Source organism: Daphnia carinata, chromosome 2, assembly GCF_022539665.2.
Source record: "Daphnia carinata strain CSIRO-1 chromosome 2, CSIRO_AGI_Dcar_HiC_V3, whole genome shotgun sequence".
NCBI classification, from domain to species: domain Eukaryota; kingdom Metazoa; phylum Arthropoda; class Branchiopoda; order Diplostraca; family Daphniidae; genus Daphnia; species Daphnia carinata.
The window spans coordinates 2,158,598-2,271,607 of NC_081332.1; the positions used below are offsets into that span (position 1 = coordinate 2,158,598).

Consider the following 113,010-nt stretch of genomic DNA (forward strand, 5'->3'; position numbering starts at 1 on the left):
CCTTGGGGCAGTTGGGAACTCTCTGGCTATTACGAAGAGGAGAAGAAGAGGCCAAGCCAAAGATATCTCTCTTTAAAGCCCTGCGGCTGGAGACCTGCGAGAGTGCGAGTACGGACGAACCGAGGTGAAACTCGCGAGGAATAAGGGGGGAGCGCCCAATGATGAAGACGACACTTTCTTTTATACTAGAAAAAAAAAAAAATAATAAAACAAATTTTAAATGAATATTTAAAAAAATAAAAAAAAATAAAAAATAGAACTGGCAATAGCGTACCGTGACACGTGGAAATATTGAAGAACACAACACAATAGCTTTAGAAATACGTGGGAATTCTAACGGTAGGATTCAATTGAAAATAATTTGCATATTATTCAGTATACTTAATAAATGAAATATTTTGTTGATTCATTCTGAAAGCCGGATGGAACGCGAAACGAACAAGAACTGGGCTGAGAATATCCATCGCCAAAAGTTCCTTTTTTTTTGGCTGGTTTGGGGTGATGGGGAATGAATAACATTTAAACCCCCCCCCCCCCCCCAAAAAAAAAAAAAAAAAAGGAGAGGGAAAGAGAGAAGAGAAGAAAAGTACAGAAAAAAAAAGGGGGCGGCGTTATGAAATGGTGAGGGCCGTTCGAAGAGTCCAAAAGTCCGTTGTTCAACTCGGCTAGAAAACCAGTTGCAGTCGGAGCACCGTCCTCGCCAGTCACGCCTGCTTTTCGTATCCTCTTCCCTTCTCACACCAACGGCCTGCCCGCGCATTGTTCAAACATTGTTTTTATCGTCCTGCAAAAAAAAAAAAAATTATAAATTTCCAGATAGTTTTATTCATCAAAAGACCCTGGTTAAGTGCTGTGGACATTGGAAAGAAAACCAAAAGTGAAACGATAACGACATTCCAACCTCTTGTTCATTTCGTTTTTGTATTTTGTGTGTTTTTTTTTGTTTGTTTTTTTTTTTTGTTTTTTCTTGTTTCGATCAAAACACAAATTGAAAATTGGAGTTCATTAGTGACATGGTGTTTGTTTGGACTTGACGCATCGCCGATAGATTTAGATACATCCCATCCGGTCTGAAAGCATCCAACAACAACGATGGCCGAAGGTAAATCATTTCCTATTTTTAGTTTCTTTATTCTCGAGGTTTTTAAATTGACGTCCTAGTTTTGTGATGTGTTGCACAATATTTTGAAAGACATCGATTCGCGAACTGCGTTCCAGTTCGTCTAGTTAGTGTCATTTCGCGCACAGATGGTCGGTATGGCTGGAACGTCATAGAACTCGCACATTCAACATTCTGTGAAAATAATAAGATACGCATCCGGTCAGTGGCATCCACAATTCGGACACAAAACACACGTGACATCGAACCATGGCAACACCCTTTTTCATTTCGAATAGACACAAAAAGATGAGTGTGTGTGTGTGTGTGTGTGTGTGTCCACTTGACGTGGAAACTCACGCCCCATCGTCAAAGGCACGCCACCGACAATTCCACATCCGACTTCGTTTCACGTAATTTCATTTTTTTTTTTTTTTCACAAATAAAACAATAAAAAAAAAATGTTTGATTTAATGATCAACAAAATACAATTATTTTATTTTATTTTATTTTTTGGAGTGAGAGAGAAAGAGAGAGAGAGACCACCCTTTTCGAATTGAGTTCGGCAAATGAGGAAGGTCTCGTTTGGCAACGACCACCAACATCATAACGTATAGAGACAGACTACATTTCTAATTGAAAAATAGAGGGAAAAACAAAACCCAAAAAAAAACAAAAAAACAAAATAAAAGCTTTTGCTCCCTTTTTTTTTTATTTATTAGAAATTGATTGTTATTTTAATGCTGCATCGTTTTAATGATCACGGGCCGCACGGTGCACGGGAACGTCCAGTACAGAAATGCTGAACATCTGGCGCTCGTCTTTTTGGCTGAGACTTGCACGGGTGGCCCTTTTTGTATTTTTTATTTTTATTATTATTATTATTTTTTTTTTTTTTTTTTTGCCTCTAACGGGCTGTCCATGTGCTCGATCCAAAAATCAGTCGAGTGCATATTTATTTGTATTTTTTTTTTTTTTTTACCATATAGAACAGAGGAAAAGAGAGTGACGCAATCCACGTTCACTTGATTCCACATGTTCACGCGTTGTTTTCGCTCATTTCGAGGCATCTGCCGTGGGCGAACGATATCGGCTGTAGAACGCCGATTGAGGTCGTCTCTATATACCCTCCACCACGCATGTAATTCTCTTTATTTTTATTTTTTTTTTTTATTGGATCACGGTTTCTTGGAGACGGCATTCGAAAATTAGTGAACACGAACGAGGAAATAACAATAATGTCCCCACTCCCCCGTAAAAAAAAAAAAATATGGCGTGTCCGAAAAAAAAAAAAAAAGGGACCACAAGAAATCTATCGACTTTGCTGGAATATTGGGCGTTTCAAAAAATAATAATAAAAATCGAGATGTACTCACGCGAGCATCATAATAAAAAAAAAAAAAATCGTTACGACACTTTGATTGTACGCGGACGTTCTTTCTTCCGCTTTAAAAAAAAAAAAAAGGGGAAGGAAGGAGAATCGGATGTGTCACTGATCCCTTTTTCTTTTCCGAATGATAAAGCAAAAAAAAAAAAAAAAAAAAAAAAAATAGTCAAGTCATCGGCAATGAGCTCATCTTTATTGTGTCTTGTAAAAAAAAAAAAAAAAAAAAAAAAAAACGTGCGGGACTCAATGACTTTTGCGTTCCAGTCCAGGCTGCCCCGTTCTTTTTTTTTTTTTTTTCTTCCCAGGGACTGTGTGCCATTCTTACATTATTAAATATTTCGAGATGTTCTCTTCCTCATCCCGCATGCGAAAAAAAAAAAAAAATTCTTTTGGAGGTTTGCACATTTTTTTTTTTTTTTTTTTTTTTTTTTTCAATTTCTTCAGGTCGGTCTTCTTTTGTTTCTGGTTTTTTTTTTTTTTTTTGGGCTGATGGTAACTGGGAAAGTAATAAGCGACGCCGGGTTGGCACGGCGACGGGGTGAACATCCTGAGTAGACCTTCGCCGTCGCTCTTTGCGCCTCCAGGTATAGACGATGATATTACCAAAAAAAAAAATAATAATAAATAAATGGTCTAGTCGTGTACACTTCATTTTTTTTTTTTTTTTTTTTTTTGCCTCACCTCTCCATTTCTTTTATTTATTTTCTCCAATATTTACGAATTTCCTGTGTGTTCGTGAATCTTTCTCCACCCCCCTTGTTTTTTTTTGGGTTTTTTTTTTTTCTTTTTTTATTTTACCATTTTTCGTTATTTTCTTCTGCTTTTTCAAGGACGCAAATGAACTGTCACATCCGGTGCAATCACTGCCGGTCTTTTCGGCGACATCCTTCTCTAATGCGCAAAGGCCATCCATTTTTCTTTCTTTTTTTTTTTTTTTTTTTTCTAATCATTTCTTTTCTATCCGAAAATTCCCGTTAGGGACATTTTACGTCACGCATACGTATGTTATCGATATGCAAAAACGTTTTTCTGGTCCCCCCCCCCCCCCCCCCAAAAAAAAAAAAACAATTGCCGTTTCTCTCCGTTCCTAACTAAAAAAAAAAAAAGAAAAAAAAAAGGCCCCCTCTGGTCAAATAGATTCATTTTTTTGTTTTTCTCTTGCATTTTTAATTCATTCCGAACGATCGTTTTTGTTTTGTTTTGTTTTGTCTAGTCACAACGTAAAAGAACGAAACATTAAGAATTTAAACAAGAAAAAAAAGCGGGGTGGGGCAAATCAGCGCGTGATGCTGTAAACGCAGATCATTTTCGGAATGTTCTCTCTGTGTGTCTCTTTTGTATTAAAAAAAAAAGATTTCGAATTTTTCTAGGTCGTAAGTTTCTTTCGCGCGTCCCACCTTTTTTTTTTTTTTTTCTTCTTCTTCGGTTGCGTGAATTGATGCCGTGAGGAAATCGGGCGAGAAATTTTTCGTTAGAAAAAAAAAAAAAGAAAGAAAGAAAGAATACGGTCCCGTTGGGTTGGTACGGCGAGGTACGGCCGCGAGTCCGGCTGCCGCCATCTTTGCGGTTGCGTGAGCGGCGGACGATTCGGACCTTTTCTCTCTTTTTTTTTTTTTTTTTTAAAAAAGAGCCTTTCTTTTTTATATCAACAACTCCGGTTGTTATTCAACAGCCAACAACAGCAACTGAGAAAAAAAAAAAAAAATAAAATAATGGCCGTCATTCCGCGCACTGGTTATTTTTTATTTTTTTCTGCAAAGATTTTTCTATTTTATTTTGATAAGAAAAAAAAAAAAATAATAATAATAATAAATAAATAAAATTTTTGACTTGTCCTTGTTTACCTCGAGGCAGCGGCGCCCGTAATGGCGTGGTGAACGCTCGAGGGGGCGGACGGAACACGTCAAGTTATTGAAATCTGTTGGATGACCGCTGTCATTTGTTTCATTTTTTTTTTTTTTTGTATTTTTTTTTTTTTTTTATGGACTCCATTTCACACGCCAACCGGTTCCTCTTTTGTTTTTTTTTGTTTTTTCCTTGGTCAACATCACCAAGAACCCCCCCCCCCCCCCCAAAAAAAAAAATAAAATAAAAAAAAATATCACTTTTTGAATGGAGATGATGGGCCCAATTTATTCAACAAAAAAAACCCATCGCCATTTCCAAACGAATAAAAAAAAAAAAAAAAAAAAAAAAAAAAACGGTTCATTGTCCTCGGCTGATCGACCTGTTTCAACGGTGCACCATTTGCACCGGCCATCGTGTGCAGCAATTGAAACTCACGCGTCACATTTACATTTTTTTTTTTTTAGACGCTAGCTCTGCACAGTGCAATGTCAAGGTTTTTTCTTCGCCTTCTAGTATAGTTTTGTTTCTTCTTTTTTAGCTTCGGCTCCCGACCGTGTCGTTTTTGTCTTTCGACAACATTTCGTCTTTCACAACGTCCATCGAGCGTTTGAAAAAAAAATCTTCGGGGGTTTGATTTTTTTTTTTTTTGTGTCTGTTTTTCATCGTCGAAATGAAACAAACAAACAAACAAAAAAAAACTTCTTCTGCGAACTCGAAAATTGCATTGATAATCAAAAACATTTAACCAAGTTTTTCGTTCATTAAAAAGGGTTCCCCTCTTGTGTTGTGTGCCATTGTTCTCTTGAAGAACTTGAGAGCAAGGCCGCGTGATTCACCCCGTGCAATACATATATATACAGCGTCCCTTTGTCTTATTTTGTGCCGTTGCGTCTCTTTGGTACATGCAACGAACGATTGTTACAACAGATGATGCAATTTTTCTTCAATGTCTCCCTTTTGAATTGCGTTCAATGTCGATCGTCTTTAACAGTGTCAGCTGTTAAAAAGCTGGTAAAAAAGGAACGACCTAAAAGCCCAAAGAGAGCAAACAAACACAACTCGTAGATGTAAATGAGATTTGGATTCGATTCAAAAATTAAAAAAAAAAAAAACAACAGAAAGCCCCAACTCGTTTTTTCTCTTTGCATCTCTTCGTTTCTCCAACATGAAAAAAAAAACAAAAACAAAATGTTGGCATGTTTGGTTGGTGATTTTGGGTCCTTTCCTTATTCAGGTCGGGTTGCCGGGGCGTTTTTTTTTTTTTTTTTTTTTCTTCTTCTTCTTCTTTCTATCTGGGGTAGAGGTGGTAAGGTAGCTCATACGAAAGAGAACAAAGGGGGGTCTGCTTTCTCCAAACTTTCTCCACATCCTACCCCAAGTCGTTTTAAGATTTTTGAATGGTGTGTGTGTGTGTGAGAGAGAGAGAGAGAGAGAGAGAGAGAGAAGCACTTGATTTTTGGGGGTTTTTTTTCTTGCTTACCACATGAAAAATTGGATCGTTTCAAATGATGATCGCCAAAAACAAAACAAAAAAAGTGGCATCCTATTTTTTATTTTTTTTTTTAAAGCCATAAATGTTAATTAGGCCGTTTACAGACGAAGGTGAAATCGTGTTTTTTTTTTAAGGGGGGGGGGGGGGGCAGTTTGGTGCCAAGTGGAACTTTAAAAAAAAAAAAATGGCGTCTACTAGACGTGTGTGTGGATAGCCTGCAGCCATAAGAACACACATAGCTATTTTAGCGATATATTTATTTTATTTTATTTTATTTTTTTATTTTTTCCGCTTCGTGATGCCCTCGATGCCACCGGCGTTCGATGCCAAGGTTGACGTCAGATGCCGAATCTGGCAAGGTCGTGACGTGGCCATCCCGTATGATTTTCACTTGGCTTTTTTTTTTTTTTTTTTTTTTTTTCGTTCGTTCGTTCGTTACACGCGAACGCCAAACGCAAATCAGCAAAAAAAAAAATAAATAAAAATAAGAAATAAAAATAAAATAAAATGCTGTGTCGGTGATTTGCATTTGCTCACCAACGTACCTCACGTCATCGAAAAATGCGCACCGACGCCTTTGATCGCAAACGTCAACATCTCGAACAAACGGATACGCGCGCATCTCGTTTGCATACGATATGTTGACACGACAGTGCGGGGATGGAATCAAACAATGACGAACAATGTAAACTATGATGCGTCGTATTATTATTTATTTATTTTATTTTATTTTTTTTTTTTGGGGGGGGGGGGGGGGTTTCATTTTGCCTTGGGTTTATGGCTGTTTTTCTTTCTTGAGACTCCCGAGGGGGGGAGAAGCTCGAAGTGCTTTTTGCGTGTGTTATATTATTATTATTTGTACTTGTGTTTATTCACCCGGCAGCGGCCCTGACGAATAGTTATGTCCTTGGCCAGCACACGAAATATTCTCACAGCCAAAAGAGAATTTTTGAATTTCATTTTCGCGTTGTACGGATGTCGTGTGAAAAGAAAACCTGTTTCCGAAAACGAGCTCCCTAATTCTTTTCGTCGCTGAATTTTTGCGTCTTCAAAATTGAAATCGAGTGAAAAAACAAAAAAACAAAAAAATAAAAATAATAATAATAAAAGAAAAATAGCCGTTTTCTCCTGTCACGTTGCGTGTACGTTCGCGATAAGCAAGTCAGCACGTATGCAAAAAAAGAGTATCATTACGAAACATCACGATGCACTTAAAAGATTGGCATCGGAAGGGGCTCTTCTTAAGCAACGTCCTTCAACTCTTTTATTTCCCAATATACATTTATTTTAAAAATAAAATTATGACATATTCTTAGAGATTCGAGATAAGACCTGTTGCACATCCGCTCGTTCACACGTTGGCCTCACGCCAACGTTTTTTGAAAAAAAAAACAAAAAACAAAAAACAAAAAAACCAGAACAGAATGAAATTTAAATTTTGGAGAGTTAACTCGTTTCATCCCACGTCGTGTCCTCATATAAACTAGTTAAAAATATTCATCCTTTCATTTGAATAAATTAATCACATACTTTTTTGGGGACGTGTAGGACAAATCTTTCGCATGTGCCACTGGGCGAGATGGCCGCTGCTGGCCGGCGGCAATCAATTGCGACCACTTCAGCGTTCCGTTTACCTTCTTGTCGTTTGGACCTGTCTCTGTTATGGCCTTTTCCAAATCTCCAGCCGCGGGTCGGCAGATCCCACGTCGAGCGGCGCCGGCGCCGGATATGCCGGAGCCGGACCTGTCAATTCCCGCCTCCTTCTGCAGAAGGTCACAGAGACGCCGTTGACCTCGACGGCCGCCTCCAGCGGCGTGGCCGTCGGCACGGCCACTCAACCCGCCACCAGCACCGACCCGGCCGGTGTCAAAATCGATCGGACGAAGCCGGCCGACGACGAGTCCATGGCGCCCTTCATCCAGCAACGTGTTCCCAACGTGCCTTTCGAGTTCTGGCTGCGGGAAAAGGCAAAAATCTATGGCAAAAACCACACTTGTGCCTTCTATCCCAGCGTCTTTGATATCAAATTCAACAACAAGTGAGTTTCACTTCTAAATGCAATCAATCAACCCGTTTTTCTTATTCATTTCGAAATTCAAAAAATTTGCAGTTATTGGCAAATGTTCCGGTCATCAAACGGTACCTTCTACTTGTACGGAGCTTATCACGACAACCGGGCGGCCGTCCAGAAACCGACCATTCGCATTCTCGGAATGATCGACCGGATAGAGCCGACAGTCAAAACGCATTGTCTCCTATGGTACGACGCGGCCAAGGATCCCATCGTCATGCCCGTCGTCGAGTACAAGTATGTCTGGAATCAGAAATGGGGGAACTACAAACAAGGACTTCTCCAGCCCTACCTGATGGCCTGCCATCTGCCGACGGCGGCCGTCCTGGCCAACAAGGGACTGCCGATCGATCGGGTGCCCATCTCCGTCTCGCTGACGGAGAAAGGCTGCGAGCCGCCCACCAACAATTTGCGGGTCAACAACAACGTGCCGGCCAAGAAGGGCCGCTTCGCCGTTTGCGTCAAAGGTCTCGACTTTTTGCGCGAAGACTTGAGCGTCCGTCTCGTTGAATGGATCGAGCTGTTGGGCTTGCTCGGAGCGGACAAAATCTTCCTCTACGAACTTGAAGTTCATCCCAACATCTCCAAAGTACTGCGATACTACCAGGAAACGGGCAAAGTGGAACTGACGCCCATCACGTTGCCTGGCGAGCAGCCCAACATCCCGGGATTGCGTCACATGTATCTCAAGTCGAAGATCACGAGCAAACGCCAAAACGAGGTGATACCGTACAACGATTGCTTGTACCGCAACCTCTACAGCTATGACTACATCGCTCTAATGGATACGGACGAGGTCATTTTGCCCAAGAACGTGCAGACTTGGAACGAACTGATCGACATTATAGTGCCGAAATCGCTAACCGTTGCCAACTACACCCGAGCTTCTTACAATTTCCGCAATGTTTACTTTTGGGACGACGCGGAGCACTCGCACCGATGGGAGGCCAACATCCCGCGCCACATGCACATGCTCCAACACGTCTACCGTAGTTACAATTACACGAAACCCAACCAGTACGTCAAGTGCTTCCACAACGTTCAGAAAATCCTGACGCTGCACAATCACTTCCCACTGGCCTGTTTGGGTGGTGGTTGTACTTCGTACCCGGTCGAGCCAGAAACGGCTCACCTGCAACACTACCGTGCCGATTGCGTCAGCACGCTGAAGAAGAGCTGCGACACCGAGTACAAGCAGCATCTGGTCAAAGATACTATCATATGGCGATACAAGGAAGATCTGATTCCTCGAGTCACTCAAGTGCTCAAGTCTCTCGATTTCTTCGAACACAAGGACGAAGCGAATCAACTGTAGAGCCATAGAGTTTAAAAAAACAAAACTGGTTGTTTGTTTTGGTTTCATCGTTCAAGGACCAGACACACCCATCACATTTTATTTTTTATTATTTTTTTTTTTTTTTTTTAATAACATTAAAAGGGAAAAAAAAAAAAATGAGAGTTTTGTTTGGTCGGTTTGTGTAAACAATGTATTGTAAGTCATACGCTCAAGACGCAACAAACTTTTGATTTTCGAATGGCAGATAAAGAGAGAGAGAGAGGATGAAAGGAGGGGGGCTTATGCATAATTTATGCATAGTCAGTCAAAAAAAAAAAATAAATTTAGTTTTAGGGAAAGCTCAATGTTTCTTCGGCGCCGTCGCTTCACTCGCGACATCACGTCTCAGCATGACCAGTCGACTGAATCCTATTGTATAAATCAACATTTGTCAAACAATAGGATAATATATAGATAAATGTCGAGACATTTCACATTTTTTTTTTTTTAATGAGGGAGGTTGAAGAGAGAAGAAATGAAAACAAAAAAAAAAAACATGGCCGACGCTGAAATCGGCCGCGATCTACGTCCACGTCAGTCGTTTAATTTTTTTAATTGAAACGAGCTATTTACGCACAGTGCACAATTTTGTTTGTTAAACTCATCATTTTTTTTTTCTTGTATGTGTGTTTTTCTTTTCTTTTAATTGTTATACTCAGTAATGAATCTGTTTTTTTGTTTTTTTTTTTAAATTTCATTCGGCATGAGTGGCATCTATGGATTCGAAAGAAAAATAGATGGAAAGCTTGTGCATAACATTGTGCTTGTGGGTTTTTTTGAGCACCACGTTCGGAGATGACGCACAACTCTCCGGTAAAGACAATGTGCGATGTGATGATTTATCTTGCGAATAAGCAAAAAAAAAAAAAAAAAAAAATTAGCTTTCTGTTTTTTTTTCCCATTTTTCATTTTTTCCCAAAGGAAAGACAAGAACTGTAATCTCGAATAAATCCATTTGACATGGCCGCGTCCATTGCCAAACCATCATTTCAATTCGTATGCAAAAGTGCTTGTGTTATTTCACCCCGTTTTTTTTTTTCTATTTCATCATTTTTTTGTTTTGTTTTGTGTAAAACACTCGTGAGACACATTTCTGTGAAATGCACACGCCACACCCCCCCCCCCCCAAAAAAAAAATCGCAGTTCGCTTTTTGTTCACTGTTTTTTGCTGTAAATGGTGTACGATTCATTATATAATTTTGTTTTTCTTCCTTCAAAACCTTTTTTTTTTAACGTATATCCTTAAAGCCTTAGCCACCATCCGTAATTTGTCGGCAAAATCAATTTATTTTTCTTTCAAATACGTGTCAATACCGTCCTATATGAGATACGCAGCCTGTTGCGTATCATTGTGCTAGTGTTTTTTTTCTGTGAATTAAAAAAGATTACAAAATAAGAAAACGTTTCTCTTTTTAATTCTTTATCTCGTTTAACACGTATAGATGGTATCTTGCCTTCTTTTGGGAGCGCCCTGCACGGCAGGTTTTCACCTCCATGATGATTTCAAAACCAAACTTTCTCCTCGACTTTGGCACTTCTGTTTAACTTTATCGGCCATCTTTGCGTACGATCGCTGGACGTGTTCTCGCGCCATCGAACTGTCGTCGTCTGCTGTAAACAAGTGTTCACGATTTCTAAAAGCAGCCAGATGTCTGAGAAAGACAACGACTTCTTAGTTGCAATTGGTCATTGGACGATTTAGTTTCGCTTGTAAACTCTAACCGCATTGCAAACAGAATTTTTTCATTACCAATAAATAGTTTTTCTCTGTTCGTTGAGAACGATTACGACGACACTGTGACGAGTGCAAACTCGTTTCCATAAGAAGGGCAATGTTCCGCGTAGTGGACGAATCTTGCGACAGGAATCACAAACCGCGACATGGTTCCTAATAAAGCGTGCAATGCCATCCGTTCTGGTAGGCTAGCTGGTATAGTGGTATTTCCAGTTCCTATTCGGATGTTACGCATCAGTTTCGTTGACGACCTTGCCTTTGATTCAAATCGACAGGAATCAGGCATTTGAAACAAAGGTAAGGATAAGGATTCTCGATCTGGAAGCTTCCGGATTTGACAATTTTGAAAACAAGGTCTTCATAGCCTTGAAGCGTCCAGGGAGAAATCACCAACAAGTTCTTCTTCATTCCCAGTGAAAGAGATTGTGGTAAACAACAACGTAATAAAAAATTAAACCTGTATGATTGGATTTTATGACCTTTCAAAGCAGCTTTCGCCAAGAGTCGACAGTTTTTTAATACCTGTTTGAGCAGTTTTCTTTCTGAATTTAAAAAAATTTTATTTAATCAAACACAAAAAGACACTTGGATTTTCAAACGTAACACAATGTATAGAAAGAGAGGCGTATGGCTATCGCACCTGATGCAGCAACAATAACTGGGAAAAATAGTTTCAACATTCTTGTCCACCACCACCATAGGTAAACGAAAACAGCAAATATTATAATGTGCAATAAATGGACAGTATTAACTTCCAGATATGGAATAGCGAGCAACTTTTGAGAAGCTAGTCTCAAATTTTAGCAGTCTGAGCATGCACGTTCTTGGGTGGAGTATAGCTGTAGAGGAACACTGAACCCATTACTAGTAATGTACCAAGGGAAAACTGTAGGGTCAAATGAAAATCGAATAGGTAAATGGACAGCACGCATGACAATATGATTGCCAATGAAGTCGCAAATCCTTTCAGGATGTTGTCTGCAATGAAGAAAATCGTTTTATGCAATGAGGAAGTTGTGAGTATGAGACAATTAGCCATACATACCTGCGTATTTAACGACCATAGCTACCAACAGTCCTCCCGTTGCTTGAAGGGTCACGAGGTACCAAATGAAAGCGTCATACCCGAAAAAGAATCCTTGCGAACTAATGGTGCTCCAGTCGTAAAGCAAACAGGTGAACAAGCCGAATGGAAGAGACAGAAAGCTTAGCTGGATATTTCGCATCCATACTGAAACATTGGATCCCTATAGCATGGAGAAGGAAACAAAATTATTATGTATCGTAGTAGTATGACTATCTGCAATTCTTTCATGGTGCTCACTTTAAGAATTTTTTCAAAATAGATGCCGGCAAACCCAGACAATACACAGGCGGACAACGCGGCACCGAAGCCAATCCATCGGTGCTGCTCAGGACCAGATGGGACTGTTTTATCGGATTTTTCCGGCTCGGTCTGGGCTAATTGAACCTTCGAAATAATTGGTATTAATATACGTTCGTATTTTTGTTAGCCTTCGAATTGAATTTTTAAAAATGTGACTTTTTCCATACCATAGCAACACCAACAAGCAACACCACCAATGCTATCCACTGAGTAGTTATCAACTGCCGTTTCAATATAGCCACTGTGAAGAGGGCAGCAGTGAGAATCTTCAATTGATATGTGACCTAAGGAGAAAAAAAAAGTGAGATGGTTTAGATGATTTGTTTTCTACAGGTTGCCTTCTCCCATGGTACCTGATATGTGGCTGCATCGAGATGGGATGCGGCAACATATAGTAGATTGTTTTGCACAACATAGACCATTGAAGGTACACAAACTTTCAATGTATCAAGAGGTTGTTTGATTATCTGAATGTTTATAGCTTCTTTGAGTTTTATAAGTGAATTTCCTTCCTCATGGTATACAAGCCAAAGGCATGATAATAGCTTCACAAACTCTGACATCAAGACAGCTAGATTGAAAACAAATAGGATTATAGGTAATTATAATTCTTGTTGATTAGAGGTCAAACCTAAAAAGCAACCTGTGGATTAAAACATTACCTGTAGAGGAGAGAAACATATCTCCCACCCTTGTCCTGGCATACCGCATGCTCAACCCAAGTGCTGCATTTTGTACAGTCAGGGTAACAAGGCTAATGTATTTCATGTTTTCTGCATCTGTAGAAACATCTTAAATACAGACCATCTCATTGCATGAATTTTTCAAATAAGGTACTTTACTTTTTAGCTCCATCGCTGTTGTAGTCTATTACGTGCCTCAAAGGAACGGTTACGCTCTACAGTTAAATTCAAACAACTAAAACAAAGACTTTAAGAAAGGTTCCTTTTATTGCTTCATATCCACAAAAAAGGTGACGTATACAAATTTACAGAAACTTCACATTTGTAATGAGCTCGTTGCACTTGCAGACGTCCTTTACTGTGCTCTGTGCCAAGTATATTTTTTTGTGGGGGAAGGCCAGAAAAGACCGCGGGGAGAATAATAACCGATTACCCGAAAAATGGCCAACCAGTTACTATCCGGGTAGGTACTTTTGAAGCGGTTCGGTTCGAATTGGTTAGCGTTTTTCTATCGCACTGGTTTGACCAACAAAGACCCGGAAGCCGACCCAAAGGCGCATAAGCAGGAAAATAGTGAACCTGAATTTGAATCCTGTCGGGTAAGTAGGGGCATATACGTACAGTACGAGGAAAGTACGATCTGATCATAACTTCTCTTCAATTCAAAGACATTTTTTTTCAATACATGAAGTTTTTTATTACTTTAGGAAATTAAAAATGTATTTGCATAAAATCTAGCAATAAAGATAATCCGCAAAAATAGAATATAAAATATGGCAATCCGTTTTACCCCTCCCCCCACACAAAAAATATAGGTTTTTCTGTTTGACTGCTTCCGCCATCTAGCGGTCAAATTTCTAGTTAGTTCTCTACATACACTCACCGAATATTTCTGCTGCATCGCGCTATCATTAAAAATACATTATTCCGATTCGAAATTTATAGCTGATCACGAAAATAGGGTATATTTTTATGTTAGGCTTCTACTTTTTTAATTAACCGTAAAAAACAGAAGGCCGGGCTTATTTTGTCGGGCTTAAAATTTTTTTCTATTAAAAAATAATATCATTAATCTAGATAACTATAAATGATTCTGATTCAAATTCAACAAAGAACACGAAAATGAAATTTGTTTTTACGTAGAGTTTATGGTTTTTTAATAATCAAAGAAGTTTGCTGTGTCACGCTAGCGCTGTAGCGTACTGGCGCGTTAGTAATGGTTTCGATTCGCCAATAAACTGACTTTATATTTTATATTACTCCAAAACTATATGCTCTACGTAAAAACAAATTCCATTTTCGTGTGCCTTGGTTACTTTAAATGAGAATCATGTATAGTTATCGAGATTTAATGATATTATTTTTTAATAGGAAAGATTTTTAAGTCCGAAAGATAAAGTCGGGCTTATTTTTTAACCCATCTTTTACCGTTCTATACGTTTTATTCAAAAACCATGCCATACTTGTATGGCAATCCGTTTTACATAAAAAAAAAAAAAATGTCGGAAAAAGAAAAAAAAATCGCACTTTTTTCTTTTTTTCCGACACGTAGCCATCTACCGCTCAAACTCGTTATTACTGGCGTAGGCAATTTCAGTCCATTGGATGCCATTCGCAGTTAGTTAAGTAGCGTGGATGGAGAATAACGCGTGGCTGGAGGAACAATTGAAAAATGGATAAGATAATACAACAAAAGGATGGTAAGTATAAACATTATTATATTGGTTTTCAATTATTAATTATTGTTTATTAGATCAAATTATGAAGCTGCAGGCCCAATTATTGGAACAACACAAAATATTAGATAACAGCAAAGCTAAGGATGGTAAGGCCTAATATGTAATGATTCTATTTATTTGCTTTTATTCATTTGTGTTTTGTAGCTCAAATTTTGAGTCTACAAGCTCAGCTAGGGGAAAAGAACCAATTGGAACGGAACAGTTTCCAAACAGTGAAGGAGGTTTTTCCAAACTCATCCCTAACTGAACATGAGGATGAATTGGCATTAGGGGAACACAGTCAGGTACCTAAACTTTTCAAATAAGAATTCAAAATAAGTATAGAATTTTAAAAAACAATTATTTATTGTTTAGTTATTCAGTCCACCACCTGACAGTGTGTTAAATTTAAATTCTGTTAGTGCTGCACTAAAAGAATTGTTAGTAATAAGTCCATGCAGCGAAGGAACTGAAGAATTGTAGGACCGTATTTGGGCTGAAAATGGGTGTCGTATGGAAACCCAGAAATAGCACGAGTTCAACATAAAACATGAATTAGGTACTTTTCGGTTTTTTTGTCTATCGAAAAAGTATTTTTAATGCTATTATTTTGCATTCACAGAATTTTAGTGGGGGATCAAGTCAAGTCTGGAAGTGTTACAGGATGGAAGAGTGAGCCTACAGTTGAAAAACACTGAAAGTGCATTACCATTAAGGTATGAGCTGCTTCTCTTGCTAAAGAACAACTTGTCCTTTAGGCTCAGAGTGTTGGTGAAGCTGGGTACTTAAATGGCCCTAAAGATGTTTCACTTCACTGGCATTGCAGCGATGAACATCATATGTGGACTCTTTAGGTATGAAAGGAATTTTCTTGAAAAATTTTTGAATTTATGATGAAGCTTTTCTCCTCGTTTTTGCCAACCATGTCTAATCTACAAAAAAAAAATTTATCCAATAGGAAAGGATTTTCAGCATACTGGGAACACAACTATCAACAATGCAACATTCTAGGGGTGCTATTTTATCATTCAAGAGCCTTATACAATGATTTTCATCTACAATTTGTATGGCCTTTCCCAAGCTTCTGTCAGAAGTTGAACCTATGAGTCATGTAAGTCACATGAGCAACAATTGAGATGCTTAATGGTGTTGTTTTTCTTTTCTCAGTGTAGGTTAATAGTAACATTGGATCTGAAAAAATTCTTGGTTGGGGCATGACACTGAATAAATTGTAATGATTGGATGGATGACATGATATTTCTATACTTCATTCGGATTCCCGAGACGGTATTTTATATTTAAAAAATTGAAGTGCATATCTGGGCTCCCTTCCTTTCCGTAGCCCCGTTTCCCCTTGACTCGTAATAAGCCCGTAGGGGGTCATGCCCCTACTGTACGGTATATATAAAAACAACATATACCGAGGTTTGGAGGGCTCTGGCCGGAAAGGGGACGTGGGGGTCCGCTTAGTCCGATGATGTGTTCACGGAGGGCGACGTGGCTACCCACAAATCCGAACTAAAGGTTAATCGCTCCAGTAAAAATGTTCCAAATCTTCAGCTCTTCTTCCGGCTTCTCTTAGCCAATCACCGGGTAATCTCCCCGGTGGGTCAACAAGGCAGTGTCTCCCCCTGCCTGGGTTGACGGCAACTTTTGAAAGGGCTATTGTGCCTTTTTAAAGTTGCAAAAATAATTGTAATGTGCAGAGAATTGTCAATAAAATTTTTTTTATAAAATATTTTTTGCAAAATTCGTTTCTCTCATTGTCTGTGTTAGCTGTGTTCACACATTACATTTATCAACTTTTTTTTTGTTATGCTTTATTTGTTTTTGTCACCTTTGATAGTAAGCATTGTTTCCATTGGTTTATCGTTTATCTGTAGGCATTCTATTATTATCCAGGGATCGAACCCTGGATGTTCGGCATACCGCGCCGATGCTCTACCAATGAGCCATGAATCATTTGATATCATTGGCTTTTTTCTAGTCACTTGTGGACTTGCATTTACACTTAGAATAAAACTGAAATACAATTCTGCAATATACTCTTCTACTCTTACTCTACTTCATTTTTACACATCTACTGAGGTTTGAACCCAGGGTAACAGGTATCGCAGCTAAAGGGTCTACCACAGAGCTATGAACCTCATGAAAGCAAAAGAAAGATAAACATATAGTTGTGAAAGACTGCATAAACATCCTAGACGATAACATATGATATGCGATAATAAAATATTTAGATATATCTCGTGGCTCAATGTTAGAGCATCGGCGTTGCACGCTGAATGTCTGGGGATCGGTTCCCATACGAGTAAAACAAAATACAAAATTACTTCAAAAAATATCCAGATATTACACGTTGTTCCTTGAATCTAAGTTGAAAATTCAAAGAATGTAATAAATAATAATTGAATACTTACAGATAAACGATAAACCAATGGAAACAATGCTTGCCATCAAAGGTGACAAAAACAAATAAAGCAAAACAAAAAAAAAGTTGATAAATGTAATGTGTGAACACAGCTAACACAGACAATGAAAGAAACGAATTTTGCAAAAAATATTTTATAAAAAAAATTTTATTGACAATTCTCTGCACATTACAATTATTTTTGCAACTTTAAAAAGGCACAATAGCCCTTTCAAAAGTTGCCGTCAACCCAGGCAGGGGGAGACACTGCCTTGTTGACCCACCGGGGAGATTACCCGGTGATTGGCTAAGTGAAGCCGGAAGAAGAGCCGAAGATATGGAACATTTTTACTGGAGCGATTAACCTTTAGTTCGGATTTGTGGGTAGCCACGTCGCCCTCCGTGAACACATCATCGGACTAAGCGGACCCCCACGTCCCCTTTCCGGCCAGAGCCCTCCAAACCTCGGTATATGTTATTTTTATATATACCGTACAGTAGGGGCATGACCCCCTACGGGCTTATTACGAGTCAAGGGGAAACGGGGCTACGGAAAGGAAGGGAGCCCAGATATGCACTTCAATTTATGAAAAATTTAATACCGTTTTTAAATGAGAATCTGAATGAAGTATGGAAATTCTATGTAGTGTATCCAAACATAATAATTTATTCAGGACCTTGCCCCAAACAAGAAACCTTTTCAGATCAAAATTTATTGTTCATCTATAATAAGACAGTAAAACACCATTAGGTATAAAAACTCTTAATTCATATATATAGTTCATACCTTACAAGATTCATGAGTTGATTGCAAGCATATTCCTCTGTCAGAAGCTTCGGAAGAGACAATTACAATTTTCGTTTACGCTCACCATGGATGCTGGTAGACTAGACATTTAAAGTTAAGACACTTTGCCCAATTCCAACAGTTTTGATTCTTACTTGTAAGTTGTTATTGCACGAGAATGCAGCGACGAAATCCGCGGTCTTTTTGCTGTTGACAAAAAGGATAGTCTTGGCACCACCGAGATCTTGTAAAACTTCGATCAGCTTAGCTCTCTTATCTCTTTTCGAGCACTGAAAAAACAGCTGTTCAACACCCGGATTGGTGCCACCGACAATGCCTGTTGTGACGAATATGTAGTCTTCCATGTGCGTCGCAGCCAGCGCTTGCATTTCATCTGGGAATGTAGCCGAAAACATACAAACACGACGGATTCCCTACAGAGAAACAAATAGTATTACATCAGTCAAATCTCATACTCAAAAGCCATCGAGGACATACTTTCGGATGCATAGTTGGATGATTGACAATTTTTTCAACATTGGGACCGAAACCCATATCAAGCATTCGATCAGCTTCGTCCAAAATTTAAAACCTGACTCCCGAGAAGTCAAATACTTCACGATCGAGAAAATCATTGAATCGCCCCGCGGTCGCGACAAAAATATTGCACCCAGCTTGAAGATTTGACCGCTGATGGCTCGTGAGAGTTCCTCCATATATAATTACAGACTTTAAAACCGAACTGTAGGAGAATTTACACGCCTCGAGGTGAATTTGAATGGCCAATTCACGAGTGGGTGCGACAATTACAACATCTGGCTTTTGCCCCATGGCATGAGACGCACCAACAACACCTTGTTCTAACAATATGTTCATAACCGGTACCAAGTACGCCGCCTGCATGAAAAAATGTAAAATTTTAGATGACTTAATCAACGAATATCACGAAGGGTTTGTTGAGTATCTTAGATGCAATTGGACCTTTTAGTAGTCGCAATCACCGGCGTGCCCACTCAAAATTACTTTTACTTCAACTTACCCAGTTCATACCGACCCATTCGAATCAAGTCAGTACGAGGGCATCAAGGTTTCAAAATTACACAGCGTTAATTAGTTGGATAACCGTTTTCCGGAGCCCGTGACCGCACAAGCAATTAACCTCTTTTGGCAAGAATAACTACAACTGAAGCTTTCTGAACAGGTGTTGGTTTTATGTAGCCAGAATTCTTAATGTTTTGAAGTAGTAGTTGGTGCAGGCCGGCTTCTTCGAATGATGTAATGTATTGAAGTACATCTTTTCCTGTAGCCTACAGCAAACACAATAGATATTTTTTTTTAAATACAGTTTCGAGAAATGGCTTACATGGAGGATGACTTTATCAAAATTGTTAAAGCGTTCCCACATAGACAATGCCCTTAAACAGTTCCTTTTCATGGCATGTCACAGCTTCTGGAATGTATTGCTCATGTGGCTTTCCATCTTCCGTCAATTCACTGAAGAGATTTGGGCAGCCTTTCGAGGTGTGGTCAGCTTCATTACACTAGGAGTAAAACAATGAACACTGGAACATAAAATATTTTTGTGAAAATATAATTGATGTTTACATCGTAACAGTTGCTGCCACCAATGCTTCCTCCTTGAGGAAAATCACTTGCTTTATTGCCCTCTTCTTCGTTAAAAATGAGCACTAAAAATGATGTTTTTTTTTGTTTTTTGTTTATCTCATGGCAGGTACGACTTCCACCACCACCGCGACCCTATTGTGGACAATCCTTCGAGAAATGTCCCCCTTCCCCATACTATAAAAAGCACCAAGAAGTTAAGTTCGAACACATGTTTCGATATTTTCATCTTACTTTGCGACGTCAATGGACCACTACCGCCGCCTCCACCAGCTTGTGGACACTCTGGCAAAATGTCCTTCACACTGTTAAACAAAACCATAGTTTAAAGTAATCACACTAGGAATACAAGAAAACACTTACCTTGTGACCCTGGACAGAAAAAATGTAGAACAGAATGAAACAAATAAGATTATATAGAGAGGTCAAGAAGTAAAATCTAGCGAGGACGGACTATCTAGCGAGTAAAGGTAGACAGCAGACTACACGCGTTAAGCCAATCTAAAAATATGCCTGAAAAAAAAAACTGTCCGATGAGCCACGGTTTAAGGCGCCTCTTGTGGACGCAAAAGTCATTACGAGAAATTTTATCCGCCACAAACTAAATGTTTTTAAACATTTAAAGTACTTATCCAAATGAAAATTTAACTTAAGAAAATTAATATGTTTGAGTAATATAAATACGTTATTGTGTATTATTTTCACATCACAACAACCAATAATGACTTTATATTACTCAAACATATTATTTATACCTAAAACAAGCAATTATTCTCATTGCTATTAGAATTACATTCATTATAATTGCTGCAGCACAAAATGGAAAGTTAATAGTTAATAGTAATAATAATGAAGTTAAGTAAGTAGAATATAACAAAATAATTATTGTATAGTTATATTTTGATGAAATAAAGTTACTAATTTAAAAAATAATATATTTATATGGCTAGAATTCGTAAAGTTGTATTTAGAAAATTAAGTAGGAATCTGGCCGATAGATGGCCATAGCTGTAAAAAAGAAAAAAAAGGCCGAAATTTTTTTTTTTTTTGGGTAAAACGGATTGCCATATTTTTTATGATATTATAGCCATTGTATTTCAAAGTTGTTTGTTTACTCGAACTCGAATCTACATACACCGGCACACGTACTAGAAATGACAAGCTTACTTCGCAAATGTAATACGTTATGCAACCAACTGTTAAAGTAATTAATGTAGATTTTTTTATTGTGTATATCTTTCTTTCAACAAGGCTTTGAACATGTAGGGGTTGCACATCTAATGTCTCAGTTATGCCACGGAGATGGCTTAATGATATGGAGAAATCCACCATGACTGTTGTGAATGAAGACACAAGTGTGGGACTCCTGATCAATTCCTATAGCCGGGTAAGATTTTTATAAGTAACAACAAGAAAAACTTTCCGTTAATGCACTCCATCATGAATTTCTCATTTGTTCAAACAGGCAGGCTTCCGACTTAGCAATGGAATGATGGCAATTGGGTATTGATTTATTTTTTTCATCCTGTGTTTATAAAAAAGCAAGTTTATTATATATTTAGCTGATAAAATGGTTTTGTTTACAGTTATGATTGTGCTACTGAATTGAGATGTCATTAGATTGTTCCTCTACTAAGGTGTAACTAAAAAAAAATAATTGTACATTTTTTTTTCCGTTTATTCCAACGCATAAACGTGGCGCGAATTAGGCCAATAGCAATATTTCCAAAATCGGTTCTGAGCTGGAATGTCAACACTGCCGAAGACATCAACGAGGATTCGCTATCGCTATTTTACACGTTGGAGCCAAAAATTGGTAAGATAAATACTTTCACGTTCTCATCACCAAGTTTAGGAATGCATTCTTCCTCCCCTGAAATATAGATATACTTGTGATTGGGGTAGGCAATCCTGGTCAACAAGTAAGCCCCAAAATAATTCAATACATGAAAGAAAAACACATCAGCCTGGAAATTTCTCCAACTGAAACAGCGTGCGCAACCTACAACTTCCTCAATGCTGAAGGACGATGTGTCGCCGGTGCCCTCATTCCTCCAACACAATACCGAATAAATGAGGACGATATCGCTTCAACCAAGAGGAGAAACCGAGAACTGATGAAAGTAAAGGACTATGAAATCGTCTAATAGCTTAAAACCTTTGTAGAACAATTACCAGATATACATAAATCGACAAAATTTTCGATTTTCTCAATTCAGCCTCTCGACAAACTGAAAATAATAATGTAGCCGTTAGACACATGGTTTATTGCAAGAAAGCCCTTTAATTACAATCGGACATATTATTATTTTAGAAACAATTCTAGCAGGGAAGGCTAATTTATTCACAGTACAAGGTAAATGTCATGAACATGCTGTCGCGAGAAAATTTTGTTGCAAAAGGCTCTATAGGGAAAATATTCTGTACAGTAAAACAATTTAGCTAGTCGAATTTTAAGGAAGTTAAAAGGCCGCTTTTATAATTACATAACTGTTATTGATCGGTATTGAAGGCCACCTGTCACGTGAATGATTGCGAAGGCATATTAAAATTAGGTGTACGGCCGACTGAATTGCCCAAAGTTATTGCTTCATCACAGATAATGCTGTTTCTTTCGCGCATACGAAGTTGCTTCCGACGGGTTCACCATCGTTGCTCCATCTGCAAGGGTAAAAGCAAAAAAAACAAAATATTTTTAGAAAATGGCCCACTGAATTCTGTTCCAATCGACTTCTGTTACTCACCTGGTTGCTTTGCAAAGCTAGATTCACGTTCCACTTTCGACTGTGAAGCCGCGACGGCGGGCACTTCTCCTCCGCCATCTTTCCCGTCACTCAGTTGAGCAAGCTTAGTCTTAAAACTGGCAGCTGTAGCATGAAACTTCCCTAATGCTTTGCTCAACGCTTTGTTTGCTGCGGTGGTGGGTGAGGAAGAACCGCCAGTGGACGTCCCTCTAGCCGACGAATTTTCAGCGGCCGCCATCACGGCGGCCACGGCGTCAACATCAATACCCGGAAGGGCAGCTGACGAAAAGGTCCGCGTCGGAATTGGTGGACCTTTGGGGAATGCAACCATTGTAGGAAGCTGTGATGCACTGGTAACTTGTCGCTTTGATCGAGGAGGTGCTACGGGTTGGGGCACCTTGGCTTGGGTGACTTGCTTCACCGGTGGAGGTGCCTTGTATTCTGGCGGCATTCTCCGTTGCACTTGCGGCGATACTTTGATCAAACTGACCGCGCTGGTTGAAGCGATTGCAGTTACCTCCTTCGACACGGACGGCATCTTGACATAAAATTTGGTTGGATACGGAGGAGGTGGCCGAAACGCCGGAGCTTTCGGCTCAGCCTTGGTAACGGGCAGCGAGGCTACCGGCTGTGGCTCTGTTTTTGGAGAAATTTTTGTGATCGATATATTAGACGTAGCGGGCTGTTGGGCCGCATCAGTTGCACTCGGCGAAGACCTACATGGTCCTACTACTGCACTAAAAGAAGACGTGATGGGCGGTGAAGGGGCCGACGGAGTAATTTTGATTGGAATGGGTGAAATTAGGCCAGGCGATGGGGTATTCAAAATGGAAGAAGGCGCGGGAACGAAGAATTGCGAAGCACTCGGGCTGGTAGGCGAAGGGACATCTTTTCGGGGCACAGGTAATTGCGGGTTAAGGCGCAAAGGATTGAGCATGGATGGCGAAGAAGGGCTGACTCTTTGAAGGGTAGGCGGTATGGACAAAGTAGGCAGAACGAAAGCCTCCGACTTGGCGGTTTCCTCTTTGCTTCGGTTTGCACGTTCCACCAGCTCCTGTAATTCGCTCAATACACGATCGGGATGTAAACGCGGGCTCGATGGATTCTCTACGTGAGTCAGAAAGTTGTACGTTGGCATCGGTATGACAACTGGAGACGGTTGTCTCGCTTCGCCATCGGAATGCGCGTTCTGCAACTCGTTGAGTAACAGCCGAATTTCATCCGATTTTTGAACGAAAACAGAATCTTTCGTCTCCAGACCAGCGGCAGTGTCCGTGTTTTCAACAGCTGTTTCAGACGCAGGGACAACGGTGGCGGACTTCTTCGAACTCAGCCAGATAGCTTCGTATTCGTGAATCTTTCTACCGGATCGACTCTTCGCTGCTTCTTCATCAGCAAATGGCATGGCCTTGTCAAAGCTTTCCAAAACAGCGTAATTCTCTTCACCAGTTTCCCTTCTAAAAAAGCGAGTGTTAACATTTTAATCGTCTGTGACTTCAAATTTTGTCCTTCAAAACTTACGACAAAGACGATGCGGATGATTCCTGGTGATCCGGATGTTGCACGACGGCGTTTTTGAAACTATGCCTCCTCTCCTTCAACGGTTGGTTCTTGTGTTTCTTCACGTGGGGCGTAGATCTTTGATGTTTCTCTTCAACCGACGGCAACACATCGCTTCCATCGCCATGCATGAGATACACCTGGCAGTCATGCAGCAGCTGACGTGTATCGCTGTCCAGTTTCGTCGTATTTGCTACTTCCTATTATAATAATAATTAGTTTAAAAATTACGTGAAATATTTTGAACGCGTTAACCTGGTTGCGTATGAGAACGTTGACGTAAGTCGGCGTTATCTTGTTTTCGATAACGCCGCGATCGAGCGAGCCGCACGTCGTTGGCGATCCAGAGAACGATGTGGGTTTCGCAAAACGTTGCTCTTTCCCTCGATCCAAACTGCTCGTGGCCAAAGGTAACGACGGTTCATAATTGATGCATCGGTCCGGAGTCGGTTTTCGGACATGTTTTGCCGTGCTTTCCGCTACCGATTGATAGAGTTTATCTTTGGAAGATATGTACGTGACAGATGGTGTCTTGCTGAGGACTACACCACAAGTCGCAGGAACGATAACCTCCCGGGCCGTGGCTGACTCTAGAGGTTGGGCCAACGTAGGTATCTCGCACTCGTTCGAATCCGATCGAATATCAAAGCCTCTGTACACTTTCATCGATTTGCTTCGTTTCACAGGAAGGGAGGGCTTTTCGTCCGTACTCTTTTCCGCATTTGGCGCAGAGAGAAGTTGAGATTCTTTATCGGTTGTCAACGGCGAAAACCCATTGACGCCATCCAATTCCGTGCCGAGAGCCACCGTCAGTTTCTTAGAAGAGTAATATTCACTCCCTTCTTTTTTCGTCTTCTCTGTCGATGGAAGTGGGTTATCATCTTCGAGAGTGCGATAGAATTTAGGACCTTCTCGAAGACGAAATGAACTGGCTTTACGGGTGCCTGCAATGTTGGCTTTCTTTTCCGTGCGCGGCTCGGAGTGGGATTTCTCGAAGAATGCACGGATCTTTAATATGCTAGACTTCCGCGTCAGACCAGACTTGGGCGAAGCTTTCGGTTTTAAGACTTCTTCTTCCTCTTTTAAACTATCATTGGTAGGGTCCGTGTCGGACGATTTTAGCAGGGTACGTTCGAGGCTTGTAAGAGGACTCGATTCCTTTGAGCTGCTTTCACTGCTGCCAACACAAACTGTTTTCTTTGCGTCACCGGTAATCGAAACGGGTGATCCTTGTCTCGATGAAGTTCCCCCAGACTTTCTCTTTTTGTCTGGCAATGGCGGGGCCGAGTTGATTGCCGTCAGGTTAGACTGATATTGCAAAACAGGCCAAGGAATTTGATCGATGGGCTCTTCATGACACACATCATCTTCTTCGTTGACTTCCGAAACCACAAGTGCCATGAATTAAGTGACTGTTTAACTTCTATGGCCTGATGAAATGTTATTTACCAGTTGGATTCACTTTCACGAAAATGGTTTCGTAGCTGGGGTCAATGCGAATTTCTTGCGGTGGGCAAATCAATGGGTGGCCATTGACGTCCAAGTTTTCGTACGGATGCGCATCAATCATTTTGAGTTGCTCAATAAAAAGTTCTCGCAGAGCTCGATGCACCAGAATATACTGATCTTTGGTTTGAACCATTGCTACACGTTGACGACGCATATCGGAAATCAACTCGAATAGGCTGAAGTTTTCCATCAATTTCTATATGGAACATTAACAAGAAAAACGCATAAATAAATCTTATAATCCTCATAAGTTAACTAATCATGCGTACCCCAGCGCGAAGCAGGCCCCAGACGTAATCGATTGCACAGATGGTACCGGTTCGCCCGCATCCCGCCGAACAATGGATCAATAACGGAAGAGTCTCCGAGGCTTGGCAATCACGAATCAACCGTACCATGTCAAGCAACGGTCGGACTAAAGCCGGAACACCATGATCTGGCCACGCCCAATAATGGAACTGCACAACGGTTCTCGTAACTGCAAGGAGTAAAACGTTAGCATTCCGATAAACTTGAACAAAAAAAATCAATAAATATTACTTGTTTCTCCGGTCGCATTAGCATAAATAAGTTCCATCGTCCTAAGATTAAAATCGTTGCACATACGTCTTGATTTCAAAAGCTTGACAGTGTATGGCCCATACGATCTAGTTTCTTGATCACTATCTGCCCAATAACACTCACATTTGTGTTTTCCCGATTCTTCTTCATTGCAAGCCATAATTATCACCTATTTAAAATATTACGAGATAAATGGGATGTTAAATTGACAGGTAGTTATTCAAAATTGGAATTAGGTATTTACCTGAACATCACACTCAACTACCATTCTCCAGAAATCTGTGACAGTATGAACCAAAGGACCTTGGCTAGCTATATAAGCCTGGGAACCACTAGCCCCTCGTATGTAGTTAGCGTTGACATAATCACTCCCTGGGATTCCAGCTATTTCACTTAGAATAACTCTTGTACAATCAACTAGAATAATGTAAATGGGATTAGTTTAAAAGAAAGAATGGAAAAATACATGAATACCAATCATTTCAATCAATTTTTTAAAACTTATTTTTCAGTTATATGGTATAATTTTTTTTATAGCAACAGAAATGTTCTTACATGGTAATATATCTTTGTATCTGTTTTTTCGTCTGTTAACCTCTTTTTCACCTTCTTTGCAAGAGTACATTGGTAGCCCTTTAAGACTTTCACTCAAGAGCTTGAGCTCCTGAAATTCTTTATCATACTGATCATCTCCTCCATTTTTTCTCTTCTCCAATGTTTCAACATGATTAAGAAAATTCTGTAGCACTGTCCTCAGTGGCGCTCGCTCACCATTTCCACTCGCTTTCATTATCGATCTAAAAAATATGGACATAATTTTAGTCTTGAATAGCCACAGCAATCAGTTTATGTTTGTTTACCTGGCAGGGATTCCGCGTCAACAGGTGAACAACTGATGAATCACAACCCATGGATCGTGTACTGGCAATGCAATAGGTCAGTAACAGCTGGAAATTTCATCAATAACAAACTGTTAAGAACGGTGTTTAGTAAATTAAATATTTCATCAACTACCTACAACTACGTTTCTTTTAACTATTAATCAGCCGCCATAGTTATGTCTAAGTGTCACTTGCTACTAAAAGGCCTGTTTCATTGTATGGAATCAGGTGAGAACTAAGAACATTAGGCTGCTCCCAGAGAGACATCTAGCGAAAAGTTTTTCTTTTCGTGAATTAAACCCTATAGAGACCACTAATAAAAAAAAAAACCGAAAATCATCTTGGTTGTCAAACAAATAGAGGTATAGGACCATTTATACAGGAATTTCAAGGATTGCCTAAAATAGTAGTGTACTACTGGATCAATTTCGTTATCGTGACATACTATGTAACACCAACTTACATATACACTAAATACTATACTATATACATTAAAAACATGAGTATTATTGCCTTTTTATGAATACTAAAAAAATATAATCTAATCATTTCTACCATTCCGTCTATATATCGAGCTTTTAAAAAATTACCTTGAAATAGAAAATAGTGGACAGATAGATGGCCCAAGTTGTATTGCTCAAAGCGAACTGCCCCAGTGTCTCCCTTCACAAGTATTTGAGAGCAACAGATAACTGGTAAGGCCTTAACAAATGTAGTAGACCTTGTATGGTAATAGTCATGGACCAAGAATACTGTAGACGGCAGGTGAGCAGCGTACTTGGAATCTAAAATTTGCTGTTATGTTTTGTTTTGTCGTTAATTTTTATCATTGCATGCGTAATCGAGCATCACATCGTAAAGCGCCTCGACTAATTAAAAATAGCTGGGATTATCCCTGGGAAATAGGCGTGGCTACTGCGAAACTTTTGTTGTCTTCGTTGGTTAGCCACTCAGTGGCGGTTTAATGTCTTAGAAAGCTTTCCATTTTACCTTCCCAAAAGCTTGCTCACAAAAACAAATAAAAATGTGTCGTCTGAACTACGAGTCTTAATGACAGCTATTTTCGTAGTTTGACAATTTTAGCCAACATCACGAACACTTGATAAACAAGCTGGGCTGGGCTGCATTTGCAATGTGATTTGTAACTATAACTGGAATATGGAAGAAAAAGTGAGTTTGCTGGTGGCTCCGGCTATGTTTAGGTTTTTGAAATGGGTCACTCGGTTGTGGTTTGGCTTTTTATGTGACTAATCAAATCAAAAAAAAAAAATGATTCCATTTTTTTTTTAAAAGGATTATACGCTATTAAATTTTTCGGAAAGACAAAACATTGAGTAAACGAAATTATTTTTTTTTATTTTTTTTCTATTCGGATAAAATCGATTCAAATTTTAAAAAAAGTGAACAGGCTATATAAAACCTTTGTTTGGTTATAATAAAATGACATAGACCCTCTGTGGTAAACAATGCATTGCCCATACGATGTAGATATGTGTACATGTGTCTTCGTCCTTGATCGGGAATTGCCCAAGACAATCACGAATGAATATAAAAACAACGTGCCTTTAAACTGAAGCATTTCTCAGCACTTATGACGTCACACTCGCCAATCACCGTAGAAGGAAATCTCGAGCTTTTTTTTTTTTTTTTTTTTTTTTTGAAAAGCTCAGCTTTAAAAATTTAAACCCTTCACATGATTTTTAATTCCCGAAATTATTGATGGAATTAAGTATCTCCGACGCTTTCGTTTGTAAGAATGCCATTCATTTTCTTCGAAGAAATTCAATTTCCTTCCTTGATCTAGCGTTTTTTTTTGTTTGTTTATCTTTGTAGTCGATCTTTGGTTGTTCAGTAACGCATGTGAACCCATGCTCCGGATTCATCTCTCCGAAAATATCTAGGTCGGTTATCTTGAAAGACCGTAACTGCAGGGAATGGATGATCGCGCATATACTTTAAAGCGGCCCTGATCTTGCTTGCAAAATGAGGCAATTCCACCTCAGGTGCGGTAGACAATTGTGAAACGATGAAATCGTCAGTCTGAAATTGATCAAAAAGAAGCCACCCCACAAACAAAAATGAATCAATTTCACCTGTACAACATAACATCATTGATTACGCGTACCTGTTCCAACCACAGGTTTACACCACGCAGCGGCTGGTAGTGATAAGGCCCGACACGCATCACGCCCAGAGTACAGTCGTACATATCCATCAGCTAAAATAATAATTAGGTACATTGTAAAAAAAATATTGCATGTTTTGGATTTAATAATAAAAAAATGATTGGTGGTGTAAGCGTTACATGAGAGGAACCCGTTAATTGCCTAGCCGATCGCAATGCCATGTCCGGTCCTTTGTCGGGAAAGGTGGCGTGAAATATCTCGCCCGTCTTGACATTGAAGCCTAAATATTCAAAGAGAAAATAAAACAAATTCATTATTACAATTTTTTTTTTAAGGATCAGATCGTTAGATGGACGTACCAACTCCGTAGATGATTGGCCAAGCTAATCCACCGCGGATGGTCGTGTTCATTTCACCGATGCACGCGAAAACTAAATCGATTTCGACGGGCTCTTTGTGAAACGCATCTTTGAAAATAGAACAAAACAAAATCAAATGAGATGAACTGATTGAAAACATCGACATCAGAACTTACGCAAGAGATTAATGACAAGACGTTCAGAATATCCTCTAGGATCCATATAACCACCAACAAGGTGAAGCTCTATTCTGCCGTTTGCGTAACCCAATGAGACCTCTTGTATTCGTGATATTAACGGCGTGATGCCGCTCTCTTGGTCAGCACCGTCGACGTGAGCCATGCACGTCGCTCCCGAACCTGTCGTCAAGAAATTCAGAAGTCATTTGGGAAGCGTTCTAATTGATTCGAATAATTTGAAAGTCAGTGCGAACCGGTGTGACGTAAAATGACGACGATGCACGTGCTGCAATCATCCGTTCCCAAGATTGAAACATTTTCTGCTTACAAAAACAAAAGGGATTGATTAAAATCGATTGTGAATCAAGATCGAAATGATTTGTTGAAATTCTGTGAAATCCATCCATGAAATATTATAGGAAGAAAAGAAAGAGGGAGTGGATGCTTTCAGGAATGACTTCCGGACTGGCGGGATGGGTAACACGTGTTTTTTCCTTACTATCTTGCGGAAGAGTGACGGCAAACTCTCGCTGATGGAGATAGAGCAGGCCGATGGGCGAAACCACTTTGGGCGGCAGAGAGGCCACGTGAGCTGCAGCTTCCTTGAGATGCGGCGCCGCGTGGAACAAGTTCCTCGAGTCAATGGAAGCCTCGTCGAGGACTACTCCACCCAATACAAGCACCATTTCCTAAACGAAGCGAACATATAGTCTTTTGTTTTTCAGTCCATCCTTCCAAAATGTACTACACTAATTTCTACATGGGTTCGGCAACTTAATAAGATTCATTCAACAATTTTCGCTGACCACAAGGCGAAATGAAGGAAAATTACGTAGCCGATGATCGATTTGTTTAACACGTCGAATGGCTCTATTCGAATAACTGGTGATAATCAGCTATAGATAAGATGTTGGATGTTTTAACACCAGCAACAACAGGTCCCCGGGTTGGGTTGAAGAATCGATAGCACATAAGAAAGGGCTGACAAGCGAAGCTGTTTTTCCCTACGAAATATGATCACTTTGACCACGTTTTGAAGGGTTGTTCTTATCTAGTCCGTATATATTTACGTATTCCTCACATTTCCCCCCTTTTTCTCTGTCTTCTGTTTGCCTCTTTTCTCTGGCCACAAGTTCTCTGAAATCGCTACGACTGTCCCCCCTCTTTCCCAATTTCATTTCTGACCAGCCGTTTAAATATCCTATGCAAAACACGTATCTGTCTTGTGTCTCTATTTCCTAACACTCCTTTAAAAAAAGGGGGGGGGGGGGGATTGTGTCCAGAAGAAAAAAAAAAAGAGGAAGTTCTTTTTTAACATCGCCATCTGTCCAATGTTTGGAACTCAACCATTGCCATCGAATATCGGAAACGTTTCGTGTTATCAGTTTGTGTTTCTGTTTACACGATTCGAATGTGCGCGCGCTGCATAAAAAAAAAAGAAAAAGAACGTAAGCAAAACACATGCGAAGAGTTCAAAAGGAAGTTGAGATTGCCACGAGCGATGTTAAAAGAAATCAGATGAATAAAAAAAAAGAAACTGGTGCATCATTTACGATCGTTCGGCGTGCCGCACGATGGGGTGTTTTTTTTTTTTTCATCGAGAAAGTTCCGTCTGTCGTTCTATTGCCTCTTTTGATTGGAATTTGATCTTATTAAAAACAGCTAAAAAAAAAATCATTTGATAAGAGCTTTAATAAGCAACGATCGTCATCCTCTCCATGTTTTAAAAACAGCCCGATGATGTCGAAAGGGACATGTCGCCTCAATTTTAACGATCAGAGATATAACCAAAAAATAACGACTATGGCTATTTCCTTTTCTTATCCATTCGCTATAAGGAAAAAAGCAGAAATGAACGGGCTTCATACAAAGCGAATGCCGTTCTCGGTCTACATTTTTTAAGTTGAAACAACAAAAACAAAATTTTTTTTAGACATGGCACGCGACAGGTAAGTTTGCTACTGTAAACAATCACGAATTCATGTACGCTTCATTGTTATGATGGAAAATCATAGAGCCACATGCTTGAAAAATGAAAACAATTCATGAAGCAAACAAAAAGGTGTTCTTACTTTAATCACAGATAATTAAGTGAGCGTCAATCCGTTGTTTCCTAGCGTGTCTTCAGGTCTTCCTCATCGCTCGGCGTTTAAAAAATATTTGTTTTCAAAAAGAAATGGCAGAGCAAAAAAATAAATAGCAGGGTCCTCTCTTATGTGTCACTGGCAAAAAAAAATATGAAAGTGTAAATAATCCTGCGCGCTGCGTGATGATGCTTCGACGTCGAGGATGGACCCACGACTACATCCGAGGTACGAAACGAGCAAATCTCATAAGCCACTTGAATTCAGCCGCTAGGGCAATAGTCATCGTCAAGTCTAAAACATCGCCATGCACATAGCCTTCCCCAAAAAATAAGAAATAAAAAATAAAAACAAATCAGACAATATCGTTGTGTTTAAAGAGCCACTTTTGAGTTGTCTTGTCGCACAGTTTGGGCTTCTTCTTCTTCCTCTTGGCCAGCAGGAAAAAGACCGAGGAGACGCTGCGAGCAAGTCAGAAGAAGAAGGCGTTGAAACTGGCGATGAGATGGGTGGGGACTAAAAAGGGCAGTCGGAGCTAAGAAGAAAAATCACGTTGGGAGGCAAAATCAGCGCTTTTTTACACTCTACACGGTATACCCCCAAAAGAAAAGGGGGGGGGGGAGGATATATAGATAGCCCTCAGAAGAGTAGTAATAAACACGGCTATTAAGACGATGCGAACGATTTCCAACAGAGCACGGTTATAATTGTTCTCTTCACGAATTCGAACTGTGTCGGACACTTTCTTCATCTTTTTTTGGGGCCTAATGTGTCCGTGACCTCACCCTCATTAAACAAATCAACATGTGAAATGGGGGAACGATGAAAAAACAAAACAAGGCGATCGTGTTTCGTGATCCAAGCGCCGCTCAACGCTGTATACGAAACATTAGGCGTTATGCTGATTAGCGTTCAGCGATCTCATTAGTTAATCACGTTGCCGTCGGTGTGGTGTTCAAGGAAAACTCGATGGAGTTATGAGTATAGCATCGAAATCAAAAGCATTTTTATTTTTCTTTGAAATCGCATTGTTCAGTAGAATTTCGAAGAATGTTCCAGCAGCTCTTTGAATCCATTTGTCACAGAGGGAGATCATTTTTGGCATTTGAAAAGAGCTGCCACGTTTTTGATATTCCATTTGTCAAACACGTGAAAAGGATGTAGACTAAAGAACTATTCACTTTTGACATTCTAAAGAAACTGATAACCTCAGAGACTGGAACGCGCGCGGCTACAGGTCGCCCTAAAACATTTGTTGCTTTTTATGCTACGTTCTCAATCAATTCTCCGTTTTTTTACCCGATGGCCTTTTTCGTTGATGTATTTAGTCCCCCATTGTCGTTTATCAACGCTCAAAAACACGGATCTCGGTTTCGAGACCACACAGCGTTTCGTTCTGCATCTCGCTCTCTTTTTCTTAAAACCCCGATAGTTATGCAATAAAACTGGGCTTTATTGATCTCCGGCACGGCTCGTTTTGTTTTGTTTGCGCAAAGCCATAAATCTTTGTGCGGAGATGATGGCAAATCAGGCCAACTTTATTGTTTTTTCATTTTTATTTTTTATTTTTTTCAAGGAATAAGTAATTATCAATAGGTAAATGAGCCGAATATGTTTTGAAAAGAAAAAGAGCCCATCTATTGAGCCGATTCTATTCTTTAAAACCTTCATTCATTTTTTCTTCTCTTGTACACAATGGGATTTTTCGAATAGCCATACACAAGACGATTGTTTGTGTTTTTTTTTTTTTTTTTGCCTATAATACACAAAGCCTTTTTTCTTTTTTTCTCTGTTCTTCGGAACCTCGGTCTGTACGTCTATCTATGCGTTTATTTTACTCTCCGTGTCGGGTCTTTTCCGCGTCCGAAGAGAACGGTGGGAAAGTGCCTAAAGGTTTTTACCTTGTGGTTACGGGTTCATTTTATGGTTCAGCCCTAAAGGAGATTAGCCATAAAGTCAAACAAGCACTCTGATCATCTTCCTCTTTTTTTGTTTTTCTTTCCTTTTTGCTGCTCTTTATCCTCCTGCCTGATGATGCCTACACGTAGCTGGAGAAAATAAAATTTAAAAAAATAAACTTTTGGCGGTTCTTTTCAAATGGAACAATCAAAGATGATCCAATCACACGCGACAGCCCGTTTCAAAAAGATTACGTAGTATCATTGTAGCGCTATTCAATTCAAGATAATCAAAGAAATGATTTTTGAAGCTTATAATAATGCGAAATTCAATTGGGATGCCTATTTTTCTTGTGAAAAACAATTGCGGCCGTGATGCTATTCCAAGCCTTGATGTGAAACTGCACGGGCGGGCACGGAAGAGTCAGAAGGAGCTACGAGGTCGTAACACTGGTAGCTCTTCTCTTCGCCTTGAGGAACGTGTGAGAAGTAGTGGCTTAAAGCAGCAAAAGACGGAACAGCAATTTTTTTTTTTTGTTCACCTACCAACAGCCTCACGATCCTCACCTTGTTGTTCTCCGGGCCTCCTCGTAAGGAGACCGTGCGGCAGAAGAAAAAAAAAAAAAAGGGCGATCGTACTTTGATTACTGTCGAGGAGAGGAGTGCAGCAGGAAGCCAATTATAGCGCAGCTGCTGCGGTCTTCGTGGGCATGGCCTCGAGCTCATGGTTTTAACTCTCAAAAGCCTGCATGCTCCATAAGTATAATTCGGGTTTAGTTTTATATAACATGCAAGTGTGTGTATATACTGCACGTTGGTTGACAGTTCTTCAGGTTCCTTTTCACAAAGAAAAAAGAAAATGTTAGATTAGCTCGAAGGGGCATTGCGCGATGGAAGGGAATTATGTTTTCTTGAAAATGAGTGTGGCCGGTATTCTTCTATCCCCGTCTGTGAATTGAGTGGAAGTAGCCAGTTGTCAAGACAGGTCGTGACATTTCAGGAGAACGTTGGACTTTCAACAATGATGTAGACGCAAAGTCACGCACGATGGAGGAAATGGATCGAAATTAATGGACTACAATGTCACGCGGATATGCCGCACAAATGGGACGAACGCCCCTCATCCTCAATAAATGAGCAGCTTCAGTCTGCCTCAAGCCATCTTAATAATATCCAATTGAACGTGATTTTTAATAAGCAGACCATCAGTACTAAATCCGTTTTGATAAAATAATCAAATTATTTGAGAATTATACGATGTGCAATCAGACTTAAATTTAAAGAAATGCGTTCGAGTGCTGCTACAAAGCAACCGGGATAATGGATGGTGGTCCAATCATGGAGACACGCGGGAGTGTGCTTCCTTATTTATTTATTTTTTTTTTTTTGTGAACCAAACTTGCCTAGCGTGCGATGGCTGTGGAAGTCCGGGCTCAAAGTTCTCTCAGCAAAGGTCGTTACGTGGTTAGAGAGGCCACAGCCACGTCGGAAAGTTGCGACGCATTTCCGCCAAGTTCAACGTTCTCCAAGCCACTGAACCACATTTCACGACGATTATTTGATATTAAAAAGAAAAAAAAAAAACATTTTTTATTTCACAGCATTTGCGTTAACGTTCTTTCTCTCTTTTTATTTTAAGTTCTTCTTCTCTTTGCTTTCCAATCACGAAATGCATTCAAAATGTTTGATGCGTTAAAAATCCATCTTCATTTTTCACATGAACGTACGAAAGATCGGGAAAATTCTGAATGTCCACGAATTGGAGCTGTTACAGCTACATTTAAAACCATTTCACATGATAGGATGTTGCATAGCTATTTTAGATGTTCACGTTGCGACAGACTGCTGTTTCCGTTATCAAGGTAACTGACGCTGCTGTTGCAAAATTAGAATTGATGCCATTTCAACACCCCGAGCTTTGGTCTGTAAGAATAAATTCAAGATTTTTCTTTAAATAATGCTATTGCATTTAAAGATGCAGTTGCTAGAGTAGAATAGCATTAAAAGCCTTGGGCAAGAGTGCCATCCATATACACAGTGGAGATGATGGTGGAGATAATATAGTAGTGTAGTACATTTTGTTCTTAAAGAGAGGAGGAATGGGCCCGTAATTGCAGGAAACGAGTGATTACGAGCTTTATACCCAGAAACTGGAACTCCCACCTCATCTTCGTACCACTTCTTTTTTTAAATGAAAAAAAAAAAAGATGGAAATAAAATTTGCCTTCACGTGATCTTAAAAGTAAAAGTCAAACTAGTAGTCTGCCGTCTTGGTTAATAATTAAGTAGAAATTTGTTTTTAATTCAGTCTAAACTTAACTTACACAGGGTTACCAAAATTAAATTAGACAGAGATGGGGCACTTGAATAATCTTTCGATTTGTAAATAAGATGGAGCTGTTTTGTGCGGATAAATTCTGTCCAGGACAGAACGCGCACGTTGGAAACATTAAATTTTGCGGACAGTCTTGCTATTGATCGCTCAAACTGCTCGGTGTGTGTAATCCGTGAAATTGAAATCAATAACCTTTTTTTTACAACATAAATTTGAATTTTCAAAACATTCGTTTGAAGGAGAATAGCATAGAATTTGTTAAAGTTGATATATGCTTCTGCATCGCTTTGTAAAAGTCATAAGTGATACACACATGTAAGGTTAGTGTGATGAATTGTGACAGAGTAACGAAATGCGGCCGTAGCAACAAGTTGTGTATCGTATATCTCTACGTTTAAAGATCAGCTCCGATTAGTTGTATCGCGGATCGTGCCACTTCACCCCAAAAAAGTCAATCGGGGAAGAAGTAACCACATTATCGTCGATGCAGGGTAGGAATCGGGCTCTCTCTTTAACAACTGCGTGAAAATATTTGCTTGTATATATTTTTGTTATCCTTGTATCTCACAAGGAAAAATAAAAATTTCTCCTACGAATAATAGGAAAGAAACAATTGTAAGGTTTGGGTCAGGAATCGGGGTAAAATCGGGTTAGGATAATGGATCAATTACATTTTGCAATGAAATTTGGTAGCAGTACGTCGGTTTACCATTCGCTTGTCTATAAAAGTGTTAAATTAGGCTAAAAATAGATGTCTCATTCCCCAGAAAACCCCATTCCGAACGGGAAAAAGCTCCCCGATTACGTGGGGCCAAATCTCTAGTTCGCTATGCGCGTCATACGCGCTGCGCACGTTACCCTTTTCTCCCATCTGGCAACGTTGAACGTTTGTTATTGCTTGCCACCGCGGATTGAAGCCGAAGGAAACCGAAACGAAACGCCAGTTGGCTAGTAGTGGATAAAAAAGTGATGGAATAATGGCGGCTCCCATCAGTCCCATGTTAAAGTGGAAAAAAATTGCGAATCCGGCTGGTCCGAACCCTCGGCCACGTCATGGACACCGTGCGATTTCAATAAAAGACTTAATGATTGTTTTTGGTGGTGGCAACGAAGGAATTGTGGATGAATTACACGTCTACAACACCAGTAAGTACAATCTACCCACTATCCTCCCGCCATTTCGGCTTCCCGCCAATCACAGTCGTTTGTTTTTTCTAGTTCCTTTTTAAGATATTAAACACGTCGTTTTAACTAATTATATTCATGCATTTCCCGAAAGAAATATGTTGATGAAGATATTATAGAGTGAACAGTTTGCGATAATAACATATCAATGACAATCGTAGCTATTGTTATGGAAACTCTGTGTCCAAGATGGCGGCCTCCTTGAACTTTTGCCTAATTCACATATTTATTCATAAAAAAATATTTTGGAGATTTTTAGAGCTCTTGCTTTTTATCAGGTTTTTAAAAGCTTTTCCCCCCAATCATGCCGTATTTTTTCTCTTGAGGAAATGTTAGCATTAAAATGCAAAATTGGTTCAGCTTCGTGTACCGGCGTCAGACGCCACTGCTTTGACAGTTGATGTTTACAGCTATTTAGGCCCAACCCGCCATATTGGTTCGGGTTTTCGCTGGTTCTGTTTAGCTCTACCCATATGTGGTCAAGAGCGTACTATTGTGCGCAACATTCAAAATGATTCCATTTCTGATATTGAAAGTTTTTTCGTTTCGAAGCCTTTTTATGTTGACCATTATCAGAATCAAAGGATTTCTAGTTAGAAAATGGTGATTGTATTGATTGAATTATCAGATCCGTATAGTTTTGAACTGACATAATTTTTCTTCTCCTAGCATCCAACCAATGGTTTGTCCCTCCAGTAAAGGGTGATATTCCACCAGGATGTGCAGCTTATGGTTTTGTAGTGGATGGTACGAGGATTCTTGTATTTGGTGGCATGGTTGAGTATGGCAAGTACTCAAATGAGTTGTATGAGCTCCAGGCAAGTCGGTGGGAATGGCGACGTCTGAAAGCAAGAGCTCCTGATAATGCAGCAGCTCCCTGTCCACGTCTGGGTCACAGTTTTACTATTCATGGGAATCGAGTCTTCCTTTTTGGTGGACTAGCCAATGACAGTGAAGATCCCAAGAATAACATCCCTAGGTACTTGAATGACCTCTACATTCTTCACATCACTCCTACTGGGCAAAAGGAGTTTTGGGAATTGCCGGTCACTTTTGGTGAGCCCCCCTCGCCACGGGAATCTCACACTGCCGTCACGTTCAATCGCGATGGGACAAGTCCTAAACTTATTATCTACGGAGGAATGAGTGGTTGTCGACTGGGAGATTTACACATACTAGATGTCAATACCATGTCGTGGACTAAACCTTTGGTGAATGGAGCACCTCCCCTTCCAAGATCTTTACACAGCGCCACATTAATTGGTAAATACATTAATATCAAGCGTTGCACATTTGTGCATTCACATTTCCAATGTTTGTCTTCAAATAAATAGGTCATCAGATGTACATATTTGGAGGCTGGGTGCCATTGGTTATGGATGATATGAAAATGCCCACACACGAAAAAGAATGGAAATGCACCAACACTTTGGCTTGTCTCGACTTAAATTCAATGACCTGGGAGCCTTTAACTATGGAAGTGTACGATGAGTCGGTTCCCCGAGCACGAGCTGGGCATTGTGCTGTTGGCATTCATACGCGTCTCTATGTATGGTCGGGTCGTGATGGATACAGAAAAGCCTGGAATAACCAAGTGTGCTGTAAAGACCTTTGGTTCCTGGAGACGGAAAAACCACCAGCACCTGGCCGCGTCCAGCTTGTTCGTGCTTCCACGAATAGTTTGGAAGTCTGCTGGGGCGTGGTGCCTACTGCAGAAGCCTATCTTCTTCAAATCCAGAAATATGAAGTCCCACCTGCCGGAGCTACTCCTGCTTCCGGAGCTGACGCTGCCTCCCCAGCTCCAGCTCCTACTCCCACCACGCCGTCTACACCTACCACTCCTTCTACACCAGTTCGCGCTCCCGGATCACTACACCCATCCAGCATCAGACAAGCCACTCCTCAAGGAACACCAGTAGGTGTTGGTAGAGGAGCCAATATTGTTAGAGTTCGAGCCCCCGTTGGCGGCCAAACGATTCGTGTCCTTGGACCTGCTGGGCAAACGCAAATCATCCGCGCCGGAGCCAGCCCCAACCAGCCAGGAATGTCTGGCATCCAAGCCTTAGCAGCTGCCGCCGCCCAAACTCAACGATTACCTACACCTACAAGCTCGGCAACAGGCGTTCGAATGGTACAGCCAACTTTGCTTACTTCTCAAGGCGTTCGTGTTACTCCTGTACCGGGCACTGTAAGTGGTGCACAAACGGTTCGATTAAGCAGCGGCGCCACCATACTCAAAGCTGGCACCACCCTTCAAGGGTTACAGGTAAAAGAACAGCCGGCGTTTTAAAAATTTAAATACTTTGAAAAAAAATGTTTACCGTGAACTTTGGTTTTTCAGACTATTCAGACGGCAGGTGGCAAGCAAATCATATTGCAAAAATCTGGCGCGGCGGGTGTTGGAGGCCAGCCACAGATCGTTACCCTGGTGAAAACAAGCCAAGGCATGACTGTTGCAACTGTTCCGAAAGGCATGAGCCTTGTTCAGGCAAAGCCGGGCACAACGGGTGGCGTGACCACAGTACAAGGTTCACCCAAAGGTATACCACAGGGTGCTACCATTGTGAAATTGGTTGGCCAAGGTCAGGCGGGCGCTAAAGGAACTGCCACCTTGCTCCAAGCCGGGCAGCAGGTACCTGCAGGAGCCCTGATGACTGTTGGAGGAAAGCAGCAGATGGTTACAACACAAAATATCGGGGGTAAACAAACAATTGTCATTACCCGGCCAGGCGGACAAGGCACAGCTCTTAAGCAGCAAGGTATTCATCATTGGAGTTTCAAATGAGTTGTGTTATGTTACTAAACTTTTTTTGGAATTCAGGGGGACAACAAGTAATCGTTGTATCGTCAGCCGGTGGAATGCGGACCGTTCAAGCCGCTGCTACCGTTCAAGCCGGCGGTCAAGCGGGAACGCAAACAGTTAATGTCTTACCTACTACCGGACAAGTCACCACCGGACCTGGGGGTGTCAAGATGATAGTCGTATCTCAGGGCGTAGTCACCTCATCGACTTCATCTTCCAGTACGAGCACAGCTGGAATTGGCGGGACGAAAACTATTTCTATACCCGCTGGAGCCCTCCAGAAGACGATGACGCTTGCGAGGGCAGGAGGACCTCAGGGTCAAGTAATTACTCTGCCCGGTGGCCAAACTTTGGTGGGATCTGGTCAGCAGACGATCACCCTGGGAGGAAAGCCGGTTACGGTTCAAGTGTCAACGGCTCCCGGTGGACAAAAAACAGTCACTTTAGTCACCAGCCAAGGAACAGGTATTGGTTATTTTGGAAATTCAATTTATTTTATGGGGGTAATTCTGAACTCAAATTTGAATGCGTTACTTAGGTGCCATTCCCGCCAACGTTGCCAAATTACTTTCAGCGGGAGGAGGCCAATCGAAAGTCGTCTTGGTACCTCAGAGCACGGTGACCACCACCGCTGCTATCAGTAACCAACCCGAAACTGTTTCTAGCACTCAGTCGACCCCTTCGGCTACGTTGAGCTTATCAGACGGGCCAGCCACAACTGATGCCGCATTGGCAGCTCTCGCCGCTGAAGCTGGTTTAATAGATCCGCCACTGACCGAAGAAACCGACGCTGCCACAGCCGTGGCCGCCAATGACGCTGCGGCCATACCTGTCAGCATCGAAAATGAAGACGCCTTACAACTTCTTGCTGGAATGAGTGCCGAGATGGTCGATTCTGCTAACCCCACCGTAGATGCAGCTGCGGCCACAGCGGTAGCCCAGACAGAAACACCTTTGACTGGTAACAGTGTTTCGGATAGTACCGACGTTCCCATTGCGCCAACAACCAGTGCCGTGGATGTCACTCCCGATTCTCTAATGGAACCGAACGCCGAGAGTTCCATTCTTGGCGAGAAGGCTCCCTCTGAAAATGATGAGGCAATGTTAGCCAACGCTGCTATTCGTCCGGCAGAAACAGATGCCGCGGTTTCGAATGTCGCGGAGCCTGAGACGAACACAACAAATGAACCGGCCAACGAGCCCGTGGACGAGCCTGCAGCCGTTCCTTGCGAGCCGGAGCCCCCTTTGCCTAAGGAAGAAAAGGCCGAACTACCTGCAGCTGCGGAGATTAAAGATGAAACTAAAGCGGAAGCCGCGATTGCTAGCCAACCAGAAGCGGTCGAAGCGGAGTCCCCAAAACCAATCGCCGTGCCAGACTCGCCAGTGAAAGTAGCCAAACCGGTCGTAGAAGCGGATTCTACGAGTGTTGCCACGCCCAAGAAATTGGACGCTGATCAACTAGCTATGGATACGGAACCATCAGACCCACTATCCACATTGGCCTCAGCAGCCGTCATCAAAGCGGAAGCTATTGTTGTCAAATCAGAGGCTCCGTCTAACGGGATCAAGCAAGAAGAACCCAAGATCGACTTGAAAAAGATCGACGGCATTTGGTTTGATGTTGGCCTCGTCAAGGGCACGACGTCCACCGTTCAACATTTCCTATTGCCGTCGAGCGGCGGAGGGCTCGAAGACCGGATAGATCATGAGACAGTAACTCTCCAGCCTGACGCGGAGTTGGCCATGAAAAAGCTCGAACTTCAACCGGGCACAGCGTACAAATTCCGAGTAGCCGGCGTGAACTCGTGCGGAAGAGGGTCGTGGAGTGAAGTTTCGGCTTTCAAGACTTGCCTTCCTGGATTCCCAGGGGCGCCGTCGGCAATAAAAATTTCCAAATCACCTGAAGGTGCACATCTTTCATGGGAGCCTCCTCAGAGTACCGCCGGAGAAATAACAGAATATTCAGTCTACTTAGCGGTTAAAGGAACTTCAGCTCAGGTTTGTCGTTATTTTCCATTTTGCTGACACCATTACTTAATTTGATTTTTTGATTTCACTGTTAACAGTCTGTAAGCGGACCATCCCAATTGGCGTTTGTTCGCGTGTACTGTGGGCCCTCCTCGCAATGTACTGTGCCCAACGCGTCGTTGTCGTCAGCGCACATTGACACGACGACGAAACCCGCCATCATTTTCCGCATTGCGGCGCGGAATGAAAAAGGATACGGACCGGCGACGCAAGTTAGATGGTTACAAGGTACGTCAAGGTCAATTGTATTTTGTCCTTTTTAGCATTGTCTTATGTTTTTGTGCTTCTAAAAAAAAAATTTTAGATTCGAGTACTGCCCCAACTCCAGCCAAAGGTGCAGTAAAGCGGGGATCCGAGACTTCCAAATCAGCTACGGCAGCCGCTGCCAAGCGATCACGAGCCGACGATTAGAAGAAGAACCTTAAAATGGTTTTTAAATTTTTTTAAAGAAAGAGAACGACAGCATCAACATATTAAAGGAGTACTGTTACCTGGCGTCATCCACATTTACATTCATACATCAGTGTACGTTTGAAAAGGTTGAAGTGCAGATTGTTGCTTTTGCGTGTTATTACCCCTCCGTCGGAAATGATTCGGTTTTTACGCCTACACACCCCATCTATTCATCATTAATTTGATAATTGTCATTTGTCATTACAAAAAGAAGCGGCGTCATCCTCCCACCCCCCCACCCTACCATTAATTGTCGTACGGATTGTGAAAAGTTATGGCTGTTTTTGTTTCTAAGAGCTTCGTGCAGGCAATCACCTGTTCGTCTTCTTAGAATCTAACAGCTTTTGTCCTACGGTTTCCCTTCAACAAATTTTCATCGGTTATCATGAAAATATTATTTTGTAACCTTTCGAAGTTTTCTTTTTTACTCGGAACAGTTATTCGCTAAAGTCGACAGTTGAGGAAAAAAGCCGTTTAATTTCGCCGGTTCTCGATTCTCATTCAAGGCCTACAGCACACTATCCTTATATCCATCTCGTCGCATTGCAGTAACGTGAGCCCTCATCTGTCTATTCGAATACACTAAACATTTCTAGAAAAAGGTGACTCATGTCATTGCCATCTGTCACCATGCTACTATCGCACTATTCTTTATCATTTGATCATCACTGTGCGTTCTTGTATGACATCTGGACATTTGGGACTGAATCTTTTTCTAAAATAAAAGCATGTTTGACATCGGAACAAGAGAACGTTTTTATGGAATCCAAAACGCGCATAAAAATTGACAGCAAGAAAATAAAAAAAAAACGGCTAAGTGCGGAAAGCCGTTTGACGACCCGCTTTTTCAATGGACAAGTCTTGTTCCATAGGTAATCGCTGGCCGTTTCTTAGTCTTCATTTTATTAGTTAATCAGCAGCAAAATATTGATCGCTTGTATGAAGATGTCCATTTTTGTCGATTTTAACAAAAATGACAAGCCTATAGCCTTCCCATTTTTTCATTTTTGGCAAAATTTTTAATATAGTTTAATATACATGATTTCGATTCAACATTGAACGAGAATCACGAAAATCAATTTTGTTTTTAGATTGGGCTTATAGTTCTTGAAATAAATGAGAAAAATGAATCACACATTTTTGCGTAATTGCTTCTTTTTTATGTTTATTTCAAAAACAGTTAGTTTGACATAAAAATAAATGCCTTTTTTTAAATCAGCGTTAAATTTTACATTATAATAAGTGGTTTTCATCAAATTCCAGAGGATGTCCATTTTTGCCGATTTTTACAAAAATGAGAAGGCTATAGCCTTCTCACTTTTTCAATTTTCGTCAAATTCTAGATTTACTTAAAAATACGTTATTTCGATTCGAAATTGATCGCTGATCACGAAAATTGGGTACATTTTTATACTGGGCTTATAGTTTTTGAATTAACCATAAAAAATTAAAAGGAGGGATTATTTTGTAGGGCTTATTTTGAGGGTTAAAAAATTTTACCTATTAAAAAATAATATCATTAAATCTAGATAAATATGTATGATTCTGATTCAAAATTTAACAAGGAACACGAAAATGAAATTTGTTTTTACTTAGATTTCATAGCTTTTGAATAATCAAAGAAGTTTGATGTGTCATCCTAGCGCTGTAGCGTACTGGCGCGCTAGCAATGGTTTCGATTCGCATCTAATTTCATATTTTAGATTGCTCAAAAACTATAGACTCTACATAAAAACAACTTCATTTTCGTGTTTCTTTTTAGATTTTGAATCTAAATCATGTATAGTTATCTAGTTTTGATTATATTATTTTTTAATAGGACAAAATGTTAAGCCCGACAAAATAAGTCCGGCCTTGTGTTTTTTTTTGTTTAATTCAAAAACTAAAAGACCAATTAAAAAATAAACTTTATAATCGTGATTACCATTCTATTCTGCATTGAAATCATGTATTTTAAGCGAAATTTGAAATTTGGCCAAAAATGAAAAAGTGAGAAGGCTATAGCCTTCTTACTTTTTCAATTTTCGTCAAATTCTCGGGCTTAAAATTTTTTTTCTGTTAAAAAATAATATCATAATATCTAAATAACTATTATTATGAAATTTGTTTTTCAAATTCTCAAAGAAGTTGATGTGATTTACTTAAATATACATTATTTCAATTCGTAATTGATCGCTGATCACGAAAATTCGGTATATTTTTATATTGGGCTTATAGTTTTTGAATTAACCGTAAAAAACTAAAAGTCGGGCTTATTTTGTCGGGCTTAAAATTTTTTCCTATTAAAAAATAATATCACAAAATCTAAATAATTATATATTATTCTGATTCAAAATTTAACAAGGAACACGAAAATGAAATTTTTTTTTACGCAGAGCTTATAGTTTCTGAATAATCAAAGAAATTTGATGTGTCATCCTAGCGCTGTAGCGTACTGGCGCGCTAGCAATGGTTTCGATTCGTATCTAATTTCATATTTTAGATTGCTCAAAAACTATAGACTCTACATAAAAATAACTTCCATTTTCGTGTTTCTTTTTAAATTTTGAATCTAAATCATAAATAGTTATCTAGATTTGATTATATTATTTTTTAATAGGACAAAATGTTAAGCCCGACAAAATATGTCCGGCCTTGTGTTTTTTTTGTTTAATTCAAAAACTAAAAGGCCAATTAAAAAATAAACTTTATATTCGTGATTAGCATTCCATTCTGCATTGAAATCATGTATTTTAAGCGAAATTTGAAATTTGGTCAAAAATGGAAAAGTGAGAAGGCTATAGCCTTCTTACTTTTTCAATTTTCGTCAAATTCTAGATTTACTTAAAAATACATTATTTCAATTCGAAATTGATCACTGATCACGAAAATCATTGTTTGCTTTGATATTGGGCATATAGTTTTGAAAATAAATGAAATAAATGAATGCTTTCGTGTAAAATCTGACTGAAAAATAAGCCCGACGATAAAATAAACCCGACTTTTCAGGATTGAAGGACGTTACGAGGAGCAGGACCTTCTAACAAAAATCTTGAAATTCCGACATGCTCAAATTTTACGTATGACCTACGTATAGCCCTCCCAGTTTTGTTGAATCCGCAAAAAAACCCGACGTCTATTGGAATTCGACAAATGTCACCCGATATTACCAACTCTTGACACACCGATGAAAAAATATATATGTGATCCTTTATTAATAATGGAAAGGCTGCATAGACGAGAAGACTCCAAATTGTATACTTTCCCGAAGCGTAGCCACTTCTTTAAATAAAATACATAATGTGAGTAGTAGAGCGTACCAACCCGATCGTGTATAGAAACTGATGCATAGAATAAATATGATCTGAATGTATATCAAATTAAAAGAACACTGAGGAAAACAATGTCCACTAGGACGAAATCCATCAGACATTTTAATGTGGTGAGTGTATGTTGGTACGCAGATTCATACAAAGGAAGAAAAAAAAAAAAAAAAATACTAACTCGCCGGAGACGAGATATATATTGTAATATATATTCGACAAAAAAGGGCAATGAAAAATAGTGAAGGGATCGTGAATAAGTGATAGAGAGCAAGGCACCTACTACGCTGGTAGGAAATTTTTGATGAAAAAAAAGTTGATAGGGAGTTAAGGGTTGCACAACAACCTACACGATTCCATAATGGGAAAATGTTTTTCAAAATTTTAGCCACCGTCCTTTTTTGGAAGAGTATACCAAGAGCTCTTACATAGTGAAATCACGAAATATTTCGTAAGGAGGATGGACTAAAGCACAGACTAAGCGGTTAAACAATCATCGGGCCAAAAACAACTGGGAAATTTCACATGAGAATGAAAATTTCATTGACAAAAAAAAACAAACAAAAATACGTAAGGTTTGATGAGAGGAATAAACGTGTTCGTGAAAACTAACAATTGGCAATATGAAGGTAAAACCTCAAGATATCAAAAAATCTGAATTACGCTAAGCTAAATCAATTTCGACTTCGTAAACATTTTTCAAGGGGATAAGAAAAATTAGCATCTATGTGAAAGATGAGAGAATTATGCGGGACGCGGGACAAACAGTTAGAGAAAACAATAAGAGGTTTGCAAAAAAGGAAAAAAAAAAAAAAAAAAAAAAAGAATGCGGATATGTAGAAATAAAGAGGTTTCGAATTTATTGATATCATACTCTCGTGGAAGAATGGGATTGCTTAAAAGGCTTGTCAAAAAGGCTTTCATGACTTTCTTATGTTGTTGTCTCCACTTTCATTTCCTTACGGGCGACAGAAATAACCTTCATGTATAATTGTATATACGGAGATATAGATGTGATAGTGGTTGGGTAGTTGCCAATCAATTTCCCAAACAGAGTGCAAAAAGAAACTGTAAGACGATTATAGCCCTGCCAAAAAATTCAATGGGTCCCCCGAAAAATAGCGTTAACTCATACTCGTCGCAACTAGGATTATTTACACAACCCGACCGTTTAACTGGCGCCGCGCTTACATTGGAAAACCAACAACAACAATTTTGAAATGGATTAGGGAATCACACATACTTACACTCACATTCATAAGGACAGTCATGGAGGGGATATTGGAATGAAATCTGTAAAAAAAAAAATCAAATAATATTAAACGTATAGTGAGATCAAGAAATGCTTTCCATTTCTTCTTCCGGTCGCGATATATCCGATTCGTTACACGACTTCAAATGATTCGTGAACGCTAAACCGAGGTCTCCACGTTATCTGCAGCATTTTTGTGAAAGTTCTCTTGACCTAAACATGAACAAAAAAACAAAAAACAAAAAAAACATTTAAGTCTCTGACATTGTCATTTGCACGCGTAATTATGCAAATAACTGACTTGCAAGATAAATTGCCAAGTCGGCATCTCCGGCTCGTTCTGCCAAATTACGCGGAGTGTGCCTTTCCTTGTCGACCAATGACATACTAGCTCCGGCTGCGACTAACATGCAGCTGATGGCACGCTGCTTTGCCAAAGCAGCCTTATGTAACGCTGTTTGGCCCCTAATATAAAACCGACAAATAAAGAAAAACAAAACAAACACGAACGTAAAGGCTTCCCTTCTTCAAATTTTAATAAGAGTAGAATAAATAAGTAAAAGAAGAAAAATCCTTTACTTCTCGTTGTCGACCATGTCCAGGAGGGCACTCGGAGACGAAGCGAGTAAATATTTAATAACATCGCGATGTCCATGTCGGGCCGCCCAGTGCAAAGCAGTTTGTCCCTGAGCGTCGATGGAGAGCAGCGAGTAGCCTGATGCGTGAAGATCCTTCAGCTGCAAATCGAGAGTTTCAAGCAAACATTACTTCGGGGCGTTTCAATCAAAATGGACATTTGCCGCTACAAGGCATCATTCTACCATTCTCAACCGTAGAAGTAAATCACTAAAAGTATCACCTTTTTCAAGTCTCCATCCTTGGCCGCCTTCACGATGCTGCTCGATGATTTTTCTAGCAATGGGCTAAATAACAAAAACGGGATATTGTCTTTCTTAAATTTTTTTTTGTTTTTGTTTTTGTTACAAATGACCAATGGAGCTTTTTTCAGGTTTAGCTAAAAGTTTAAGAAAGAAAGGGTTGTGCGACAGGATGAAAATAGTTAGTACCTCTTACGTGGACAAAAGATCGGTAACTTATCGCCGTAAACGCTGCATGCACCAACGACGTAGCAGAACAAGAGTGAATAGAAGTTAGATCAAAAACAAAACACCGTGAAAAGGAGAAGGCAGCCTGAACGCAGTGAAACATGCACCAAAACACACAATCATGGGAAATCTGCTGCAACATGTTTCGTTTTCCTCGCTAGGTTCTTTCTTTACTAATCAACACAATTGAAAACATGCAAAGCTAAGAACTAAGTGAGCTAATCTACCAAACAGAGCGTAGCCCTTCTGCCTTCATTTTCAACAATGTTACGCAGTGAAACGTTCTTTTCTTTTCCACAGGATCGAGTTCACAGCTATTGATTATCTCAATTGGTTTTCTTTTTTTTTGTCCCACTAAACGATTTCTTTTTACAAGGAAAAGAATTCTTTTTAAATTGGAATGCTGGGAAAGCCGTCTGCGCCAAACAAGAAAGAAGAACGGATCTATACAGATTGAAGCCAGGCATAAAAAACAAAACAAATAGGTTAGGTAACAAAAAAAAAAAAAAAGTGCAATATCGGTTTCTTTTCCCCGTGCATTTAGAATAGTTCTGAAAAAAAAAAGAAGAAAAAGTGAGAAGGAAGGAAAAAAAAAAAAAAAAAAAAAAAAAAGGTGTGCAGTATATCGAAAATGGTATGTGCATTTGATAGGGAAACAAGAAATGATGTACAGGGTTTGGCAATCCAAAAAACAAAAAAAAAACTGGTTCAAACTAAAGGAGTGATAGCGTCCAGCTCAAAATTTTAATAGAACTGCCAGCCAGTGTTTCGCTTTTCTTTTTTTTTTGCTTCAAGCAAAATGTCAGCAAAAAATAAACAAAAATAATAATAATAATAAATGAACGCCATAGCACCATGCAAAGAAATTGAGTTTAGAAAAGGAAAGAAAACTAGTTGCAAAATTACTCGAACCAAGGTATAAATAATCCGAACCTTTTGACATTGATGGGCACAAGAAAATTGTCGTGCACAACAACATTCTCCGGCGGCTGGGGCGAAACGTCTTCAGCTTTCTCCGTGATATTCTTTCTCTCCATCTTATCCGAGTGACGCAATTCCTGCTGTAGTTGACTGTTGGCCAAGTTAACCATGTCCTCGAGTCCCGCTTCGTCTAACAAGTTGCTGGCGCCGTTCGGTCCGCTCTCCAACCTGTTCAATCGATTCGATTTAAATCTCTCGAAATTCAACCAGCACTCGTTCGTTTTGAAGCTCAATCCTCATACCCAAGACTTTCCGTGTCTGCAGCCGAGACTGGATCTAAAATGTACAAACAATCGGTTGATATGTCCGTGATGTAATGCAAATGTTCCTGCCCGGAATCGACTCGAAAAACGCGTTCCGCCGTACAACCTGTCATGATGAAACAATTACATTTAAAAAATCCACGCATAATTAAAACTGAGTTATAAGAAAGCACAAAGACGTACAGTCAATGAAACACCAATCGGGACATAGTTTGTCCACATCGCCGCCATTGGTTGGTGGCGATCCACCACCGTGAGGTCCGACGGGACTGCTGCTCGTGCCCACTGCTTGCTGCTCAAGAAGGTTATTAACCAGCTTGCGAACGTGTTCCAGGACGGCATCATGCGAGACAGATATGGTTCCCAAAGGCGTGGCTATTTTTGGGTACACATCAAACGAAATAGAACAATGGTTCATATTAAACATCGTAGGGTTTGCAATCGCACGCGATCTAACCTGATGCTTGCAGATTTTCTTTATCGTAATGATGGGCCTCGTAGTCTGCCATGCTGATACGCTTGACTTGCATCTTGAGCTGTTCGACGACGGGAGCCCTGCAGATCGGGACAAAAAAAGGTGGTGATTACATCGCGCATTTTAGTTTGTCGATTTGAAATCAGTTAAAGGACACGTACGGATTCGGTTCGAAGCCGGCCCTCCTTTTGGCCAACACTGGCGCTTGATTTAGAAGCTGCAATCCAATGATCGATGGGTTCAAACGACACGCTTCGCCATCGACTTGCACCGGGATCGTTCTGCGTGTAACAATTCGGGCCGTCCGACATTGGGCCAAACACGTTCCATGGCCACCGGCTTGTAACAAAGGCTATAGATTTTCAAAAAAAATTCATTAAAAAAAAAACAATCATTTAATACATTGAAAAGGGGCCGGTTTGTTTGTTACGCCTACCAATTGATATGTTTTTAATCCTACGACTTCGATGAGTCCATCGTCAGTAGCTGCTTCTTGACCGTGGGCCCGGTTCCAGGGGTGCGTGCCGCCGCCGTAGCTCGGGATGTTTAGAAATAGAACGGCGTGAACCTTCTGCTCCCTCAGCTTGGCCGTGATGTCCTTGCCGTCGCATTCGAGCGTCACAAATTCGGACAAATCCTTCCACTTGCGCTGCAGCAAATCTTTGCCACCGGCCTGGCCGTAGAACATTTTATTGCGCAATCGCGAGTTGAACTTCTGAGGATGAGCCTCTGCGATTCCAAAAAAAAAAAACAAAAAAAAACAGAGAGAAAGCGATTCTTATATTTCATTCTTATTCTTCTTGTTTTCTTTTAAAAGAATATCAATAATCCATAGAAATCTAATTTCGTTTGGACGAGCTTACCGCGAGCTTCGTGGAAATCCAGCGCAATTTGCGCATCGACGCCGAACGAGAAATAGTTATTAACAACGCTCAGCGGCAACGTGTCTCTGCTCGGATGATGATTGCCCGAATCATCTGCACTCGGTGGAGCGTCAGGATTCTTTTCCACTTGTAATTCCCAGCGGTCTAGCATCACTGGCTCGGCTTCACCCATCGATGTTAATATCTTGGAAATCGGCTCGTCCGTATAGCCCTAATGTAAAAAACAAAAAAACAAAAAAATAAAATAAAATATATTTCATCATTAGCGCAACATAAAAGAGCTTTTGAATTCAAATGAAAGTTAAAAAAAAAAAACAAAAAAAAAAACAAACAAATATTTGATCAAAATGTTAAACATCCTCCATGCGGTGTTTCTCTCCAGGATTTTCCAGATTGAATCCAAATCTATTTCCGAACAAATAATTTCGATTTGATTCTGAACAACTGGCCGATCTCGAGCATTCCCCCTTTGTTTTTTTCTTTCAATTTCGTAGTTTCACGATTACACGCAAACTAGGCTACCCAATGCAATTGTCGAAGCTGGTCCGCATTCCTTAAATTCTCAGATATTTTACATGAGAACCCCTTTGAAAAAGGGAGCGATTCATATTCATAAAAGCTTATCTGTGTTCAGGTGTAACGCGTGACTGGCTCATGAAGGGCATTTTTCTAACTCGTGTACTTTTTTTTATTAAAAAGAGGAATGGAATTTCAAAAATGTCCAAGTGGCCAAGACGACGCGTAAAAATTTTAATTTTTATCTATTTCCCTGAGATTGTGTGATTAGCATAAAAAAAAAAAAAAAAGCACCGGTCTCAATGCATTGGCTTGCTGCTCTGTAAATATAATGGTCCATGCGTACACATCTACTCGATGAAAATCAATTCGATTACCTAATGATTTTATAATCTCGTGAAAAACAAATGAAAATGCGTACGTACCCCTCCCCATCCAAGAGCTCTGGCCAAGTCGTTTCCCGTGCCCAGCGGTAAGACGCCGACAGGAGGTGCGGGACTGATATCAATCTGGTCGAGGATTGACAGGACCCATCCAGCAGTACCATCTCCACCGCAAGCCAATACCCGAAGATTGGGTACTTTCCGGAACATCTCCAATCTGAAGGAGCAAACAACGTTGAGGAGGGGAAATATAAAACAAACAAACATTGCGTCTGCTTCTATTTGCAAACGAATCAATGAATAATTCAAATATAAAACTCAATGACCGGGATTTGCGTTCGTCATCGAACCAACAAATCCGTGCATACATTTAACTCGTCGATCCCGAAATCCAGTTGCCATTGTTCGTGATAAAAGACGGGGAGAATTCACATCGAAAATGCGACCCAACAACTCGAAACCCAAATCAAACATCAACAAATAAAAATGCCATTTGGACGAGAAAAAAACAAACAAAACAAAACAAAACAATTTCAATGAGCGCCACAAATGGGACGCGTGCAAGAACCGCAGCTTTTTGATTGATTTTACGTGTTTCATGTTCTCAAAAAAAAAAAAAAAGGGTTTAAAAATGCACATACCCAGCACGCGGTCCGCCTTGCGTAAGATCAAATACTTGTCGGGGATTCAAGAGCCATTGGAATTTTTGCATTAGTTTGGCGCCTTGGTTGCCGCCGGATTTCGGGTTGATAAAGACGATGATAGGACGGCTACCGGCCATTGGTATTGGTTTAACTACAAATGATCGGAATCCGCCACTTCCCGTGTAGCTTTCCTTCTCCACTTGTTCCGGTTTCTCGACACCTCCGACCCTCTTACTGCGTCGCGATGACCCCCGATCTTTCTTGCTACGCGGCGACTTGCGCAGGCTCGATTTGAAATTTTCACGCGCCGGCAATTTCACGATCCAAGATGGTGGCACGATCACTGTCTGATGGGCTGTGTTCATTGACAATTGACAAAAAAAAAGAAAGAAAGAAAAGGATGAATTCAAAACAATAAAAGGTTGCAATTCATTTGATTCAAATGGTCTTTTCATAATAAGCGTAGGCGGAGTTGAAGGCGCTGCGCGCCCACCTATAACGCACTGATTTTAAACAAACGTCTAAAAATGAAGGCATTGAATAATGAACCGGTTAAAACAGACATGTTCGATGTGACTCGATTATTATTATTATTATTATTTTTTCAATAATGCAAAACATCTATTGTTAGAGCACAGCGACACACGTTATCGATCCACAACATAATATATGTGTACATAGCCGCTATCTGTTTGAGAATTCTTCTGCTGACGTTTGTTAAAGTGAAAAGCGCGCAAGGAAAACTATTACGTGGTGGGGGGGAGATCTCTTTTAGGCTGTGCGGGTTACGGCTTAACCCGTAAGCTCGCGTAAGCTTTTCCTGTCGCCACTTTGAAGCGGGAGGGACGCCAGCAACAACAACCTGCGTTGCATTCGCTGATTGATATTGACGGTTCGCTGCAGTTTAAATTGACAAGCAATGGCGGGCGTTTTCGATGGATGAAAACTTTAGGGAATAAAACTTCTCACTCTCTTCGTTTCATTTTTTTTTTTTTTTTTTTTTTTTTTTTTTTCTAACTCTACGCAACCAGCGTCAATAATGAAATACTCCCTGAAGAGAAAGTTTGAACTCACCTAACAGTGAAAACAAACACCTACAGTCTCACTGTAATGTTAAAGGGAAAAATAAAACAAAACAAAATGGCTGACACATTGAATTGTTTGGGTGACGGGGGACGTGGTGAAGATAACGTGGTCTACCGAAATCCAAACGAAAATAGAAATGTAATAACAATAGGACAAAATAGCGAACAATGCGAAGCAAATGAAAACTAGTGACCCAACCGGTTTCGCTTAGCTCGAAAAAAAATAAATAAATAAATAGGAGGAAATGAAATGTGGGGAAAACGATGAGCTGCAAAAAAAAAAAAAAGAGAAAGAGGAACTCACCTAGTGAACAGGGCTCTTTAAGCCGATCCATATTGAAACAGTTCTCCTTGTTGTGATAGGCAGCTTTACACCACGAACAGCTTATGGCTAGAATCTCCTTGGAACCAAACGACAACTTGGACTGGAAAGACTATTGGAAAATCAAATTAAAAAAAAAATAATAATAATAAATCAATATTAAAAAGAAAGATTTGATTATTTGTAAACGGTTGTTCAACTTCATGCCAATAAACTCTAAAAAAAAAAAAAAAAAAAAAAAAAACTGGTCGTTGAACTATTTCGAATTTAATTTCATCGTAATTTGTGGGGTCCCCCGTTGGATTGGAATGTATAATTCTGAGAACATTCAAAAGTTTTGGTTTGTATACCTTGGAACAGTTCTGACATTTGCCCGTCTGTGATCGACGATGGACCCAATGATGAGTGGTGGTCGTGTTTTCGCGATACTGGCGCAAATCGCCATCCCAGAAAGTCGGCCGACACAGGAACTTCATCTGCGGTATGCACGAAATATGTGCCACGATCCGACATCCGGAACATTTCATCCGCGGACCACCTCTCTGCATACAATTGTTTGTTTTTTTTTAAATAAAGTGATTTAATTAAACCCAAGTGGCAATGAAACTTGCCGTTACATTCAATAAAGTTTGAATCGCATCCCCCTCAATGCCAATGTCCGTTAAGGCTAAACTTGTGCGTTCCCTGCTGTTACGTTGATGTCGAACTCAAATTATTCATCCCGGTAACGAATGCGATTTCGCTTGCAATAAAACCCAAGGAATAACATCAACATTTAACGCTGTTTTCTTCGTACTCTTTTGAAATAGGTCGGTCGTACGATGGCATTTCTACGCAAACGCCATCTCGAATTTCAACGTGACGTAGGAACGCACTTTTGGAATAGGAAAGTAGTAAGTCCATTAGAGGAAGCACGTAAAATAAACAAAAAGCTCCCAACCCGTCCTGACGTAAGATCTCCTCTCCTAGTGTTTAACACGTAAATAATGAATGAGAATCATTTTTTTTTTTTTTTTTTTTTTTGTTCCCCCCCCCCCCCCCCCCCCCCCCGCCTCTTTGCTTTTCTAAACAAGAAACAAGAGTGGGAAACAGAATCAGAAAGTCAGCAATACCTGAGTATGTGTACACACACACACACACACACACACACACACAGCTAAAGGAAGCCGAGCGTTTCGAAAAGGCTTTTTCAAACTCGCTTATCTGATTACGAAAGAGACACATAGAAATGTAAATTTCGTGTGCACGTATAGCGTAGGATCCGGACGTCACACGATTCGCGTTCCGGCTACAACAGAAAAATCCTTACAACTTTGAATAATTCAATCAGCTCTTATGTGGAAACGAAAAAAAAAAAAAAAAAAAAAAAAAAAAAAAAAATTGAACGCCGACTGTGGAACGATTCAAAAATAAAGAAAGAAAGAAAGAAAGAAAGAAAGAAAAAATAAATAAATAAAAGGAAAAGAGGAAGTTACCGTGCAATCTTGGTCGAGAACGTGACAGAGATCACCGGATGCTGATGTGGGCACCCACAGGTGATCACCGTTGATTGCCTCTTCGGTCCAATCTGGAGTGGATCGTAGGACACGCCTTTCGCCATTCTCGCTCTGGATCACGACTTCTCCCGGATTGTTTTTTCTACCATTCGAGAAAAAAAAAAAAATAATAATAAAGTTCAAGATCAAAGACGAAACGTACCGTTACGAACAACCACACATTTCGATCAATACGCACAAGTAAAAAAAAAAAAAAAAAAAAAAAAAAAAAAGGAAAATGATTTAAATTTTTCAAAGCAAAAAATAAAAAATGCGAACGCCATTCAAATTCTTAAAAAAAAAAAAAGAAGCAAATAATAATAAAAAAATGCATAAAATTTCGCATGCAAATTAGAGAGCGTGAATATACAGCCAATCATTTCAAAAGAGAAACTACTAGGTGCAGAATCAAAAACGCAAAGTCTCCTTCAACTTTGTTTCGGACTCCAACGCGTTCAACGGTGAAATCGAATTTAAAAAAAAAAAAAAAAAAAGTAATAAATAAATAAAAAAAATAAAGGACTTTGAAGAAAACGGTGGACAGTCAACAATGTACGATCAATTTCCTGTCCGCCTTTTTCGTACCCCCCGGAAACTTTCGTTCAGGAAATGATAAGCCTTGTACGAGTCAGCTTTGTTCTGTTTACATTCAACTTCACTCCCGCGTGTTCAAAACTATCCTTACTCTTTTTTTTTTTTTTTTTTTTTTATCTTCAAATTCCAGTGAATCTGATCGTTGAAAGAAATCATGAACGTTTTTCAAAAAAAAAAACATTAAAAAAAACTGTTGCCTTGGGGCAAAAGAAAAATCGGAAACGATGGAATTCGTTAACGGACATCAGCCGTCAGTCCGAAAATACCAAAGGAAGTCAGAGACGATGTCACGCTTAAAAAAAGAAAAAACACCATCTCGCCATTTAAAAATAGCATTGATGGGATGTAGTAGCTGTGAAAAAAAAAAAAAAGAAAGAAAACAAAAAATTTATGGCTTTTTTTTTTTTTTTTTTTTTTTACACGTCTGTTAATGATAGTGATATCACTCCATTGTAAAAAAAAAAAAAAAAAAAAAAGAAAAAAAAAAAAAAAAAAAAAAAAAAAAAAAAAAAAAAAAAAAAAAAAAAAAAAAAAAAAAATAAAAAAATGTTAAAAATAAAAAAATAAAAAAAAAAGATTTTTTTTTTTTTTTGTTCACACATGGTAAATACAGAGCCGGAAAGTAAATCGGCTTGTTCCACGTCGGAGTAGTCGGAGTCTTCCGAATGCGTCGCCACCAACGACTGGGCATTACAATCAACCGCTTTGTGCATCACCGCACTCGCTATTCGAAACAAGCAAAATGACGCACACACACACACATACACACACAGACCAATAAGGTCAGATTGGCCCTCGATGATTTGCTACAAATTGTATCCGAAATGTACAAGGAAAAAAAAAAAAAAAAAAAAAAAAAAGGTGATAACGAACAGGGGCGCGTAGAAGAATTCGGGGGCAAGGAATCGAACGAAACGATCGATGCAGCAATGCCACACACACACACACACACACACACACACGCAAAGTCTCACGCGGAACCGCAATTATTATTTCGCTTCGCTGCTCGCACTGCTGACGACTGACGTACAAACTCTGGCGACTAAACAACGAAGTAAAAAAAGGAAAAGAAAATTGCTTATCGTTGTTGTTTTTTTTTTATCGTCTTTATCAGCGCCGAGGAAGTTCAAACTTCAAATTCCTTGTTTGGAGGTCGCACTTTGAACCCCCCCCCCCCCCCTCGTAGCCATAGCGGAACATTTTTGAAGAGTTGAAAAAAAAAAAAAAAAATAATAATAATAATAAATAAAATAAATATGTGTTCTTTGCTGAACCCGATGATGATCGTAAATCCATAACATCGCACACTTTATTCTTTTTCTTTTTCTTCTTTTTCCAAAGAAGAAAAAAAAAAGCGATGAGATAAATAATAATTTTATTCTTATTTTCAACTGGTTCAGCCGGCCAGGTGACACTCTCTACGAAAAACGTCAAGAGCTCACAAGCTTTAATGAGGTCTCTCTCTCTCTAACTCTCTCTCGCTTGCCTGTGATCTTTCGAATGTTCTCCGCCTCGTCAAATGTGTACAGTCAAGCGGCATGAGTTGACGAACATCTAGGGGTGGGGGGGGGGGGGGGGGGGGGTGAGGGCTAGCTATCGTCATGGCCGCCCCTCACTAACGCACGGCAAATGAAAGGTGACCTCTGCAATCCAGTCAATAGCGTACACATACAACCTATCTGCATTTTCTTTCACTTGCTCATCTAACGAATGGCCTCCTCTTTCACTTTGGATTCAGTATAAACAATCCATTTCTTTTTTTTTGTTCCCCTTCCGGCCATCGATCCAGGTTTTTTTTTTTTTTTACTTAACCAAGAAAAACAGTTGAGTTTGTTATATCTACGTTTGTAGGGGAAAAAAAAAAAATAAAGAAATAACGACACGTCCAGATTTTCGTGCTCAATAAAAAAAAAAAAGAGAGAGAAAAGAAGAACCCGTAGACAATAACGAATGCGAAAGTGAGACAAATGGAACATCATTAGCTGTGCGCAAACAAAACAAAACAAAACAAAAAAATAGAACGTACGGCTGTTAGAATAGTAAAAAAAAACAAAAACAAAAAAAAAAAAAGAAAAAACAAAAACAATTATTAGCGAATAAACAAGATAGAAATCGATTATCTAAGAAAGCTCTCGCCATGTCCTGCCTTTCAATAATAAATCATAAAGGTCCACTATGTTTGAGAAGTGTGAACGCACCGCTATTTGTACCCCTGCTGAGAAGCGGACTGTGCAGATTGGATCTTTAAAACGAAAAGACGGTGTGTTGCCCGATACATGCAAAAAATAAACACACACGCACACACACCAAACTTTTTTTGCAGGCACGAAAGTCGCAATGTGTTTGCGATTGGCGAACAACGGACACACGTCTCCTCAAATAAAACATTTGAAAAGACACAAAAAGAAGTAGCTCTCTCTCTCTCTCTCTCTCTCTCTCTTTTCTGTACGTCTGTCCGCTCGAAAAATATGGAACACGAAGGGGGGACGTACTTGAGCCGCGAAACCCACTGCTGTCTGCGAGCGCTTCCGGCCAGATCGTGATACTCAGTGCGGTGGTGATGGCCGTGATGATGATGATGATGGTGATGATGATTGTGATGATGTCGGTGAGCGGTGGGCAGGCCTATTTCGATAGACCTCGAGCGGAATGGCAAGTGATCGGAGCGAGGGCGCAGCGAATCGCCGCCGCGGCTCAGGCTGCGCGAGCTCAACGACGGGCACGCCGTCAGAGACCTCTGCGTCAAAGACGGTGTAGGCGGTGTAGGTGGCACAGCGCACGGCGAGTCTTTGTCCCTGTCCTTGTCGGAAGATGATTTCGAAGAGTCGTGACGTCTGAAACGCTGGCGCAAGTAACGCGATTTGTCCAGCAGCAGGTTGGCCCCGCTGGTGACCGTCTTGGCGGCCGTAGCCAGCGGCGCCAAAACCGGCACTGTCAGGTAAATTTCCGCTGGCGGACTAGGTGAGAGCGGAGTGGCTTCCAGGTCGGCTTGGTCGCCGTACTCGCTCGACGAACCAGTGCAGAGATTGAGGCGGCTGTTGGATGTGATGCCCGGACTGCCGCTGCAGAGATTGTAGCGCGAATTCGACAAGCAGATGGGCGGGCTGGAACTAGGGCTAGCCCCAGCGCTTAGGCATTTGCGGCGGGCCAGCAAGGAGGAGCGATTGAGAAAACCCGACCCGTTACCCGAAGAACGGCCCCCACCGCCGGCCGTTCCGCCCATGCTGACATTGCTGGACGCCATGCTATCGGCGGACGTTTCGCTTTCGAAAGACGAGATCCGTTGGCGGGCCGATTCGGGTAAGTGGACGTCCAAGCTGAGCTGGAACGAGTACTGGCTCTCGAGCGACGCCTGTTGCACGACGCCACCTACACACGCGCCCGAGTCCACTTCCAGCGAGACGGACGCGTGCGTTTCCATGGACGCGTGCGTCCTGGAACCGGACGAGACGTGCCGACTGTGGTCGTCGTTGTTGTGCTCCGGATCGGCGCTAAACGAATGATGGCCGGGTACCAGCAGTTCCAAACTCGGCTCCGATTCCAACCAACCGGAACACAAGGCCTCCTGGCGTTCCAGTCTAGGCGTACCGGCTCCGCCGGGGCTGCGACGGCCGCCGACCGGAGTGGCCGATCCGCCATCCGACACTTGATAGTTGGTCGACGGCTCGCTCGACGAAAAGGAGAAATTAAAAGAAATTTGACAACTGGGCGCAGGGTCCGTCCACGAGTCTTGCTCCTCTTCCTGTTGCAGGTGACACGCGTCCGGCTGACATTCCGACCCGCCCCTGCGCAAATTGGGGGCCGCTCCCAGCAGGACGTTGGACGACGTGTCGGAGGCCAGGCCGAGCGATCGTCCGCGCCGGATGAGCGCCCTGGCCGATGGGTCCGGAGCCAATTGGTTCTCGTTCTCCCTGATCCACGGTTCGACCTTTTGGCGGCACTCGAACGACTGGCCCAGGAAGGACAACCTGCTCGTGTCCAGCTCTTCGTCCTGATGCGGATCGTCGGCCGCGCTCTCGCCGCAGCTGCTCGATCGGTTCGAATCGTACTCATTTTCGGACAGCAGTTCATCGACGGCCGGAGAGAGGGCCGCCTGGAACGACGGAGCAACACCTGATGATGTTCCAGCCGCTGGTGGTGGCGGGCTCTGAGCTTGCTGTCGTTCGTACTCTTCCACGCACAGGCAATGGATGCAAATGGCGCTGCCGATACCCCCGGCGCTTCCGGCTGGCCCAGCCACGGAGCCACTTAAACTGCCGCCGCCGCCGCCGCCGCCGAGCGACAGACTTCCGCCGAACGCTCCTACCCCTCCACCGCCTCCGCCTCCGCCGGCGGAAGTGACACAACTTTGGCTGCTCCTCTGGCCGTCCGACGTGGACGAGTGACGCGAAAAGGAGCGACGCAACATTCCCAAGAGAGGGCCCGATCCGCCGGATGCGACGGCCACTGCGGCGTTGGGCTGGGCGTTCGTACCCAGGTCGACTGAGAGCGACTTTGCCGCCTCCTGCTGGTCGTGCGAAAAATCGAAACTTCGCGATCGGGCGCGGCTGTTGTTGCCGGCCGGCTTGGCTTGGCTTTTGGCGCTGTTGGCGCAACTGTTGGCCGCCGGAGCCGACGCTGGATCGACGGGCAAACAGAGAAACGTCGTCTGATTCTCCTTGGCTGTTTGCGCGGGCTCAGAATAGCGTGCGGATGCAAGCGGCTGCGAATGCGAATGGCCGACTGGAGCCGTGCAACTGGCCTGACGCGAAACCAGATCGAGGCTGGAGGAGCTGGTGATGGCCGAGCAGCTGGCTGCTGGGCCACTGCTGCGCATCTCCACTGGCGTCGGAGTCCGCGACCTGCGCCATGTCGGCGGACGGAGCTTCTGCATCGCGTTTTTTTTTTTTTTTTTTTGTTTTTTTTTTCTTTTGTTTTTTGCTTCTTTTTTTTTTTTTTTCTCCAATTCTTTCTTTTTTAACAACAGGTCGTTACTGAGGCCACACTTTCTGTCGCCATCTGTGTGTTGTCACACGCACGCACACCGAAAATTGTCCATTGATTTTTTCCTTTCGCCGATTTTTTTTATTATTTTTTATTTTTTTGCCAATCAAAAATTCGCGAAAACTGTTTGAAAAAAAAAGAAAAAAAAGAAATGGAAAACAAAAAAAAAAATATGTCGAGCCTATCGGAAGATTTCGAATCACGTGTTTTTGCTTTTGAACGGTCAATAGGTACGGCGGGGTATAGGTAAAGAAAAGGACACACGCACACACAGATGGACGGGTGGATTCGATCAGAGGAAATAGGTGGAAAGATCAATCTCACCGCACCATCCAATAAGCACTCTCTCTCTCTCTCTCTCTTTCTAGTTAGTCTTGGTACGCAAAAAAAAAAAAAAAAAAAAAAATGGGAGGATGTTCCAAAAAGGGGAACGCTATGGCGTCAATCCCAGCCCAGAAGTCGTATGTCCTTAACATTAAAAAAAAAAAAAAAAAAAAAAAAAAAAAAATAGGAAGATACACGTACACAGCAGCTTTTGCTTGTGCAGCTTTTGAATAGCGGGACACACACAGACAGACAGTGAATAAAAAGGGGGAGGGGGACTGATCATTAGCTAGTGGTGCGTAGCACGGTGAGCGCACCGGTACAAAGGCAATTCAAGAGGATGAAAAAAAAAAAAAAAAAAGAAGAAGAAGAAAGAAGTAAGAAATAATAATAATAATAAAGAGATTGTGCGTACATACGGAGCTGCCGTTATGCTATGCACGTAACAAGCCACCGCGATTGGGATTAAATGACGTCATACTCGCGCTTCACGCAAAAGGCCGACTAGGCGTCTCTTTTCGAACAACTTTTCCCGTTTTCTATGCGATTTTTTTTTTTTTTTTTTTTTTTATAAAACTCACGCTTTTTCTTTTGCCTTCTTATTTTCTCATTTTTCATTTTTTTTTCCCCCCTCTGCTGGATTGTGCGGTATCGAGCCTTTCAGCGTTTTCTTTCCAACCCCCCGCGTTGCCAAGGGATACAATCCAATACTGGCAAAAGGAAACCATCCCGACCGCGGCTCGATCGATTAATGCGTTTACATCTGAAACATCTCTCTCTCTCTCTCTCTCCCTCCATCTCATTCCCTCTCTCTCTCTCTCTCTACCCCATTTCCACCTTCAAATCTATCTATTTTCTTCTCCTTTCATTTCGCTCGCTAATAATACCAACTACACCCAGCTTTACGTGTTATACCTCAATCACCCAAAGAACTAAGAAAAGCAGCAAAACAAAACAAAAAAAAAAAAATGTCTCACGTGGCACGGCCTGTGGTAACGAAGCCACAGGGGCACCGATACAACTTTTCGCTTATTACAACGATCAAGTTCTATATAACATAAAGAAATAAAGACAATGTCGATTGGCCGTAGACCTTTCGAGTGTGTACCTCATTCAAATCAAGGTAAAAATAAGGACGGACAGGCTTTTGTTTTGTTTTTTTATGAATGGCTGTTGGAAAGAAAAAGGTGTGAGCACCTTGTATTTAAAATTTAAAACTGAAAAAAAAAAAAAAAAAAATTTGCCCCTCCCCCCCTGCCCAGTTTTTTGGTTTAAGGCAAAGTGAATAGAACGTAACAGCTAGGCCATAGAAAATCCACATAACAATGACCGTACGCTTCGTTCAAAGTCAAAGCTGCTTTATCCCTTTCAAAAAAATTGGCAAAGGCAAAATAGAATATTAAAATAAAAAAAAAAAAATAGGGACAAGTGAAAATTGACTGATATGTTTATAGAGTGAGACGTATGGGGGGTACGTCAAGAAAGATGATCCATTACGGAGCGGGGGCTCTTCTCGACGACGTCGACGCTGGTTACGAGAACAAATGGGCCCCCCCCCCCCCCCCCAGAGGGGCGGAGGTTTCTTTCAACACGGTGATAACCTATCAACCTATTTTCTTTTTCTTTCCACGGCTTCACATCCATCAAGGGGGCCCGCGACAGGCCCCGTGTGGAACACACACGGCACTGCCTGCAACAATCTCAGCCAGCAAAAGCCGTGTATATTATCGTCAAATGGATTATATGCATAGGTTAAGGTGCTGGAAGGCGTGGGCACTAACGTACATACATATAGATTCTATTACGTTCTATAGCATCAAGTGTTTTGAGACAGAATGAACCCAAGCTCTCACACGTACAGTTTTCAATTTGTTTGACGAATTGCGTTAAGCAAAGTTTCAGCTTGTTGCTTGTTGACGTAAATCGATCACAATTACAAATGAAGAGGGGGGGGGGGAGGGGGAGGGGCCTTCGCTTCGAATTGGACGCATCTTTTTATTTTTCAAAATGCCAGCCATTGGATCCACGAGAATCAATACGTCCAGCAGGAGAAAATCAATTGGCATTGACTAATCAAAAGGTCACAGCGAAGTTCAGTTTGGCATTTCTGAATACAGGGCCAATCATTGGTATGGATGTGTGCCATTCAGAAGCTCTGACCCCCCGTTACCGATGAACACACACAGCCAAACGCAACGCTGAATTCACGCATTGACTTGTTTGTCTGTTTGTTAAAAAAGACGCATCCGCTCATTAATTAGATCATCGGGTTGAATTGGCGTACGCAGTTGACTTGACTGTCTTTAACCTTTACACAACCCTACCTACCATTCCTTAGGGATTATTTTAATATCAATACGTAATTACGTAAGCCTAACGGGTCGAACAAAAAACAAGAGGCCTGAATGGATAGATACAAGAAGCTCAATTAGGAATTGGATTAGGATTATTTCTAAATGGCGAATGACGATGATCTACGCGTTCCGTGTAAAGAAAAGAAATAAATGAAAAAAAAAAAAAAAAAAAAAAAACTATTTTGGGTGGAAACACCAATACGGATGGAGGTCGAGGATGTTGGCCAACCAGAAACATAAGAAGAAGAAAAAAAAAAAAAGGTATACCCGTACCCAAGTTTGAACATTAGATCGACACGTTACAAGTTTGATCGTGTACCAATCGCTCTCAATCAGCGCCATTTTTTCCCATCTTGTCACTGATGACCTAACATACCAAAAAAAAAAAAAATAAGAAAGACTCTTGGCCGTTTTCTTCAATTCCATCGGTCAAAAGCAGATCCCTCAACACACAATCTACGAGTCGTGCTTGTTCCCTGTTATTTTCAAAGCTCTATTTTATTTTGTTCTCTTGTTTCCCCCCCCCCCCTAAAAAAAATACTCTAAAAGAATTGATTCATTTTGTTTCGTTGATCTTTGACCTTTTTAAAAACAATGAAATGACGCGTACCGGAAATCAAATGACTTTGCCTTTCTGTAGCGTTTCAATACGGTATATGTAATACATTTCGTAATGGCAGAGAGGGTCCTAACCCCCCCCCCCCTCCTAGGAGAGGGTTAGGCCTATAATGTTCGTTTTTTGAATGCGAGCCTCTTTCGCGCGTTTATGGCTCGACGTCAACTTAGAGTGAAAATAACGACGCCAAAGCGCAAGAAGATAACGACCAGGATGAGACACACAAAAAAAAAAAAGAAAAGGAAAAGCGAGCTTAGAGGCAGGAAGGAAGCACTCGACGCAGTGCTGAATGAATCTCGCTCTTCTTGTTCGTTATCGGGCAATTTTCATGGCTAACGTCACGTTCCACCCATTCAAACTGTACGAGTAGTGCACACTGCCTTTCTCTTTTTTGTTTTTTTGTTTTTTTTTTATTGGGAAAAGCTCAATAAAACAACAGAGAGAGGGTTAAAAACAATAAAAAGAATAAACTACCTGAACACCATTTATCTCAATGTCCAGTCACAATAAAAAAAAAAAAAAGAAAACTTGAAACGCCATTCATTTGTTTTGCGCTCTGTTTCCTGTTTCACCAACGAACCAGTTTGACCGACGGTTTCAAGAAAAAAAAAAAAATCTATTAGCTTTCCATTTAAATAATTTAAACGCATTGAAATTTCATTCACAAAAAGAAAATAGGCGGGGTGGGGGGTGGTTCGTGTGATACCCCACGGTTTCAAACTCGCCATTTTTTTTTTCTTCTTTCAAACATGATTATCGTAAAACCCGCATTTTCTTTCAAAGAAAACAATTCCAGGTATTCGAGACTCAGTCTCATCTTCAAGAGATCACAGTCCTTGACATAAAAGAAAATACGTTGCATAAGGAAGAAAACAAAAAAGAACAAAAAAAAAACAAAAGAAAAAAAAATTAAAATAATAAAAATAAAACAGGAAGAAAAAAATTTCAACTTGAAGATCTCGGCTACACGTACAAAGTGAGGTTGAGAATGTGCCAGTCACGCACAACTCACGTCGCTCTAACGCAGCTCAGTCTCCTTGCGATTCACGCGCTCTACATAGTGCCACCTTATCGCTGTTGCTCGACGGTGAGTGTTAAGCCGCATTGCTTTATGGAAGTTTTAGACCCCGACTCTACGTCCAAAAGCACGAGACGCAAAAATATATATATATATATAAAAAAAAAAAAAAAAAAAAAAGGGAAGGGAAGGCGAGTGGGGGCAGACGAACGGAAGATCCGGTTCACATGACTCATCAATTGTAGTGCCGTAAACTGTTCAATGTCACGTTTGCGTGACGCTCTGAATCTTTGACGTGACGGCCAACGTCGCGCATTGCCGATCTCCTCACTTCCCCCGGTCCTTTCTTGTTTGCTTATTTATTTTTTTTTTAATTGGATGCGCGGGCTATACGTTTTCACGTCAGCTCTAAAATGAAAACAGCGGAAGGCCTATATCAGCCGTAGCCATCAAATCAAGGGCGCACACGCTAAACACGGCCCCCCCTTTTTTTTTCTTTTCTTTTTCCGCGAATTCCTTTTGACTACGCAAGAACAACAAACAACAAACAACAAGATTTCCGAAAATGAAGAAAAGGATTATTCAGTATAATTCCAAGAAGAAGAAGAAGGAAATCAAATAAAATAGAAGCGTAAAAAGAACTGGAATGGAAGACGATGGCTTGCCGCGGCCAGATAAGGCCCAACAGTTGGGTTCATGTAAGGCCTGACCGAGCTAGTGAATTATGGACCCATCGTGACTTGGCAGTTGAGAAAATGAAGCTGAACATTTTTCTTTTCTTTTTTTTTTTTTTTATTCTTTTCATTTCTCTATTCTCAGAAACAAAAAAAAAACAAAAACTTGCGTCTGTAATTTCTTTTTTGTTTTTTTCATGTCCATAAAAGTAAAGGAGAAGTGCATCAATGGGCCCTTTGGCACTCGCCAATCGTAAATAAAAAAAATAAATAAGATGGAGGAATGCAATGTAAAAATTCAAAAAGAATAGACGATACATATATATATATATACTGTATATAAAAAAAAAGGGCGGTTGGGATTGTGCTAACAAGGCCGCGTGCGTGCCGATCGTTTAATAAAGCGACAACTCGTTTAAACATTTGTCTACTATAAAAATCGAGCAGGATCACAGCGAAGACTGCAATGTACCCCCCACCCTATCTTATCCTCCTCCCCCAAAACAAACTATCGATCAGTGAAAAATGGCGTGATCGAACGGGAGTCTATGTCGATCATTATCCGCAAATCATCGAGACGGGGCTATATCAAAAATAACCCTCTTTAAATATGAAGGTGGACATACGTCACACACACACACACACACACACCTTTGATTTCACAAAATAATAGGCCGTAACGGTTACAACTGTTAATCACGCTAGATAAAAGATGGCGCAGCTTCTTGCGTGATTGTAAACCAACCCATTAACAGGGTCTCGTAGTCTACCGAACAAGAAGAAGAAGAAGAAGAAGAAGGCGATACAACACAAGGAGGAGAGAAGGAGGGGAGGGCAAAAGTCATCTCATTAGAAACGAGAATGGCGTGTCCCCAAGGCCACCGACGCTGAGTGATCACGCCAGACACAATAGCTCCGGCGACGAGATGTTAACCAAAGCATTCGTTCCACGCATGGAATTCTTTCTGGGGGCCCCTAATAGAACGGCCGCTCTATAGTCCCAACTACATATATTTATATATATATATATATATATATATATAAAAGACCACTGAGATCTATATAGCCGGTATTTTCTTTTTTATTTCGCTTTGGTGCAATGCGTGCCGTACGTACAGCCGAGTCGGGATCCATTTATCCCAACAAGACGACGCCTCGGGAATTGCACGACTATCGATTTGCTCTTCCTCTTTTCTCGCACAATATTTCATTCTTCTTCTTTAAAAAAAAAAAATAAATAATAATAATAATAAAAAAAAAAGAAGGGGGGGAGGGGCAATAACTGAACGTTGGATGTGCAGATCGAATATTTAAGGGGTAAGTTTAAATACGTCCAAGTACACGATGATGGGTCTAAAACACACTCAAGTCACAACCCTATTCATTCATTCAAACGTTTTTGTTCCAGAAAAAAAAAAAAAAAAAACCACTGGCCTTTAATGTCCCGGACGGCTTTCCCATTTATTATGGAACGAAACTAGCCAAAGAGAGGTGGGGGGGATTTAGTAAGCACTACAAATGACGATGAAAAAAAAAAAAAAGGGACTAGTGTGTTCCACTACAATGTTGTTCATCATTTAGAACAAGACAAAAATGGTAGGCCAGAAGGCACGATAATAAAAATAATAATAATAAAAAAAAACATATCAAAGTAATTAGCCGAAAATCACGAGAGCGATGTGAAAAAAAAAAAAAAAAAAAAAAAGGGAAAGAGCGGCAAGGTTGAAAGGCGCGATGACCAGTCAGCTGTGCGTCACACAGAGCTGTCACGTTAATTAAGCACGGCCGTTGTCTCTCTCTCTCTCTCTTTATCTTTTTAGAGCTACACAAAAATGGCCGCAAGAAACAAGCAGACCAAGCGTGTTCGGCGGGATTGTGTATAGATCTTTTTCTACGAGTTGAACCAAACCAAGCGAAATCCGAAATCATTGAACAAAAAAGACGGGCAACGACACGTGCGACAACAACATTTCATTTTTTTTTTTTCCTGGAACTAGCTATAGGCAAATAGACATGTAGACGGCGCATATTTCCATCAAAAAAAATACAAGTCGTTGAAAAAAAATGGGTCTCGATCCCATCGTTGGTTCATGAATAAAACATTTCCCATCGATAGAGCCACACACACAAAAAAAAAAAAAGGCAATTTGCCCTTCGAGGCAAAAAAAAACAAAACAAAACAAAACATCGGCAACTCGTGTAGTATATAATTCCTTTGTTCCAAATTACAAGTGTGTGTGTGTGTGCGTGATTTCAGAAGAAATAAACATCAAATTGGCCGTGGCACTAATACTTTTGGCTGGCAGTTCGGGGCTATCAGCGGATTCATTTGTTTGCCCGTTGCAGACAGTGACACAGTAAAAAAAAAAAAAAAAAAAAAAAGCAAGAACTTTCGTTCTAATATGGATAAAAAAAAAAAAAAAAGAATCTCCTTTTTTAGGTTCCATGATCTCTCTCTCTCGAAAAAAAAAACGAGAGAGTTGTATGGAGAATGACATGTAACGTTTGATCAATGGCCTAGATGAATGAATACGTCCAATAGGGCAATAGACGTATATAGTCAGCATATAACATCAGTCATTTTTCTTGTTATATCGCCATATCAACCAGATGTGATGCCATGACAAGAATTAAAAAAAAAAAAAAGGGAAAATCACGAGATGCAAATAAAAAAAAAAGAAAAAGAAAAAAGAAGAAAGTGAATTTTTGAATGATGGATAATGTGCCATAACAGACGGAAGAAAATAGGAATGCCGTGAAAAAAGCATCGACTCACGACACGGATCGTTGAGAATGCCAAAAAAGAACAACAAAAAAAAAAAACAACACTTTCTCTGCAACCCGGCCCAGGCCGGCTGCTTCTATCGACTTGTGGAATCGAAATTTATCCTGTGTATAACCCACGTACTAATTTCTATCTACCCCGCTCCCCCTCCCCCCCTCAAAACGTAACGAATTCGAGAGAAAATGCGAAAAGGGAAGTGACGGGACTATGTCTGTTTCATCAGAGTTTGTTTGTTTTGTTTGTTTTTTAAGAATTTGATCTTGTCGGCTCTAATGACCAATTTCCATCTTGATTATATACATACATACACACACACACACATATATATATATATGTGTGTGTTGCACGATATAACTTGATCAAACGAGCCCGAGGGAGTTACGGGTCATCATCGTGCATGAAGGGCGTCCATTCAACGGACGGCCAGTTCATCAAAGCAAACTGCTTATTGATGATGACTACACCAGCGGCCAGCAAAAATGGGCGAGTCTAAACAAGACAATCCTAGAGGGGGGGGACAACCGCAGTAATTTGAAAAGCGCATTGGCCTCGGAGAGATGCTTCTTGATTATGTAGAATGACGTTTAAAAAAAAAAATAAAAAAATAGAAGAAGAAATTATGCGACATGTAAAACGAAGAAGAAAAAGAGAGAGAGAGACGCTCGTACGTTGCGTAACGAATTGACTGCTTTAGCTCGGCAATAACGAACCCGGGACGGCCATCCAATTTGCTACGTATAGGCCTTCGGTGGCTCGTGAAAAATTAAGACCAATCGCCTATATATATATATATATATATGTACTCCGCTGTAGAGAAGAGCAACACAGCCGAGTTGCAAAAGGAAACAAATGGCAGAGCGTTTAAAAGATGAAGAGTAAGTGAGACAAGCACCTGGTTCGGCCCGGGGGAAAATTACGGGCTCGCAATCGGCCAAACAATCACTCTTTACGCGAAATATTTATGGTAATGGAGCTATCTTGCCGCACGCTCTTTCTTAAAAAACAAAACAAAAACGGCCCTGGTCGTGTGTTTACTTAATCGAAAAAGAAAAAGAAAAAAACAAAATAGGTGGCTGGAAATATAAATAGCGATGGCTTTCCACGACCCCTTTCCGTCTTTATGCAAATTACAAACGGCTCTCACACGTTTCTGCTTATTTGTTTTTCTGTTTCTTTTTTTTTTTTTTTTGGGACGCATCGTCACGACACACATCCGAAATAATGCGATCGTTTTTCTCTTTTGTTTCAAAGAATACCAGACGAAAAAAATAAACAAAACAAAACAAAACAAAAGAAATTAAATGACACGAGGGATGTACTTTAAAGATAACTGTTTCATCCTTATAGCGACATATGGCCGTTAGCTACAATTGTAATAACCGCCCACTACCTTTTTCCTTCGCTTTGGCTGCAAAGAAGAAGCAAAAAAAAAAAAAAAAAAAAAAAAAAAAAAAAAAAGAGATGCGGTTTGGACAAAGTGCAACCAACGTGTTCTCTTGTCCAATTACCTTTCGAGACGGCCACACAACATCTTCGTTGTTACATGCAGCCCACGCATTTTCTCTTTCGTTAAACCGGAAGCCTATGTGTACAACGTAGGGCACACAAAACTGGGTATCTGCAACATGTAATGACGTTGCAGAGAACATTGCAGTGGCAGTATAAAAAATGGAAACCTATCTATTAAAAAACGCATGACACACACACACACACACACATAAAGGCTGTACTTTTTCCGAGGCCGATACGGATACGAGCACGAGCGCATTAATATTTCAAAAAAAAAAAAAAAAAAAGAAAGAAAGAAAACAAAACAAAAAACGAAGTGACATCAGGAAAACAGATGAGAAATGTTTGCGCATCCGAGTTAAGAGGAGAAAATCAAAAAAAAAAAAAAAAAAAAAAAACGAACAAAACGTTTGAAATGGCACGAGTCATCGTGATTATACAGCCCGGATGCTGACATAATCGCGTTTCTTTCGAAAAAAAAAAAAAAAAAAAACCAAAAAAAGAGACACGAGAAATGATTGGACGAATATAAAGAATTTTTTTTTTTAGATGTTTAGATCAACGTCAAGTATAACCCGACGTCAGTAGGCTATTAGGCCTACGATGCACCTTTTCTTTTTTATTTCGGGATCAACAAACATTGGCTGTCAACCTGTCACGCTCCTTTCTTTTTTTTTTTTAAAGACTAGATAAATGCCACTAGAAAAAAAAAAAAAATAGGGAATCGCTAAAAATAGTTGGGTCACCCATCCATTTCTCGTTTGGGATTGACGACTATTAAAAGGGAAAGGGAATGGAAGGTGGGGCGGGGGGGGGGTGGTCGTTTATCGAGATAAACAAAACACGTACAAAACAACCGAGTTTCAAAAACGATAAAAGAAAAAGCGAGAGAAAACCGGTTGGCGTGATGATCGTCTCAAGACAGGGAGGCAAACCGGAGCTTCCATCTCACGCCCAGCAAGAGGGCCCGGCCAGATGATTATCTATATGGGGGTCCGCTCAATCGTGCTCTTTCTTCCTCTAACGTGTAATTCATTTTATATAAATATATATATATATACTGTATATATATACCTTTTTTTTATTATTATTATTGCGATGTGTTTGTCGTGTCGACAGCAAAAAAAAAAAAAAACAAAAAAAAAAAACGAGCACGAACAACACGAAAGGCATCAAAAAACGCGCTGTGCCTATTTTGCATGCGATCGAATAAAAAGAAAGATGATAGTTTTCTCGCATCTCAAACGTACAGCAATCCGATTTGACACGAGTCAAAGAAGGTCAGAAGACGAAGGCACACTGTTAAGCGCGCACAGCGCAAATCATGTTGTTTAAATTGCGAGATGCGCATTACGTATCAATAAAAGTCGGACAACAAAAACGCGGGAGGGGACGGTGAGGCGGGCAATCGAATCACGACAGCGACACGCACGCTAGCAGACAGATGACGCATTTGCTTTGCATTATACAATAGCCGAATGTGACGTACTGCCGGCCAATCGTGGAGCAAAGATGCGCTCGCAAGTGCTAAAGTGCTGCTGCAAGGACCATCACATATTTAAAAGTGCCAGTTGCAAACGCCTAGTCGAAGAGTCTCTCTGAAATCACGAGAACGATCCAGCCCTCGATGATTTTTTATCCCTTTTAAAAAAAAAAAAAGATCTTTTTCAATTGTTAATTTGAAAGCATTGGTGGGCAAGAGGAGGGACGGGGAGAGGGGGGGAGTTTATTTACCTACTTCCCGACTGACATCCTAAAACGCGCAATCACGTTACGGGAACACGTTCTCTAGACAACCGACAAAGAGCTTCGGGGAAGGGAGTCGTATTGCAATTTGCCTTCGTAATGGCGACACACAACATTAAGCGCAATTAAACAATCGACGTACAACGAAACGAGGTATAAGTGGACAAAAACAAATGAATCAACACATTGAACTTTTAAGACTGGCAAGGAAAAAAAAAATGGATTGTTGCTCGTAAAAAAAAAAAAAAAAAAAAAAAAAATGAAAACGAGTGGTTATGTTGCGCATAACCCATCGGAGTAAAGTGGCAATAACGATCGCTACGGCCCATTAACGTCTCCGCAAAACCCAAAAAAAAAAAAAAAAAAAAAAACGTCTAATGACATCTAGTATGTCTATCTACTCTGACATTCTTGATGAAGTCAAAGTCTTTTATTCTTTTTTTTTTTTCTAAAGCCAGCGAATGTTTTGGAGGGTGCAGGTATGCGTCCAAACGTAAACCGGCCATCGATCATTTTGCCTAGATATGCAAGAATGTGTTTCACTTGCAATCGTTGCAACGTTCGCCATTCCGGTTCTACACCGACGCCATACATCAATGACATTGATATTCCAGATTTGAAAAAAAAAAAAAAATTAGATAAATAGAAAACTGGCGCCAAAGTTAAAGACAGGTGACAAATAAATATCCCCCCCCCCCCCAAAAAAAAAAAAGAATATGTTTGACGTATGGAATTATTGAACCAAAAAGGAATCAATGTCTTTTGCTTTTTTCTCGTATCATCATTCAAATTGTACCATACGCAACGAACTTCCTCCTGAAGAAGTTGGCCATTTCATAACAAAAAATCAAAAAAAAAAAATGCTCAATATTTCTTTTAAAAAAAGAAAAAAAAAAAACAAAATCTGGAACGTATCATTCAACACGGGGTTTCGTGTTGCATCAATACGACTGAAAGCAACAAATCTATGCTTCAACATAGATCCCCCCCTCTCCCTTTTTTTTTTTTTTAATACATACACAGACACACACACACATATATATATATATATGGATATCCGGCAAATGAGTTGTCAAGCAAAACGATCGATACGTTTCTTCTTTTTTTTTTTGGGTTCGGCCCACGAAGAAAAACTAGAAAAGAGATTGGAGAGAAAAGAGAAAAGGCCACGTCGATTGCAAAGGATCTGATTTTTTTTTTTTTTTTCACGTAGGCGGACTATGTAGGTAACGCTATACATCTGCAGATGGGAAGTTGTCTACTTCAAAATAAAAACAAAATCATCTCGCTGCATTTTTTTTTTTTTTTTTTTTTTGTGATTGACACACGAAACTCCCGGATGAACGAAACCCGTGGCAACACCCGGAAGGTCAAACCAACAACAAAAAAAAAAAAAAAAAAAAAATAATCAAAAGGCTTACCAAAATAATAAAGAACGTCGGCATTTTTTTTATCGAGCGTGGCCTTTCGTTATCGACGTGATGCCATCATCATCACGTCGAAACCTTCTCCCCCCCCCCCCCTGTCAGTTGAGGAATTGTTGATTGAAAATAATATCAATGATCACTATTATAGAGCAGCACATCAAGTGTGTGAACGCCCTCTTGACTCTTGTCTCTTCGGGGCGTCGATAGAAATTGAATTTCTTTTTGATTTTTTTTTTTTTTTTTTTTGTGAGAGAGAGAGAGAGAGAGAGAAAGATGAGCGCTTCATTGAACTTGTTTTCTGGTTTAAAAAAAACAAACAAAAACAATGCACTGGTGAATGGCATTGGTCTCTCCACGGTTCGATCAGGTGTGGGGGGGGGGGGAGGGCCAAAATCGGGCGGTTTCAGGTCGGATGGAAGAAGCGCAAATAATCAAGAAGAAAAGACTCTTACCGTTATGACGCGTCTCATCAAAAAATTGCAGACGACCCCTCAATAAAAAAAAAAAATTCAAATTCACGAGAAAGATGAAAAAAAAAAATGAACGTCAGCTGATCGGTAAATGTCGAATGTGTTGTCACTGTGTCACGAAAAAAAAAAAAAAATAAACAAAAACAAGACGCACGAAAAACTTGTTGATGTCAAGACGATACGCACTCGCAAACGCTTTTGGAATAATCAAAATTTTAAACTGACGGGCAATTCAAATTGGAAAAAAAAAAAAAAAAAAATCAAATAAAAATAAATAAATAAAATACACAGTAAAAATGAAATTGCGACGGGAGGAATGGGACAGGGCGACCAATCTGCATGCGGTCTAGGTGCCGTCTGCGCGGCCCTGCAACCGCCGCGATTTTATACGGCGCTGCTCCTCCCGCCACTAACGGTCGACTACGACAAACTGACTCTCTCTCTCTCTCCTCTCTTTGTTGCCTCTAGCATCTCTCTCTCTGTCTCTCTCTTTCGTTTATCCTCCCCACCCCACCCCCATTCCCACCCTATCAAAAAGGAAAAAAGATGACAGTCAGAGTGGGCATAGTTCCATTCTTTTTTTTTTTTTCTTATTTTGGGGACTTTACGTCTGTCTACATTTCACGAGAACTTTTTAAGAAAAGCCGATTCAACTGTCAAACGTCCAGCAACTGGACGAGAAAAAAAAAAGATACAAATTCAGTAGCTACTGGCTTTTCATCAGTCGGTCAAGGTACTTTGCCTTAAAATCAAGACATTTTCGTGAGCGACAAAAAAAAAAAAAAAAAAAAAAAAATGTATAGTGGGAAGTTTGCGATCTAATTGGGTGTACGTACTGGCGCGTAAAAACAAGCAATCAAATTCGGCATTTCTAAAATGATATGCAGAGCTGGATTTCAAAAAAAAAAAAAAAAAAAAACAAAAAAAAAACCAGTCGATATCGACCTTGCAGTTTGGAACGTAAAGTCCCAAAAAAAAAAAAAAAAAATAAATAAATAAATAAAAATGATTATCACTTCGGTTGGAATGAGTGACGTAGCCCGCCAAACGACTACGCTCACTCAAAAACGCCTTCATGCCGAATGAATCAACCAGTTTTGATGATGACTGCAGGTGTAAACGGATTTATAGCGACGCTTCAAAAAAAAAAAAAAAAAAAAAAAAAAAAACGAAGACAGTTTGGAACAGAGCGGTTGCCAAGTTTTCCTTCATTTATAGAAAACAAGAAAAATGAAACAATCAACATTGGCAGAGTGCGGCGAAAAAAAACAAAACAAAACAAAAACATCATTGTCCGATGTTCCACAAACACGCAACGCGAGGAAGAAAAAAAAACATGAACTGGAACGAAGCAACAAGCTGTCTCATCTCGCTTCATAATTCGCATACTTTTTTTTTTGCCCATCGTTCATTTGAAATGGAGGAAAACAAAATGGCGGTTAGTTGGTGGGAAAATAAAAAAAAAAAAGCCAATCGAACGTGTAAACGAACGTGATTATGCGCTAGTGTTGCAATGTGTGGCAATGGCACTGGACAAAGTAGAAATACAACCAACCTGCCCTCATCAAGTTTCCCCCCCCCCCCCTTTTTTTTTTTTTTTAATGTTTTCTCGTGAGCTTGTGGATATTAAACAGGCGATCACGTGACGATTCGGCCTGTTTTTTGTTTTTTTTCTATGGACGGTCGATATGCCCACGTTGTGCGTGTTCCACACTCTCCCTCCACACGGGCCCGTTCGTTGTTCGTTTCTATTTCGCCAAATGCATGCAAAACTCTCTCGCACAATCCGTGCCTTTCATCCATCGATTTTTTTTTTGTTTGTTTGTCTTTTCTTCCTACACGTTTTCTAGTTTTGCTGCTCACCCCCCCCCCCCCCTCCAAAAAAAAAAAACAAACTATTGTCGCCACATTCTGCATCCAGGAAAACTAACACAACGGCAAAAAAAAAAAACGATGTGACTTATCAAAGTGAGGGCGGATGTGGAAGGGCTTTGCGCTTAGCAAAAAAAAAAAAAAAAAAGGTCAGTTCCAGCCGGATGTGTGTTCCTGGACATAAAATTTTTTTTTTTTTTTTAAGTTGCCTATCCTTTAGCCAACAAATAAAAATTGTTCACGATGTGGGGGGGGGGGGCATTTTCAATAGTTACCTGTTGAAAATTCGCAATTTGTTGGAACGCATAACAAAAAAAAAAAAAACAATGGTAGGCGTCAAACAAAATCAAAAGCGGCCTTAAGCTATGATAATCTGTCCGACCACACACACACAAGAACAAATCATTTCTTTTTATTGCGCTCCAAGAACAATAAAAACTGAGGCCCAACCGACGGCCAGCAACTTGTTCTCCGTTTGTTTTCATCCATCGATCGCAAGAAAGAGGTCAGTCCCTTCTTTGAAAAAAAAAAAAAAAAAAAAAAAAAACTTTGGATAAAAATTCGCCGCAGCATGGCCGAACGTGGGGGGGGGGGGCCGGGGGACGTTGGGGACACAAGGGCGAACTGGATTAGCGTCCAAGTTGGCGTGACATTTCCCAAACAGCTGATTTGATTAGAACGCGTAGAACGCGCACATCATTTTGTTTTGCCTCCTCTTCTCCCACCCCACCCACACCCGACACCCCGTCCTTTCTTTTGCTGGTCCCGAACTCCCCGACTCTTTTTCAGTGCGCATTTTTCTTTAACCTTTTGTTTTATTAATGACGTGTTTTACGGAAGACATAGTGTTATATATAAAAAAAAAAAAAAAGAAAAAAAGATGGCTAAATTTACCGGTGATGAAGGTAGAGAGAGAGAGGGGGGGGGGGGGAAGAACAAGATCTCATGCAAAGTACGATTAACACTAAAGATGTTTGCGATGCACAAGACCGGTAGGGACAAGCTATTGATCGGGGCCAGGGCCCCCCCCCCCCCCCCCCCCCCCCCCCCCCCCCCCCCCGCCCCACCCCAAATGTATAGGCAGAAGATCGTCCGGCCCTTGTTTTTTTTGGCCATTCGATTGGCAGGAGCGCGCATCTCTCTTCCTAATGATACAACCCGACCGACACGGATCTCTCTCTCTCTCTCTCTCTATACGTTGATCTGTTTTCGCGCTAATGATGGCGGCACCAAACAATTCGTCGCCCATCACAACGGGCAAGCTACAAGCAAAAGAAAATGATAACTCAATCTAGATACAGCATTGAATTTCACAGCCTGCCCGCGCAAATGTTAAAACAAATTTTTTTTTTTTTTTGCTTTCTTTTCTTTTCCCCTCCAAAGAAAAAAAAAAAAAAAAAAAAAAAAAAGGAAAAGAATTTTTGACACTAAAAGATTTGAGCATTTAAAAGACGCCGTGATTCAAAGGGAAATGAGCAAAAACGGACATTCCGTTCGTTTTCCAATTTAAAATACCTAAAGAAATGAAAAGGGGAGGGGGCGGGGGTTTATATGAAATTCTACAGATCTACGCAACGTTTCGAATGGACATGAGAAAGGGGGATCTGATTGATATATATATATATATATATTTTTTTTTTTGCTTTTGAAAGCGAACTTACGGCATGATGGCTGGACAAGGCAAAAAAAAAAGTTTCTCTGATCGACAGTTGGCGACGTACTGGCACTCGGCTGGCCCACGCAACACGCTGTCGACCCGCCAAACTGCAACGCTGAAGCCATCAAACAGTATCCCCATCCTCAAACTAGCTGTCCCGTTGTTTTGCCTAATAGGATTGCAAATTCCTCATTAGACAACGCTCTCCCCCCCCCCCCCCCTCCTCTTCTCTTAGGCGCTTGGCCGGCATCGCGGTACAGACGAACGGCTGACAAGAAGCAGAAAGGAGGGATCGATTTGAACGATGTTCGATGCTCACCATCACGTGCACGTCAATCTTTGCTGTGCTGATAATAACACATGCGAAAGGGGGATGTTTGACAACTGATTCCTGTGTGCCGTTAGAGGCTTGCCTCTGTCCAACTCATTTGTGAAAATTCATGAATACGTGAAAGGAGCCCTCGCGAGCGCGCTTGGACGTTCCTAGTAGGCGTTCACATCGTTCGAGATGACCATCTTCGGAAATCCAAAAACAAAATAAAACAAAACATTGATCACGGGATTTAAACTACGTATGCTGTTATTACGATGAAGTGATTTAGAAAAAAAAAAAGAAACAGGAACTTGTTACGAGCTGGGGGGATGGGCCAGCGCGCCATGACGCCATTTGATTTTCACCGCATTGAATCATCAATCAAATTGTATGATTTCTTGATGTATGGGCCGCTCTTTCGGACGTGCGGTTATTACACGGATCGCTCAATACAACAACAATGTACGACAAGGTTAACCTCCACCCCCCCCCCCCACCCCCACCTCCAAAACAAAAGGGGAAAAAAAAGTAAAAAATAGGCGATAATTTTGCTCACGAATAAGCAATTCGTTACTTCAAGTAAAACTCGAACCAGAAAAGGTTACAGTCAGTTTAAAGGGGAAACCTTTTGAAAATAAAATTTAAAAAAAAAAAAAAAAGTTTCTTTTTTTTTTTTCTCGTTGTACTTTTCTACCTTATAATTGAATTGATAGGAGCTGATACGCGGAAACCTACAAGCGAAAGTATTTTTTTTTTTTCCTATGGCTCCGCCCTCCACTAGTTTTCCGCTTCCTCATTTGAAAACCCTACAGCTGCAAAAAAAAAAAAAAAAATAATAATCCAACGGCATAGGGGGGGGGGGGGGGGGGGGAAGGGCTCTCGTTTCCAAAAAAAAAAAAAAAAAAAGACGAACGCAACGCGCGCACATCGAATGGCTTTCTAATTGAACAAGCAAAACAAATAGTTTACGTAGACCGACGTTGTGCCTAACGAGCGTGGCTATTTTTCACAGCTGATTTATAGATCGATCAGACAGCGCCATTCGCACGATTCCCGCATCGACGTAATCAGTTCGAATTGTGTAATAAAAGCTTACTGGTCGCAACGAGACCAATCACATTTTTCGCTACACAACACGCGCACGCGCAAGTGAATTGAAGTGAACACTCGCAGACATTCTCTCATTTTGCAAGAAAATTAAGACGAAGAAGAAAAAAAAAAAAAAAAGGGGAGGAACGTCTTTCAAGAGGCGATCGATAATAATAGATGAACACATAGTTCCGAACCAACAAAGTATACAAATTGTCATCAAGGGAATAAAGAAAGAAACAACTGCAGAAAAAAAAAAAAAATCGATAATAAAAAAAAAGAAAAAAAGGGACACACAGTGTGTGGCGACTAGCAATTTTCGGTGGTGCTAAAAACCGTAGCAATCTCTTGACTAGATGGATAATTACGAGCCTTGGAAATTGCGGCAGCCCCTCCCCATCCCATTAGCATTATCTGCCAAACAATAGAATGTTTCATTCCCCCCCCCCCCCCCCAACAAGAAACACACAGAATTAATGAAGGGAAACAACAAAACAAAACAAAAAAAAATGACGTGATAAAAAGACAAGCGAAACGACGTCACAGAAAATAAAAAAAAATAAAAATAAAAATCAAACATAAATAAAAAAAAAATAAATAAATAATTGAAAACTAATGCCTGCAGTTGAATTAGTTGTGTATCCCAATGGCTAAAAAGAAAAGAAAGAGAGAGAGAGAGAGAGAGAGAGACAAGAAAGAAGAAGCGGGTAAAACGAACGAGAAAGGTCGATGCATTTTTCAGTGGCCCGAGTCGCACAGCGGGACACGCTCATCGGTCGCTACTCCCGGCCTCAGCATCAAAAGCAACAGAAGCGGAAATCAAACGCTCGGCTCGCAGGATGACGCAGGTCCAAAAACCTTTTCGCTTCCTCTTATTTCTCCTTACAAAAAAAAAAAAAAAAAAAAAGAAAAAAAGAAAAGGAGGAACGAAAGGCAGTTTACCTTTTCTGTTGGTCGCTTACTCATTCATGAACCTCACAGGCTCTGAAAAAATAAACAAAATTCCGTGGGGAGAAAATCCTGTGCTAATATCCCAAGTTTATTTCTTCTTTTTCTTAAAAAAAAAAAAAAAAAAAAAAAAAAAAAAAAAAAAAAAAGGGACATTTCACGCGGCAGGTTAACATCCCCGCTGATAAAAACTGGAGAAAATTGCGTCCTGGAAAATCAAAAAATGTTTTTTTTTTTTTTTTTTTTTTTAACTGACGGGCTGTTAAACGCATCGAAATCCCGTTTGATTTGCAATAAGAAGACCAAGACGGGCCTTGGTATCAAGTATATGCATACAATGAGGGAAGGTATATAGACCCATACCCCCCCACACACACACACACACATACACACGCAGAGCAAAAGTTGGATCAATACAATCCGGGCTGAAAATGTTAGGGCCCAACCTAAATGTTAAAAGCTCGGAAAATTGTAACGCCTGGTGCGCGAGTACAATCATTATTTTTCACTTTCTTAACTCACGCGTTTTACACACACAGTCCCTCTTAACTTGTTGGAAATAAAAAAAAAAAATACTTTTTTTTTATTTCGCGTTTCATTTACATCGCACAAAGAAAAAAAAAGAAAAAAAAGGGACAATTGATAAGTACGTTGCAACAGCAAAGCAACACGCGTGTTTCTCTTTTATTTCTAATTAAGCGCGTGCAACCATCTCTATAGGCCAAAAATAAAAAATAAAGAATAAATCAGAGGATGGAGATCGTATTGCACGACACAGTCATAAGAAACCCAAATCCGTTGGGCTTCGAATCGCAGTGCGGGCTGAATGGCACGCTCACCTGCAGGTCGGCAAAACGAAAGTAATAGGTCTTGGGTTTTTGCTCGATTGACGTCACAATCCAGCAATTACGAGACGTTAGGTGGATAAAAGCGAGGCAATAAAAAAAAAAAATAATAATAATAATAAACCACCACGAGTCTTACTGCAATCAGTTAAAGCAGCCGCGTGTTTTCGCAACCTCTTTACACACACACACACACACACACACAAAAAAAAAAAAGAATAAAAAGACAAGTTGAAGGTTCAGGGGGGTTGGTAGTTTGCGATCGCATCAAAACATCAAAGTTGAATGCTGTACACAGTGGCGAAAAAAAATTTCGATGGCTACGTATACACGTAGAGAAGACGAGGTTGTTTTTCAAAAATCGTGTTAAACACACACACACACACACACCGTGGCCGCGTGTGTTTCATTATTTAATGCTTGTTAAAGTCTCGCAGATAAACTTTCACGTGAATCGCCAGAGCGCCCCGTAACGTGAACCAGTTTGACGGATGGTTTAAAAATGGCCGACGGGGAGTTTCTGATTAAAGACGAGCGGCGGCGACCCCCCCCCCCCCCCTCCACAAACTTCGTCAAACTAAGAGCATAATGCCATCAAATTGAACGCAGTTAAACGGCGAAATGCTGAACAATGAAAAATCATTGTACAAAATAAAATATTAAAAAAATAAAATATTTAAAAAATAATAATAATAATAATAATAATAATAATGTTGAGGTACATATCTACACGATACGCTATTATAACCCCAGGGCCAAGATGCAATTTGTAAACGCGTAAAAAAAAACAAAAAAAAAAAAAATAAAAACATTTCAAATGCTTCTCTTACAGGTTGCGAACAGTTTGCGCTTCATCAGAAGGAGAAAAAAGAAAATGAGGGATGGCCGCGGGTATAGCCGTGAAGTCATTACACATGGCGCTTTAAACTGCGTTGCAAAGGATGTCTCATTTTTTGTTTTGTTTTTTTCGTCTGCTGCACACGGAGCAGATTGGCCAGTGCATCAAAGGGCGAACTGCGTCAAGTACATGAACGAGAACAATGACGCAACGACCGTACCGACAAACATGTTTCACCGCGTCCATCCACAACACTCCACTCGCCGTTGAAACCAAAGTTGCAAACCGCCAAAGTTGCGTTTTCGAAAACAAAAAAAAAAAACTGAATGGGGGAGAGGGGAGGAGTTGAAATCATTACCGCATAACATTGCATCATTGCATCATTTTCAAAAGAGCAAAAAAAAAAACAAAAAAACAAACAAAACAAAACAAAAAGCGTCTCGGAATTTTGTGTCAAAATCGCTGCAACAACTTGTGATAACGCATACGAACGTTCAACTGCGAAAAAGCTGAAGAGCTTCGTGAAAAAAAAAACAAAAACAAAAGAGGCTGTTGGTTGGGGTCACGCCGGCCGTCACGACCAGCAAAATTTTTTATGAATAATTCAACAGATAAATACGAAGAGAACGGGTCACTAGATCAAGACGATAATAATAATAAAAAAAAAGAGCAGACGCGTCGCAACAGAATAAAATGAGGAATAATTGCTGTAAGAAAAGCGAATTTCGGTCGACACATTTTCTTTTTGGTGAGTCTTCAAAGAGCGGTGAGACTTAGTGCCTAGTAAAATTACGAGTGCAGCGCTTCGAGTGTACGGCACCGGCAACATGGTTTTTTTTTTTTTTTTTTTTTTAAAGAGCTTCAACACTTTTAATGAGCGGACTTTTTTTTTTTTTTGCGTTCACCCCAAGATAATGGGCACAATGAGACACACACACACACAAAGGGAATAATAGTAACAACAAATGAATAGAAGAAGAAGAAGAAGAAGAAGAAAAAAAAAGGGGAACAAAGAAAAGAAAACTTCTACTGTTCTTTTCTTTTTGATTTGGTGGCGGCGGCGGTAGTAGTAGACTTAAAAGAAAATGTGTATAACTCCTGAGCTATTAGGAAACGAGGTTTACCATCTGCACCTCAAGGGAACGAAAAAGCAGGGCACCATTTTTAGTGGGAAGACGCGTTATGGCCCGTGAAATACCTTTGGTGGTTACGTTCTTTAAAAAAAATAAATAAATAATAAATAAAAATCGATTGGCTACTCCTAGACAGCATCCATAAAACAAGAGGGCTACATACGGCCACGAAATCTTTTAGTTTGAAAAAAAAAAAAAAAAAATTCAATCAATAGAGAATTATTTGAGGCCAATGCTCATTTTAAAAAAATAATTATTATTTAAAAAAGAAAAGAAAAAAAAAAGAAAAGCTCCCGCAGAGGCGCGAACGCTAGACCGATCCTTTACCACCAATTACCATGACCTCAGCTGAGTGATTGCGTGCAGCAACATAGTCTGCTACAAGTTGATCGAGCTGCCCTTTCTTACTCTTTTATGGGATGGCACCATTGTGACACGGACCAAATAAAAAGCAGACTGTTCCTTACGACACACACACAAAAAAAAGCAAGTCCTAACCTCAATGGTAATCAACGAGATATGCTTTGTTTCCTTGACCAATTTACAACCTCTTTTTTTTTTTTTTTTTTTTTTTTTTTTTTTGTTTCGTGCACTGCCGCGACATTCTACCAAGGCGAGATATATACCGTAAACACATTGCCTATTATGGATTTAGTAACACCGTTAGCTTTCTTGAAAGGAAAAAAAAATTGTCAAAGGATACAGAGAAAAACGTCTGGTAGAAGGAAAGGTGTTAAACGCTCCAAAAATACAAAAACGTGTTTCTTTTTCCCTGATTTCAATTCATCTTCAGCGTAATATTTCATTTTTACCATTCTTATGGATACAAAACAATGTCTGCCTTAGTTAATAGACGTGAAACCCAGAATGAATCGGCGCCAAGACCCAAACGCCATCTAGTAGTCGCGCTAAGCACTTCACGACAAACACGAGAACGTGTTTAGCAAATTGGCCGATAGATGGCGAAAGAAAATCGCAAGGAAGCTCTACTATGTCAGCCGCACCTGCGGCAGTGATATTCACGGTCAAGATGAAACAAATCGATAATGGCAACGCTTGCCCGTTAGATCTTTCGCTGATTCCGCAAGGCGAGACAACTACATTACGCCACCAATTTGCGATACATTGTTGTGTCCGTGGGTAATGATAATTTGGCACTTCATTGCCAACCGATAATACGGGGCGACAAAAGAAAAAGGTGGGGGGGGGGGAATTATAATAGAAGAAGATGAAGGCAAGGCGATGTAAGTTGATGAACGATGATTAGAGGCAGGTCGATGAAAGACTTCAAGCGAGCAATCAGCGGCAGAGGAGGCACTCTTCCGAGTAAACAGCCACCAAATTAGAGATTCGCATTATTACGAGGCGCCGGAACCGGGCAACAATAATTCGCTGACAAGTCCAAACAAATCACCGGCCCCCCTCAGCGCCCAGCCGAACTAGACGACCATTGTTTTTGTTTTTGTTTTTGTTTTTGTTTTTTTTTTCACAAAGGTTACGATCGCTACGGTGCCACACTTGTTCTCCCTCCCCGATCCAATTTTCTTATTCGCGACGTGATGAGGTTCTACCAGCATAAAAATGCTGAAAAAAAAAAACAAAAAAACCAACAGATAAAAAGAGAAGAAGCCTCACACGACTGAGAAAAGAAAAAAAAAAATTTTTTTAACAAGTAAAAAGAAAAGGTGAAGATTTCCTTTCTCTTCGCCAGAGTCGGCAAAAGCAAGCGGCAATAAAAATAATAATAGGGTCTGAAAATTCCCGAGAGTCAAAGTCGCCTATAGGAGGAAGACGATCGATTCTTTTCGGTCCCAGAAGCAGAACAGAATAATAATAATAATAATAATAAAAAAAAAAGTGAGAAGACTCTCTCGCATCGTTTCTCCGTCTATCCAGCCCCTGACGGCCATTATTGTTGAAAAGAACTGAAGGAAGAAGGAGAACAATAAAGGAAATCCAAGCATTTCGTATTTATGGAAGAAACGCAAATGGCGCAGCCTTACGTAGAGAAAAGGGAAAAGAAAAGAAAAAAAAAAAAATATATATATATATATATATATGCATTCAAGCATTTAAGCAAATAGAACGTTTTTGATTCTAATGGCTGATCTAATGGGAAATGGAACGAAAACAACAGCCCGGCCCTATACCACCGTCAGATCGATTCCCGAAGATCTCGACTTACCTTCGGTCACACAGCCATATTGTTTTTCATTTCTCTCCCCCCCTCCCTCCCCCGCCTGACTAACTATGCCATTATAATGAACTGTAACCTTACATCTAAACATTAGCTGTATGGATTCTTAAAAAAAAAAAAAAAAAAAAAAAAAAAAAGAAGAATTGGAATTCAAGCCACGCGAAAGAAAAATGCGATCATTAAAGACTCTTCTCGTTAAAAGGATATTTAAAGACCCCAAGCAGATGTAGATAGTAAACTCACTGGACACACACACAAGTCCCGAAATAATGAGGCTAACTTCTCTCTCTCTCTCTCTCTCGTTCGAACCAACAATGCGAATAAAAAAGAAAGAAAGAAAAAAAAAATGGAATTGAACGGCCTTGGAGGTAAATTGACGGACCGTGTAATCTCTATAGAAAAAAGAAAAGAGATTCTTCTCATCAGCTGCACGTTGAATTGGCCTAATCGAATGATTCGCTAGCGTGGCCTCTCTCTCTCTCTCTCTGCACAGCACAGCACAGAAATCATTGGCGAGACATTGATCCATCGGCCTGGACTATTTCTAGCGACAGTGTTCACGTCAACTCAAATGCAGTGTGAACGACGTTCTAGATCGCCGGCCTGCGCACCAAGACGAAAAGAAAAAAGAAAAAAGAAAAAAAAAAAGGCGGGGATGGGAGGGCCGAGAAAGGGCAATAGCACAACGATGCTGAAGCTCGGCCGGTCGAGTTCAAGATCGATGATGATGTGGCCGTTCGTTCGTGCGTGACTCTGATTGACCAATCAGTGTCACAGCGGCGCCGACGCCCACAATAATAAAAAAAAAAAAAAAAAAGAAAAGACGATCGCAATCGTTTGCCGTAGACGTATGCGCAAAAGTTTTTTTTTATCGACATAAAACATTTTGCCACCTTTATTTATTTATTTTTTTTTCACGAACGGTGAAGTGGGGGGGTGTGGGGTGTGTGTGCGTGCGCAGCAGTTTAACGTCCCCCGAAAAAAAAAACTTGTAAATGTAATTAAGCGACAGGGATCGCGAGGTTGTAAAGCGGAGGCGAGTTCAATAACGTTTCCCCGGTGTTTGAAAGAAAGAACACGGTGCGATTCACATCCGAGTCGGTGTGTGCGTTCGAACAAAAAAAAAAAGGAGACGCAAAAAAACGTGTCGAACTCGGCGAACTTAAGAGCAGCGGGAGGAGGAGACCATGTCGGCACAATCTGTCGATTCCAGGTAAGCTCCATCATATTTTTTTATTTTTTATGCGCTCCAATGTGTTGAACAACGCAGTGAAAACAGTTGATTAGATGCGAGAGTAGATTTGCGGTTTGAAGACGCACAACAACAACAACAACAAAGAGGAAATCCAATTGAGTTGTGTCATCAAACAGCCTACTTTATGACGTTGTTATACGCCAAACGTCATCAGTAAGACACATTGTGCGCTGCTGTCAATCGATCGCGGCATAGCATTGTGTACACAACGATCGATAAGCAAGCACCGAATCAAAGGCCCGTCCAAGTTTACATCGATGCAAACCCACGCAGCATGAAGAAACGATGGCATACAACAACAACAACACAAAAAAAAGAAAGACAGAAAGATATGGACCAACAAAAAAAAAAAAAAAAAAAAAAGGGAGGGCATTTAGCGTAAAATAATTGGCAAGCTGCAAACAACGTGCCAACACGCTATTCATCTCGTGCTGTCCGACGAGACCAAAATAAAAAAATAAGAAAGAGATGATAAGACAGACATCAAAGAAAGGGGCCGAAACCAATCAGCAAGTATGTTGCTCTTTAGACCAAAGAGGCAAAGAGGAAATCGATCCATTTCCTCGATGACACGCCTCAACAGCAATATGAAGCCTCTTCTCTTTTCATAACATATTTGACCAGCAATTTTTCTCCCTTTTTTTTTGGTAAAAAAAAGGTAGAACGAAGATACATCTCTACCCCTCTACTCCTCTTTCCATCACCTTAACAAACACAGGACGCGTTTCCGGAAAAAAAAAAGAAAAGCAAAAGTTCGATCCCGCGTCCTATCAACCTTGTCCTCTCTGATGTCCCACCCCTTTCATCACATTTTCCATAGCGTCAGCGACGATCCTGACTCCACCCCCCCCCCCCCAACACACACTCACACACTGGCTAAACTTCTTGCTTTCCCAGCCAGAAATAATTGACTCAAATATTGATTTCCACGTAAAAGACGCCGGTCTTTCTTTAAGAAAAACCTTTTTTTTTTGTTTTTTTCTTTTAAAGAGTTCCAAAGCGTTCTGGACCAGCATTTAACATCGCATCAAATATACATGACCGTCCGTGATGCAGTTCAAGTTCATGACCAAACTACTAAATCTAAAGGACACACACGAACACGGTCCGTGGCGTGTCCTGACCATTTTTTTTTTTTACAACCTCCTCTTTTCTTTTGGTTTTTTTTTTTTTAAAGAAAACACTTTGAACAGCGAAACAAGCCTTAAAAGAAATCTAAAAACAAAGCGAACAAAAAAAAAAAAAAAAAAAAAAAAAAAAAGAAAAAGTCAAGATGTGCATTCAACCCACTTTGCAACGGCAAAGGGTTTTCGTGCGTGTGATGATGAGATGAATGGAAACCGTCCTACCTGGTTGTGGTGAAGTAATGGGGCGTGATGGAATCTCGTTCATCGAGCGGGTACAGTAACGGAGTGGAGAGCGTCTCCGATGCATAATCGAAGAACGTTTCCTCGGTAGATGGACCCGGTTGGTCCACGACGGTAATAACAGGCACTGGTCGGTTAAAACGCTGCACGATCCTCCTATCGGTCAACAGTTGCGACACGACGCACTCGCCGTGAAACGATCGCGAAGAAGCACAGGCCGTCGATGGCGATACATCGCCATCGTCGTCGTCCTCACTTTCGTCCACCCCAGTTTGATTCTCGTCTTCCTCATCGTCCACGTCGGCCGACGTGTCTTCATCGTCCGTCGCTGAATCTTCCGCATCTTCCGATTCGCCAATCGATTCATCGTCCTCATTATCACATTCGGCCGAATCGTTCAAATCGCACTTGACTTCACCATCGCCATCGCCATCGCTCGGCTCCGCTCCGCCTTCAATCCCGGCCAACGTGATTGCATTCCCGTCTCCGGCATCCGATGCGAGCGAAGCCGGAGCAGCAAGTCGGGCCGTTTTGGCTCGACCCAATTTGCGACGGACGGCATAGTGACGTCGATGCCGGTAGTTGGTCGTCATCATGTCCGTGTCGCACGGATAATGCGGACAGCCCTGAGCAGCATCCGATTCGGCCTCCATGGCTGTGCTGCCGCTAAGATTTTTGATATCGAGAGAGAGAGAGAGTTTGACTTAATCTTTGGCATGTAACAACCAGGCGAACCGGAGTGCAAACCAACCCAATGCAAAATGCTTTATTTTAAAACCATCACCAAAAAAAAAAAGCTGTGCGAATGAATGAGATTGCGAAACTGCTGGTACACGACATCCCTTCTGTCACCAAACGATTCACATTTTGTGCTGGGGGGGGGGGGAGGGGGTCAAACGGGCAACATCCAAAATCTTTTTAAACAACGTCCGTAGATTTCATTTGTTTTGCCACAACCATTTCGAGATGCCCATCGAAACAACCAATGCCCCAAACCGAATCCATATTTTGGCTATATCCTTACGACCATATTCGGCCTGTGAAACTCAAAGTCAATAACGACTCCATCTTTCTTTTTGTTGTTTTTTTTTTTGTTTTTTGTTTTTTCTTCTTCGGACGGTTTTTGCTGTGATCTCGAACGGACGTGAGGAAATTGTTTAGAAAAGAAACAAATAAAAATGTCCTCCTCGCAGCCGCTACCGTCAATCAGCGCGACAACAGATAGAAGCCTGGACAGAGAAGGACCTCGGCGAAAAACAAAAGAAACAGTAGCGTTAAAAACAAAAATAAAAAGACACGGTGCCAAATTTCAGCTGTTGGTTCTATATTAGAACTGTGCCGAGGTTGAGCTCCACTGTCGCCAAATCGACTTGCGAACGCAAAACTTCCCCTAAGGAACCCGTTGCACGTTTCAAAAACCGGAATCAGGTGATGTTTTGAAATGAAGAAAAAACAAAAAAAAAAAAAAAAAAAAAAAAAGGGCGGCACTGATGTCGTGAAAAACAAAAAATGAGATACAGCACGTCTGCAAAACAAGTTTCGATTCGTCTTATACCACATCACCTATCACATACACAACTGTGTATTACACACTATGCCATAATATGGCCAGGTAGCATGTTGAAGGGTGTACACTTCATAAGAGGACACCAAGGTCAAACGGCGGAGAAGAACACAATGAAATATAAAATATTTAAAAGAAAAAAAAAAAAAACACACACACACATGTGTGAACGAAGAGCGTTCGGACACGGATGAGAGAGAGAGAGAGAGAGAGATAGGTATGAACGACGCCGATTCCGGCGAGTGAATGGTTAGCTGCCGTATTCCCTCCCACAACCTCGTCCGCTGGAAGCAAACCTCCCCCCCACCCTTCAACCGATCGACGCTGGCGACGTCTCAAACTAGTCTCCCCCCCCCTCTCTCTCTCTCTCTCTCTCTCTCTCTCTCTCTCTCTCTCGAAACACATACACAAGGCCTTGCCCCTTTGGTCTCATGCTCTCTATTCACGTCATACTTGCAACCACACACGTCTTTTTTCGAACTGATGGATCGGCTCTGTGTGTGTGTGTGTGTGTGTCTCTCGTCTGCCAGTGCCAATAACCCAAAGGCACGTCCCAATCAAATTGACGCGCATTGAATAGACTCGCCAGCATAAGTGATATAAATTATTCATGCAAAAATTAAATTAAAAAAAAAACCAGTTGATGCATTCACTTATTTATCAATTCAAGATTTATTTTTTTTTTGGCAAAAACGGATTTGCGTATAGGCAAAAAACGTGACAGTTGGATAAGGGCTAAAAGTCGGGAAAACCTGTTGAGGACGAGCCCACCCCTCGAACGTATGCGTTTGAGCCCCACCTCAGGAACGTTATTATTGTTTTATACGTTTCATTAAGTACCGTCCGTTTTTTTTTCACTTTCCTCCATCAATATCAATTACGTTTAATTCATAAATAAAAAAAAAAGAGGGGGAGAGAAAAAATGAGTCATACCCCATTAACGGACGGTTTCGAGATTCAAATTCCACTTAATTAAACCAGGAAAAAAAGAGATTAATTCAAAAAAGGATGGCCATTCCCAAAACGAGTTTTAAAAAAGGGAAAGTGGCAGAACAACTCACTGGTTTCTTACACGTATAATTATTTTAGTTTTTTTTTTTGGCAATCCAACAAAGAGGACTTTGAAAGGCTACCATGTGAGAACGCAAACCTTTCGCTTTCCGTTTCGTTTTTTTTTTCCCTTTCATTTTAATCTGGATTTTCGACACGCAGACAATTGAAGATCGTCTACCGTTCTTAATCTAAAGAAAGAAAAAAAAAACAGCCGTTAGTCGGTTTACCATTTACGGATCGTTATCGCTGAAATTCTTTGGTTTGCGTCAATAATAAAAGAAAGAAAAAAAAAAAAAAAGGAACCGCAAAACACTGTTAGTTCGTGTCGGTTTGCCCTTCAATATCTAATGCAGTGAAACGACTATTCAACCAAACGAAACAAGCCAACTTTTTGCCCCGCCAATGGGTTTACGTCAATATAACCGATCTTCCGTGTACTGTAGTACATCCATTACCTCTACGCGTTGATGGGTACTTTTCGAGCAACATGCCATCTGTTGGAGGGATCAGGCAAATCATGAAGCATTCAAAAAACTAAATCAAATGGCAAAACAACAACAAGCCTAAAAAAAAACAAAAAAAAACAAAGGGGAATGCGATAATATACATGCCATTCAGCGACTGCCACACGAATATCGATTGAAAAAAAAAAAGGGGGAAGGTCGTTTTCATTAGCCAAGCAACGTCTAATCCGTTCGTAATCCTAATTGTTTTGATCTCCAATACGAGAAGAGCAGTGGGGCGGGGGGGGGGTATGCAAAATGGAGAGAATGCCACTTAGCAAGACGAGAACGTTCATTAAGGATAGCCGACACGTCATCGCCCTTTGCTTAAAACAACACGCTGGCTTTTTTTTTTTTTTTTTTTAGAGATCTAATAGTAGACACTAAGCAATTTTTTTTTGTTCAAACAATTCGATGATGCGAACCGAAAACGTAATGTGATACAAACACACACATGCGCATCTTTGGTATCGACCATTTATATATCGATCGCTATAGAATGATTTTTTTTTTTTTTTTTTTAGAATTGCGAATGAGTTTTTTTTTTTCGAAAAAGTTCAACTTTCGACTATTGGTGTAAATGCATTCACGCGATTCAATATGCGAACCATGTCAAAATCGAAACATGAATGAAAGTACGTGGGATTTCACACAGCCGGTGGACTTGCAGCAATTGAATAAATAATTCTCCACGTCATCAGTGTGGAACTATTTTTTTTTTCCCTTCCTTATGCCATCTGCTATCTTCAACATGCATCTGCTTAGCGTCGCCCACAAACATTTCAAGAACAAACGACTGGAATGCTTCTCAAGGCTGCACGTACAAGACGGAAACATTCATTCTCTCACAGTTGCAGCTCCGAGCAAGTGCATTAAAAAAGAAAAGTAAAGAGACATGGCAACGGCGTTGCTAAAAACAAATTTATGGAAATCTACTTGAAAATATTTTGAATATTAGAAACAAAAAAAAAAATGCCTTTAACCGTGGGTCACCCATAGTGAATCAAAGGCAAACGTAATATGAAAACGTTTAGACTCTCAGTCGCTTCGGAATTCACTCAACGGTCCCACGAGAAGGTCAGTTTACATGGTCGGACAAAGCGAGAAGTTCTTATGTTGGTGCTAATAAATTAAATTGAACCTCTCAAGTCGAAACAGTCACTTCGTGAAGTCGTGTTAAACTATGCAAAATTCAAAAGTCTTTAAATTCAACAACTTCAAAAAGAAGGAAAAAAGAATTTCTTCCACCGAATAAACCAAGCAGGTTTCCATGAAATGGCACAAATTCTCGAGAAGGGATAGCATTAAATGGTCTGAAGACTGAAGCAGGATTGCTATTCATAACTACAAAAGTCGAAGGTTTCGCGCCACCACTTCTAACAAATACCAGTTGTGTTATTATAATTCACAACGTGACACAAAAGAAAAAAAAACTTTCGTTTTCCCGTTCGCCATTTTGCATGACGGACTCGACAAGGTCAACAGCTATTAAATTCAAGCAGGAAACAGAAATTCCTCAGAGAGCAGGTGGTAAGTAATGTTAAGAAAGCAAACGCAGAGGATTGCTACTTTGGTAATGCATCGACTGCATCGACAAGTGTAAACAATTATGCCAGATGCCGAAAAAGAATATTCTGTCGGTCGGTTTGGAATAAAAATTGTCAAAACGAATCAAACCACAGCCCAGTCTGGGGAAACGAAACAGCTGACTAACCCATACACAACCACATTGCGCGAAATCATCGTGTGTTGATCCAGGAAACACATGCTTCAAAGGAAGCAGTCAAAGTTTTCATGGGGCACAGTAGCAACTAGCTACCTTAGACTTTTAAAACGGTCACTACTGAGTGTTGAAATGCAGGATGCATGAAAATCAAGCATCAGCATCAATATTTTGAGCAAGCAATACTAAACTACAAAAGCAAAGCCAAAATGTCAAGACTTACTTCTTTACAGTGGAAACTTGATGAAGAATGTGGGTGTTGTCATTTGAGATTGCATCTACGAATATTTCTTGGCCTTTAGGAACATTTCCATTTCCATCTTCCAACATAGCAGGCATCCAAAGCCCTGTCATGGTCACGGAACTTCCTTTCCTGAAACAGATTGGACAAAACATTACTATAATATAATAAAAAGTGATAGATGCACGAATCCTTAGAGCAATTATAGAAAACCCAAAAACAGGCAAACCCTGTTAAAAATACATGTGGTGTACGAGAGTATACTCAAATACACCCAGTGGCAAAAATAACCTTCATTTGCAACACTATTTCCAGTGCTGCTCTGAAGGCCATCATTGTTAATAAGCACATGGATTTGAATTAAAAGTTTAGGTATTAGCATGCTGAACACACCTTTCTTAATACATGAAATCAATATTAACATTGGAAAAATTCCGATTTTCATGAAAAGAAATTCCGATCTACGTGAGGTGTGTTTAGTTTACTTTTAAAAAAATCATCTGTTCATGCAAAATCGTAAATCATACCAGGAAGCAATTGGTGTGTCATTCTACAAGTAGTTGGCAACAATCAGATCATAACTTTTATGGAGGATTCTTCAACTAAACTGACTGGAGATCGACAACTAAAGTACTTTAAACGATACATTAAGAACAATAACTTCTCCACATGACTGAGGCTGAAGGTAAAACAACATTCAACACCATCACTTGTCGGAAACTGACAAACGTGTTTTCTTTTGCCACCACGCATACAATACCATCTATCGCGTGGAATTGCAACTCTAGCGGTAAAACGTACCACTGTGGCTGCCCACATGCGGTAACAAAGTACAGTACTCAAACTCTTGAACAAGCGTGAGAAAAATATTTTCAGCCATGCAATTCATTGCGTTCACGAGATTTCAGTTAGATGTACTGTACCTTAGCTTTTTTACCGATTTCAATATTGGGCCAAGTTCGTTAGGCGTTGTCGGCTAAGTCTTTAGATTTCTGTTGGCCCCTTCTCGTACTGCCCTAAACAAATTCATCGTGCAACGGACATTGTTCCAGAATTGGATATTCAAATTCAGCACAGTTAAGGGGATATGGGTGATCGAGGGAATAATTTATGAAATAAAAAAGCGATACATTTTTAAATTATGTATGAGCAAGGGATTTCATCATTTTAACTTGTACTGTAAGTTGTTCGCAATCAAATGATTTTCAACAGATTTACTTAAACAACGCCGAAAATCTTTCACCAGTTTCAAAAAAAATGTTTTAGTACTAACGGTATTTCCGAAACGTAGGCTAACAACTAACGGGTCCACGTCATAACTCATTGAAAAATTGACAACAGCAAATGGCGTTACATTTTCAGGTGACGTACAGGACAGCAATGACGTAATAGCTCTTTCGCGATCGAGCACAGATTTGGCATTTTCACTCACAACTTGGCTAGCTAACTCTTCGCGTTTGTTAGTACAGACATCAAATGGTACAGTCATTAAATAATTAGTCCTCCATTTCAAAAGAGAACCATTTTCGTCTTGAATAGAGAAATTGGAATCAATTTTTTTATGTTTCTTTTTAATTTGGGTATTTTCTTCAAATTGAATACCATAAGAAAAACTAAATAAACTACCTACAAATTGGCCAACGGACCGAACCAAGTTTTCCGCTTCTTCAGGACTAGTCCCATCGTCAATCGGTTGAAATCTGAGAAACACTGAAGACTCGAGAGGAGATTCAACGACTTTGGCATGGGACAGTTTCGTTTTTACGGTAGTTTTCAAGAGATCTAAAACATCGGCTTCTTTTTTTACATCCAAAATCCTTACGCAGGTATGCTCCGCGGATTCGCAAAGGGACTGGAACAACTCAAAATGCCGAAAATTAAAACATACGTTGAAATCGAGTTCGAACGGGTCTTGAACAGTCAACAAGCTCAATTTCAAAGGAGGTCTTAAATCACGGTTTTCATCGTTGCACGGCAGTTCTTCTTTAGCAGAAATAGCAGAATCTTTAAATTCAATTTTAGGTACAAGTTTCCCTTGAAGCGGGCACACAACCATTTCACTCGCATTGAGGTTCCGATAATAACGAAAAAACCCAATCAATAAATCAATAATGGTTATCTGAGATGCGATGTTAACTGATTCTGTAACAGATGGTACTTTGTAACTTATGTTCCATCCATTGCAGGACATCCGTTCTTCAACTGACACTGCGCTCTGTAACGATTCCACATTTGGGATAAGAGGGGGGTCAATTTGTTGTAAATAGTATACAGCCATAAGAGTCAAGGCATAACTCGACAAGGATGATTCAGGAGAACTAATCAAACGATGACTCTTCGCCCAGAATTTTAGCGCGTACAAATAAGGTCTGATTCGGACATCCAAGCTTTGCAGGGCGAACAACAGCTTCGAGTTTTGGACGCCGATGATGTTATTACAAGTGAGATCGCACTTAATTCCTGTTGGAGAGTGGACGAATTTTAAAACTGGTATACGTGCGTGGGAGACGACGAACAAATCGGATACGTCTGGATGACGGCGTATGATGTGAGATGCTCGGCGGAGAACGTCAATCACATGTTCCCGCTGTTTTTCCAGCGTTTCTTCTTGAGACGAAAATGGCTCCCTATCAGAGGACACACTGTCATCTATAAAAAGATGAAAATAATTACGTTTACCAGTATAAAAAATGAAGAAAAAATTTTCTAATTTACAATTTTTAATTTCTAAGTTCAATACAAACAAAGCTTCGTTTCATACTTGTCGGAGTTTCCATGAAGATGTCAAGATCTGATTCACCACGAAAAGCTAATCCAGAAACAGACGATCCAAACAGGTGAAGTCGGCAAGATGGAAATTCGAGTGACAACCATTCTTCTAGCGTTGAGATAATCTGTGTCTGTCGGCACTTTTCTTCTTTTGTGACTTCCAAGACTGTGGGCAGCGAACGAAGCTGTTCGTCAATAGACATCTCAGGATCTGTTTTCATGGATTCTTCCAATGCATTTTTAAAAATTTCTATGTGATTCGTCACACCATCTAGAATAGAGTGAAATATAGGAAAAAAGTATATTAGTTTGATTAGATTGCCAACAGAAAATTTGATTGACATGTACAGATTCTAATAGCCTGACGCCTCTTCCTACTAACACTAACACCTTACGAGTTAGGACGAAGACATCGGACATGCCCCTGAATCGGTAGTAACGGAGCAGTAGATTACGGAAATAAATGGAGAACTAATGATACCGTAAATTTACGTAGGTTAGATTACGAAACGTCTAGGATAAATTGATGAAATTAGTAAGCTTAAAATAAACCTTTTGGTGTGGTTGTTTGATGCTGAACGGCTCTTCGTGGACGAACCACAATTACACTTCCTTCAACATGGTGAGAGCTTTTCAGTGCTGCATGGGCCTGCTTTCTTTAAATAAGCCAATTTTATAATAAACTTTGAATAGCACTACAGTTCATGCTGAATCCACTAACCTTGACTTGAACTGCAACAGTGCTCGGTTTTCTGTTTCATATCTTTGGATGGCAACCACTTGTCCAAAGCTTTTAAAATGTTCCAGCAATGTTGCATTGTTAACTGAAGTTGGAATTCCTATTCATTTTGTTCCGAGACACATTTTAACAATAATATTGAAATATCAGAATGCTCAAATAACTACTCGCTGTATCTTTAAATGTCTCACCTGTAACATAGACTCCTTCACTGCATGCTTGTCCCTCTATTCTCTTTTTTGTTTTTACTTGGTTTAACAAAGAGATATGCTTTTTCCCCTTCAAATGTTGTTCCATGCTGCTTCGATCCACCCTGATATTGCAAACAGCACACAACTGTTTTGCCATATAGGTTGTCTTTTGCTGAATTAAAATACAGAAGTCATTGTACAATTACTGGCTACAGGATTGTTGGTCAAGGTAACCTCCAAAACTTTATGTACGAAATATTTAAACCGGTAACTGCCTTCAATCGCAGCCGAAACTTATTTAAACAAACACCGATAAGCGTACCTTGACCTTATCCATTTTTCTCAATATCTTATCAAGAACGTGTGCTGATGCACCCTTGATTCGTGAATGATAGCTCAATGCCTGGGACTGTTACAGGTGGAAACTGGAAAGCAACTTCATTAATTTGTTTTGGAACATGAGCAAAACGTGGTTCGATTTCGCAAAGCAGACAACATTTGCATTATTGAGCCACCAGATGTCCTAGATGTCTTAGATGTGAAGTGGGTGGTTTCTTCATATTTCGCTGTGTAGTCCCACAGGACAGGAGTTTCTGAAGCAGTTTCACCGGTCGAAATCTCGGTAAGAATTGTGAGCAAGGTTTTCGTTTATTTTTGCCAAAACCTGGCAGTTATCATTATGTTTGGAATGTCCAATGGTTGTGTTGAGTTTGCCAACAACGCGGAAGAATGACGTTTCGAAGCTACTCCAAACTCACTGGTTTATGTTTCCAAAGGCTGACAAGACTCCACATTTAAAATTCTTAAATTCTTATATATACTGTTAATAGCCCTTTCAAAGTTTAGCTCATATTTTCCTGAGAAGATTACGTTATGAGGTTTGACAGCAAAAGGTTTATACATTAACAATGTGTTAAAATTAGTAACCTCTTGTAAAAACAATTCTCATTCAGTCGTATTGTTATGCTTGTGTCAGTCTACTGAAAACAGGAATCTATTTTAATTTAATGATACTAGTTGAAGAAGAATTCTTTTTTTTAGATGTTTTTATTACAATAATTAGTTGTGAAAATTGTTTTGAGTACGTATTGGTTGCAAATGAACCACAAAATGTCACAGGATTTTCTTTCCATTTTGTTTCTATTTTAATGTCATTTCAAATTATAACTAGGCAGATTTAAAAAAGTGTTTATCATGAAAGTTTATCGTACGAGACCTTTTACAAGGCAGCATCATGAAATCAATATCGGTGGCTTCGTATGCTTTGACGACTTGGCGCAAGCGCTCTCGCAACCATAGATGTTTTTCAAATATACTCTTCTACAATAAGATTCACTGTATGTTTGGATTAGCATGTTTCTTTTAACTTTTTCCATTACAGTTACGAGTGGATAACAAAAAGAGAATGCCGGCCGTCAGAGGAGATGGTATGCGAGGCCTGGCCGTCTTCATTTCAGACATTCGAAATTGTATGTTTTTCTTTCTTTTCTAATTATTTTGGATTAATTAATGTTTTAAAAATCTTTATGCAGGCAAAAGCAAAGAAGCCGAAATTAAGCGGATTAACAAGGAACTGGCCAACATACGATCGAAATTTAAAGGGGACAAAACATTGGATGGATATCAGAAAAAGAAATATGTTTGCAAGTTGTTATTCATTTTTCTGTTGGGACATGACATCGATTTCGGCCATATGGAAGCCGTCAATCTACTGTCGTCCAACAAGTACACCGAGAAGCAAATAGTACGTCAAAATACTTCAACTTCTCCAGTAATTTTGCGTACTAACATTTACTATTCTATGTATTTTTGTCTAGGGCTACCTTTTCATCTCGGTGCTGGTAAACACTAACAGCGACCTGATTCGCTTGATCATTCAGAGCATAAAGAATGACCTAGCTTCACGAAATCCAATTCATGTAAATTTGGCACTTCAGTGCATTGCCAACATTGGGAGCAAAGAAATGGCAGAGACGTTTGGTACAGAAATCCCGAAACTGCTTGTGTCGGGGTATACATTCCATTTGTCTATCAGTGTTTTAAAATAAGGCCTGTTTAAAATAATAATTTATGAATAGAGACACAATGGATGTTGTTAAGCAATCGGCTGCCCTCTGCCTTTTGAGGTTGCTACGAACGTGCCCAGAAGTCATACCCAGTGGAGAATGGACGTCACGTATCATTCATTTATTGAACGACCAACATCTAGGAGTTGTGACAGCTGCTGCTTCTTTGATTGAAGCTCTGGTAAAACGTAACACTGACGAATATAAAGGATGCGTTAGTTTAGCCGTGTCTCGTCTGAGTCGGGTAATTAAAATATATGAATTCAAATTTTTAATTCCTATTACAATGTAAACAATGTTTTCCGGAATTTTAGATCGTGACAGCAAGTTACACAGACTTACAGGACTACACTTATTACTTCGTACCAGCTCCTTGGCTGTCTGTTAAGCTTTTGAGACTACTTCAAAATTATCCACCACCGGGTACGGCCTTAGTTCCGTTCAATACTAATATTCTTCTACATATGAACAATTCTTTTTCTTAAAGAGGATGCCGGCGTTCGTGGACGTCTAACTGAATGCTTAGAGACTATCTTGAACAAGGCGCAAGAACCGCCGAAATCGAAGAAAGTACAGCATTCCAATGCTAAAAACGCGGTGCTTTTTGAGGCAATCAGCCTAATCATCCATGCAGATAGGTGGGTTTTTTATAAAATCAAACCGGATATATGATTTTTTATTGCTCTGTCACGATCGGCTATGGCCGCGCCGTATTATCAGTGTTGCATTTTAAATTCTCTTTCGCCGTAATTCACTGACTTGTTTTGCACGTTTTAGTGATGCAACATTGCTTGTTCGTGGATGTAATCAACTCGGCCAATTCTTATCCCACCGTGAAACGAACTTGCGATACCTAGCGCTAGAGTCGCTTTGCCTGTTGGCTACTTCAGAATTTTCGCACGACTCTGTCAAAAAGCATCAGGAGACGGTCATCAATGCACTTAAGGTAAAAGGTATTCATACCACCACGAGAAATGAATTAGTTAAATATTCAATTTTCTAGACGGAACGGGATGTATCGGTTCGTCAACGAGCTGTGGATCTTCTGTATGCCATGTGCGATAAGAGCAACGCCGAAGAGATTGTCCAGGAAATGTTAAATTATCTCGAAACTGCCGACTATTCTATTCGAGAAGAAATGGTGAGCATTTATCGGTTGATTGTTTTGACACCCAAATGTGTTTACTCGTGCGATTCTTTCAGGTGTTGAAAGTAGCTATTTTAGCTGAAAAATACGCCACAGACTACACGTGGTACGTCGATGTTATTCTCAATTTGATTCGCATCGCTGGTGACTACGTTTCCGACGAAGTCTGGTTCCGCGTTATCCAGATTGTTATTAACAGAGATGATGTTCAGGGTTACGCAGCTAAAACAGTTTTCGAAGTATATACTTGTTTTTTTTTCATTAACTGTTGGATTCATTCAATGTTTAACGAGACAACTTTTAAAACAGGCTCTTCAAGCGCCAGCGTGCCACGAAAATATGGTGAAAGTAGGTTCCTATGTTTTAGGGGAGTTTGGCAATCTTATTGCCGGAGATCAACGCTCTTCCCCCGCTGTCCAGTTCCAACTTCTACATTCCAAAGTAAAAGCAGCCCTTTTTATTTTTGTCTGACGTCATGCTCACAAGAATTTTCCCATTTCAGTACCATCTTTGTTCGGCCAATACTCGCGCTCTTCTTCTGACCACATACGTTAAGTTCGTCAATTTGTTTCCGGAAATCAAACATCTCATTCAGGACGTTTTCAAAGCTGACAATAATCTACGTAGCGCTGATGCTGAGCTACAGCAACGTGCTTCCGAATACCTTCAACTTAGTATTGTTGCCTCCACGGATGTTCTTGTAGGGTTTTCTTTATTGATTTTGGCTACATTAAAAAGCAAACTTGATTGAGTTTATTGATATCATTTTGACTTTGCTACATAGGCAACTGTTTTAGAAGAAATGCCTCCCTTCCCTGAACGTGAATCTTCAATCTTGGCAATATTAAAGAAGAAGAAGCCGGGTCGTGTGGCCGAGCCGGGAGCACCAGGAAGCGATGGAGCTACTCCTAAAGAGCGAAAAAGCCCTGCGTTGAATGCCGTGACGAATCACGCGAATCATAATACTAGTGGCCAGAGCAACGATCTTCTTGGTCTGGCGTCTCCTTCTGCACCGACAACGACACAAAATCCTGCTCCATTAGTCGACATGCTTGCCGATGTGTTCAGCTCAGCGTCCCCGCCGAGTGTCAATAATGGATTCGGTTCTTCATTCCAACCGATCGACAATTTGAAGAAGTATTTCATTCAATTTCTTTTTCCCATCAATTTTTCCCCAATTCACTTCCCGCAACTCCGTTCCGTTTATCGTTTTGTTTAAACTTGATTATTTAAAGTTTTCTTCTATCGACGAAAGTCTAGACATCATAACTAAGATTACTTTGAATTATCGCCTGCTGTTTGTAACTGTAAGGCCAGGCAATTTTCCGCTATGCTTAATAATGGTATCATCATTTTCTGCGGTTAGGTTCGCATGCAAGAATAACGGAGTGCTTTTTGAAAACGATCTGCTACAAATTGGAGTCAAGTCCGAATTTCGTCAGAATCTCGGGCGTATCGCGCTATATTTCGGCAATAAAACTTCATTCGCACTACAGGTAGTCAAATGAGACTGATCCATATGAAATTCTTTGGCCTTGTTTTATTTTTTTTCAAACGAACATGTCGTGATTTAGGGGTTTTCTTCTTCGGTGGGTACTCCAGGAGATCTGGCAACAAAACTGATTCTTCAAGTGAAGCCCGTCGATGTGAACGTAGATGCAGGCGCACAAATTCAACAGCTGGTCAACGTCGAATGCGTCGACGAGTTCTTGGGTATACATTTTTTTTTTCTTGTTTTTGAGCTACTGTAATTACAGTTTGTTTATTTTTACGAGACTGGTCAGTGACTAACGTCAGCTATTTCTTTTCTAGAATACCCGACGCTAACTATTCTCTTCCTTTACAACGGAGTGCAACAGCGGTTGAGTTTGAAGTTGCCGTTGACGATTAATAAGTTTTTTGAACCTACCGAGATGAACTCGGAAGCATTCTTTACACGTTGGAAGAATCTCAGCGGGTGAGTGTGACAAGCTATTTTCAATCACTGTTCATTTAATGTACGGTTTAACGAAATGCGGTCGTAATTCAGATCCAATCAAGAAGCCCAGAAAATATTCCAAGCCACTCAACCGATCGATGCATCTCATATTCGCACGAAATTGATCGGCACAGGTATGAAATTGCTAGACGGTATTGATCCGAACCCGGAAAATTACGTTAGTGCTGGCATCATACACACTCGAACGCAACAGATTGGTTGCTTATTACGGCTCGAACCCAACCGTCAAGCCCAGGTGAGAGCGAATTAACAATTTCTAAACATCACGTGAGCTTTAAATGTCAATTCATTTGTTGTTGTTTTTAGATGTATCGGCTGACGATTCGTTCAAGCAAGGATTCGGTGGCAAAGCTGATATGCGAGCTTCTGTGCGATCAGTTTTGATCAGCAGGCAGGTGTGTGTAAACTGAACTTATATAGCAATGGCAACAGCTGACATCTACCTACATAAGAAAGGGGGGAATAATTATCGTTGTTCGAATGACCGAAGATTTTTTCTGAAAACAACTTTTAAAAAAATCTTCACTCGTCAAACATGTTTGTAATAGACAAACAATTTCTTTTTTGATGGTGGCTCTACCGACAAAAAACTTAAAAAATCGGTCATTTCTCCTCCCCCTGCCCCCCTTCCTCTCTTTTAAAAGAAAAATCTGTTTGAAATTCCCAAGTTAAAAAAAAGATTTCTTAGTTGTCTTGTGCACTTTATATCCCGCTTTACCAATATTATCTCCTTGTACTTTGAATTCCGGTGACTGAGGTTGATTGAATTCATTCTTACCCTCGGCATCATAAGGAAAACAATTTAGCGCGGCGTAAAGATAAGCTATTTTTCTTTGTGCAGTTCTACTGTTTGTCGTACTTTAGTTTTTTTGTTATTTTCTTCATTGTTACTTATTTAGCTGTTTATTCTCAAACGCCCCTACTCTCTATACCCCGGACTCTTTTCTCCCAACCAGAACAACAAAAAAGGCAAAAAAAAAATAATAATAAAAAAGTAAAATACACTGTGCACGTGTTCTCTGTTGAACTTGAACATCTTCCTAATATCCTCAGTTGTAAGGGGAAACCGTGTGGAAATAATTGCCGAACCGTATAGTTGCTACGCAGCGTTCGTTTCCAAGGAAAATGTAATTACGCTGTTTTTTTAGATTTACATAGATTTTGGACGTTTCAAAATATGTGTTTCAACTGTTCATCTTAAACTCATTAAAACATGAAATTTAGCAGCGATTCATAGTCAGCCATGATTTGCAAATGGATGAATCTTAAATGAATATCTAAAATTCATAAATCATTAGTTAACACTGAAATCGTTGGTGCAAAGCTCAATGTGGTTAATAGTTAAGAAAAAAAGATGCAGGCCATATACGGGTTTCTAGATCACGTTTATTACTTTCTAATTGTATTCATCTCTAGTACGTACATGAGTACCACGTGTGTTGTCAAATCAATGTAATTGTTTACTGTATTCGTATTGAGTGACGTGAAAAAGGTTGTGTACTTGTGAGTTGAACGAAAATCATTCAAAAGCGTTTCCTGAGGCATTATTTGAGGATAGGGAGTTAGGGCAAGGCTGCTGAAATTTCCAGAAAGAAAAAAAAACAACGCACCACTGAATGTTACGTCTGTCTACAAACTGTGAAGGTCCCGACGTCTGCTAAATCGCTTGTTCAAAGTCATCTGCAAAGGAGTAACCTATATAGTACATATATGACGTTCGTCTGACAAGGGCCTGACGAGGGACTGATGAACACGAGGTAACAGGCAAAACGATTTTGTCCCTTAAATATCATTTACGAAAGGTTTCACAGAATTTTAGAATAACCTACGGTTGTTTATTGTATACCTGAGAATTTCATCTCTAGGGTGGTCTGTTAAATGTCAAATTTTTCAAATGGTTTAGACTGCAGTCTGCATCCATAAATTGTATTCGCTGCTGATAAATGTGTAAACATACGTCACGTCTAGTCTGCATTTGAACCTCTGATTTAATTTTAGAATGGAAAAAAAGACCTGAAAACTATTAGACAAGTCAAATCGAATCAGGAAATGTGAAAGTGATGGCCAATGACGGCCCAATTTCTCGAATAAATTAGAAAACTTCTACCAGTTATTTTTAGCCTGGAAAAATCTCGTTAGAGTGAGAGACAAGTCGGACGTGTACGAATAGCTCAACCTTGTAGTGTGTGTTGAAATTGTTGTTCATTGCCCACAGTGATGACGGGCTACCTAATAACCGTCCTCGTCAAAGACCCTCTATAGAAGCTGACGGTAGACATATAGAATACAATTGGGGGATTTAAACAGGTTTTTTTTATTTCATAAGTAAGAAATAGACGGCCTAAAGCACCATTGGCGTTTGAAGGATAGGTTCACCTTTGATTGATTGATGTGCCGCATTAACCCTCCAGAAATCACAATTCCAATTCTAATTTTCAGTTGGGTTTCATTTTTGCCCCAACCCTCTGCCGACTAGAGCGATTCTTTTTACCCTAGTAAAAATTTAAAGATAAGATAAGCTAGATTTTAATACGCTTTACATGTTATATGTGCATGTGTTATCTTTAGATTACGTTACGGTTCAAGCACTCCAGAAAGTTCTCTAAGGGGAACTTTAATTGTATTTATTTTTAATTTCTAATTTTTTAATGTCTTAATTAAATTAAATATAAGTGAATTATTAATAACTGTGGCTTAAGCAATGAATCCTTGTCTGATATTCACATTATCTTTTTGCTGCCATTTTGTCAACAAATACAATACACGAAAATGTGCATAAACATCTGTTTCACGAAAAAAGGTGGCCTCGTAAAAAAACACACACACAGCATAGCAGCACGTAAGTTCCTAAAATTCACTCAATTTCTATGTGTATTTACCATTCCCAAAAATTCAGTTCAAATCAAATTGAAAAATTCGACACTGAAAAACCGAAATCCAACGCAAAAATAAAAATAGTAATTGGAGTGAAAAATAAAGGTTAGGAAAGAATAAATTAGACAAGCGCGTGTATGTTCAAAAAAAAAAAAAGAAATGTTCAAATCGCCCCCTTTTTTTCCTATCTACGCGTATATACAACTTGTGCTTTGGGCCTTTATAGCGACTTCGCGTGTGTGTATGGCCAGGGCCGGCTGCCGGCGAACCGGCAGTTGTCTCTGAACCGTCGACGAGTGAACAGGTGGATTGAAACTCTGCGTCATCCATCCCTACACAGACATCTCTTGTTCGTTTGTTGTTGTTGTTTTTTTTATTATTATTACTTAAGCAGTTTAGTTGGCAATTGTTTTAATAGCCACTTGTGCAAGACTTTGCGTTGAACAAGTTTGAAGGTCTTAACGTCATTTGGAAAACGTCAAAATATCACGTTACGTTCTGTTTTTGGTCTGATTGCAAAGGTCGGTGTCAGTTGGGCAGGAAATATCTGGCCGATTTTTCGAGAATTTGAACAGGCGAGAAAATCTACACCAACAAAACCGCAATAAACGTGGTGCTTCTCTCGTCGTTTTCATTCGCCAAGTCCCGGAAGGAAATGAACTGACTGTTCGTGTTCTATGTGAATTTGTTTTGTTTTTTTCGTGCATCAAAACATTTCGTGAAGGTTGAACAATTTTTTTGTTTTTCTTCTTCTTTCCGGGATTGTCAAACAGTGAACGAAATGGATGCTTTCGATAGCTTAGAACAGCCGCTCTGTGACTACAATGAGAGCATGGACGCTCTACCAGAACTGTGGGAATCGGAATCTTTTGAATCGGTAAGTCTTTCTTTTTAAAAACACACATTTTCTGTCGTACATGTTGTGTGAACTTCCGCTGATTCGACAAGCCTAAAAGCGACCCAGACTTTAAACGGTGAGAGCTCGAAGGGTAAAGGAGTACATTGACGTAAAGAAAAATGTTGGGTGGGACTCGGTCACGTGCGAGATGGGACTAGGGAAAGCATTTTTCTGAAGTGGGGGCGGAAATCTTTGCTCTATTACACGGCAGAAAAAAAGAGGTGGCTGTTGATGGTTTAAAAGAAAAAAAAAAGAATCAAGTCTCGTGTGCATTGTGCTTCCTCTTAAAAATGACCGAAAGTTACCGTTGACCTTCAGGTAGAAATTGTTCTTTTGTTGGGAATATGATGGGGCGTTATCTTGACCGTAGGGTAAAAATTACAGAGTCCTTCGTATTGATCTCGTGGTCTTGAAAAAATAGAAATACACATATTTGTGAAAGCTTTCTCTGTAGAGTAGATGAAATTAGTGCCGTAATTTTTTGGCTGCGTGATTACCTGTTTGATACCAAAATTGAAAGTTTTCTGTGTTTGATATGTCATCGCTTCTGGCGTTCAAGGCCACGCTTGCTGGAACTCCGATATAAAGAAGCTGAGCTTGAATACGAAATTGGATGGCATTTTTTTTTTTATTTTGTTGTATACTTGCACCATAGCAGAGAATTTTCCTTTGTAACAAAAAACCGGTTCTCTTTTGAAAATGTCGTTTGAAGACGAGTTCACTGGCCTGGCATTTTCGGTCGTCCTTATTTTGCACATTTTTGGCCAAATTATAGTTTTCGATGCTGAAATTGATCAAACATCTTTCCTAAAAAGAAAAGATCAAACATTTTCATTTGCACTCTCTGAACAGGTTTTACAATCGATGTTGCAATCCTTAAACGGACGCGGGGGAACTCCTAGATGTCATTAGATCGAGGAAAAGCAATTCGTTTTGAAGATGATAACCACACGTTTGAAAAGTACACACGATAAATAAAAAGTTTGGTTTTTTGGCTTCTACGCGATAAGAAATGCCTCCCAAAAGGAAACGGCATCTGAACGGATGAGCCGCCATTTTCGAACATGTGTGCCGTTTGACAGTTCTAAAATTATGGAATTTCAGATAAGCACGTTGTTTAGAGAAAAAAAAAGTCTATGTTTACACGACTGCATAAAATTCATTCTAAAGAAATTTTGTTTTTTTCTTAAACCCTATAAATCTGAAACAAGAGACGCACGATTTTTTGGTTTTGTTTTAAACAAATTTGGCACATTGTTGGTTGATGCTAATCCGAAGCCTTTTCCCGTACTGCTGTTACTTTGCACTGTGGTGCGTTTAGCAGCAGAGCGGGAAGCGTGGGGAGAGAGTTCATTAGCCGGTGGTCAAGGACAAGCAGTGAAACTTCTTTTTTTCTTGTTATTCTTCCTATTTTCTTCGTTGAGTCTCTCTCTCTCTTTCATTTGGTTCGTTACTTGCTTCTCATTCCTCCCTGTTTCTTCGGTGTGTATGGCCAACTGAGCGTGCAACGCTTGTTGTCTTCGTCCTTAACAGATGGTAATCTTCTGCTAGTGCACTTGTTACTCACAAAACAGGAGAAAGAGTTTTGAAACTTTTTTGAGGGGACTTTCACTCTCAAGTCATCTAAATAGTAGCCATGAGACTACGTTTAACTTGTTTATACACCACAAAAAAGAAATGTCGGTGTCATTTCGGTCAACAGTCCCTCGCGTCGTTCGCCTTGAAAAGCAGTCACACAACACCACAAAGTAAATAAAAAAAAAGCGCAAGGAACAAAAAAAAACAAAAAAAAAAACTTACGGAACCTTCTTCAGAGTTTTTTGTCGTCTGCTCTTTTTCTGTTTGCCTACGTGATTCAACTTGTGTTCGAATCCACTGAAAAGGTTACACAGCACTCTTTTTTTCTCGTTATTTTGGCTTTTTTCGTCATGAGGAACTCAAACACATTTTTAGAAATATTAAATTAACTAAATTTGAATTTTCATAAACTGTTGTGGGCGTTTTGCTGTTTTGTTTACATTGTTTTTTTTTCTTGTTCTTTCGTCTACCAGTCGATGGTGGTGGAATTGCAAGACCCCGAAAGCTACGAGCACGCCGATTGGCCAACTGGGCTAAGCTTCAGTTTGATGCCCGTCGAAGATGACAGCAACGACGGCCTCTCTGTGAGCGACACTGGCATGGTGGTGTTACACGATCGGCTCATCACCGACACGACCAACAAAGTTTTGACTAACCCCATTCGCCGCTACACCAACCGCGTTCATCCCAATTCGTCGTTGTACACTGAGGCTTCGCTCATCAGTTCCAAGGATCACACGAGCACGTTCAACATCACCATCGGTAGCCGAGGAGAGGTAGAAATTTCAGAAGACACTGATTCCACTACAGGTAAAACAGGTTTCCCTCTCTATTTTTTTGGGTCTGTTATGGTTCAACCAGTACAACAAAGAACAACAAAAGAATTATCAGAAATATGTTGGATATGTCCAGGAATAGGAAACCCGTTTTGTGATCCACTTTCAGTGGGCGTCAAGACGGAACCAGCTTCTCCGCGACCAGCCTCTCCTTCGACGTTCATCGACGCCCAGTTTGATTTGAAAAATTCCCGCTCGGAATCACGGAAGCGATCCATTTCGTTTTCCAACACTTCGTGCAACCGCGAACGACCCACTGCCAAGGTGATCAACTATTTTTTTTTCTTATTTGCATAATTGGACTTTAATGACGTTGGACGTGTAATTATTTCAGACGAAGGCAGTGCCTGGAAACAGCCGCCTAATGCTGACAAGAGTCGCAAACACTTCGTGCTCTAATAAATCAGGTGAAAACATTTTTTTATTCGTAACCCCATTTTTTTTTTTGTTAAACGTTTACATTGCCGTACACGCACGTCCATTAACGCATATGGCGACGCACTTGCGACGCACTTGTTGCGGCAGTTCGGACTACCTTCCGCTTATGGCGCCCACCTTTTTTTCCTACGTTTACGACCCGGAAAGTTGCCTGAATGATATATATTTGTTAATGTTAATGTTATAAGATAACGTACAGTTCGAGAAACTTGACGAATAATAGAGAAAAACGATCATTTTAGTTGTCCCTTTTTTTTTTCGCTCGAAATTTCAATTTCTTTTATTTGCATGTTTGCGCGTCATCGCAGCTAGTTTTTTGTTGCCCCCTACGCCTCCGTCGTCGACGTCAAGTGACAGCGAAGGAAGTCTTTCTCCTGAAAGGGAAGCTGCCTCTCCCAAGTCGGAAGAAAGCAACGAAAACGCAACTAGAAGATTAAATCAGGCCGGACGCGTTCTCTTAACCACCAAGCCATTACCCGACCTGTTCGGTAGCGGTAGCAGCCGCCACCCTATTAACAGCCCTCTCATCAGCTACCAACCTGTAATTTGAAAATCAATGAATTAAATCCTCAAATCTTATTTCAATCTAACAAAAAAAAAAAACTTAAATTATTTTTAACTTGCAGAAAGGTTCAACTGGAGTGCTTCAACTGACAGAGGAAGAAAAAAGAACTCTGTTAGCTGAGGGCTATCCAGTGCCAACTCGACTGCCCCTAACGAAAGCCGAAGAAAAATCATTGAAAAAGATCCGCCGCAAGATTAAAAATAAAATCTCGGCTCAGGAGTCTCGTCGAAAAAAAAAAGAATACATGGACACGCTTGAGGTAAACAACATTTGTTATTTAAATGTATATATATATTTGGAATGGGGGAGGGAGGCGAGGACGAATTGGTGGGGGGTAGATAGTTTATGCAGTCAATGAAAGGCGTGTGCTAATTTTTTGTCCGCCCTCTCGATGACAGAGACGGGCTCAAGTGCTGGCCGACGAAAACAGCGACTATCGCCAGCGGCTGCACAAGTTGGAGACGGACAATGCGGCCCTTCAGCTTCAACTGACACGCCTCAAGCACCTCTGTAGTAAACGATCCAACAGCGGGGATCTAAATTCTCATCAAATTGATGAAATGGTAATGTGAATATATTGTCTACGATTGGTTTGATGGACAGCCGTAATGGAATTCGGACATTTCGTTTACATTATGTATAGTCTATACCTATTAAAGAAGTCGATGACTGCTTTTCAACTAGAGGCTAAACGTTTGTGACTGACAGATGAAATGAGCCTGTCAAAAATCATTCCGTCCATTTTGTTTGGGTAAATCGATTTTTTTTTGTGTCTAACTGTGAAACACTTTCTCTGAATATTGATGACAAATTTTGATTTTGTTTTTGCATGTAGAGTAGGAAATACCTGATACTCCGTTGCACATCTGTAATAGCTAGTCTTTAAAAAAAAACTAACAAAATATTCTGATTTGAAGACGTCGATCCTGATTTTTTTTTTTTTGGCATTACGCTCCCTCATGCGCGCAATCGGCTATTACTGCGACGGATTTCATTCATTCTCCTATTCTTATTAATAGATAAACAAAACGTGGGGTAAGCTGTTTGTTATTTTGCTGGATTATGTTTTTTTGAAGACTAGCGCGTGCAATCGGTACACGCCAAAAAATAACTTCTTTTTTTATCTGTTCTCATGTTTATTCACGTTCTCTGACACCTTAAACGTTGTTGTTTCCATTACTGTTTGTTTTCTGTGTTTTCATTTTTTTTTTTTTTGCGTGCTTTTTTTTTCCTAAAAAAAAGGTGAAGCATTGAACATGGTGACTGGTTTGAAATAGTGTATGCTATTTTCTACATATTTTTGACCCGTGTTTTGTTTTTTCAATTGCTGTTGATTTCGTTTTTTTTTTTCATGGGATTCTTAAACTTTCATCGGTTATACTTGGGATCACGTAGCTATCATCATCGCCTTTCATTTTTTTTTGCTCCGTTTTGTTTGAAATTTCTGTTCCTTTTTTCTATTGTTATGTATCGTTTGTTTCAGGGCACGCATTATTATTACACGATTGATTGCTTTTTTCTACAAATATTTAGATTTTTACCTATTTTTAAATTACAGGAAACGTTGGGGAAGAACAGCGGTAAATGAAAAAATAAACGAAGCTTATAAATAAAAGACGACAAGACAACGTTAACGGCTTGATGATGGATGAGATGGTTTGATTCATTTTCTTTTTTCACACCAGACAGCGACTCTTTACACGGCATGGGAAAACGATGTCTTGATAATGATGCAGATTTTCTCTGAATTTATCGTCTCCTGACTTCTTGGTTTCATAACTAAGACCGGTAGAATCGTTAAACAAAACATATATTTTTATATCGTTAGGGGAATTTCAAGGGATTAAATGAGTCGAAAAATAATAAGATGTCGTGGAAAATGCGAGCTCACAGTCGCATGGCTAGAATCAAACGTGTGACTTACCACTATCAACAGAACGCTGAATGCACTGTCAGCGATTGCATCCCCATTTTGCCTTGTATTTTATTTTTTTTTATGTAAGGCCATAAACTCTTTAGAAATGAAGTTTTCTGCCACTTAATGTGACTAGAAAAATCTGTATGTTTTGGTTTTTTAATTATGCGTCAACCTGAAATCTTGTTTAATAAAAACGATGGTTATTACGCTGATAAAAGTGGACTTCTCGCAATGTGCGATCCTGCAACGCTAAACAGAATGACGGATACGCATATTTCTCACAATTACATTCCAAGTTGACGGTTGGTAGAAAAAAAAATATTCAACTAGAAAAAGCCTTGCATACCCTGAAAATATACCATCTGTCGAAAAATATTGAAAGCACCGATTTTTACTTTGAGGTCTTCACGTTTCCGGCAACTATTAACATTCCGAAAAGAACAAACCCTTTTTTTTTCTAAATTGCAGCAAGTCGTAAATTTTAAAGGCAAGGGGTTTTCTTGTAAACAACAGGTGTGCATCACGTTCCTTGTACCCAATGGCTGCATACAGTACGCGTTCAAACGGTGGCCCACTCACTATAGTGCTCACGGTCTCCTTGAACATTTGAAGGAAATCTTCGTTTCATAAGCAATAGTTTATTTGATTCGGAAATTTTAAAAAATCGTTGTAGTTATGACGAACTGTGGCCAAAGGATTGATAATTTGAAAGAAACAAAGACGAAATAGTTTGAGCAGCTATAACTAAGTACAGTCATAATTAAATACGAATGTAGAATAGAAACAAGCAAAAACACCAGTAGGCTTTTTCGGGATTCCCCCGGTTTTTTTTTTTTCAAGAAGCCAAATGATGAATAAAAAATGTAAATTCCTTTAGCCTCACAGCCAACTCATGTAATTACGTGTTGCGTATGCCCTATGGCCTACCAATTAGTGTATCGAAAATAAGGTAGCAATGGATTTTCATGCAATTATAAACCAGTTATCGAGATCCGGCCATCGAGTCTAAAATGATAAGATGGTATAGAGATTGCAGACTGGACACGCAACAGGTTTCCGATACAGTATGCATAATACGCACGTTACAGATTTCCGCTCAAGGACACATGGCAGCCCGTCTCTGTATCTAATTTCGTAACCTCTCGATCGCAGTTTTACACATGCATTGCCATCTGACGAGGAAAATAGCTACCTTACATTGCAATTTCGTGATTCGATTTCAATTAAAGTGTTGTTTAGAAACACTTTTCAAATCTAACAAGAGAACAGTGTGACGTTTATTTACTTCACGTTCAACTAATAAAAAAAGCATGCTCACGGTCTATTGCGTGGCTATGACGCCCATCCAACTCATCCGACAGCGCGAACTGATATTATACTTGTTTATAGCTTTGGCGATGGGTCTTCATAGGACCAGCTCATTATGCAAAGCTAAACGTTGTGTTTGTAATGAAGGGTGAGTCTTGTATGTTGGGTGATTTAAGAAATGTATAAATAATAAATTCTCTGCATGAAATTTGTTTCCCTTCCTTTCAGAGGATTTGAATGTAGTTCTAGACTAAGCTTATTACCTATCGCGTAATGGTTGGTGCTGTAACCACAGGAACTGGGGCGTTGTTTTGAACAGTAAATCGTACGAACATTTTTAGTCTTCGAGAATTGTTAAGAGTTCAATAACTAGCTAGCCTTTCTGAATGGAAAACAAAAAGCTTGATTTTCTAAGTCGGCCCAATCACCGACGTTTCCTTTTCTAATTTTGTGGTACAAGTTGTAGGTCGCCATTGTTTCATAGCCGTTTTGAGACGGAGGTGGGAAGTGAAATGACAAAATTTTTAGCTTACCTAATCCATTCAATTTCATATTCAGCAATTAACTTTAGTGACATATTTTGCTTATTAGGCTGCTACAAATATTATGTTTATCTCGGAGCCAACTGTGCGTAAAAGAACTTTCTAGATCTCTATGCTAGTTCTAGACCAGTTACTGATCATATCTTTGTTTCCCATTGTCAAACCTGAAGAGTTTCGTTGAAATTGAAAAGCGAAATCACCAAAGAAGAACAATCGAAAGCAGCGCAGGAAGGACAACTTGAAATCAGATGCAGGGGCTCATCCTGAAGAACTGGAATTGGATTGGAAATAGAAGACGAGCCGTTGAGATCGAAGTGGATACGATATGACGATTATTTAATAATAATGGTTCCTTCTGGTAAAAAAAAAGGTAATCATACAATAACCGTCAACACTATACCACTAAAAATATGTTTACTTTAGTATATTATCTATTATAAATATTCTTTGACCGCTAGATGCAGTATGTGGCGTAATTTTGTCCGGTCACCATGTAACAGTTGCTAGGCAACGGCATCTGCAAGTGCTGTGTTGATGTTCAACCGAATTTGCTTTGTGCGATTGTGTGATTGCCTACAATAATCGTTACACTGATTTGTTTAAGCCTGTTGTGGTCAGGAGTGATCATGGCGATGAGGAAAGGAAATAAGATCTAGTAATCACAAGTGAATCTCCGCCGATTAACGTTGTAACTGTACAGCCATCTCCGGAACAGACAACCACCTGTGGATGTCTATTGAACGGGTATCTCATAGAACTGTGATTTCTCTGTAGCAGCAGTTGCTATGCCAATGGTAGCTGTTTGTATAATTCGAAGGATCTTTGTTTTATTGCACAACCATAAAGACCCCTCAAGAGCGGCAATGTAATTTCTTTTTCATATCTAATTATTTGCAATGACCTCATATTATTTTTTAGGATATTATACAACCTTTGGCTATGAAATCGGGTGTGTTATTGAAGAAGCATTTTTGAAGCTGAAATGTATTTTGTCCTGCCATGAAATAAACAGTTA

At 40.2% G+C, this 113,010-nt stretch overlaps 11 protein-coding genes and 1 long non-coding RNA gene across 22 annotated transcripts; 5 read left to right on the forward strand and 7 right to left on the reverse strand.

The window, feature by feature from the left end:
• The first annotated feature begins 701 nt into the window (after positions 1–701).
• On the forward strand, positions 702–10,638 carry LOC130685985 (uncharacterized). Its single transcript, XM_057509285.2, has 3 exons — positions 702–1,102; positions 7,375–7,864; positions 7,937–10,638. The coding sequence occupies exons 1-3, from the start codon at positions 1,093–1,095 to the stop codon at positions 9,210–9,212; spliced, it is 1,776 nt and encodes a 591-aa protein (XP_057365268.1). The 5' UTR covers positions 702–1,092; the 3' UTR covers positions 9,213–10,638.
• A 915-nt stretch (positions 10,639–11,553) lies between these two features.
• Positions 11,554–13,410, reverse strand: LOC130685987 (UDP-N-acetylglucosamine transporter-like). Its single transcript, XM_057509287.1, has 7 exons — positions 13,198–13,410; positions 13,018–13,134; positions 12,709–12,926; positions 12,523–12,639; positions 12,293–12,439; positions 12,014–12,215; positions 11,554–11,946 (listed from the first exon to the last, which is right to left on the reverse strand). The coding sequence occupies exons 1-7, from the start codon at positions 13,208–13,210 to the stop codon at positions 11,762–11,764; spliced, it is 999 nt and encodes a 332-aa protein (XP_057365270.1). The 5' UTR covers positions 13,211–13,410; the 3' UTR covers positions 11,554–11,761.
• A 4,537-nt stretch (positions 13,411–17,947) lies between these two features.
• Positions 17,948–19,047, reverse strand: LOC130685991 (probable ATP-dependent RNA helicase DDX4). Its single transcript, XM_059494127.1, has 3 exons — positions 18,452–19,047; positions 18,117–18,387; positions 17,948–18,000 (listed from the first exon to the last, which is right to left on the reverse strand). The coding sequence occupies exons 1-3, from the start codon at positions 18,515–18,517 to the stop codon at positions 17,948–17,950; spliced, it is 390 nt and encodes a 129-aa protein (XP_059350110.1). The 5' UTR covers positions 18,518–19,047.
• Positions 19,048–19,317: 270 nt separating this feature from the next.
• On the reverse strand, positions 19,318–20,060 carry LOC130685996 (uncharacterized). Its single transcript, XR_008999769.1, has 4 exons — positions 19,940–20,060; positions 19,811–19,881; positions 19,559–19,753; positions 19,318–19,494 (listed from the first exon to the last, which is right to left on the reverse strand). It is a non-coding gene; the product is annotated as an uncharacterized LOC130685996 (long non-coding RNA).
• A 668-nt stretch (positions 20,061–20,728) lies between these two features.
• On the forward strand, positions 20,729–63,573 carry LOC130685992 (NADH dehydrogenase [ubiquinone] 1 alpha subcomplex assembly factor 3-like). 3 transcript variants are annotated; one of them, XM_059497618.1, is made up of 6 exons: positions 20,729–20,780; positions 20,843–20,963; positions 21,042–21,079; positions 21,286–21,392; positions 21,461–21,738; positions 63,563–63,573. In XM_059497618.1, the coding sequence occupies exons 1-5, from the start codon at positions 20,731–20,733 to the stop codon at positions 21,721–21,723; spliced, it is 579 nt and encodes a 192-aa protein (XP_059353601.1). In that variant the 5' UTR covers positions 20,729–20,730; the 3' UTR covers positions 21,724–21,738; positions 63,563–63,573. The 3 variants fall into 3 exon arrangements, with proteins under 3 accessions (XP_059353601.1, XP_057365277.1, XP_059353602.1); XM_057509294.2 differs by lacking the exon at positions 63,563–63,573 and having other exon boundaries at positions 21,461–21,774; XM_059497619.1 differs by lacking the exon at positions 63,563–63,573 and having other exon boundaries at positions 20,729–20,752; positions 20,828–20,963; positions 21,461–21,774.
• Positions 21,823–27,047, reverse strand: LOC130685994 (mucin-2-like). The gene is given in 11 exon segments (XM_057509296.2): positions 21,823–22,256; positions 22,259–23,777; positions 23,842–24,080; positions 24,136–25,292; positions 25,330–25,585; positions 25,659–25,867; positions 25,930–26,119; positions 26,195–26,367; positions 26,506–26,747; positions 26,811–26,897; positions 26,965–27,047. Coding segments are annotated over 9 exon segments (4,065 nt in total). The 5' UTR covers positions 26,741–26,747; positions 26,811–26,897; positions 26,965–27,047; the 3' UTR covers positions 21,823–22,169.
• Positions 28,167–30,181, reverse strand: LOC130685990 (protein N-terminal asparagine amidohydrolase-like). 2 transcript variants are annotated; one of them, XM_057509291.1, is made up of 7 exons: positions 29,995–30,181; positions 29,750–29,815; positions 29,493–29,675; positions 29,317–29,424; positions 29,137–29,237; positions 28,957–29,049; positions 28,167–28,871 (listed from the first exon to the last, which is right to left on the reverse strand). In XM_057509291.1, exons 1-7 carry the CDS (start codon positions 30,179–30,181, stop codon positions 28,680–28,682), a joined length of 930 nt encoding a protein of 309 aa, XP_057365274.1. In that variant the 3' UTR covers positions 28,167–28,679. The 2 variants fall into 2 exon arrangements, with proteins under 2 accessions (XP_057365274.1, XP_057365273.1); XM_057509290.1 differs by having other exon boundaries at positions 29,750–29,818.
• On the forward strand, positions 36,712–42,917 carry LOC130685982 (host cell factor 2-like). The gene is made up of 8 exons (XM_057509282.2): positions 36,712–36,958; positions 37,667–38,260; positions 38,332–39,263; positions 39,339–39,756; positions 39,819–40,265; positions 40,339–41,798; positions 41,867–42,056; positions 42,133–42,917. The coding sequence occupies exons 1-8, from the start codon at positions 36,790–36,792 to the stop codon at positions 42,237–42,239; spliced, it is 4,317 nt and encodes a 1,438-aa protein (XP_057365265.1). The 5' UTR covers positions 36,712–36,789; the 3' UTR covers positions 42,240–42,917.
• LOC130685923 (eye-specific diacylglycerol kinase-like) lies at positions 45,571–92,836 on the reverse strand. Of its 4 annotated transcripts, none has more exons than XM_057509206.2 (20): positions 92,655–92,836; positions 92,110–92,259; positions 87,026–87,709; positions 54,970–55,132; positions 53,845–54,036; positions 53,477–53,606; positions 52,085–52,442; positions 51,486–51,660; positions 50,524–50,755; positions 50,097–50,389; positions 49,822–50,012; positions 49,643–49,740; positions 49,369–49,560; positions 49,165–49,291; positions 48,875–49,090; positions 47,903–47,944; positions 47,695–47,758; positions 47,415–47,572; positions 47,137–47,300; positions 45,571–47,048 (listed from the first exon to the last, which is right to left on the reverse strand). In XM_057509206.2, the coding sequence occupies exons 2-20, from the start codon at positions 92,238–92,240 to the stop codon at positions 46,996–46,998; spliced, it is 3,663 nt and encodes a 1,220-aa protein (XP_057365189.1). In that variant the 5' UTR covers positions 92,241–92,259; positions 92,655–92,836; the 3' UTR covers positions 45,571–46,995. The 4 variants fall into 4 exon arrangements, with proteins under 4 accessions (XP_057365189.1, XP_057365191.1, XP_057365188.1 ...); XM_057509208.2 differs by lacking the exon at positions 92,655–92,836 and adding an exon at positions 92,357–92,377; XM_057509205.2 differs by lacking the exons at positions 87,026–87,709; positions 92,110–92,259; positions 92,655–92,836 and adding an exon at positions 58,116–60,510.
• Positions 92,837–93,284: 448 nt separating this feature from the next.
• Positions 93,285–96,604, reverse strand: LOC130685926 (speckle targeted PIP5K1A-regulated poly(A) polymerase-like). The gene is made up of 6 exons (XM_057509211.2): positions 96,149–96,604; positions 95,827–95,998; positions 95,618–95,735; positions 95,449–95,552; positions 94,889–95,167; positions 93,285–94,776 (listed from the first exon to the last, which is right to left on the reverse strand). The coding sequence occupies exons 1-6, from the start codon at positions 96,161–96,163 to the stop codon at positions 93,290–93,292; spliced, it is 2,175 nt and encodes a 724-aa protein (XP_057365194.1). The 5' UTR covers positions 96,164–96,604; the 3' UTR covers positions 93,285–93,289.
• On the forward strand, positions 96,336–102,065 carry LOC130685939 (AP-2 complex subunit alpha-like). The gene is made up of 18 exons (XM_057509234.2): positions 96,336–96,448; positions 97,208–97,295; positions 97,359–97,570; positions 97,644–97,837; positions 97,905–98,136; positions 98,207–98,315; positions 98,380–98,530; positions 98,670–98,838; positions 98,896–99,033; positions 99,096–99,278; positions 99,349–99,480; positions 99,542–99,739; positions 99,824–100,176; positions 100,406–100,535; positions 100,614–100,752; positions 100,852–100,996; positions 101,069–101,273; positions 101,345–102,065. Exons 2-18 carry the CDS (start codon positions 97,232–97,234, stop codon positions 101,420–101,422), a joined length of 2,832 nt encoding a protein of 943 aa, XP_057365217.1. The 5' UTR covers positions 96,336–96,448; positions 97,208–97,231; the 3' UTR covers positions 101,423–102,065.
• A 2,568-nt stretch (positions 102,066–104,633) lies between these two features.
• On the forward strand, positions 104,634–109,753 carry LOC130685930 (cyclic AMP response element-binding protein A-like). 5 transcript variants are annotated; one of them, XM_059497615.1, is made up of 9 exons: positions 104,634–104,789; positions 106,862–107,198; positions 107,301–107,488; positions 107,559–107,631; positions 107,971–108,203; positions 108,289–108,486; positions 108,626–108,790; positions 108,871–108,978; positions 109,063–109,753. In XM_059497615.1, the coding sequence occupies exons 1-8, from the start codon at positions 104,694–104,696 to the stop codon at positions 108,916–108,918; spliced, it is 1,338 nt and encodes a 445-aa protein (XP_059353598.1). In that variant the 5' UTR covers positions 104,634–104,693; the 3' UTR covers positions 108,919–108,978; positions 109,063–109,753. The 5 variants fall into 5 exon arrangements, with proteins under 5 accessions (XP_059353598.1, XP_057365204.1, XP_059353599.1 ...); XM_057509221.2 differs by having other exon boundaries at positions 109,068–109,753; XM_059497616.1 differs by having other exon boundaries at positions 108,871–108,972.
• The last annotated feature ends 3,257 nt before the right edge of the window (positions 109,754–113,010 follow it).

Excerpts from the sequence above, each read along its gene's own strand:
- LOC130685985 (XM_057509285.2), top strand. Across the intron at positions 7,865-7,936 it reads GATATCAAATTCAACAACAA|TTATTGGCAAATGTTCCGGT; the intron begins GTGAGTTTCACT and ends AAAAATTTGCAG.
- LOC130685987 (XM_057509287.1), bottom strand. Across the intron at positions 12,927-13,017 it reads TATGTTTCTCTCCTCTACAG|CTGTCTTGATGTCAGAGTTT; the intron begins GTAATGTTTTAA and ends TTTTCAATCTAG. Across the intron at positions 12,640-12,708 it reads TCGATGCAGCCACATATCAG|GTCACATATCAATTGAAGAT; the intron begins GTACCATGGGAG and ends TTTTCTCCTTAG.
- LOC130685991 (XM_059494127.1), bottom strand. The coding sequence starts at position 18,517 with ATGCTTGATATGGGTTTCGGTCCCAATGTTGAAAAAATTGTCAATCAT. Across the intron at positions 18,388-18,451 it reads ATCCAACTATGCATCCGAAA|GGAATCCGTCGTGTTTGTAT; the intron begins GTATGTCCTCGA and ends GTTTCTCTGTAG. Across the intron at positions 18,001-18,116 it reads TGCATTCTCGTGCAATAACA|CTTCTGACAGAGGAATATGC; the intron begins ACTTACAAGTAA and ends TCTCTTCCGAAG.
- LOC130685992 (XM_059497618.1), top strand. The coding sequence starts at position 20,731 with ATGACAAGCTTACTTCGCAAATGTAATACGTTATGCAACCAACTGTTA. Across the intron at positions 20,781-20,842 it reads TTATGCAACCAACTGTTAAA|GGGTTGCACATCTAATGTCT; the intron begins GTAATTAATGTA and ends TTGAACATGTAG. Across the intron at positions 21,393-21,460 it reads CACGTTGGAGCCAAAAATTG|ATATACTTGTGATTGGGGTA; the intron begins GTAAGATAAATA and ends CCTGAAATATAG.
- LOC130685990 (XM_057509290.1), bottom strand. The coding sequence starts at position 30,181 with ATGGTGCTTGTATTGGGTGGAGTAGTCCTCGACGAGGCTTCCATTGAC. Across the intron at positions 29,425-29,492 it reads TCTTGTCATTAATCTCTTGC|ATGCGTTTCACAAAGAGCCC; the intron begins GTAAGTTCTGAT and ends CTATTTTCAAAG. Across the intron at positions 29,238-29,316 it reads GCCAATCATCTACGGAGTTG|GCTTCAATGTCAAGACGGGC; the intron begins GTACGTCCATCT and ends TTGAATATTTAG.
- LOC130685982 (XM_057509282.2), top strand. The coding sequence starts at position 36,790 with ATGGCGGCTCCCATCAGTCCCATGTTAAAGTGGAAAAAAATTGCGAAT. Across the intron at positions 38,261-38,331 it reads ACACAGCGCCACATTAATTG|GTCATCAGATGTACATATTT; the intron begins GTAAATACATTA and ends TCAAATAAATAG. Across the intron at positions 41,799-41,866 it reads TTAAAGGAACTTCAGCTCAG|TCTGTAAGCGGACCATCCCA; the intron begins GTTTGTCGTTAT and ends CACTGTTAACAG.
- LOC130685923 (XM_057509205.2), bottom strand. The coding sequence starts at position 60,496 with ATGCAGAAGCTCCGTCCGCCGACATGGCGCAGGTCGCGGACTCCGACG. Across the intron at positions 51,661-52,084 it reads CAAGGCGGACCGCGTGCTGG|ATTGGAGATGTTCCGGAAAG; the intron begins GTATGTGCATTT and ends TTGCTCCTTCAG. Across the intron at positions 47,301-47,414 it reads GACATGGTCGACAACGAGAA|GGGCCAAACAGCGTTACATA; the intron begins GTAAAGGATTTT and ends GTTTTATATTAG.
- LOC130685926 (XM_057509211.2), bottom strand. Across the intron at positions 95,736-95,826 it reads TGAAGGAGTCTATGTTACAG|GAATTCCAACTTCAGTTAAC; the intron begins GTGAGACATTTA and ends CAAAATGAATAG. Across the intron at positions 95,553-95,617 it reads CTGTTGCAGTTCAAGTCAAG|AAAGCAGGCCCATGCAGCAC; the intron begins GTTAGTGGATTC and ends GCTTATTTAAAG.
- LOC130685939 (XM_057509234.2), top strand. The coding sequence starts at position 97,232 with ATGCCGGCCGTCAGAGGAGATGGTATGCGAGGCCTGGCCGTCTTCATT. Across the intron at positions 97,296-97,358 it reads CATTTCAGACATTCGAAATT|GCAAAAGCAAAGAAGCCGAA; the intron begins GTATGTTTTTCT and ends ATCTTTATGCAG. Across the intron at positions 99,740-99,823 it reads TTGCCTCCACGGATGTTCTT|GCAACTGTTTTAGAAGAAAT; the intron begins GTAGGGTTTTCT and ends TTTGCTACATAG.
- LOC130685930 (XM_059497615.1), top strand. The coding sequence starts at position 104,694 with ATGGATGCTTTCGATAGCTTAGAACAGCCGCTCTGTGACTACAATGAG. Across the intron at positions 107,199-107,300 it reads AGACACTGATTCCACTACAG|GAATAGGAAACCCGTTTTGT; the intron begins GTAAAACAGGTT and ends GGATATGTCCAG. Across the intron at positions 108,204-108,288 it reads CTCTCATCAGCTACCAACCT|AAAGGTTCAACTGGAGTGCT; the intron begins GTAATTTGAAAA and ends TTTAACTTGCAG.